The 144,179-nt window shown below is 46.0% G+C and overlaps 2 protein-coding genes across 2 annotated transcripts; one reads left to right on the top strand and one right to left on the bottom strand.

Annotated features, from left to right (window-relative positions):
• Nucleotides 1–32,592: 32,592 nt before the first annotated feature.
• Jcad (junctional cadherin 5 associated) lies at nt 32,593–106,350 on the top strand. The gene is given in 5 exon segments (XM_085698968.2): nt 32,593–32,612; nt 82,337–82,673; nt 96,591–97,365; nt 97,367–100,169; nt 103,757–106,350. Coding segments are annotated over 4 exon segments (3,894 nt in total). The 5' UTR covers nt 32,593–32,612; nt 82,337–82,392; the 3' UTR covers nt 103,792–106,350.
• LOC148119747 (uncharacterized) lies at nt 70,421–71,852 on the bottom strand. Its single transcript, XM_087896733.1, has 2 exons — nt 71,838–71,852; nt 70,421–71,089 (listed from the first exon to the last, which is right to left on the bottom strand). The coding sequence occupies exons 1-2, from the start codon at nt 71,850–71,852 to the stop codon at nt 70,421–70,423; spliced, it is 684 nt and encodes a 227-aa protein (XP_087752859.1).
• Nucleotides 106,351–144,179: the final 37,829 nt, after the last annotated feature.

Here is a 144,179-nt window from a genome sequence, read left to right as displayed (position 1 = left end):
TATATACAGACACAACCACACAAAGACAATAAAAGAGGTCTTAAAAACAGATGGACTAGCCCAACAGAGGGTCAGATGGGCAGGATGTAATTCATCACTGTGTGATAAGCACCAAGTCCCTGAACCAGTGAGAAACCCTTCGTCTTGACATCTGAGCAGAAAGCCATGCAGCAGGTAGGAAAAGGTGAATGCCTGAAGACCCATCTAAAAAGCAGGTGAAGACGTGAGCCGCCTCTGCACAGGAGGTGTTTGAAACACAGCTTGGGACAGACCCCTTCGCGAGGCTCAGTGCTGCCTGCTAGGGCAGACTGGTGGAAAAACGAAGCTCAAACGTCAGAACCGTGTTCGCTTGGTAGGTGCAACAGAGGTACCACCCCTCAGCTGACCCTTCTTCTGCTGTAAGGCACGCTGGAAACCTCCCGGAGAACTATCTGTGTTTAATGTCACCGTAGGAATAATGGGCTGGTGTCAACAGATGACCCCAACTCTGGCTCTGCGCAGTTTATTCCTAGAGACCTAGAATGGCTTCTTTTGTCCTGAACACTTCCAGACTCTTTGCGGGAGGTAATGGGCTGTCCTGCTAGGATCACTGTGTCTACAGAGATAAGATAACCTTTAACTTATCTGCCTAAGACTGGAGAGAGATCCCAAAAGCCTTCCTGAGGAAAAACAGGCTCTTTCTAAGCAGCTGGTGGGAGAACAAACGTGCAGCCACTCAGCCCGGGGAGGGTCTCAGCAGGCCATCCTGAGGGGCTGGGTGCTCATCACACCCATAAACAGTGAAACATGGAAACAGAACAGGATGTCCCAGCTCCTCCAAGACAGCGCTCCTGGCTGACGCAATCCATAGCCCATTACCCAGTGCGCTAGGCTGCAGACTCTAACTCGTATAAATGTGGATATTGGGACTGGCTCAGCTGGTGAAGTGCCTCCAGCACAAGCTGAGGACCTGAGTTCAGATCCCCAGAACCCAGGGAAGAGCAAATGGCAGCACCGCTGTATTCCCAGCATGAGGCAGACAGGGAGGAGGATCCCTCTAGCCAACCGGTGAGTCGGGTTCAGTGAGAACGTCCACCTCAGAAACCGCAGTGCGGAGCAGTAGAGAAAGATGCCTGATGGCAGCCTCCCATCCCACTCACTCACACATGCATGCACACACATGGACACACATGAAAATAGGCACATACTACATACCAAAATAAATATATAAAAGTAAACAAATAAGAACATCAAAAATTTGATTAGATATTGCATTGAAATTACTTCTGTAGTCTTGATTCCCAGGAATAAAACTTTCTTGATCTGGGTAAAATCTGGTTTTTGTCTCCATAATGACTGTTACAAGAAAGTCTATTACAACAGATATTTTGTTTTTTATGAAGGAATTAGGAGTACTTCTTTGAGTAAGGTAGCTTTTCAGGATCTGTTTCTCAACTGTGAAATATCTTTCTTAGGATTTCTGACTTCCAGGTCTGTGGGAAAGACACTTCTTCTGTGCTGAGAAGGCGCGGGCAGATGTGTCTTCCTGAGAAGAGGCTGAGATTTTCGGGGACTTCCACCTCTTTTTACCCCAATAGTGTTAATTTTTTTCCAGTTGTTGTCATGGCAATTGTCTGACTGCCCCAGCTCTGGGGTCATTGTCGCTTAGCTGCATGTGGGGTGATAATGAAGTCTGAGGTTGTCTAGTACTTGCTTTGACAACCAGCTTGACCTCACCAGTTTTGACTAGCCCACCCTTTGGGAAATTTATGGCATGCAGGCAGCCTGTCCTCAAGGACAGATTAGAGTGGGCCAGAAATTCAGTAGGTCATGGAGGCAGTATTCAAGGTATATGACTTCTTTTAAAATACATTTTTACATTAATCTATTTGTGGTGTGTGTGTGTGTGTGTGTGTGTGTGTGTGTGTGTGTGTGTGTGTGTGTGTGTTAGGGGTCATGTGATAACATGACACATTTGCAAGAGTCTGGTCCCTCCTTCCATTATGAGGCGGGGTTAAACTCAGGTCATCATACTTGATGATAAACTCCTTTACCCACTGAGCCATCTCACTGTTCCCGTGATTTCTTCAAAACAGCATTGTACTGTGGAGTCAGGGTGGGAGGAAAGAATAGACACAGGGGCAGAAGGGAGAGATGACTACGAGTGAAGGGTGGGGCCACAGAGAGAAAGGGCAACAGATCCAATCACAGTGTATTGATAGAAAGGGCAACAGATCCAGTCACAGTGTATTGATAGAAAGAAAGGGCAACAGATCCAATCAATCACAGTGTATTGATAGAAAGGACAACAGATCCAATCAATCACAGTGTATTGATAGAAAGGGCAACAGATCCTATCACAGTGTATTGATAGAAAGAAAGGGCAATAGATCCAATTGCAATGTATTGATAGACAGAAAAGGCAATGGATCCACTCTCAGTGTATTGATAGAAAGGGCAACGGATCCAATCACAGTGTATTGACAGACGAAACTTGGAATTCTCAAGAGATTGAGGGAAGGGAAAGATACCTAGGTGAAGTCAAAAGAGCAGATCCAACTAAGCCTAGAAAGAAAGCAGGTCTGACACAGAGGGTGAAAATCCAGGGTTCAGTGTTGAACACTCAGTGTGAGGGTGGCTGTAATTAACCAAAGAGAAATGGCAGGTGGCTGTGAGGACAAGCAGATTTTTAAGGAAGACAGCACCCTGAAGGTGTTGTGAGAACTATACACAAGTATATAGCCTAGTGTTGTGTGGTAGGTTAGATATGAGCAGTGCCCTGGGAGAAGAGGATGCCTGAAGACAGCCCAAGTCCAATGTCATTTTGTATAGCCTGACACATTATTGTAAGATTCTGGCCGCAGCTTCCACCGTGAAGCCTTAATTTAAAAAAATACCAAAATACCTCAATGGAAAGTAGTTCCAAGATTAACCACTGGGCACACTGAAAAGCTAACCAAGTCAGCTGCAGCTATTCTAGAGGCGGTGTCTCCTGACAGCCAGAATGCCCGATGACTGACGGTCCCTGAGGCTACAGGTAGATTCCTTTTATAACAAACCTGAAGGTGGCAGTGTGCTGGGGCATTCCCACACGTGTGCGCTAACAAAAGATCCGAGCCTCAAAAGACCTTGGCTTGGTTAACACACTTTTGTTCTGTGCTTCGGACCTGCTGCCCCCACACCACTGTGGGCTTTTCTGAAGGGGAATGGGGAAAGATCTGAAAGGTGAGATCTTGTCCACCTCACTTGGTCAGAAGGTGGTTTTTCCAAGGAAAGGTTTTTCCATTGCCCTCTGGTTGTACTGACTCCTGTGGTTTCTCCAAATGTGGGAAACTTGACTCTGATGGTTTGAATGGGAATGGCCCCCTTTGCTTATAGATTTGAATAAGGATACAAGGGAGTGGCACTTTGAAAGGTTTAGGAGGTGTGGCCTTGTTGGAGGAAGTATGTCACTAGCTTTTGAAACCTCAGAGTCCAAGCCAGTCCCAGTGCTCTCTCTTCCCGCTGCCTGCACCGTGTCTCTGCGAGCCACCACGATGGGCTGAAACTGTAAGTAGGCCCCAGTTAAATGCTTCGTTTTATGAGTTGCAATAGAACACTAAGACATTCAGCTGTAGAAGTTAGGATAACAAGGAACATGTTTGCTCTCTTCTTTTACTAGTAAAAAAAAATTCACGATGTAGAAGTCACGATCTTGCTACACCACTACCATCACCAGCAGTAGCAACCCCACCATCCCCTGCTCTGCCTCAGCCTTGGAGAACAGCCCATACACATCTCTTTGGAGTGTTTGCTTTGCTTTGTAAATAAAGTTCGGCTCCAACTGTCAGTGTCTCTCACTGAATTCTTAGACCTGGAGAGGAAGATGATGTCTCTGAGGAGCGCAGAGGACTGGCGAGGTGTTGGGGGAGCTAAGGGGCTGTGCTGTCCACCAGCTCAGCAAGGGAGCCAGCCTCGTGCCGAGAAACACTGCAGAGAAGTCAAAGACAATGAGGCCACAGAACTCTTTTTGACTCAGCAACATGGAAGTTGCTAGTGACCTGGCCCAAGGCAGGGTCAGATGTGCATGGGTCTGGTCAGGGTAGATGGAGGAGTAGCTGACTCAAAATCAACTCCTGATGGAAATGGAGCAGAAATGTAGGAACAAAACTATCAAAATATTGTGAGAAAACAGAATATATTTTACAAACTTGAACTAGAAAAACGCATAAAAATATGTTGACTACAGGATGACAATAAAAACATACATTTTAGAAAGATATAAAACATGCGAATGTTGTGTTTGCAATTTATACAATAGAAAAAGCATTTTAAAAATAATTTCTATGAATGAATTTTAAAGTTGATAAGTAGTCTAATAGGAAATGGAAAAAAAGACTTAGCAAGGAATTTAACACAAGAGGAGAACTAGGGGAGTTGGAGGGCAAGAACGGGGACTGGAGAGATGGTTCAGGGTACAAGCAAACACTGTTCCTGTAGATGACTGACAAGTTCGGGTCCCAACACACACACACACACACACACACACACACATACACACACACACACACACATACACACACACACACACACGCACACGAGAGAGAGAGAGAGAGAGAGAGAGAGAGAGAGAGAGAGAGAGAGAAAGAGAGAGAGAGAGAGAGAGAAAGGGAGGGGAATTAAAAACAAAATAAAATCTTTTTAAAAATCCCAACAACAAAGAACGGATGCCCAGTTTCTGGAGTGAACAGATACTGAAGACAAAGGATAAGGCCTGGACACTGTCCTTGGTCCACAGAAGTAGGAGTGGAACAAGAACCATGCAGCTACGGAGGCCAGTGTGGTTATATTTATTAAGAAATCTACTTAGTATAAAATGCCCTTCAGAAAGACATGCATGAAATTTGGTTGTTAGATGAGGCAAACTCTTTCTGGAGCTCTGAGTCCCCTTCTAAGTTTACCCAGAATTGTAAGACTCTAGGAGCAGTGCTGGGGAGATGACTCAGTTGGCAGAGTGCTCGGCATATTATAACGAATACTATTTGGTTGCAGGCATCTGTGTCATAGGCTCATGTGGTATTGCACGTCTGTAATACCAGTACTGGGGAGGATTGTTGGTGCTTGCTGACCAACCAGCTTAGCTGAGATGGAAAGCTCTAGTTTCATTGAGAAACCCTGTCTCAAAAATTAATGTGGAGGGTGGGTGATTGGTGAACAAACCTGATATCAACATCCACATATGCACACCCTCATACACATGTGCATGCCACATACACTCAGGACAATAGGTCTGAAGTCCTTACGCTTCCCCCGGAGGCCAGTTGAGAGCCATCCTGAGCTTCTGGAGATGCCCACAGCCCCCCACATACCCACAATGCGGTAGCTTCTGTCCTCAAGATCAGCAGGGAAACCCCTCATTCAGAGGTCACACAACATACCAAGAGAGCCATTGCCCCATCAGGCAAAGGGGAGGATAGCAAAGAAATTTAACAACCGTGCAAGCTGTTCTGGCTGGAGCAGAGCAGATAAGCCTTGGATGATTTGTGTTTATGAATTTAATCTGCTTCATGGGAGATTAAGAACTACTTAGTTGCATGTCAAAGGATAAAATCCAACAGACATAGTTAAAGATGGCGTTGTTTTCTCTTTGCAGTTCTTGCACGGTGACTCTCCATTCGACAAAATAGAACGAGTGTTCCCACCCAGTGACTGGATGGGGGAGGAAGGGTAGTAAGAGAGGAACAAGGAAGTAGAACCACAGGAAAAACATCCAATTGGTCGATTTGGATGTTTGGTTTAGATACATGTCTTAAAAAGACTACAGGCTGTGCTCAGGGCTTTGTTTTTCTCGGGACAGGAGGAACCTTGAAAAGATGTTTATTATGAAGTCTTCAGATCATCATGGTGTGTCCTCAGAAGGAGTTAGGCCTCCCTGATCTCTTCTGACAGACGTGGTGTACAGTCTACACCACACACTCCCTGCTCTTCCGGGGAGTGTCTCCCCCAGGCCCAGGGGCAGGGCTGAAATCTCCAGAGCAGGCCTTCCCTCCTTTCAGCTTGGCCGCAGGCCTTTGCCACAGTCACAGCAATCTGACCGCCACAGTAAACGTCAGGCTATGCTTTTGTAAGGGCTAACACAGGGGGTCTGAGGTCAACTATATTTTGTTTTTAAGGAAAAACTAGTTTGCTTTGGTTCCATCTGCTGCCCTAAAGTCTTAGTTTGATAAGGTAGCATTTAGTTTAAGTAGCATTTTGACTTGATTTCAATCCCAAATTATTCCCTCACACAGTTCTGGTTCAAGAACTTCTCAACTTTTAAAATTGATGCACCTCCCAATCTAAAAGTTCACCTTAAAAGAAAAAAACTTCAAAAAATACGTTTGTGCGGTGGGGGAGGTAAGGGAGGCTGGCATTGTACACATAAGAGCAGGGGCCTGAAAGGGACGGAGGCATGCAATCCATTGGAACTCAAATTATGAGTAACTGTGAGCTTCTGGAAATGAAACTTGGGTCCTCTGAAGTGCAGTTCATGCTCTTAAGCACTGAGCCAGCTCTCCAGCCTCCATGGCTCACCTTTGGATCTGATGAGGAGGGTAAATAAGCTGAACTGAACCAAGCTATGAAAACAATCCTTCACACAAACTTTCCTGCAAACTCTGCTGTTCTCAACATTTCCAAAGCTTTGAGGAGCAAGCACACCAGGAAATGCTGTCAGAAGCAAGTTGTGTGCAGGGATTTGTAAACCGGGTTTTGTTTCCCTACATTCCTGTAGTGAATGAGCTTGCCGGTGATGGAGGCCTTGATTAGGAAAGCCTGGCATCAGCAATAGCATGCATGTATTATGCAGGACCGGCTGTCCTGGAATAGGGAACATGCAACATACAGGACCCAGACTGCCCTGGAATAGGATCCGTGTGACATGCGGGACCAGGCTACACTTCATAGCTGGTTGGTCATCTTTGAAGCAGTCATGATGGAAACAGAAGAATCCCTCACCCAGCAGTTCCCTGCAGCTATAGTAACACAAAGTTGTGATTTTTGGATGGGTTTCGCCATCCCACCAGTCTATAAGAGATTTCCTCTTTGTCATTAAGCCACCATCACGGGCAAAGTGTTTGTCAGTTGGCTGTGACCTCCAAACACATGGGGATCAGTCAGCAGGAAACTCCAGCTGTGTCCACGTGGAGGTGGGGTGGCTGCAGAAGAGAGTTCATGTTTGTTTCAAGTTGTCCTAATCTTCTGATTGGGTTCAACACCATTAGATGAAAATATGTATGTGGTTGTTTCTACATGAGGAATTAGGCTGCCTGCCCGGAACAGTCAGGGGGATTCCAGGGTAACTATGGAATAGGATCAAGAAGCCCTTTTGATAACAATGATCACAAAAAGAAGAACAAAAGAAAGAAAAAATAACTCTGAGTTATACCTAGATGCAAAAAAAAAAAAAAGCCGTTCCTGTGCTTGCCCTAGGTGTACCCTACCCCTCCCGTGCTTGCCCTAGGTGTACCCTACCCCTCCCGTGCTTGCCCTAGGTGTACCCTACCCCTCCCGTGCTTGCCCGAGGTGTACCCTACCCCTCCCGTGCTTGCCTGAGGTGTACCCTACCCCAGTCTTTCCGCCTCCTCTGTGCTCACGCTCATTTCTTCAGTCCTGAGCCAGGTTCACACTCTACGAAGCCTCTGCTCTAGCAGTAAGTGTAGACGAAGTGAGGTAGCCAGACTAACGTCCTCTCCTACCTGGTACCCAGTCTTACCTACCTCCCCGCTGGTGTCAACTTGAGACTGAGGTACCTCGCTCACTCTACTCTTGCCTCAAGGGAAAGCAAATTCACGGATAAGGTTGGACGGCAGAAGAGGAAGCAGACGGAATGAGGTGGAGACCAGAGCACCCAGGGTTTGCACACCCTGGTAACAAACAGGCGCTCTCATGCACGGTGGTATAATTAGATTAATGGAAGAAATATGGATTCAAAGCAAACTTTTCTGGCTGACAAACTGGCTCGATAGTAAAGGAGCTTGCACCAAACCTGAAAATCTAAGCTTGATCCCTGGGACCCTCAGGATGGAAGGGGAGAGAAGACTGGCAAATTGTCCTTTGACCTCTGCACATGTGCCAAGGCATGTGTGCATCTATACAATTCACACTTGTGTGGCAGCCATTCTATACATGGTTTCTTACCTTAAATTATCTTTACATCTCATATTTAACCAACATTAAAATTCTATTTTTTTTTTTACCTTTTAATGATTCTTACATTGACGCAGAGTTTACATTCAGTGTTTTTTAATTGTTAACAGCCAGATTTTAGTGGTTGCCCAGTTTCTAACGCTCAAATTTTAAAAGTGCCAGTATCTCTCTGAGAGTAACACTTCATGCCTGGAGTCCTAGCACTCAGTGTGGAGGCAGGAGGACTAAGGGCCTAAGATCACCTTGGGCTTCAAGGTCACCCTGAGATTCTGCCTCAGAAAACAAGTAGACAAAAATAATACAAGAGATAAAGAGAACCAACACTCCATAGTACAAGATGGCTAGCAGCAGCCTGGAGAAGTTGTGGGCTGATGGGGGCGCTCTCAGAGGATGAATGTCTGGTGGGGAAGACAAAAGAGAAGCAGCGAGCCAGAGAGTGGTGGCTAAGCTGAAGACAAGATTTAGAAGAAAGTGAAGTAGAAATGATGGTACAGTCAGCTTAGGGGCCCAGCACTAATGGACTTTTAGCCCTTTGATAGATTCTCTGAAGAAGCGCTATGTCATTACAACTCTGTGGTGCAGAGGACAGCGGGGTTTGTAGCAAAGTTCCACTATCAGAGACTCGGACTGAAACCGTGGCTCAGGAGGATGCAGGCAAGAAAGGTTCACAATTCTTTTCTCCTGTGTTCCCTTTCTATATTTGTGTGAAGGTGATCTATTACAAAAACCATCCTTAACCCAGACTAGCTCTGCCTTTTAAACACACATAGGACAAAAATTCCTGGGACAAAACAAACATTCTCCTCTTTAGAAAGATCTCATCTGGCCAGGCATGGTGGCATGTGCTTCTAATCCCAGGACTCAGGAGACAGAAGCAGGGGGATCTCTGGGAGTTTGAGGCCAGTCTGATCGACAAAGTACGTGCCAGGACAGAAAAAGAAAGAGAAGAGAGAAGGGAAGGGAGAGAGGAAGGGAGGGAGGGGAGGAGGGACGGAGGGAGGAGGGAGGAGAGGAGGGATGGAGGGAGAAGGGAGGGAGGGAGGAGGGCCATCTGGCAGCAAGTGACTCAGATCAACAGATGTGTGAACTGTTTGGCCACCGAGAGGTGAAAGAAATCTGTCCTCTGGTGGGGCCACTGGTCCACCTATGTGAAATGGAGTCGGTTGGCAGAGGTGTATCCATTTCTTACTGCTTCAATGGATGCAGTTCTACTATGGCCTCAGGACATTCCTAGTCACCACTGAGGCTGAAGGCTAGGTGACAAATGCTTGCAAAATCCCCATGCCATGTAAAAATCCAGGGTCAGAGGTCAGATAGTGAAAAACAGCACCAAGTCAATGTACCTGCCAGCGTTCGTGATACAATGTGGATTGTATGCAGAAAAGATACGAAGTTTGTTGCCTTGAGAAATGTGGACCAAGTGAGGGACAAGGAGATGTTGTGTTGGAAGCTTATAGAGGTCAGGCTTGGCGGGACTACAACCCGTCTCCACAAGCACTACCCAAGTGACCCAGTGGACCTGAAGGCCTCTTCTGAATGTCTTGGGCATCCACACGCATGGCATATACTTACACAGACTTATATACAGACACATAAATAAAAATAACATAAACTTTTAAAAGTTTCAAAAGGTGAACAAACTACTAAAGCTAAGAACATAGCCTTCTCCGTGGCCAACTGACTTCATCTGTCTCTTTTCTCCTTGAAGTACCAAACAGAAGAAAACCAGTTGCTTTAATGCTTCAACTATCTCTTTTGTGTGTGTGTGTGTGTGTGTGTGTGTGTGTGTGTGTGTGTGTGTGTGTGTGTGTGTGCTGGGTTGGGCTAGGCTGAACTGGGCTGAACTGAACTGGGTTGAGCTGAGCTGGGCTGGGTTGAGCTGGGCTGAGCTGGACTAAGCTGGTCTAAGCTGGGCTGAGCTGTGTTGAGCTGGTCTGGGCTGGGTTGAGATGGGCTGAGCTGGGCTGGGCTGGGCTGGGTTGGGCTGGGCTGAACTGGGCTGGGCTAGCCTGAACTGGGCTGAACTGAACTGGGTTGAGCTGAGCTGGGCTGGACTGGCCTGGCGCAGACCTGTGCACTGATCCCTCTCTGCTAGGAACTGGCTTGGCTTTTTTGCACTCCCAGTCCATCTCCTCCTCGCACTCAGTGTCTGAAGAGTAACCTGGGGCTTAGTACTCAGTGCTTTATCCAGCCCATTTGAAGGCTGAGGTCTCCCTCTGAGGTGGAGCAGCAGCGTTTAGTGACTACTGGAAGGCTGGTGTCACAGCTGGGCTTGTTCTAACACACCCATAGTCTCATCTGCGGTGAGCAAATATCTAAGAAGCAATATAAAGGAAGAGACACTTGTTTCCCTAACCCTTGGGGCACAGAGGAAAGCCACCAGTGGCAGAACCAGCTCTGGTCAAGGATGTCAGAAATTTGAGGCAGCTGGTCCCATCATGGCAGCAGCCACGAACTCAAGGGTTCTCAGGTATCCCCCCTCAAGCCCTGTTCTAACGTTAGCTAGCTAGGCTTCAGGTCTCAAAGGCTCAACCTCCCCGAACAGCACCAACATCTGGAGACCAGTTCACCTGCAAACCTCAGCACCCACCGTTACACATATGTGTTGCCAACACAGACGTAAATAATAGAGAAATCCATGGACCCCCAGAGAAGGTCTCTGTGACTTCCACAGAGTGGACCAGCGTTTGACAACCTCTCTGTCTAGAGAGGGAGCTAGCTGTCGCGTCCCACATCTTTACCTTGCTGCTTTTCCTGGTGCTACAGATGGAAACTAGAGCGTCATGCGTGGTGGGTAAGTGCCCTGCCACTGAGATGCTGTTAAGGTCATCCATGTCTGTTTTCTTGTTGTTATTGTCATCATTGCTGTCTTGAGGTGGGGGTTTCCTTCTGCTGCCCAGGCTGGCCTTGAACACGTGGACTTAATACACTCTCTGCCTCAGCCTCCTCAAACCTAGCTTTTCAGTTTTGATTCTTTCATTTTTTTTTCAATGTGACTTTTAAACAAAATTGCAAGATCACATTAAAAATCTTATTTATTCACAACATCTAATTACAAAGCAAAGAAAATCACCAGATTTTTTTTAAAGTCTCTTAAATGTAATAAAAATAGTAATTAGTGACCCAGTAGGGATCACCCTCCTGGCAGCCAGATAATGAAATACAGTGCACTCCAGAATACACAGAAAAATATAGGCTTGAATGTGCTTTAAATTTATAGGCACTATTATGTGAGAAGCTTCCTTTAAAAATAGAACACAAGACCAGCATGATGGCTCAGTGGGTGAAGACGCTTGTCATCGAATCTGACAACCAAAGTCCTTCTGTCCCTGAGACCCACATGGTAAAAGGAGAGAAACTGTCCCGTGCGTTGAGTTGTCCTCTGACCTCTGAAGGAATGTTTTGGCAGAGGCACAGGTGCATGCACACACGAGAGAGAAGGAGAGAGAGAGAGAGAGAGAGAGAGAGAGAGAGAGAGAGAGAGCAAATAAATAAATATAGTAAAACTTAAAGAAATCGCTTCTGTTTGGTGAACTTGGCAGACACACCGCAGACTTACACATCCTCTTCTGATAAGGAGATGAGGTCAGGCAGGGGGCAAGGGCAGAGCTAGGAATTTAGGAACATCTAGGAAGGAATGGATGTGAGGATGGCTCAGAAGAGGAAGACCTGGCTTGTCTCCCTCTAGCTCAGCCTCCCTCTGAGTCATCTACAACCTCTCCAGCCATCAGTGCACTTGCCGGCCTGGGTCTGGCCATTCAGCCCCATGCGAGATCTGATCATAGCGCCTGCTTGAATCGAGACCCGATGCGTACTTGGTCCTTGATTAGACTTCCTGGGTGTCTGGACTAGTAGAGATACTCCACCAACACTGCAGTACTGATAAAATTTATCCCAGCAGAGAGTAATGTGTCACCAATGAGCAGCCAGGGTGGAAGGGGCCCCTCTGGAGCCTCCACATGTGCACAGGACTTGGCTGTAATGCAGACATGAGTGTGGTGTCATGTGCAGTGAGGGTCATGAAACCAGCCTTGAATCTTCCAGACAGTGGGAATGTTCCTCCTACACTGTTGATACTCAGAAGTAAGGAAGCTCAGTCCATCAGGCGAGTTGCCCATGGAGCCCACCCAGCCAAAATAGAAGTGCACTCAACATTTCTGCAGGTTAAACTCGCTGTCTTCACCACACAACACCACACAAGTAGAGAGAAAATCATAGCAGCATCAAGAGTGCTGGGTCGGTGGAGGAGCACTTGCCTGGCAGGAGCAAGACTGAGTTCTCCCTGCAGCCACCCGAAGCAGGGCCCTCCAGGGACTGGTGAAATCAATACCCTAGAGGCTTAGTGGGGGTAGAGAGGGTGCCGGGTAGAGAGCGGTGCCTCTTCTTCACCTTCCTGTGAGTTTGCTTCTAGGCTGAAAGATCCTAGGCCTCTTGGAGGGAGGATAGAGGTCAGGAAGTAAGCAGAGGTCCCAGGAAGATGAGATGACAGTGGCTTGAGGCCATCTGACTGCACGTTAGTCACTTTCTTCCTTTCTCTTGTTGACCAGAAACTTTTAGTGAAGTGTCCCAGAGCTCTGACACTGTGTGTGGGGAGCAAATGGAGGGAGTTTGTCTCCATATTTGAGCCAGAGTTTTAAAAAGGAAATGATCTCTTAGTCTGTCTTCTGTTGCTATAAGTGATGCTACGTGCTGAGAAACTTATAATGAATAAAGGTTTACACTACTTGTTGGTCCAAAGTCCAGGAAGTTTAAGCTCAAGAGGCAACATCTGGGGATGGTCTTTGTGCGTGTGCTTGTGTGTGTGTGTGTGCATGTGCGTGTGTGATGTGGTGTATGCATATATGTGTGCCATAGGGCAGAAGTTGTCAGCAGGATGTTTTCCTCAATCATTTCTCCACCTCGGTTTTTGAGACAGACTCTCACTTAATCTAGAGTTTGTGGTTTTAACCAGACTGCCTTCCTAGTGAGCCACAGAGAGCTGCCTGTCTCTACATCCTGGAGCTGGGGCAAATGTCATTATGTCTGGTTTGTACGTGAGTGCTGAGGATTTGAACTTGGGTTCTCATGCTTGTGCAGTGAATACTTACTGAGCCATTTCTGTAGCCCTGGGCATGGTCTTCTGGCTCCATCCCAAGGCAGAGGATGTCACCTGGGGGAATGGAGTGATCTCGCCAGGGAGAGGTAGCTCACTACAATAGCAAGCCTGGGGGAAGGGAGTGATCTTGCCAGGGAGGGGTAGCTCACTACAATAGCAAAGTCGTTCCCTTGAGAATCCACTGAGTGCTCCAGGGCATGTTGGTGGCTCTTTCCCATGGCCCAGGGGCCTAAGGGTTCATCTGGACCCACACACTGTAATACCTTACCATGGGCATGCGGTTTCAGTGTGACTTTTAGTGGGACATTTACACCAGAGCAAGGTTCCTGAGAGGAAGATTTAGGGATGCAGGTTCAGGAATGTGCAGGTCTAGCTGTCTTTTCTTAGGTGGTCTTACTTTGGTGACTTTGCTTTTGTTCTCATTGGTTTAAATTTCCTTGAAGAAAGCGTTCTGCTTTGCCGAGTTTCCTTCAAGGAACTTCCTACAGTTTAAAACGGACTGAAGACCTGCCGAGTGGCGTCTACTGAACCTGTGCATGACCTCAGCCCCAGACTCAGCCACTAACACACATCTTAGCTCGTCAGCGCATTTGTCTCAGGAGAGTTGGGGAGGAGGAGCATCCCCGACGACGGGAACAGCAGAGAGATGGCTGTAGAGACACTGGTTTTACCAGGGAGTCGCCGCCATAGTGCCGTTTCATGCAAACCATTCTTAGGTAATTTCCTTGAAAATCAAGCAGGAGAGCCCCCAGGAGACAGAAATCTCTCAGATCAAGCATCCCCAGGGAGGGAGGGACTGCTTCCCACTACTGACGGGAGCCGTGGACAGAGTGCTGAGTTAATGCAGTTCAATGTCTACAAAGGCAGCAATATTTTTGTGTGTTCTCGGAAGTTGGTGGTTGTAGCTGGCATGTTGAAGTATTTTGTTGTTGTTTTCGCAACTCGGCAGATAATAATACAATTTAAATATTTTTCTAATTGATTTTTATTGAGCTCTACATTTTTCTCTGCTCCCCTCCCTGCCTCTCCTCTCCCCCTCAACCCTCCCCCAAGGTCCCATGCTCCCAATTTACTCAGGAGATTTTGTCTTTTTCTACTTCCCAATTTAAATGTTTGTGTCAGGCTTAATTAGAAACAAATTTTGCTCCACATTCATCTGCTTCATCTCACCCCCTAGATTTCTACTGTAACAACTTTCTCTAGATCTTTTCTCCCAGGGTAAAACACCTTCCCGTAGAATGAGAGGACAGTTCAGAGTAGAACATGAGGGCTTTGGAGCTTGGCACAGCTGTGCCACCCTACTTTCCATGCGCATGCGCCTATCAACAGTCTGCCTGGGCACTCTGTGCCTTTACTTCCATGTCTGGAAGTGCATCTAGCCGTGTGCCTGGCCTGTGAAGAACTGAGTGAACACGCACACAGGAGCGGAAGGTGCCCTCATCTCATTCTGTGGCTGGGATGAAATATCCTGGGGAAAGGTCACTAGGGAGAAAGGGTCCTAGTTTAGCTCCTGGCTGCAGGTTATAGACCATCGCCGTGCGGAAGCCACAGTGTCCGGAGGTGGCAGCAGCAGTCATGCCACGTCCACACTTAAGAGCAGAGAGAGGGAGTGCATGCGGGCGGCCTGTGCTCAGCTTTACCTTTCCACCCTTACACACGTCAGGAACTCTTCCTAGGAAATGGTGCCACCCACAGTGAACCTCCAAATAATATTTAACTCAAGATAATCCCTCACAGACATGCCCCAAGGCCAACCCAAAGTTGACAATCCCTTATTGAGACTCTCTTCCCGGGTTTTTGCCAACCATCTGCTGAGTTCGGAGAGGCAGTTCAGTGCTTAAAGAGTGCATATTGCTTTTCCAGAGGACTCGGGTTCAATGTCTAGCACCTGCATCAGGCAGCTCCCAGCCACTCCTAACTCCAGCTCCAGGGAATCTGACACCTCTGACTTACTTGAACACACACACCATACACACACAGCCCATACACACACACACCATATACACACACCCCCCATACACACACACATGATACACACACACATGATACACACACCCCATACACACACATGATACACACACACCCCATACACACACACACACATGATACACACACACCCCATACACCCCCCCACATACCCCATACACACACATACCATATATATATACATACATATACACACACACTCCATACACACACACACTCCATACACACACACAGACATACACACACACACCCTGCACATGACTAAAGTAAGATAAATCTTAAACAACAACAGCAGTGTGTCCTCACAGAAAGTGGTTGCTAGTTATTGATGTCATGGTGGTGACTTCCTGTGTCTGCCAACCTCAGGTGTTCTCTTTCCCTGTAGAACAGCTGTTGTCACCTGGTTGGGTCTTGAGGCCACAGACTTCTGTACCCTTGCCTGCTTTCCCTTCATGGGCTCACTCTAGGCTGGCAGAGGCAGTTTGCCAGCTTCTGTATCAGACAGGCAGTTCAAGCTGTGGTTCTTGGCGAAACATTTTTGCTGAGGAATCCATATTACTGCTCACTAACCAGAAGTCTGTAGGAAATGAACCAAAAGTGTGCAACAGCCGAATGCCCCAAAGTCAGCTTCAGATCGGAGGTGAGGGAGACGCGTGCTGGGTGTGATGTGTGTAGTGTGTGTCCCTGAGGTGAGCTATGCGTGTGGTGTATGTACACTGGGTACATGTGCTGTGCCGTATGTGTTGGCTACTTGTTGTTGCTGCAGTAAAGCACCCGACGAAAGGATCCTCGGGGCGAAGGGTTTCTTTTGGGTCACAGTTCCAGAGGACACAGTCTGATTGTGACCGAGCAGGTATGACGGCAGGAGCCGTAGGATGCAGTGTGTCTACAGGGAGCAGAGAGATGCGGATTTGTCTCTTTATCTTTTTCGTTCAGTCTGGGGCTCCGGAGTTTGGGATGTGTCATCGACATTTAGGTTGGCTCTTTCCATCTCAGTTAGCCTAATCTAGAACTTGTGACTCTGAAGAGTGCGTGATGTGTGTATGCATATGTAGTGTGTGTGACATGTGCATTTGCATGCATATCTAGAACATTTGGTGTCATATATACACAATGTATGAGTGGCATGTATATGTTACTGTACATGGCATGTATATGATATAGGTGGTATGTGTATAACATGGTGTGTATATGTATACATGTATGTGATATATGATATGGTATAAGTGAATTGTATAATGTGTGTGCATGGGACATGAGTAATATGTGATTTCATGTTTGACTTATGTGTATGTTCTTCTATGTGCATGTGCTGCATGCATTACACTCAATGGGTTTTCATGTGTGGGTATAGATGGTATGGCATCTGATGTGTGTATATAGACCTCAATGATCTATATGTATGGCATCTATAGTATTCCGAGGTAGTCTGATTTCTAGGCACTTGCCTGTATATAGTATCCTACCTTATCTCCCACAAGCCACACTTACCTAAGAGTGTATGTCTGTGTACCCTGTCCTTACCTAAGAGTGTATGTCTGTGTACCCTGTCTTTGAGCTTAGGCCAGCTTCTGGGAGGGAGTTGAACTCTGACGAGACAATGGCACTCACTCCCTGAGCACATTGTGCCAGGCCCCCTTTGTCTGGACAGAGCACTGGTTCTCTTGCCCATTGTGATGGGTCAAATGAGACATATTCCCCATAGAAGCACACATCTGGACACATGGGTCCCAGTTAGGGGTATCGTTTGAGGAGGTTACAGAACCTGTAGGAGGTGGAGACTTACGAAGGACATAGGAGACTAAGACTGCACTTTAAGGTTTTCACAGTGACTCACTCTCTGCTCTGCTTCCTGTGTGGATGACATGGTCAGCTAGCTTTCTGCTCCTGCTGCCATGCCTTCTCCATCACGATGGACTCTAGGCCATCATGAACGGGAAGCCAAAATAGGTCGTTTTCTCCTCTAACTTGATTTTGCTCATGTTTTTTTCTCACAGCCACAGAAAAGTTAGTAACATACCCAGGGCCATGAGGTGGGCGTGTCCAGGAACCAGGGTTTCCTTCTCCATGCAGGTGTCTTTAGAAGCTATGGGGTTCACACAATAGCATTGTGAGCCACCCTCTACTATCACTGCCCCTGAAAATCTGCAGTCTCATATGTATGTGTAGTGTCTGCACATGAACTTGGCCCGTTCTTGCCTCCCATGGCCCTCCAGAGTAAGCCCTCTGTGTACCTGGGCTCAGCTGAGCCGTTCCTGAACAACAGACCCTCAGACTGTGGTCTGCAGTGCAGAGGTACCCTCAGACCTTCAGCCAGGACGTTAAATCTAGATGGCCCCGCATCACAAGGACATGCTGGTCAATTGATACCCTGATACAGTGCTGTAACTGCACAGACTCAGCACAAAGCTTCTTGTCTCTTGCCCTCACGTGATTCTAACCTGCAGCTATTTTCAAGGCAGGAAATCTGATCACATAAAACTGCCTTAAAGTGACAATTCAGAACTAAACCAAATTTCAGAAGAATTGCGTGATTCCCAGCTGCAAGCTTCATGGTCTGCATATGAGTGACCCAGACGCACATATGGCCAGTTTGCAGGCGCCTTATGAAGACCTAAGTTTGTCATCAAATTGGGGTTGGCTTCTTGCCTTGCCTGCTGTCAGCAGGCAGCATGATTCTTCTTACTGTAGGACAGATTAATTTGGCTCCAGGCCGACACTGTTTTATAGTTGCCTATAGTCCATTGTGGAACTAGAAAACAACCAGCAGACAAGTATCCCACACAAAGGCAGTGTATGGAGAGGGACTTGGTCACCTCTTTCCAGCGAGCCGCTTGCTGGTTTGTCTGGAGCTGGGATGGACCCCACAGCCTTGTGAGGGCCGAGAATGTGTTCTACCAACTGGGCTACCCATCCGTCACTGCGAATTCCCTCTGTTCTCTGTCCTCCTCCACTTCCCTCTTCTTCAGGGCTCTCCCAACACCCTAACCAATGATTGCATTAGACACGAAGAAAGAACAGGAGAAGCATGGCTGTTTTGTTAGAACTGTCAAGCTGATATTTTGAAATGGACAGTGCCTGGCTATGCCTATGGAAAAAAGTCATAGGAGCTTGCAAGAAACTCCTCCGGCTCCTGGGACGTGGTGACCATATCTTTGTGGAGTTAGAGATATAGACATGTGGGACCCAGGGTGTCATGGGAGAGATGGTTTCCAGCTGGCTAAAGGAGACTCATTATAACACATTTCCTTTTTAATTTACTTCCCCAGAAAATTGACAGGTGGAGTTGCAGCCAGGGTCTCAGGATGGCTACCATTTCTGCACATGTGGCTTGTCATGGGACAGGGTTGCTTATATTTTCCATTCAGGTGAGATTGTCCCTTCCACAAATCCCTTTCATTAAGGTGACCATGTGTGGGTGTGCACATCATTCATGAAACAATGCGCAGGACTTGAGGCAGATGCAGGGATGGAGAGCCCTCCTCTGGGAATGGGCACTGCAGTTCTTGTTGCTTATCGGCTCTTCTGGTTATTTAATCTCATTTGGTGTCACGGAGTAGATAGCAGTCATAGCTGGATCTATGCCTATCTAATACATCCTGGGCAGGAGCGTGTGCTCTAGACTTGTGCTAAGGCAGGGCGGGAGGGGGCTTTACTGGGAGCCTACAATATAATCCGACAATATAATCCAGACACTGTCATTCAGCCTAGCTTTGGATAAAAGCCAGTCTGCTAGTCAGCTGGGAACTAGAACCCAAGCTAGATCTGTCTCCGAAGACAGATGGCTTCCCCTGTCAGGCTGCAAGGCCTAAATGTCTGTGGAGATGGAGCGCTCCCTGGGCCAGTCGTTTGCCTTCTAGAAGATAGCATGTCTGGTATTATGAGGAGGGATTCTTTGCCCTTCCTGTGTCCACAACTGGGCTTCCAGGGGTCTGAAAAAAACCCACCCTGAACCTTGTGTGTTGTGTGTGTGTGTGCGTGTGTGCGTGTAACTCTGTCACTTCTGCAATTCCTGAGGGATTGAAAGCAAACTGAAGAACTTCTGTTTGTTTGACATTCTGTGATGACAAGTTACTACTACGCGTCTTTCCCAGGCGTTTCTGTCCTCCCTCCCCACCCATCATCCTGTCTGCACTCTGCTAGGCTGCGAAGACTCTAGTCCTGACCTGGTGGTTCACACTGACTCTGCGTGAGGTTCTTCAGGCAGAGCAAGAGGTGCCTTGATGTTACCCCTGCACTTTTGTATCTGTTTTCTAGAGCCACCCATGAGGCCAATACACTGCCATTCATCAGTCCATTTGTCTCTGGCTGAGAGGAACTGTCCAAGCAGTCGGGGGGGCCTTGCTCTTCGGTTGTCACATCTTTTGTCCCAAGCGCACCCCACCCTGAGAACGTCCCTTCTTTAGCAGACTAAAGACACCCGTGCTGGTGAGATTTAGCTGCCACCTGAAATGGATTAAGAAAGATCGGCCACACTCATGAGGTTCAGTGCTCTGGGTGTGACCTTGTGGTGTTTCCAGAGGGGTGTGAGGGTAAAAAAGACCCACAATGAATGGCCCATGTCTTCCCATGGGTTACAGAAGACTAATAAGAACAAAAGGAAGAAGCCAGCTGGGACCTGCATTTATCCCTCTCTGCTTCCCGCCTTCGGACGCAGTGTGACCAGCCCCCTATGTCTGCCCCGCCATGATGGACTTTAGCATCTGAACCATGAGCCAAGTAAACTTCCTCCCTTAAGTTGCTTCTTATGAGGTGTTTGGTCAGAATGATGGCAGGAGTAACAACACCACACCCCCCAGCCACCACCAAAGTACGGGTACCTTATTCGTTCACTCAGTTTGCCTCATTATTTCTAAAACTGGACAAGGACAGTGCTAGCTGCAGCAACCTGTGGGTGAACGTGAACACATCTATCGGCCTTTTGGTGATCTTGAGGGGAGGGGCATTAGTTCGCTTGAAACTAAGAATTCTGCCTTTAACTACCTCGAGTTTTTTCTGGAACACAGCAGAAGGATATAATTTAACAACGAATTTGATTTCTAGCTCACAACACAAAGTGGATCCTAAGATAGCTCCAGGAAGTTGACCAAGAGCCTCCAGACCCTACTGCCCCAAGGAACACAGCACTGTGGCCTACTGCCTCAGGCTGTGTGCCGGAGTGTACAGCACTAACCTCACTGCTGTTGTCTGGGAAATGATCTCCCCTGAAAAAATATTCACTTCCTTTTCTTTTCTTTCTTTCCTTCTTTCTTTCTTTTTTTTGAGGTAGGCCTTCATTGTTTAGCACAGACTGGACTCAAACTCAAAATCCTCCTGCCTCAGCCTCCTGAGTTCTGGGATTACAAGTATGAGCCATCACAACTGGTTTTCACATGGTATTTTTATTGCATTTATTTATTTATTTATTTATTTATTTATTGTGTGTGTGCGCACACACACGCTCACCTCCTGTAACCGGGGCCAGGGACTGAACTCAGGTTGTCAGGTTTTGTGGCCAGAGCTTTAACTTTGAAGCCCCACAGCTGTTTCATCATCCCAAACTCTCAAGCTTTTTATTTTTAAATATTTTTTAAATGCATGTTTATTTGTGTCCCTTCTTGAATTTATGTGTACCGTATGCATGCAGGTGCCCACAGGGTCCAGAAGAAGACATCAGTTCTCTGGATAATGGAGCTACAAGTGTTTGTGAGCCACCGTTGTGGCGGCTCGGAGCTGAGTCCGGGTCCTCTGCAAGGGCAGCAAGTGCCCTCAACCATGCGGCATCTCTCCAGCCCTCACATACTCTTTCTTATAGGTGGCATTTTAAGAAGTTGACCTCCCAGAAGCAGAAGACCACTAGGACATCAAGCCAGTGAGGACCGCGAAGACATTGTTTGAGGACAAAAAGCTGTTAGGAGGACTAAGTTCAAGAGCTTGATTGTATTGATGACTATTGCTAATATAGCACACTACATAGTTAAAAATGATTCCTAGCGTAGATGTTCTCAAATGTTCTCACCACAGAAGCGAAGTAAGTATCTGAGTCAGTGGACAAATTAATTAGCTTGATTAATCATTTCACAATGTGTACATACATCAAAACATCTCATTGTGGACTATAAATATATTTATAGTTAGCAATTAAACTTTAATGAAGCTTAAAAAATACACACAGAAATGTCTCAAGTAAAGGACTCTAACACCCCCTTTCTGCCTCCCTAAAGCACAATGAATCAGAAATGAGAGAGATAAAACCTGGAATGGAAGGGCTAGGGATGTGGATCACTGGGAGATAGCTTGTCTAGCCTGTGGAAGGTTCTGCATTCCATTCCCAGCACAGCAAACAGCAGCAGGCTGGAAAGGAAGCAAGGCTCTCCTCGTGGGTTACCACAAGGCACTCAGAAATGGACTCCAGTGCCCTAAACCAGTGACTAACCTTGAACACGTAGATGGCACCTTGCTTCATGAGGTTGTTGTGATGAGAGGGGGGTCTCGACAGAATGGTCGGAGTCCACATGGGCCCAGGGTATGAGTGGGAAGGAACAAAGACTGGCTTCTGTTGGCACTGATGTAAACCCCCTTTTGGTTCTAAGGGAACAAGAGAACCTGAATGACCAGATCTTGAAGGATACCATGCTCCCACCACCTCTTTCTTTCCCCTCCGGAATGTCCTCATCTTGACTGTCTCAGGGAGAAGAGAATCCACCCATCTCAGTCAGTGTTCCTTAGGGTCAACTGGACATAGGCTGGACTGGGGCTTAGTGGTAGAGACTTTCCTAGTATACCCAAGGCCCTGCATTTGATCTCTAGCCCTGGAAAACAAAAAGTAAATATACCTCCCTCTGGAAATGAGAGTTGTGTCTTGTTGAGGCCGTGCTGGTTCACAAAGGCCCCCTTCCCTTTATGATAGCTCTCTTTAAGCACTTCCCCAGATCTGATTTCTGCCCATTTTTCTCCCGGGAAGAACTAGAAGCAGTTCGTTTTCTCCGGGACTCATCCTCCCTCCCCTTCTCCGGGACTCCTCTGCTGAAGATGCCCTGTCTCCTGTCCACCCCTCTCCCCTCTTTTTCTCTCCACTCTTGCCTCAACTGTGTGTGTATGCTTGCCAGAGACCTCCAAGCACACGTCTTCCTCGGTCTCTCTCCACCTTATCCTTTCTGAGACAGGGTCTCTATTGCTGCTTTTCTCCTCTTCCTCCTCCTCCTCTCCCCTTTAATTGGGTGCTGGAGCTGGAACTCGTAAAGATCCTTCTGCCTCCACGGCAAGCCCTACACCAACCTATCTGTCGGTCCTGGTGCTGCTGTGGCCTCTTCATCCCCATGCTCCTCCTCGTCTTCTTGTTTTGTGAGATAAAGTCTGATTATATTCCCCAGGCTCACCTTCAACTTCAACTCCTCCTTCTCCTGCCTCTGCTTCAAATGCTGGAATTACAGGTGGGTGCCTGCAGTGCATACCCAGCTCTCTAGAGCTCATTTTATCACCTAATTGCATTGTTCTGTTTCTGTGTGTCACTCTTCAAAATAAAAAAAACACAAGGATGGCAATCTTGGCTGATCCTGTGGGTGTGGGTAGATGTCATTCTTGGCATCATGTGTGTCTCCACAGCTATGATGAAAACCACTGGCCAATGACTCCACACCTCAGCTAAGGGTCCTACTTCATCTCCTCCAGTGCCTCATCATTTCCTTCTGCTTCTTCCCATGAGCTGATATTAAGAGATTTTTGAAACTGTCAATTGTACTAGATTCTCACAGCTAAATCTGACTCCTTCTTAAATACTGTGAATGAATGGAACTTCTTGAGGGAGGATGTTAGATATAATATACATCAGCCACACCATCACATAGCTCCCAAAGGCCTCTACACTAAGCCACAGGAAGGATAGTGAGCACAGGGTAGGGTGTGGTGAAGTCCTTTAATAAGCTCCCCTTCTGTCCAGTTTCCAGGTAGACAGGCACAGCCAGAAAGCCTGTATGCACTTCTCTTGAGAATCCACATGAAAATATGGCTCATGAAATCTTTAACCTCAAGTATTTTCTGACCTTAGAGTTGGAAACTCTAGAAATGCTCAGAGCCACACAAATGGGAAATTTGGTATTTCGGGCCTGGATGCCATTCTGATGAGCCCTTTGGAGATATAGGGAAGAAAGAAGTGGGACAATGTGAAATTAAACCTGTAATTACAGTGTCTTCCAAATTCAACTTGGTTGGGAACTATTGGTTCAAGTTCTAAATGGCATCAATTGACAGCTTGTGAGCAGTGTTCTTAAGAGAGGATTATGGAGCCATTTGCTGTTATCTGTAACTCAGATTTATTTCCCGGAACTTGTGTATGTGACCCTCCATTCCAATCATCTGGTTCCTTCTCTGCTCTTTCTAAGTCTCATTTCTGGGGTGTTGCTGACCCTGTTTTCTCCTTTCTATACCTCTGGTTTCCAGGACCATCCTAAACAGTATCTTAACCCACCATGGCTCTCGTTGTCACTTTCTCCTTGTTTTATGTACAAGTTTTGTTGGCTCGACTGCAAATCCCCAAGGGAGAACCAAGGGCTGCCTCCCTTCCCCCAACCTCTGGTACAGTATCTTAGAAACACTCTTTAGGCTAATGGATGCCCTGCTACATCAGCTCCCAGAAGATCAATGTCTCTAGGGAAAACAAGTGATACATCCCAAAGAGCAGTTATAGGAGGCACATGTGAAGAGAGGTCAAGTTGAAGAACAACTGAAACGATCTGAGAAGAGCTGGTCAGTCAAAGTCTCAGCTCTTAGAAAGCAGACTCACTTAGAGTCAGAAAGGCTTTCTCCCCGAGGAGAACTCCAAGTGCATACAGCCAGAGTCAGAGAAAAGGTTTGATACTTTGGTGCTCCATACATGAAGATACCATCTCTTTGTTTTTTTATATTACATCACATCCACTCCAAATTAAACACCTCTATTTCTAATTGGTAATCAATTTTGTTGTTCGGTCAATTGTTTTTTGAGACAGAGTCTGACTTTGTCGTCCAAGCTGGCCTCAAACTCAGTCCTCTTGCTGTGCCCCACTAGGGATGGTGTTGCAGATGTGCACCCCAATGTCCAGTTGGCTAATTGATTTTACATGGAGATAACCAAGACTTTGGTCGGGATTCATTCTAGTTTGGTTTCTGTTGCTGTGAGAAACCTAACAACCCAAAGCAACTTAAGGGTTTATTTTATCTTACAGGTTACAATACAGTCCACTACTGAGGGAGGCTGGAGCAGGAGTTCAAGACAGGAAGGAGAAGGCAGAAACTGAAGCAGAGATAATAGATGAACTCAGCTTATTGACTTGCTTCCCCTGACTCGCTCAGCAATTACTTTTCTTATAGAGCTCAGGCCCTGCTATACCCATTAAGAACTATGAAAATGCCCCCACAGACATAGCCACAGGCCAATTTAATGGAGAAAATTCTTCAGTTGAAGTCTCTCTTCCTAGGTATGTTTAACATTGGGTCAAGTTGGCAAAAAATAAACAGGACCATATTCCAGTTTCCTTAAGATGCTGTGAGAAAATGGTCTGATGGGAAAAAAGTAACTTAGGAGAGAAAGGGTCGTCTATAGGATTATTAACCTTTTAATTCCAGGTTACAAGCTATAATAACAGAAAAGTTAGAGCGGGATCTCAGAATCTAGTCTTGTCAAATCTACAGTCAAGAGTAGAAAGGAAAGAATGCACGTGGGCCTGCTTGCTTGATTACCCCTCTCTGACAGAACACAGGACCTCTGCCTAGGGAACACTGCTGCCCATGGTAGACTGGAGTTTAGCACATCAGTTAGTAACCGAGACAGTTACCCCACAGACATCCTGATCTAGACAATTCCTCGGTGAAGATGCCTCCCAGATGACATACCAGCTTTCATTTCCCCTCCTTTGAAAGACAGTCCTTTTCCATGATTAACACAGAGGACAATTTCTATCCAGGGCAGTGCTTTGTAACAGTTTTCCTTCTGTTATACTTGCGTGCTCTCAGAAAGAGCAAGCCTAACTACTACAACTACTACACCCATCATGCTTCACTCTAGTCATGTCTAGTGACTGACAGAGGAGTGTCCATTCACTTATGGACATATCCAAAGCTGCAGGACCACCCAGCCAGCTTTCCTCAGACACTTGCCTGTACCCTTGCTAATCTGTCACTAATGTCCTCAAGTATGGTTTAACGTATCCAAACAAATGACAAATTTATCTCAATACAAAAGCACCAATTTTCATTTCCTGTGTCGTAGTCTTTTGTTTTGAATTACTAAAATGACATGATACTAAAAATCAATAAAACCATTTGTTGATTAGCTGGTACATTTAGGGCAATGTACTGAGTATTCGCTGATGACTTAAAGATTAATGAAATAAAATCACCATCCTTTAGAGGACTCTGACAGAAGAGACAGGAAACATTCATAAAATGCAATTCACAAGGCTAGACAGAGGTGCCAGTTACTAAATGAATGGTCCATCCATGAACCTCCATGTCTATATAGAAAGGCTTGACCACGAACTTCATGAGAAACTTACTGTGTCCCAAACCTTGGTATACTCCATAAGTACCCACCAAATGGACAAATGGCTGAGTGTGGTAACATAGACTGTGACTGGAAAAAGGGAACACATGTATGTGTATGTACGCAAAATCTTCACCAAAGAAACTTAAGTATGTTGCCAGGGAAACTGAAGGACACATATCCTTTTCTTTCAAGATTCATCATCATTATTATTATTATTATTATTATTATTATTATTGTGTGTGTGTGAATGCCACACGCACATATATGGTGGTAGTGGTGGTATATCATCAGAAGCTGGAAAAGGGCATCAGATTCCCTGGAGTTGGGTTTGTTAAAGGTTGTGAACCAGTTTATGTGAGTGCTGGAATCTGAATCTGGGTCCTTTGGGAGAACAGTATGTGCTCTTAATGGCTGAGCCAGTCTTCTATTCTTCTACCCTCTTTTCAAAGTGAACCTTTGTACCATTGGTGGCGTCCTTGGTGAGCAAGGACTGAGTGAGCACCACTATTGGGTACTATCTATATTTGTAAATAGGTTAGACACCCATTGTGTGAATTTATCAGTTCACCATGTAAGAGAGAGACGCAGGAGTTGGCATTCAGTTACTTAAGTTATATGTAGTACCACCTAACTTATTTTTGTTATCAAATAGTTTAGATCTATATCATTCCTAAACAGATTTGATGTCAAGTATTTAGAAGACCCAGACAGGGAGGCAGCTATAAAGAGAGGGGGCTGAAGAAGAGAGCAGAAAGTATTTTTTTTAATCATTTCAGATTTTTCCATTTATTTCCATAAAAAGATAACATATAAAATTCAATGCAACCATATTCCCCTCTTGGGGGTGCTCCGTTGGTTTAGGCTGCTGGAGGGATTCCCAGCTCATCATGGTGAGATCTGTGCAGGGCATAGTCACACAGTCACACACATGTTCAACTTACTCCAAAGTTTGTCTTTAACATTGTCAACTTCCAGGGGAAGAATGCAGTGAGTTCAAGTATACTGTTGGTAAGTCCACATTACTGGATTCTCATACCGCCTGATAATAGGGGGTTCATGCTGTAGGAGGAAGGCTCAACCTGTTACCCATGCTCACACCCTCACTGCACTAACAGTTCTGGTGGCCTCTGAGCTGGCATAAGGTACCTTCACAGCTGAACCACTGCCACCTGGATTAATCCAGAAAGATCCTATCTGAATGGTCTTGTGATCCACCTAGGTAATTTCCTACTCTAGTTCATCCAGCAGAGCCCCGCAGGCTCCATAGTGTCAACTCTGGCTCCTTCCTTTGAGCCTAGGAAGTTCCCAGCAGGGCTGCAGTAGGCAGGACCTGCCAAGCCCAGCCTTCTATCTAGAACACAATGGGAGTCCTAAACCTCAGCTCCCAGGGTACCACATGGCCTGGAAGCCTGCTGGTCTCTTATTTTCATGGCTCCCCACCCATGCAGTTAGCTGGAGACTTCTCCACAGCACTTCAGTGCCCTCCAGGTTTAGGATGCCCAAGTGTCTGTGTGGCCCAGCTCCCAGCCTGCACCTTCCCGGAGGACCTGAGCAGGGATCAGCTGCCCATGTGCAAGCCCCCTCCAGAAACTTATTGATTGGAAAAAATTAAACCCTCAAAGAAGACATACTAATTGAGTCTTTTTGCAGTATAGGCCAAAAAGAAGCCACAGAGATTACTTAGAACTGGTGAAGCAGTACATTTCGAAGAGGACGAGGAGAAAGATAAACTCATTCTCTTGTTTCTAATTTCTAAAGGAGAATTTGTTATGGGGTTGTTTCTAACCCCAGCTGATTAGTTAACTGCTGCTAATCCTGGCCCTGCTATGAGCTGGGATCTTCTTTTTCTTCTGTTTTGTATCATTTCTTTTGACAGATTTTTCTATCATTTCATTGATAGTGTTCTACCACGTAGTTCAGAATGGCTTCAGATACACTTTGTAGCATAGGTTAGCCTTGAACTTGAGATTCTCCTTTCTCCCTTTGCTAGGATGGTTACTATATAGTTTTTAAAAATATGGTAGACACTGTGGGAAATCCTACATACATCACTGTTTGCTCCACCTACTGCTTTCTGAGTAGGTCCTATCACTGGAGCACCTGCAGACAGCTGATTCTGTGTTCAGTGCTCCCCAGGGGACAGGATAATCCCCAGGGGACAGTGTCCCCAGGGGACAGGACTGGTTTGTCTCTGTCAGCCTGAGAATCAAAGAAGAGTGTGAGCAGCCTCTGGGCAGGAAGCCTCACTGGTGGCAAATGAGAGACCCCCCCCACACAAGCAGAAGGGACAGGCAGGCAAGCCTGCACGCTGGGCACTGGCTTTGATAAACTGCCATCTTTTTTCATAGTGTTTTTTTTGTGTATATTAATCATGCATAATAATAGCTTTCATTGTGACATTTTTCTATATGTACATAATATATTTCAACCATATTTATCCCTCAATACCCACTATGTCCCCATTTACTCCCATTAATTCCCTTCTTCTTCCCAACTGGCTGATAAGATGTTGCTTTAATTATTTAGAAGCCAACGTAGTATGGAGGCCCCAGAGTGCTTGACTTGAGGTTCCAGATGCTTCCAGCCCAACCTTGCCCTTATAGATTTGTAAAGTTGAGCAGATAATTTTTATCCCCTAGCCTCAGCCTCTTCCTCTGTGACTATGGCAGGAAAAAAGCCCCACTCTCTACAGAAAGTGTCCCAAAGTGTTGAGAATGCAAAGGGCAACTTTCAGTCCTGTGCTGTGCGGCCCAAGGTGGTGGTCCATGCTGTGCTTACAGGGAGGCAAAGGCAGGAGGGGCAGTATGAGTGCCAGAGCAGCACGGTCTACACAGGGGAACTCCCCTCTCAAAAACCCAAATAAAAAAAAATATTGGGCTGGAGATACAGCCCCATGATAGAGGACTTGCCTACTAAGTGCAAAATACTAGGTTCAATTCCTAAAGTACCTACTAAAGTGCTAAAACTTCAGTAAAACCACACAAAATCAATCAATCAATAAATAACAAAATAAAATCTCAAAATACTTGTGGAACTCACAGCAGCTGTGACTACACAGGACCTGCACAGATCAAGCCCATCAATGCGCCAGCATGGATGGGGAAGGACACACAAACTCTCACCCCTAACTGAGGAGTTATTGACAGTTGATGGCTGCTGGAAATGGCAGAGTTGGTTTTTCCCAGGGATGTGGCTTCTGGTAGGTCCCCTCGTGCCAACTGTGCACACACAAGCAGCCATAATTAGATTCAGTGAGTTTTTAATAAAGGACTTGAAGTTTGGTCAGGAACACATAAGAGGTTGGAGGCTGGAGGAGAAGTGGGAGATATATGTGATCAAATCCATTGTAAAGATGTATAAAATTCTCAGAGGATTAATAAAAATGTTTAAAGATAAAATAGAACCCTGTGTTTCTGTCTCTACATAGAGCCTAAGAAGTGATAAAGTTCTGTATTATGTAGTTGGCAGACATTCTTATTTTCTTCTTAAAATTATATTCCACCCTTTAATCCTTTCTGTGTGTCTCAAAACTTGGTGGTTTTTTGTCCTGGGTTTCTGTCTGTCCATTCCCAGTATCTACTTAGTTCTGGATGGGATGGAGAGGAGGGTAAAGAGGAAGGGGGGAGAGGAGTGAGAAGGCAAGGGGAGAATATTGATCTCGCAGACACTGCTAAAGAAACAAAGGGGACTCTGCAAAGAGAGCAGCTGAGCTCCACATTCCTCACCTTCTCAACTCCTGTTCCTCCCGGACCGTCCAGCCTCTGCTGAGGCCGCAGTGCTTAAGATGGAAGCGTATATTATCAGCTGCTCTTGTCTGCATATATTCAACACTACTCTTAATAGTTCCTAAGTTGCCTTGTGTTCTGTTTCTAGATTTTCCTGCTACTTGTAAGTTTTCCTGTGGGGTAAAATGTACCACTAGGGGAAGCATCATTTTTTTGACTTGGATTCTTGGCCTTTTAAAATAAATAGTGCCATAATGAATACCATTTCTAGCCCCTCCTAACTTTGAATGAGTTGTGGTTTTGTGACATGTGTCACTGTGCGACCCTTGGTTGCAAGAAATAAAGTCTGGCTGCCACTTTGGGAAGGAGACAGTGTGGAGAAGTTCACGTCTGCCAACAGAAGGTTGTTTGTTCACTAGGTGCCAGGTGGCTCTGCATGTGATGAATGTCCAGCCTTTGCCCACTGCCCAGCGCTTTCAGGTACTGCTGCACTCATGACTCTGGATAACACCAAGGGATTTATAGCACCCATAGGGCAATCTCTTACCAACAGCACCTGCCACGATAGAGCTGCCTCTCATGGCCTGGATTGATGGACAAAGCTGCCTCCCTTAGCCATGGGGTATAGCCTTGTCTTCGAGTGGTGTCACACTAGAGAACCTGGGGAACGCCCACACCTTAGAGTCCTAAGTGAAGCCAAAGGGTGTGCTGTCTCCTTTGTATCTGACACCACAGCCTTCAAAGATCCTGTGTAGACAGATGAATGAGTTGGATTTTCTTGCTTTTCTAAAATTAGATGACCAACTAACACAAGAAAGTGTAAGTGTCAGTACCATCTAGGGGTAGGGGCTAGGAAGAGAAATCCAAGTTCACCCGTGGGGAAGACCATTTTATGAAGCTATCCAGAGAAGATCAGAAAAGCCTTCTAGCTCATTTCCTTTGAGACTATTGTAGAACAAGCCTGGTTGGGTTGGTTCTGTGTTCACCATTGACCAAGAGTTCCTTTTCCACCTTTTACTGTATTGAATTCTGAGGAGAGGAGAGCTAAAAAGGTAAGCACAGTGTAGTTGATTCTCTCTTTCCTCCTCTCTTCTCGTCTGTCCTCTTTCTTCTTCTTTTAAAGACATAGTCTTCTGGATAGCTCACCCTGGTTTTAAACTCACCAGGTAACCTGGGCTTCCCTGGAACACATTATCCTTCAGGAGGTCATAGTTTCGGCTTTCAGGAAACCAATGGTTCAATTAGAAAGGCAAACAGAGCAGTGGACAGCGATGCATACCTAGGAACTACAAGAAAAACAGGAGCAAAATAAGGTGGGCAGAGAAGGCCTTGGTGGATGGGAGAGGGGCTTCAAAGGTAAGAGATCAGCTTGGTTCTGGGCAGGTCTTTAAGGCTTCCACAGCACCTTCTTGTGGGTAAAGCCGGATAGCCTGTATCTGTGTGGCTAGACAGTGATCTCTGTCAAAGAAGTTCTCAGAAGAAGGAATAATAAAGCTGGAGGCTTAGGGCTCTACCATGGAGTTAGTGTTAGGGCTTCTTCCCCTGAAGGGCTATCTTTGGGGATTATAGGGAAAAAAAACTTTCTTATTCCTTCTTCTTCTCCCTAAGAAACAAAAACAATGCATAAGCAGTGAGTGTGAGCTCTTAGCACATTGCATGTGCTTTGTGTGAGGTGTTACATGCTATACAGATGTGATTAAAGGCTGTGGGAGACTATGGCTGCATCAGAGCCGTACGCATCTGCTTACTTTGACAGATCCTAGGTGTCTTCTCGAGGACAGCAGCTGTGGATGAGTGTGTTCGCTGACCAACCAAATTTCATTGACAAAGGCAGGCTATGGTTGGCATGTGGTCCAAGCAAACACAAACTAAGCCTTGCTCTGAGGGGCCGCATTTGAGACTCCTCATGTATCTATTAGTTCACCAGCTCCTTTCTGAGGCCACACTTGGAGTCTATGCCTCAGGGTAGGACTGGGGAGAAGCTGCCAGGTGAAGTCAGAGGTGACTGGGGAAGAAGTTGAGACACAGGCTGGAGAGGGCCTGCAGAAGAAAGAATGTGCTGAGAAGCCCAGATGCTATGCTCTCCTGCAGGGTGCCACTGGCTGCCCATCCTGCTGTCTCACCCTGGTTCTGGACTGACTGGTATGACCCGGGCAGCTGCTCCGAGACAGGAGACATGTTTCAACCCTGTGGTGACTGTGCCTTTGATAATTTACATTTTGGTACAAAAGCATCTCCAACTCCTTTGAGATAAAAGACTCTCTATAAAACTGAGTTATGACTCTGCTTAACACGAACACCCTGGGTTTCTCCAAAAGTGGAATTAAACCCTTTTGGCACCTGGGATGGGCTGCCTGGAGCTGCTCCTTGGTCATTCCGTCAGGCCGGGCTCTTTCTGTTGATCCCGTGCCATAAATCACCCTCCTTCAAGTTCAAAGGCGGTGTTTGCTTTCGCCGAATCCCAAGGTGGAGGGCGCCTACTGATCCAAACGAGTCTGGCTCTCTGCTGCGTGAGTTGTTCAGGGGTAAGGCACGCACGCGCACCCTCAACCTACTCCCGCTCATCTGCAGGTCAGCCTTTCCTAGTAATAGCCACAGTAGCTGTTTCCTGGTCTTTGCCTTCCTGTGGATCCCAGGACAAGGACTCTACACCGAACGTGGAGCTTAGCACTGCACCTTTGTTATTTGTTACTAAAGCTTCCTTCTTGGAGCAGAAAGGCAGCCAACAGGCTTGACTTTCCCTGCCCTGAGTGCAGGGCTCCACGTTCCGGCAGCCCAACTCAGCCCCAGACTTCTTCATAGACAATTTGGCAAGGCATACCAATGTGCTACCTCCTCTTTTAAATAAATGGCTGTTTTAGCCTCTCATTTAGGAAAAGTGGGCTTGAGGATTTTTTGGATCCCCCGCCTAGCCTCACATCTAATAGGAGAATTCTGTTGTCTGGAGGTGGATGGCACCTGTGTGCCAAGGAGCCTCATCCCAGCCCTCCTCCGGCTGTCTGGGGACCTCGTGGGTAAAATAACAGCCTCTATTCTGAGCTCACACATAGAGCTTCTTTCTACCAAGGGCAGATTTGGGATTTAGAAAACTCTCAGCAGAGGCTTCGGGTGGCTTCGGAAGAACCGGTAGACTCTCACAGAAGATCAGAGATCTCCTCAGGTAAACAAACATTCCCCCTCCTCTTTCTTCCTTGTTTTGTTGAAAAGCTGATTAAGGAAACAGGGTTCGGAAGGAGCTTCTGCTCTCTGGCTTTCTTGTAAGGTTAGGGCTTGTTTCTCTTTCTCTGAATGAGGAATAAAGACATGAATTCTGTGGAGGGAAATGCAGGGCGTTCTCTGTGGAGACAGGGCTGGGTGTCTAAGTCCCACATCGGCAGGATGCAGCTTCCTTGGAGGCCAACTAATCCCCTGCTGGGTGCAGTGCCCAGGGACTGGTCACATAACTAGCCCTTTCAGCAGTGGCCCAGGAACTGGTCACATGATTTTTTTGGGGGGAGTGGCCCTAGATACTGCATAGAGTGACACCAGTCTGCTTTCCCTTGCTGTTTCTCTTTAAGCCATTGGACTCTACTGCATCTATCTTATTCCATTTTAAAATGTGAAATCTGTTCTTGTGTGTTCTATTTGAGTAATTTTTAAACCTACACCATTCTCCAGTGATAGATTAAAGATCTGCCTGGAGTTTATTGTAACGTGTGTTAACATTTTTCTCTGAATACCACCAACTACGTTCTTCTGAGAGAAAAAGAATGATTCATCCACCAGATGGACCATTTCTTCTGGAAAACTTGCCACCATCCACTCCCCTCCTTTTGTAAGCCTCTCTGCCTGTGAAATCTGTCAGCATAGCTCATGACTGAATAAGGTATTCATTGGCTCATTATCTCTCTCTCTCTCCCCGTTCTCTTCCCCACCCTTCCCCCTGCCTCTCACTTGAAGAAAATTTCATTCCTATTAGCTGCTAGACCCAGTTCAATCGATCAACTGGCTGTCAGTCAAATAAGCACATTCCCCTCACTGTATTGGAATGTCACAGGCGGGGAAGGCTTTTTCTAAGAATATCAGAGCCAGCCTTGGTATTCGTCATGCATCTGACTCCCACCTACATCACTTAAACAGTCGCTACGGAGGACCAGGGAGTGCAAGATGTCTTGCTGACTTTTAAGGCACAGAATGTAGATGAAGTTGAAGGGGCCACAGTGGCAGCACCCTGAAATCATCAGTGCTGTCCTCCACAGGTCTCATCACACGTGAGGAAGCAGGAGCTTCCCAGGCCCTGTCCAGATGAGGATGGATGATAGGCTTGGGGCTCTGGGCCTCAGCCTGAGACCATTCCCAGGATCACAGCAGCATAAGCTGCTCAAGACAAAGTAGCCTTTAGACTGAGACTAGAAGGGTCAGAGGTCACCCCGAGGGCCAGAGGAGGAACAGCTAAAAGCAGCTGAGATGTTGGGGGACATTGCAGTAGTTGTTGCCCTGTTGTGTGTGGGTGAAAGGGGAGATAATGGCCTAGAGAAAAGGGACTGGACACAGGGGACACCACTCTGAGGACACAGAGTGAGGCTGTGATCAAGCTGAGCAGAGCTGTCTGTGTGCTGAGGGCCTGCTTCTTCTCTGAAGTCTCTCAGTTTCCTGCCAGTCTCGTGCCCTCTCTTCGGGGTTCTGCCCAAACCTTACCTCACCGACTAAGCTTTTGACACTCCTCTTCAAGATCACCTTATGACCATTCTCATTAACTTTCTTTAACCTTGGGCTAAAGTATTTGGGATGTGTAATTTGTCATTTTTTCCAAGCGGGTGATTTAGTGGCATTAAATACATTTATAATTTTGTGTAACCATTGCTACAATCTGGTTCTAGAACATTTGCGTCACTGCCAAAGGAAACCTTATGCCCACCGACCAGTCAGCCTGCCTCATCCTCATGGCAGCGCCGGAGACACTCTTGAGCTTTCCCTGAGCTTTTCCTATTTTGCATGGGATCCTTCATTATATGTCTTTTACATCTGACTCATTTTACTTAATTTTTAATTTCTGTGGTGTTGGGGTGGAACTCTGGACCTCATACATGTTAGGCAAGCCACCTACCACTAAGCAACACCCCAGCCTGCTTAGTATATTTCTAACCTTCATTCACCATGTGCTATGTGCCAGCGTGCTGCTTGCTGTATGGCTGGCTGGTGTTCCACGGTACAGGTACAGTACATTTGTTTACCCATTCACCAGTTTGTTCTCATTTTGGCTGTCTCCACCCTTTGGCTATTGTGGATAGTGGCATTGTAAACACTGGTATGAAAGATTTCACATGAACACATATTTCGATTCTTTTGGACACACATGTAGGCGTGGAAATGCAGGATCATATGGTAGTTCTATGTTTATCTTTTTGAGGACCAGCCAAGCTGTCTTCACATCCCAGCCACTGCTGTGGGAGGACTCAATTCCTCCTCAGCCTTGTTGTAAACTCTTACTTTCTCTTTTTCACAATCCTGCCTTCCTGGCGGGCGTGGGGTGGCATCTCACTGTGGATTTGCATGGCATTTTCCCAGTGACAGTGAGCATCTTGTCCTGTATGTCTTGGCCATTTGTCCCACTGACTTTCATTTCCTTTCTTTGGCTTTACTTTTTTTTGTGAACATCTTTTGTTTAAATAAACAAAATGTGATCTATCTGCTCCTGGGACGGCAGACGCTTTATACAGGCCCGTGCGTTCTTGTGGCCCTCACTGAAAGCTGGCACTTACTGTAGTGTTTGGTGTTGTTGAGTCTCTGGTAACTGAGGAATATAAGGTGGTTATTCCAAAGTTCTGGGTCTAGGCCTTTGAAAGCAGACCCACAGTCTGAGCAGCGCGTTGAGGAGAGCCTCTGAGTTGGCCCACCTTACAGTCCTCATCTGCCCTCCCGTGGGGGTCTGCCATCCCTCCACCCTTTACCCATCGCTCTGTTGCAAGGGCAGAGGCTGTGGCAGAGAGCTGACTCCAAGATCATTGCTGTCTGAGGTGAGGAGATCCGCGCCCCAGGTGGTTGCAAAGCATAGTGGGAAGAAAAAAGGAAGAGGGGAACACTGTGGGGAAAAAAAAACCCAAGTTTAGGAGACTTTAGTGGACATGAGAGTGTGGATCAGAGATAACTCCGAGTTTCTGTCACAGAGCGCTGGGGAAATGATGGTGTTTCTCTGTGGAAGGGAGGCTAGGAGAGGGGAAAGGGGAGAGAAAAGAGACCTGAATGCTCGTGCCAAAGGGGTGAGTCAGGAGTAGCTCTGTATCTTATAGAGGCATAGGATGTTAGGAGACAAGAATGAAGATTCTGAGAAGGGAGAGAGAGAAGGAGAGAGGTGGTAGGGGAGAGAGAGGAGAGAGGAAAGAGAGGAGGCAGGAGGGAAGGATGGAGAGAGAGAGGAGAGAGAGAGAGCCCCTGGCAACACCTTCCTAAGACGGCCTCTATGTTCTGTGTTCTCTTCCATTCTGTGACACCTCTGAGGGGAAAGAACCAGGGACTAAGTTGTGAAATCTGGGGATCTGGGGATCTGGGGGTCTGGGGAGTGGCACCGAGGAGTTGGGAGAGGAGAGCAACCCCAAGGTTTCCTGTTTCCGCTCCAGCTCACTCCATTTCAGTCAGACAACTTGAGCCAAGAAGCCTTGGTGGGAAAGTCCATCCCAGAACATTCTCTGTCTAGCATACTCATGGGAACTCGCCAAGGGCACCTCAGGGGTGCTTTTTTTCCCCCTATGTTGGGTGTATGGAAGAGGTCCTTATTCTTCATTGGGAATTCACTTTTCCATGGCAGGATGGACAAAAATGTGAGTTTTGGAAGAAGGTGTTTGCTGTATGGGCTAGAAACTGTTGCCTTCCGGGTGAGCACTCGGTGGTCAATATTTCCTCTCCCGGGCTGATTGAAAAGTGTGAGAGGAATCTGGTGGTAGCCATCTTCCTCTGACTGTGGACACTAAAACATGCTCACATGAGGAGCTGAACGCTGCGGTCATGGGCGTCTTCCCTCAGAAGCTTCTTCTTGGGGTCCGTAATACTGTTCCGTGCCTGGGCCTCCCTCTAATCCAGTGTTCGTCTCCCCATAGCAAAGGTGTCCTGGTCACAAGGACACGGGTATCTCTGCTTTTCCACTGCAAACTGGAATAAAGAGGAGTCTTCTGAGAGCCAGGAGACAGTCAGCCCGATCCCCTGACATCTCATAGAACACAGCTCTTCACATATTTTAGGAACATTGTCTACTAAGCTGCCCCAGACAAAAGAGCGGCGCTCCAGGGTAGGGTGCACACTCATTACACGGGGAGAAGATTAGCACCTCAGGGTAGGGTGCACACTCATTACACGGGGAGAAGATTAGCACCTCAGGGTAGGGTGCACACTCATTACACGGGGAGAAGATTAGCACCTCAGGGTAGGGTGCACACTCATTACACGGGGAGAAGATTAGCACCTCAGGGTAGGGTGCACACTCATTACACGAGGAGAAGATTAGCACCTCAGGGTAGGGTGCACACTCATTACACAGGCAGAAGATTAGCACCTCAGGGTAGGGGTGCACACTCATTACACAGGCAGAAGATTAGCACCTCAGGGTAGGGGTGCACACTCATTACACAGGCAGAAGATTAGCACCTCAGGGTAGGGTGCACACTCATTACACGAGGAGAAGATTAGCACCTCAGGGTAGGGTGCACACTCATTACACAGGCAGAAGATTAGCACCTCAGGGTAGGGGTGCACACTCATTACACAGGCAGAAGATTAGCACCTCAGGGTAGGGGTGCACACTCATTACACAGGCAGAAGATTAGCACCTCAGGGTAGGGTGCACACTCATTACACGAGGAGAAGATTAGCACCTCAGGGTAGGGTGCACACTCATTACACAGGCAGAAGATTAGCACCTCAGGGTAGGGGTGCACACTCCTTACACAGGCAGAAGATTAGCACCTCAGGGTAGGGGTACACACTCATTACACAGGCAGAAGATTAGCACCTCAGGGTAGGGTGCACACTCATTACACAGGCAGAAGAGTGGTACCTCGGGGTTGGAGTGCACACCTTGGATTGGTAAAAAGTTTCTGGAGGTTGAACTTCAAGCAATTCAAAAGCAAATATGAGGATTTTGTTCATCTGAAATAGTGGGTTCCCCTCCACCAACCTATCCCTTCCTTTTCCCTACCTTACTTTATTCTTACTGAGCTATATTAATTTTGTATCTAGAAAGGTACTTCTGAAAAACATGTCAAGCATACAGACTATGCAGTGTGTAGAGTTTGTCAGTGACACTTGGAAGGCTTGGATCCCCCAAATGCTTTAAAAGGGTATAGTTTAATGGGATAATTTCATCGAACAATACAATAAAACAGCATTTCTTTGTTTAAAACTGTTTAAAACTTAAATATAATTTTTATCTGAAGTATAAAACATAAAATCACATTTATTCTTGGGTAAGCAGATGTGTTTCCTTATTTAATTTAGTTTCTAATTAGTTTTCATTTGCTTAACAAACATTTGTGGAGACCACAGGCAGTACTGCTGGGAGGGACACAGGAGACCCTGCTTGTATTCTCGAGGGCACCAGGATTGCCAGTCAGTAAGCACGGAAGAGAAGTGCAGAGAGGCAAGAGCCGGGATGGCGAGCCACCAGGCCACAGGGCCATCGGGTCATCGGCCCTGTGCACAGCTGTGGTCTCCATGCATTTGAGCTGGGTATCATCCTTAGCAAGCCTCACTAGGGGAACAAGAGTGGGGAACTCCTATAGGCAAATAATCCGTGTTCATCCAAGTCACCTTCTGGCTGTGTGGACGCTGTGGTGACAACATTCCACAGAGTGTGTACTGGCCTGCCCCTGTCACCCGTGTCTCTTTAAAGTGACACCTTCCCTAATTATGGTTCTACTATTTGGAAACCTTGGCTTGGAGTCTCAGCAACAGAGGCCACTTTGTCCTGAGGGAGTGCCAATCCTTTCTAGACATTGCTTCTAAGAAAGAAACACTAAAAGGAGGTGGTACCACCAGGCTAAGGCTGAATTAGACAGAATTCCAGATGTAAGATATCAGTTGTTAGGCTGATGCTTGACACAGAGACTGTAAAATCACCTTTGATGTGCACGCATAGCAGACGTGACCATCTACTTCTGTCATGGCTAACCTGTGCACTGCAGACGGCAGACCCAAAGCAGTCCTGCATGGTGTCAGGCTTCCGTGCTCTGGGTGAATTATTTTATAATAGCCTCGCTTTACTGATTTGTATAGTTTCAAATTAATATCACATCATATTGTTTCAACACGTATCAACTAAAGATGAGACTTTGGACTGTGAATGGCAGAGAGAGGTCGGCGGGAGAGGCTTAAGTCACAGCTACAGGCTGGTAACCACAGGAGTTTCTGTTTTGTATTCTCTTTCACCCTTTTCTATACTGCCCTTAATGGGAACGTCTCTATGTGTTCCCTCCTCAGGAAGGTACTGCCAGTGGAGTTCATCTCCACAAAGGAACACAGAACCCTCTTAGCCCTGCAAGCAAGATAACATGAACAATGGCAGCTTCCTCATGCCTCTTTTGGCATGTAACTTCCCCTCTCTAAGCATCAATCTCCCGATCTATTAAATAAGCAGAATCAAAGGTCCCCACCGCAGGAGTGCTGTGACAACCTCATGAGTGAACGCAGGCAAAGCCCTCAGCAATTCAACCCCTACGAGCTATGATTATCCTCGGTGAGCCCCCTAGAGCAGAGCCCAGCCGCCATTCTGCAGCAGCTACAGCCCGCTCTTCTCTCTCCCAAGAGTGATGCAGAGCTTGTTCTCATTAAGTTCTTCTGTCCTAAAGTCTGTGGCCAAATGGACCGAATGACCCACAGTGTGTCATCAGCCCCAAAGCTGCTTCCCTCTCCCTCCCTTCCTACAACTTTCTCAGCCCCAGAACCGCTTTTCCTGGAGATCCCCCATTCCTGATGCCCTTTCCTGTGTCTCTTCTTCTGGGCAATCCAGTCAGGACTGGAGTAACTGTCTTTGGGTGCGTTCCTAGTTCCTAGGTGCCTCAGTGGTGCCTCAGACTCACCTCACTTGGAATGGTGAATTCTGGGTCGTACAGCAGACTCCTTGGAATTGAAAGCAGACCCTGTTCGTTGCTGAGTATATCAGTCATTTGCTAGCTCTTATGTACATAACCAAGTAGCAGAGAAGGTTTGTTGAACTGAATTGATGGATTGAATCTCTAAATGTTCACTGTCAGTGGGTTCTTACGGTAATAATAGAGAGAGAGAGAAAGAGAGAGAGAGAGAGAGAGAGAGAGAGAGAGAGAGAGAGAGAGTGTCAGAGACAGAAACACATACAAACAGGATCAGGGAATGAAAGGCTCCTTCCCTTCCCTGCAACTTCAAATGTGTGTCGGTATCTTGTCTTCAGTGGCACTACACAGCTGTCTCTGTAACAGTGAGTGTGTAATCTTTCCTTTCATTCAAACAAAATACAATGGAAATAAGAATTTTTAATATGGCATGACAGGACTCTGTATTTAAAAAACAAAGTTACAATTTCTATCGTGAATATTATACTAGAATAGAGTCAGACTTTTAAAATTCTTATATAACATTTATATAACTTATTATAATCTATATTAAAATAATTATATAATATACGTATACTTATTTATATAACTATTTTATACATACCATCATGTATATATTATACCTATCTCCCCATAATATGCAGTCTGTAGGGTTGAGGCTGAAGCTAAGCTGCAGAGCACTTGTCTAGTGGGCGTAAGGACTTGGGTTCAACTCCCAGTAGCCCCCTGCCACACACACAAATGTAGCCTCTGCCAGGATGGGGGCTTTTTTAACCTTTCTCATTGCCATATCCCTAGAACAGCGCCCAGCACACAGTAAGGGAACAGAAACACTAAAGAAAACTGTGAAGCTGGGTTTGGTGGCTCAGGCCTATAATTCCAGCCCTTGGGAATTCTTCTTCTGAGGCAGAAGTAGAGGCTAGCCTGGACCACAAAGTGATTTTAGCCCATCTCAAAATACAGAAACAAAAGAGTGAGCTGGAGCATAGCAATTTGTATTAAGACTTTGGTAAGAAGCAAGGACTGTTCAAAAGTGAAGGTCAGAGAGAGAACAGGGAAGAAACTCATCCTAGGAAAAAGAAGCTGATGCATTGCCAACTGTTTGGGCTGGGAGAAGAGAATTAGGATCAGAGAGTTTTCATCCGGATCTTTAGCGGGAAAGTGGAGCGAAACAGGAAATGTGGATCTGGGAGGTTTGCTCCAAAGGCTGTGACCTCCCTTTGTAATGGTGTTTCTTGTTTCAGGTGGATTGGAAATGGGGAGAGCTTGGAATGAGTTTATGTTTTATTTCCATTTTCAAAGAATTTTTTTAATGAAAAAAAACAAATTGAGAGTTTAGAAGAAGACTACGGATGAGTCAAAGATAAGTACGTGAGGAGGCCAAGGGCTCCCAGGAAGGTGAAGAGAAGGAGAAGGTGAAAACACAAAGATGGCAACATTGTCAAGGGCAGGACCATGGGGACAGTGGAAACAGAAAGACAGCAACACTGCCAAGGACAGGCTACAGATGCACGTCAGTCTGCCAACACCATCCTCTGGGCTTAACTCTAGGGGAATGGGAGAATTCTGAGACTGCGTGGTAATGCAGGGGAGAAGGAAGACGTAGGTGGAATTCCAAGTTGAGGCTTTTATGACAATCCATTATTGGACAGTAAGAACTTTGGAATGGTGCTTGGGGAGACTATGAGTCACCTCGGAGACTGAAGAGGCTTTTAAAAGATGTGGAAGTGTTAGGAATTAGAATTCATTCATTTTCACCTAGCTATTGGGCACTGTTCAGGCTCGGGGAATAGAAAGACAAATGTATCAGGCCAGACCCAATTCTGTTGCTTGGGAAAACAGAGAGCAAAGTTCACAGTGAAGATGTGTTCAGCAGAGGCTGGGGGAGCATTCAGAGGGAGACCAGACTAATGAGGGTACCAGGTCTGCATATGGAGGCTCTAGTTGCTTCCCAAGTACCCAAGATCTGAGGGCATCTGGAAGGCAGCCAGGGGAGAGGCCTAGGGTAGGTGCGTGGAAGATGGGTGGTTATATCTTCAGCAAACAGGATAAACTGGAGAGCTGGAGAACAATCAGGTAAACTGAGGCATGGATAGTAGATTAGCTACTTCAGTAGATGCAGGTATGTGAGATTCTACCCCCAAGAGCAATAGGACATGATGGGGTGCTACAGTTTCCACTTAGGGAGATAAGATGGGACCGGAAGCTATGTGTTCCAGATAACGCAAACCCACATATTCACGGCTCTGCAGCTTTGATGGGTCTGAATTAGGCTTGTTCACTGTCTCCGTATCCTGACTGAAGCATCCGTCCCTGAATCCGCATTCTACTGGTGACCACAACACCAAATGCTATCTTTTTACAATGTGAAGGCCCCTAGTCCTTATGTCCCCCCATCAAGTCTGTTTTCAGACATTTTCCTTTGGGGCTGTGGTTGCTGTCCGTCCCTGCTTCTAAACAGACGTTTCCATCCTGCCATCAGACTCAACATGAAGGAACCTGACTCACTGGTCACTGTTATGCCATGATACAGGGTTTGGGGGAACTTCTTTAGTAGAGCAAACATGTAGGTTCCTCTAGTCCTGGCTGGTTCTCCAGACAGTGGGGTGGCTTGAGGGGGCCCCATTTGGTGTCTCACTGATATGTGTCCCATGAAGTAGTCATGTGACTCTGTAAATTTCAGTTCATTATATCTGAATGCAGTAAAAAAATTATGAATGCTGTCAAGAATTCAGATTTGGTTATAACTAACCCCATTTCAAGCTCCGGTTGACCACACGTGGCAACAGCCACTGTGATGGGCTGCTCAGGACGCACATTTTAATGCATGTGGAGCGTCTAGGTAAGATGACCTGCTGTCGCATATTGCGGTAAACACGAGCCAGCTGATCCTTGCTACTGGCACCAGTCCTGTTAAGCACTCACTTGAAAGCAAGTCTAGGCCTGAATCAAGTTTAGAACTGGATGTGGCCTTTCTTATTCCGCTAAGCTAACAAAAATACATCCTGTAAATTATTCCTTGCAGAACTGTTATAACTACTGTACTGCTATTGAAGAAATGCTCAGAGCTCTGCTATTTCCAGCAGAGAATGGACTCAAAGCTAATTAAAATTCTACATTTGCTCACTGAAAAATCAGAGCTCATGCCTGACTCACCTTCCCACCGTGTCTCCAAATAGCAGCAAGTCACATCCATGCCAGCAGCCTTAACGGCTTGAGAAATTCCAGGACCCACCCAAACATTTGTCCACTTACCCATCAGCCTTAGCAGGCCAGGTTCATGCAGGAGGACCTGGTTCAAGAGGTTTTTCTTTTTTCATTTTTCTAAAGAAAATTCATTCTCCGCTCTGAGCTCAGAATAGCAAATGAGAAGACACAGAAGGAAGCTGTTCCAGCTGAATGTTATTTGAAAGTCATGCGAGGTGCCAGGAATATCACATTAGTGATTGCTTGACTGTTGGTAAGTACCAGCTTAAGAATAAGACCCATGCCTAGACCCCCAGCACCACCCTAAGCATGGGGTTTGCTGCCTGTACCGAGCCGTGTCTTAACTCTGTAAGTGAAAGCCCTTTACAGTTTACACCTGACACATGAGGAAACTGGGGTCCAGAGTTGCGGCTGCTCATATATCAGGAGTTCAGATCCCAGTGGACCCAGCAGGGCATCCATGCAGCAGCTCCTGTGGCATCTACATGACTCATGTGGACTGAATCCTGCCTTTGACTGATAGCAAGAGAAAAAGTAGAACATCAGCTTGTCTTGTCTGATTTTCTGAACTGTGGTCAGTTGACACAAGATATATCATAATCTTAAGAGACAAGTTCCACTTTATCTGGAAAAATAGAGCAGATACAATGAGATAGACAGAAGCTGTATTCAAGGGCTGCGGAATCGTGACCATTTTTCAATACCCTGCTCTAGGAGCACAGTCTTGTCCAGGGCTGGCTGGGGCTCCAGGGTGCCGCAAGGTTCCTCTCTGCAGAACTCTGCTGCACACCAAGTCACAGTTCATTGCTGTGGGAGAGGTCAAAGCAGAAATTTCAAGCAGCTAGTCACACGGTATCCACAGTCCACAGCAGAGGGAAGGGAAGGCATGTGGACTAGTCACGTGGCATCCACAACAGTCCACAGCAGAGGAAAGGGAAGCCATGTGGACTAGTCACGTGGCATCCACAACAGTCCACAGCAGAGGGAAAGGAAGGCATGTGGACTAGTCACGTGGCATCCACAACAGTCCACAGCAGAGGAAAGGGAAGGCATGTGGACCTTCTCACTCATTTGTGCTCAGCTTGAGTTCCCTGTTTTTATACAATTCAGGATCCTTTGCCTAGGGAATGGGACCACCCACAGTGGGCTGTGTCTTTCCACATCAATTAAATTAATTAAAACCATGTGACACAGGCATGCCCACGGGCTCACACAGTGTAAACAATCTCTCTTTTAGACCATCTTCCCAGGTGATTTGAGTCAAGCTGACAGTTGACAGTAATCAGCACAGACACCATCAAGCAAGAACAGAAAACACATCAAGGTAAATTTTTAGATACCAGGAAGGACACATGAGGTGCAACTAGGTAGGAGATGAAATACATACCTTCAGTCAAGATTAAAGTCACACCAGGTCTGGTGGAAATATAAACATACAAACATCATACAAAAATGGGCCGGGTAGTGGGCTCCTGTCTAGCTTCCAGGCTAAGGCAGTGACATCTATTACCAAGGCCACAGAACTGGCCCCAAAATTATCTTATTTCAAAAACCAGGACTTCTGCCTCCAGGGCAAATTAATTTTAATAATCTACCTATCAACCAAATTGTGTAGAAGAAAAACAGTGGGTAAATAATCAGAGAATAACTTCAAGAGAAAAGATGGACTCACCTATGGGGCCAAATTGAGAAGTGTAAGTTCAGTGAAGGACCAGCCAGGCAAGGTTTTAGAGTAGGTGTCAGGACCAAAGGGAATGCTGGGAGAGAGGCTCCTAGAATCACACCAGGGCTGCCAGGCAGCAGCTCAAACCCACCCTGATTTAACTTAAATCCAAATCTCTTGGGGCCAGCAACTGCATGGATGGTTAGAATGGAATTGCTTCTGCTGGGAAACAGATGTTCTCCTGTGGATGAGGCTGCCGTGCGCTTCTTTCAGTGACAGTAGAGGAGGCAAAGACAGGAAATGCCCACACCTCCCTGAGTGTGAGTTAGGGCCTCAAAATGACAGAGAAGGAGTAGACTACATATGGAAACTCAAAGGAAGGAAGAGAAAGTTGAGTGGTTGGCGTTTACACAGGCAAGACCAGAGCGTTCCGAGAGCTGGCTTTCCATCTTCCAGCCAGCAGGACCCAGACTGCACAAGGGCAAACACAGACCACAGAAAAAATCCTCTGCTCCCAAGAAGGTGACTGTCTGTCTACAGAAACATTAGCAGCCCTGACCCAAGCACTTCATGAAGTCCTCCACTCTCTTTTCTGACAGACGGACTCACTGTGAGCCCAGGCTGGCTCCATCCTGCCTCTGCCTCCTAAGGACCAGAGTGGGCTACCATACCCTGCTTCCATTAGTGAATTTCCTCTTGCTTTCAATGCAATAATGAGAAAGCTCTTAAGAGACTTGAAAGCACAGCATTCTTTCCCTTCAGTGGGGAGCAGTTGTGCCGCACTCAGTGACTTGTATGCTTAGCAAAGTGCTCTGCAGTACAGTGCCCAGTAGCCAGGCTTTCCACGCCCTGAGCATGGCTTATTTTTGTTTTGAGACAGCGTCTTGCTAGGCAGTCCAGACTCACCACGAGCTCATAATCCTTGTGCCTCAACCTCCTGAGTGTTGGGATTGCAATCACAACACCTAACTTCAGAGGTGATTTTGTAGAACATGGGTGTCCAAATACTTGCTGAATTTGTGCTCCATCTTCAGGGTTCCCTTGACTTTGGTGCCAGCAGTCAGTGCACACCCCTAAACATCAGAGCATCACTCCGATGGTAACTGTGAAAGCCCAGTGGCTACAGCTCAGGATGCAGATGCAGGAGTTGGTGAATGGAAGATGTTGAGCATCCCTATAAACAGGACTTCAGCTTCTTTCTCTGCATTTTTGTGGTCCCAATGGGGCCAGCTTGGGGATGATTTGTCTCCTCTTTATAGGCAGGTGAACATGCCACCAATTTCTTTGGTATAGCAGTTCCAAGTCTTCAGAACTAACATCCGGAGAGTACCTTAAATGCAGCACTAATACTGGAGTCATAAATAATTCGTGGATGACAGGAACAGTTGTCAAAGAATTAATATACTATAAGAATGTACTTAGAAAATCTAGTAGACAACTGTTTGCTTATCAACATTTAAAGCCACTCAAAGATAGATATATTCCTGGTGTGTGTGATCTTGGTGCGGACACTAAGCATAGATCTATCATGCCTCTAAGTGAACAGGCCCATAGATTCGATATCCAAGAGCAACCCATATTGCACGTTGGTAGTTCCTCCTGTAGCATCCTTCATGCTAGTCTTTCCAAGGCTGTATTTTCTTGCTTTCCACCCCTCTACCAACTCCTCCCAGACTCCACAAGTTTTTAAGCTATAATTAAGGGGCCAGAGAAGTCACTCCTCAGGTAAGGGCACATTCCACGTAAGTCTGACAACCTGAGTTCAATCTCTGCAGCTACATAAAGGTGAAAGGAGAGGTCCAGTTTGACAAAGCCGTCCTTGGCTTTACACATGTGTGCCACGGGACATGTGCACAGACATATAATAACAATAAATAGAAAAAAAGATAATTATACTTAGTATATTATTTTTAAAAGTATGTAAAGTATCTATTTTCTGGCAAAACCTCTGGCTGAGAACATTTTGCATTCTTTTCACTTCCAAAATTAGCATAAGTTTTCTTTAGGGACTCAGCCCATTTGTATCGCTGTAACAGAGTTTGACTATTTTATCAGAAAAGGTTTATTTAGTTCACAGTTTAGAAGTCTGAAAGTCCACGGTTGGGTGGTCCACTCTGACGAGGACCTCCAGCTACATCATAGAGGGGTGGGGACCACAGGGTAGGCTCATGTTGTTCAATCATAACCCAGTCGAAGAATCTAACTCATCCCCACTAGTCCTTACTTCTTCTGAGACCAGCACTATCCTAGCACAAAAGTGTCCATGACCCAGCCACTGCCCCTACCCCTCCAATAGGCTTCACCCATTAAAGATCCCAAGATTTCAACATTACCATGCTGGGAACCAAGTCTCCAGCTTTAATATGAGGGTCTGTTTGTTGGGGTTTCTGTCCTGTCCAGTTCCCACAGCCATTTGTCCCAAAGAAATCACACAGAGAGTCTACATTAGTTATAAACTGATTGGCCCATTAGCTCAGGCTTCTTATTAACTCTTATAACTTACATTAGCCCATTATTCTTATCATTACTAGCCACATGGCTCAGTACCTTTTTCTGCGGGGCAGGTCACATCTTCCTTCTTCAGTATCTGGTCATGACTGGGGAGGAATGGGTTTCCTTCTTTCCAGAATTCTCCTGTCCTCATTGACCCACTTCTACTTCCTGTCTGGTTGTCCTGCCTGGCTACTGGCCAATCAGCATTTATTTAAAACATAATTGACAGAATATAGACCATTGTCCTGCACCGTCCGTCCACAGACATCTATGGTGGACGAATAGTGGTGGGGGCATCCTGTTTCTCAGCAAGGGCGACTGAGCGGAAAAGCAGCGCCACAAAGCCAGGCTCAATCACTTGCTGTCCTTTCCAAGCATGGTTCTCACAATCTTGATGCTTGGGCCTCAGTGATGACATGTCATCAGAGACAGTCAAAGCCTGTACTGGTAAGTCTTCAAATGCCAAGGTTCTGGTTCCACTGTGACTATGAGTCCCATACAGAGGTAGGAGAATACTTGTTTCTGGAAAACTCTGTTTAGAGTGTGTGTGCCCTTCCTGACACAGATCATAAAGTGAGGCACTTTCCACTGCTGGCTTAGGTTGCAGGAACCACACTGGCTTGCAGGCTACTCTCAGCAGAGTTTGGGGTTTGATGGCTGAGTGGATATGATTCCTACAGCCTTGGCTTCCATAGACACTCCCAGAGCTTTGCTGTCTTGATACTGAACTCCACAAGCTTTGGGTATACAGGAATAAGTGGCTGGCTGCCTTGGCGCCCACACCCTCACTCCAGAGCTGGTGTGGGTACTGAAGAGTGGCTGAATTCCCTACCAGCTTCTCCGTGCCCTCTCTCGTCTTCCTTATCCTTCTAGGGGTTTCCTGTGTGTGGCAAAGCATGCGTGTTTTGATTTCAGCCACAAAGTAAATTGACTTTTAACAACTTGAATAGAGTTAAAAATATCACTATAGCTGTCGTGGGGGAAATTCAAGCAGGTGATCACGTCTTCACGTCTTTCCATGCTCTTACCTCCTACAGTCCTCAGCAACCCTGACGTCAGCTCCATGTGTCACTGCCACCTCTCTTTAACCAAATCCCAGCCCAACTTTTGACAGCAGCTTCCTTTAAAGAGAAACGAAAGCAGAAACTATGGTATACTATTAGAATTCCGTCCAGAAGCACAGCTATTTTTGAAGTCCCCTCGCTTAGCTCTGTTTAAGGATTTTCTAATCATGCCAGACGACAGTCAGACATCATATTGAGCTCTTCACCAACACCACCCCTCACCCCACCCCATCTCTAATTCACCCTATTGTTACTCCTCTGGAGTTAGAATGGAAGGTGAGGACAAGCCTGCACACCCATGGTCTGAATAAGTCAATAGGCCTAAAAGAGATTCGTGAGATTGTCTGAACCAGGATCCAGTTCCATGTTCTGTGTCTTTCATGGTGGCACCCGCACCAGGGTAGCATTTCTAATCTTGCCATAGGATTTGCCTCCAGTTTTCTCCTTTGCCCTCTACCAATTTTTATCAATAATATGTCCATTAAGACAGAAGTCAACTTTGCGCTGGTAAGAGTCCGTCCTCCCATCTTGCGGGGGCAGCTATATCACAAAGGTTTACATTTTCCTCACTGAGTCTGGGGGGTGGTGGTGCTGTAGTTATTTTGAATATATGTTGGGGTGGGGATATAAACACATGGCCATGGGGAGGCCATGGAAATATGTTAGATGTTTTTCTCTAGCATTCTCTCCCTTAAGTTTTGAAGCAAGGTCTCTCATTGAGCGTGAAGCCCCTCTGCTTTGTCTATGCTGGCTGGTCACCAAACCCCCAGGATCCAGATGTTCCCACCTTCCAATGTCGGGGCTACAGGCATGCATAGTCACACTCAACTTTTATGTGGATGCTGAGGACCTGAACTCGGGTCCTCTTGCTTGTACCCATCTCTTCAATCACAAAGGTTTATATTTACCATATTGAATTTCAATAGTTTTGTTTGTCTCTTTTGGGGGATAGTCTTAGGTAGTCCTGATTTACCTCAAATTTTCCTGCCTTAGGCTCCCAAAGAATTGGGACTATAGGTGTGTTTCCCTTGCCTGATAGTGTTCAGTTTCTAGAATGAATTCAGAGCTTTGACTGGATGTGGAAAAGGATTTGGGAGGAGATGAGGAGGAAGTGCAGGAGGAGTACATTTTCCTTCTCCCAGTCACCTCTACTTACCCATCCCCAGGCAGCTCTCTGTCAGTTCTGAAAATACTTTACCTTAAAATGTTCTCCAAACACACCGAGAGTAAGGAGAAAAGTGTTTGAGACCTTTATGGTCCAGGGCATTTGGGGTATTACTAGCTTTTGACACAAAGGACTATGCAGAATAACATTTACCACACTGCTGGCCTCCACAGCTTTAAAAAGCATATCTCGTCCTAAACTATAGATATTAACACTTACCTAAATAATGCCCAGTTAAACTGAGAAGGAACTGTGAACATATTCTCTCATTTTGGCTGAAAACTCAGCAGGTTATAAATGTCATCTTTTTGATTGTTTTCATAAACAAAAGTCAAGATAAAAGGAGGCAGCCATTTTGAATGCATTTTGAAATAATTGTTTCTTTGTGTGCTATGGATAAACTTTATACAGTAAAGTTGTGTGTGTGTGTGTGTGTGTGTGTGTGTGTGTGTGTGAGAGAGAGAGAGAGAGAGAGAGAGAGAGAGAGAGAGAGCATTCATGCACTTTAAAAGCCTCAAAATACAGAAAAGCCTTGCTGTTCACTAGATGGCTGGCATCTGCTGTTCTATTCCAAGTGATTAACTCATCTCCAGTGAGTTCTCCCCACTTTGAATAAATCAGACAGCACTGGCAAAAAGAATAATGGTGACCCTTGGCTGTCCTAAGCAGCAACTAGTGAACCTAGATGCTTTCAAGTATTTCAGAAGGGATTTCCTAAAAGGTCTTCCATATTTCTGTCCCTAGACATCATTAGTAAGAAACAGACAAGACAAAGGTGGAGGAAGCATCCACCGAGCACATCTCTCCCCTGATGTTCTGCAGGGACTCGGCAGATGGGAGCACAGCAGTCATTGGGAACGTGGCTGCCAAATGGGGCAGCCTGAGCAGGTGGGGAGGAAAGAGGTACTCCAGGATGCTGGAGGATGAGGCTCTCCCATGAGCTCTGCTTCCTAGCAGGGAGCCTTCAATACTCCTCCATAGTTCAGATCTACTGTTGGACAGAACAGTGCCACACTCAGCATGGATGGAAAAAGGCCGCCCAGGCCCCTGTCCCTCTTGCTATACAAACAGAAGGGGAATTTTTTCAAGTACATAGAAGCTGGCCTGGGATCCCAGCCTCAGCCCAGCCCCATACTCAAAATCTCACACATCCCAACTCATTGTGTTCACCGTAGAACCCAAATGAGAGTCAAGAACTGCCAGCCAAGGCTTGACAGATTTCCTATGTAGACGGAGCGTTCCAGTCCCCTGGAATTGACAGCCTGCTTCGTACATTGCAGGCCTCCTTGGGACAGAAGCTCATCTTCTAGGCTTGCCTTCTCTTCTTCCCATAGATGTCTGAGAACCAAATGGACTTCACCCAGGTTCTGACTTTGGTGCATTGTATTTATGAATTTTATTATGCTTAAAAGAAAAGGAGGCTGAAATTGAATCAGGGCCTTTATCTTTCCATCTCCGAAACTAGCTTTTAGAACCTGAGGCTGAACTGGCTCTGCTAAGGGGCGAGACAGGAGGCCTGCAGACTGGGAAGGCTAGTGTGTTCTGGAAGCTCGCATGGTGGCTACTCCCTGAACTTCTGGAGGTGAGCATGGCTGCCAGGTTTACTATTTGAACACTAACGATCTCTTTGGGAGTCTGAAGTGGGATCAACTCTAAAATAGCCTTTCTATTTATAATTTTGTACCCAGGTTACTTTGAATATTTTCATTAGAACTATTCTCAACATTCATTAACTCTAAGTAAAATCTGGAAAATGTTCCAGGCACTAAAATGATCCTTTTCCAATATGGATGAATAAATAATCCCTCCAACCTCCCTACCCCCATTTTTCCTTTCTCACATTCAGAAAAAAAAATGAGTAAAGAAATTGTATTTCTGATAAAATGATGCCAAGTGCCAGGGTTTCTGTTACTGTGTTCCTAAATTAGAAATACTTTTGCAGCCACCAGTATAATGAAATGGAGAATGACATTTAAGTCTACTTTAAAAAGTGGGCTTTGAGGAAGGCATGGTAGTATACACTTTAATCCCAGCATTCGGGAGGCAGAGGCAGGCAGATGTCTGTGAGTTCAAGGCCAGCCTGGTGTACATAATGAGTCTCAGGTCAGTCAGAGCTACATAGTTGAGACCCTGTCTCAAAAAAACAAGAGCAAACAAAAAACCAATAGGCTTATTTCTTGTCTGTGTGTCTTTTCCTATTGCTCTGTTAGGTACCATGGCAACAGGGAGAAAGGGCTTGTCTGGCTTACGGGTCCAGGTTATAGTCTACTGTGGCAGGGTTGTCACAGAAGCAGAGCCTGAGGGAGCTGGTCACGTGGTATGAATGGTCAAGAAGCAGAAGCCACGAAAGCCTGCAGGTGCCTGGCTCACTTTCTCCCCTTTACATAATCCAGGAATAGCCCTGCTGACAACTGAGATATGTTTTCCCAGTCAATGAACATAATGAAGATAATTCTTTACAGACATTCTCAGAGGATAGCTTAATCTAGGCAATCCCTCACAGGTAGGTGTGTTAGAGACCCTCCTCCCGGGTGATTCTAGAGTCTGTCAATTTGGCAATTACTGCTGACCATCCTACTCCTCATTAGGTAGGTTTTCCTAGCCAACAACAAGATAAATGCTTCATGGTTCTGAAGAACTGGCCAAGGACGTGTTCAAAGGAAGGGAACAGGGGGATGCTGGCTGAGGATGTTTAGCTCTTTGTCTCAGACTTGTCAATCAGTTGCCACTGGCCCCCTTGCCAAAAATAGAAGGAGTGGAGAGAAGCCTGGGACATGACTGCGCTGCAGTATGCAGTTCTTCACAGGAAGAGCTAGGGTCCTCTCCAAGGCGCCCGCTAGTCAGCTTGCCATTGCTGTCATGGAATACCTGAGACAAGCAAACTTTATATAGAGAACTCAGCAGTCCAGAATTTCACATGCTCTCACCTGGTGCTCGTATCCTTGCTGGCAGAGATCTTTGCCTGTGTATGTATATGTCTTCTTATAAAGCCAATATGATTCAATCATGAGGGATCTATCCTAATGACCTTATCTAACCCCAACCAATTTCCAGAGGTCTCACCTCTGAACACCACAGCCAGATTATGTTTTCACACTCTTAATGCCTCACAATAAAGATTTAATGTCAATACATGAAGACTTGGGGGACACAATCACATTCTATTTGAAACATTGCCATCCCAGCCCCACTTTTAAAAACTTGAGAGCCGTTGTGCTGCCCTTATCCCACTGTTATTATGACAGAGAGCAGGAATCTGCTGTGTGACTTGAAAATAGAGAGATGGAAATGTATAACTCACCCATAACACTGATTCTCAGGTTGGTCCAGTTTGTCTTCCAGGGTCATGTGAGTATTCTCATGACCTCACCATCGCTTCGTGCAGAGTACAAGAGACAGAAGTTTCCCTGGTTACAAAAGCAATCAATTGGAACAAAGTGACTTCAACACTTGGATTTTCACATAGGACATCACAAGACCAGGGACATGGATCTGACAAGCAAAATGCACCATTGAAACCTCAAGTTAAGGACATTGGTATACTCCAAACAGACAGCGCTTCGTTCTGGGCCCACTAACATCCTGGACACATCCACAGACAGACAGACCCGAGCTTTCAGTGCAGTTCACCCCAGGCTCAGGAGCAGACACTGGTTCCTGCTCTGAGTAGTGCTCCTCTGGTCAGCTCACGCCAACTTGTCCACCAGCCTCGAGGGAGGAAAGGCTCAGATCACACGAAGAGGCAGGTAGAAAGCCGGCTCTGGTCCTAGCTGTTTCTCTTGGTACGATTCATGACTGTTCTGTGTTTACATTTCCTCTTAAGAGTGTGTATATGTGTGTACATGCTATAGGTGTGTACGTGGGTGTGTGCATGCACACGTGTTACTGTACATGGGGAAGCCAGAGGTCAACATCAGAGACTAGATGAAGTAGGAGTACATATTACATCAACCTCTAACATGCACACACGCATATGCACACACATGTAAGGTTGTTAATGGACGTATTAAGCGGAGCTGCACAGCCACTCTGATGGCATCCTGCTGTGCATGAGCACACGTGCACAGCCTGATGGCCGTCTCAGTGGATGCATCCTGCTGGGAAATGGTTGCTCAGCGTTGGTGGAGGTGAGAAAGGAAGCGGATCAGGGACTTGGCTCCCAGTTCCTGCTCTTAGCTGAAACAGTTGTCTGGCCTTGGAAAACCCATTTCCTTTATCTGTAGAGATGTTAAAAGCTTCTCTCGTCACCAAAAGACTCTGATAAAATGGGAGCTCAGCCTCCCTCTTGTGAACGGAGACAGGAAAACTATACTTATCTGGAAACGTGTGCCATTTGGTCCCAAGTCAAGTATACCACTTGGAAATATGTTGTTTGAATTAATTTCACATCATTTGATCAGATAAACATTTTCTTTTCTTTTTTTGTAGTTTGTGATATCCATTAATTGTGAGCCATCATAGGCCTCCATGCCATTTCTTTTAAGCAGGAGTCCCTGTACTCTAAGGTATCAGGATAGGTGGAAGCTTTTCTTAGCGCCACCTGAGAACCCACTCTAGTTTTCATCCTACGGAAAGCTGGATTTGACAGCTAATGGATCTGTTTTGTTCTAAAACTACCATCTGTTTCCGGGGCACTTTTTAAGGTTTCTATCATTTCTATTATATCTGAAATACATAAATATGTATTCATAATTACTCATTTCCAAGAAAAAAGGTAAAAGCACAATTACAGTTAAACACAAAGAGATAATATTTACGACTGTAGCTAAGCTTAAATTTCAGCAAAAGAAGCAATTCCTATACACACTGACCCTGCAACTAGATACACAGTTACCGCCTCTGTAAACAAAAGATTGCCTTACTGCAGCAGGGTTGTAGGCAAGGCTGGGTGATTGCATGATCATAGCTTCTAAGTGTGCCCACTCAATGCGGGAGCCACTGCGCTCCAGATGGACACAAAGTCTTCAGGGGAAGGTCTTGAGGTATTTGAATCTTGGCCTCCACTAGCTCTGTGCCTTTGTTTACCTGGCTTGTCTCTTCAACTCCTCCAGTTCTGTGATCCAATTAAATATTCAACCAAGGTAACTTAAATCAGTTTTTTGTCATTTGTAGACATCCTGCCTGCTTACTATACAGAAAATATCAAAACCTAGCTGCCTTTTGTTGAGTTTCTCTGCTCTTTGTTCTCTAGCTCACCTAGTCATAGTATGTGCTCACGAGGTGCCAGGAACGGTTTATCTCTCCTGAGTGACACAGATGCCCTTGAATTAAGCTTGACCTCGGAGTGTAGGAGTGAAGCTGCCTTCACCAGGGGAAGCCAGGGTGCGCAGCAGTAAGAAACCTCTGATCAACTGGTGGCCCATCGTTCTCCAGGGATTTGATTGGTGCAAATCTAACATAGGGCTGCTCTGCTAGAAAGGAGAACCTATTCTTCTCTTTTCTTGAGCCGAGAGCAAGTCTTGGAAGACTCTTTGTATCATATGCAAACAGCACTTGGGAAGCCAGTGGAACATCAGGCACCAAGGGCAAAAAGTTGCTGGTGGTTCCATGGCTGGGCAACCAGCCGGAGGAGAGCACGCTGGGACCTCATGCTGGACAATTGGAGGGAGCCCAGCAAAGCTGTGCAGAGAGTAAGAGTCTGTGTGGGGGGCAGTGAATGACTACAGAGAGGTGGGCTGTCCTCGGAGAAGGGAGGGGCTGATCATCTGTGTGGCCTTGGGTCAAGAACTTCCCTCCAGGACTCTTGAGAGCTGGAAATGTGGATGGACAAAGTCTCTCTGTTAATTTGCTGAGCAGCGGGTGGTTCAGAACAAGATTTCCATCAGACAGACTCAGCTCTGCAGGAGTTATAAGATCAAGTCAGGAGGAATGAAGAGCAACTTCCAGATGGGAAAGTATTGCCAAAGTCGCAGGGATGTGTAGGAAGAGGTGGTTGGAAGGATGTAGACACCGGATTTAGCCTTTTCTGGCTGTGAGAGGAGGAAACAGCAGGGGGATAAGGGCTGAATTTGCCTCAAAGCTGGAAGTCTCAGAAGTGGTGTCCTTGGGTCACACGACACATAACATAAAAGAGTAGAGGGCAGCTGGGCAGAAGTGTTCTTTTAGAGTTGAGACTGGGTGTCACGTCTATGACTGATGACTGGGATATGCTTCTGTTTCCATGGACTTATGAAAGCCAGACCACACCGGATTTCACATCTGCCCTACTTCCTAAAATTTAAAAATGTCTCTACAGCTTATAAGAATAGGTAATGAAAACAATTGAGTTCAAATCTGACATCATTGCCATTCACTGGTTATTTAACTTTTCAAATAGCCCCAAAGAGAGAGCAAGACTGAGAAAGGACATCTTCACAGAACTCTTGGCAGAAAACAAAGGTGTCAAGTGGCTCCTCAAGGGGTTCTCAGAATTGAGCGGCTGATTCCTAGATCAAGGCAAGACAGAGGAATCCTGACACTGCCCAGTGGTTTGCTCGAATGGTTACTGAATGGGGGGGGTCAATTTTTTTCCGCTTCAGAATTCTCATCTGCGAAGCTGCTGTCTCTCAGATTTTGAAGTACTGTTTGTATCGGTGAGCAGTAGCCTGCAAGAGGTTCTCGGGGAAGCTCGGTGAAGACAGAGCTGATGGTAATTAAGCAGATCGTCCATATTTTATCTCTTGCAAATGTGATTTTTAGAGACCATGATGGTTTGGATGTGAATTATCCTGCTTGGGCTAATAGTTGCATGCTCTATCTTCAACTTGTGGTGTTACTTGAGGGCTGTGGAACATTTAGGAGATAGGAGCTGGCTGATGGAAGTGGGTTATTAAGAATAAGCTTTTTGTTTTTTTAAAAAAAGCCTCTATCTATCTATCTATCTATCTATCTATCTATCTATCTATCTATATATCTATCATCTATCTGTCTATCTATCTATCTATCTATCTATCATCTATCTGTCTATCCATCTATCTATCTATCATCTATCATCTATCTATCTATCTATCTATCTATCTATCTATCTATCTATCTATCTATCTATCTATGGTGTGTTCCACCATACGCAATCCTAGTGGGGGGCTTTCAAAGGTGATATTGTCCTCTCTGTGACGCAAAGTTGGATTCTACCTTTGTGGTCTTTGTAAATATCACTCTTCCTGTCCCACTGACAAGGTAGATCTGGAACCTGGGCCAACACGGCAGGTAAAGGGCAGTTTCATTGCTGTTGGTCTGAATTTGTATAAGACGTGAAAAATCAAGCCAGCTTTGCCTCTATTGATTTTCTTCCTCTACCTCCATGGCATCAAATAAATCTCCCAGCTTCAGGAGCATGCACAGGAATGAGGCATCTGAGCATCTTTTATGGAAGTACTTAAGTGCATGGGCTGTGACCTTTCCCTCCTGAAGGCTGCCAGTAGCATCCCCAGAATCGGAGGCACCCTCCTCTGGAGCATCATCAAGGAGCAATGGCAGCAGCAGCTCCATTACGGCTCATTCTAAAGAGAGATGCCGTCTGCTCTGTGGCCTTTTTATGTCAAAGCATAAAGGAGGCCTGTTGCCATGGGGCAATCATTACAGGAAGGGCTCGTGTGAGTGATGCCTCCAGATCCATCTCTTTCTAGTCCCCTAGGTGTAATTTACTGATCTTGCTGTCGGCTCAGAGCAATCAGCTGCTTCCTCAAAAGGCTCATGGCCTGGGTGGGCGCTTTTGTCCCTCTGTTCAGACAGTCATGAGATTGTCTGTCTCTGCTACCTCCACAGGCTGGATGGGAGCATTGTCTGTTTGCACTGGGACAACTTTCTGAAGCTGCTATATTTAAAAAGGAAGGTACCCTTCATCCTGTCTTGTAATTGAGGGCAGGGTGCCCTCTCGATTAAGTGTCTCCCTTGCTTCTGTCCCACTCCATCTGTGTGTGGTGCTGGGCATGACAGTTACAAGTTGACATAGCTGCACTGCAGCCCTGAGGCTTGGCAGGAAATGGGCTGCACCCACACCTTGTGCCAGGGGAGCTCCCAGGAGCTGAGGAAAATGCAGCCTTATCCTTAATGATTCAATCATAAAAAGTATGGTGATGAAAATTAAACCCCACCTAGCTCTCCTTCCCACCCATCCCATTGGCTGTTTAAAGGACAGAATACAAGACAACCAGCGCTGGCAGGAATGTGGGCGATTGGAACCCCCCAGGGCTGACGGGGCTGTAAAGGGGTGCAGCTGCTTCAGAGAGTTAAACATAGAATTACCATATGATCTAGCAGTTCCACTGCCGGTATATACTGAAAGGAATTGCAGCCGGCACCTTTAAACAGACACTTTCTCAGAGCAAACATGGTGCTTATATAATCGACATAAAACACAATGCCTACGGGAGCGCCAGTCACAATACCCGCCAACACGGGCAGAGAGACTGTGGCTACCAACAGACGAGTGGATGGCTAGGACGACATATTATTTAGCCCTAAAAAGGAATGAGTTACTAACATGAGCTGTGGCAGTACGCCAAACAAGATGCCAAGGCGGAAGCACCTGATCCCACTTGTATGAGGGATGCAGAAGAGGGTGTGAACAGGGCAGGCAGGAGACGGTGGAGCTATGGGTTAATGGACAGAGTTTCTGTTGGGGGAGATGAGAATTTTCTGGAAATGGGCAGAGGTGAGGGCTATGCAGCACCCGTGAGGGTACTGAGCCCAGCACCGTGAGTGTACTTACTGGTGAAATAGTTAAAACAGAATAAAATGGAAAGAATGGACATAGCTAAATTTCCTTTGCCCAGGTCCTTGCCAAGGTTTGAGGTGCCTCAGCTCTGTCTGGAATCTTCCACCCAGAGGGGTCTGCGAGCCAGTCCATACCTGGTCAGGAAGTCTAAGGATGCATCAGGACCTCACAGCAGAGAAGACTAGATATTTGTTTCCGGAACGGGGATCCGCTGAACACTTTAATGTACGCAGCTGGTCAAATGACTTCATAGACTTTAAGTTCATTGCTGCATGAGCCCATTTTTCCGCCTGTCGGGGGCAAGTGAGTTGTGCTAGGCCTGGGCCTCCTGTTCTCCTGGGAGAAATCTTTTAAATGAATAAAACATGCCTGAGCAGTCAGCCTCCACCTCTGCAACCCTTTGTTTTCTTCTGCCCTTGACAGGCGTGATGGCTCTGCTCGCAAGCGGCTCTGTTCCCGTGAAGGCGAGGAGAGCGGGCTGTCAATCAATCCCATCTCACCAGCTTAACTTAGGTTCTAATGATTAGCGATGGCATGCTACCCAGGACTCCACACGGACCCTTGTCCTAGCTGCACACAGACAGACCTTTACAATGTCATGGTTAAATTGGGATGGGGTAACCTAACAGCCCTGACAGTATACATTCCTCACCGGAGAAGGAAGTCCCTCCTGAACATAGCAGGGTGTGGCGACCCACAGCTTTGGAGGTTGACAGATGAAGTTCAGCTTCTGCAGCCAGCAGTTTGCTGGGTGCTGTCCGCAAGCTGTTAGAGCAGCCTGCTGCGGCTCCCACTCTGGTAGGAAAGGACAGACAGCTGTCTGTCGTTACAATGATACATCTGACACAAACTGTGTAAAAAAGGTTTATTTGGGTTCATAGTCTTATTTATTTTTGTTGTTTGTATTGTCTCCGTGGGCCTCACTATGTTGCTCTGGTTGTCCTGGAACTCACTTAGAGACCGGGCTGGCTCAAACTCACAGGTACTGCTCTACCTCTGAGTGCTGAGTGCTGCGATTAAAGGACGGTATCACCACACCTGCCTCATGGTTTGACAGACTCTGGTCCATCATTCTTTTTTCCTCTTGTTTTTAGATCTATGGTGAGATGGCACATCTTGGTGGGAAATGGTGGCAGAGTAGAACACTCATCTAGTAAGCCAGGGCTAAAAAGAAAGGACAGAGACAGGGCTGGGGCCCCTCTGTACTCTTCAGGGAGCCCCACCTCCTCAAGCGTCTACCTCTCCACTCTTCAATGCATGGGCCTGGCCTGAGAGACCCAAATTCTAGTTTGTACCGAATGTTCAAAGAGTCCCTGTTGAACCGTGTTTATAAATTAGAAGTGGAAACGCGCATGCCCAGAAAGCGTCAGGCTAACTCCACTGTCATTCTAGTTAGGAGACTAAAAGCAGTGACAGCATTCGGAGGAAAGTATTGCACTGTATTGAGACGGCTGCAACCACAGCTGGAGGAACACCAGGCTCGCAGTGTGGGCGCCCCTGTTTGCTTCTTCCGAGGGACGTCTTTCTCACTAACAGACCCTCACCAAACACAACCACTCTCACTTCCAATGCATTTTCTTCTTCCTTCTCATGCCAGGTTCGTCCTGAGCTGCTCTCTAAGCTGACAGCATGATCCACACAGGATGGCACCAACTTGTATCTGGTATATGGTGTTTCACACAGATGTTGGCTTTACTTCATATGGGGATTTTTGTCCAGAATGAATTGTAGGCTCCCAGTGTGGGCTCAGAGTAGGGCTATGGATGAAGATCTGAAAATGAAGGTGCCTGGTAATCGAGCCTGTGAGGAGTTCACACAGAAGGGTTTCTTCCTGGCAGCCATGGCATCAGCTCTACATTACCAAGGGACACTTACTTCAGAGGTCAGAACACCCCAACCCTTCCTCTTCTACATGCCAAGGCCTTTTCCTCATAAAGAAGATAATGTTTCCTAGCAGTCTATATAGAGATAAAAGAAGGTTTGGGGTGTAGCTTTAGGGTAGAACACATTCTACGCATGGATGAAGTCTTGGGTTAAATTCCTTACAGAGCTAGAGAGAAGGGGGAAAAGACAGTAAAGTTTGTTCTTCCCATGATCCCCTACAGATGAGAGAATAGCGTTGAAAAGTGTCATTTATTCACTAGAGAGCGGCAGTTCACTTCCTTCAGCACTGTGCTGGGACATGTCAGGTGCTTCCCTGTTCTGGCTCTTTGTCCTTAGCCCTGGGAAGATGCTACATAAAGATGGCCATGCTTAGGGCATATCGGCTCGGTACTGAGGGACTCTGTGTAATGTCTGTGGTTTGTTGTTGCATAGGGAAAATGAGGCTCAAACATCTAAACTGATTTGTCTAAAGACCAACAGTAAATGCCAACATTGCAACCCAAAGCAAAATGAATGGCTCCAGAGTCTCCACGCTTCTCCTGCAGGGGATGTCAGCAGAGGTGTCTGACTATAGGGAAAGTGGAAAGCACTTTACTGGAGCACTCAGATCCTCAGGTGGGACAGCCGGGGTGCAGGGTTTGAGGAGCAACTGCTGAGGTCACAAACTGTGAGTTACGTGTATATCAGAATTTTAGAACTCAAATATAGTTTTGTAAGCCTTTAGTACACAGCTAGTCACCACTATTACTTTTGCCAAATAATCCCTACATTTACTGATCCATTTTTAGTAGTTTGACTATGGCACTGCCAGGCTCTCTTTTATTCTTTTAAACATTATTTGTTGATATTTTCATATATTTAAATAAACAGATCATATTCACCCCACTGACACCTCTTATCTACCCCCCACTCCCTCTAAATCCCTTCTTCTCCCTAGGAAACTACTCTACTTTCTTGCCCCCGCCCCAAGTAACCGACTGAGCTTAGCTGTGGCTACTGGCAGGAGCATGAATGTAAGATGTCTGTTACTTCACAGACAACTCACAACGGCTGACCCACTCAAGAAAAACCACTTCTCTTTCCCAGCAGCCACCATTTGCCAAGGGCTCCTTATTTGGGGTGGGGTCTCATGAGCCCTTCCCAGGACCTTTCTCAGTGGCTTAACTTGCAAAGGCAGGATGTCATGGGTCTCATGCTTTTAGGATGTTCAGGCTGGACAGCAAGGGAGGTCTTGTGCTTTGGAGAACATTTGCAGGGCACACGTGCTTGTGTCAAATCTTACGGCAAAAGTGTCTGTGGCGGCAGGGACACAAGATGGAGCACAGTACTGAAAAGTGGGAAGGCTAAATGCTTAAGTCTTATTGAAGAACAGTGGTCATTAACTGCAAAGTTAAAGATGTTTTATGATATTTCTTTTAAACGCTGGATAGGGTAGACACTTTTAATACCAGTGGCAGATTATCTGCCTTTATGAAAAAAAAGAAATTTTGTTTTCACAAAGCAGTAAAGTTAGTGTTTGTGGGATTCCTTTAGTTGTGTTTATTTCAGTGTCTAAAGTTACATGTAAGAGCTGACCTGTTTTGGATCAGCAAAATAGCTCAGCAGGTAAAGGTACTTGCTGCACAGCCTTGAAAACTTGATTTGGTCCCTGGGCCCTATATGGTGGAAGGAAAGCACTGACCTCCCCAGGCTGTCCTCTCACCTACGTATATGTGTCATGGCACATAATCTATACCCACACCCACAGTAAATAAATAAATGTAAATTAAAAACTTTCAGGGAAGGAAAATAAATCTGGATTTTAATTTTTGCTACTATTATTATTGTTGCTGGAAAGGGAACCCAAGGCTATACGGTAGCAGCAAAAATTAGTAACTAGGAAATTCATTATACTTTAAGTCAACCTTTAAAATATAAAACCCAAAGGCTTCTGGAACCCTTATCTATCTCAGGGCCATGTATACCTCCAACACACATGTTTTTTAAAATAATAGATAAGTCTTTAAAATATAAAATTCATGATAACCTCAAACTTAGATGAGCCCACTGACTAAATACAGCGGGACCACCCACAGAAAAGGTATCTGTTTGGCTGTGCTACGTCCAAGGTCACGTCCTATGATGGCTTCACAGTCTGGTGCCTCGCAAGGGGAAGAGAGGTGGCACTGGGTTTAAGACCACATCTGTGGCTCATTAGTTATGGTAAACTCTAGGTATTTGGTGGTTTCAGCAAAAGTCCTAATTCACATTCCAGGCATCAAAAACTTTAGGGAAGGCTCTAAAACTTCATAGACCAAAGAATGAATGTACACATCGGTCAGGGTAAAGCAAGAAGTGCTGGCAGCTCTCCCTGACTGGGAATTGCTCTCAAAGCATCCCTTCAGGAAGTTGCTACAGGTATCTATGTCCAGATGAAGGCTGAGTGCAGAGAGGAGGCACCCAGTAGGAGCTTATCAGTTGCTGATTGGGAAGAATGCAGCCAGTGGTCAGGAAGAGGGAGGGGTACATGGCAAAGGATACATTGCCACAGCTAGCAGGAACTCAAAGATATAGTTTCTGCTAAAAAAAAAAAAGACTGTTACTTTTAATTCAACAGTGAGAGTAGTTTTGAAATTTAATTTATCACTCTTGCCCAGTCATATTCCATATGAATAAGCTACCTTTCTACAAACTGCCAATCATCTCTTATTCATGCAGTGTTTTCTTTAGAAAATGTGATTTGTTGTTGTTATTTTAAACAGAACACTGGCATGTGGTCTGCTTGATATACAGAGCACCCAGGCTCACAAAAAGCTAAGAAGACATTTGACTGGCTTAAAGCAGAACACAACTCCACAGATTTGCTTAAATTTATTTTTATTTTAAATTATATGTCTGTGTGTGGGTACATGCACATGACTGCAGGTTCCCACAGAGTCCAGGGGTGCCACTGCCCTGGGAGCTGGAGTTACAGGTGGTTGTGAGCCCTTTGATGTGTGTGCTTGGAATTGAACTTGGGTCCTCTGAAAGAGCAGTATATGTGCTTAACCACTGAGCTATCTCTCTAGCTCCTCACCAGCCTCTGCCACCACCACCAAAGATTTAAAGTGAGTGGACAAAGAATTCAAAATCTAAACATTTCTGAAAGTGCTGGTTATTTGGGGGCTTTTGCTTGAGTAACCTGGTTAGTGGCTAGGTATACCCTAAGAACGTTTGTTATTGTTTTTTATTTACCTGCTTATTTTAGTTGTTTTCCCCTGCTTTTATACTGGGGATTGAACCCAGGGCCTCACACAGCAGTCATGTACTCTTATACTTCGGCCCTGGGGCCGAATATTATGAAGGTGACTGATGTCGATACCAAGAGGTTAATGTCACAGAAAGAAAGGATTCAGGTGACAAGCAGAGTGAGTCATGCAGGGTCATGGGGGAAACTCTGGGTCAGTTAGGATGTAGAGTTCTGGGGGATGACCTCATCATCAACCTTTATTGGGGCTTCCTCCTAAGAGGCCCTTCCAGGCAGGGCACGACTCCTGGATGGCTTGTCAGCTCCATTTCAGAGAGATTTGTCACTGACTTAGTTACCTGAGCTGTCTGACACCTGACCAGCTGGATTTACTGCAGAGAAATCCTTGGCCAGGCAGAGGTGCAGGACAGAACAAGACGTGGTTCGGAGTTTGGGTACCAATCAACCACAGGCAAATGTAACCAACTTTGTGCTTTTGGTTTGATCTGTGACTAATGGCTGCCAAATAGATACAGACCCAAACACAAGTACAGAGGATTTAAAGAACTTTCCTTTCTTCAGAGAACCCAGATTTTAACATCTGAGCCAGGCATTTATGACAATTAAGAAAATCCGGGACTAGGTTAAAATGCTTCCAGGAAAAGCCCAAGGACTGGAGTGTGGCTCTCCAGAAACACACAGAAGTGCCCAGTGGGCATGGCAGCTCACTTGTAATTCTGACAACCCAGACAGGGACTCCCCAGAGCAAGCCGGCTAGTAAAACTAGCTAAAAGGTAAGCCCAGGGTTTGACCGAGACACTCCTGCTTCAACAAATAAGATGGAAGAGTCATCAAGAATGACTTCCAACTTCAACCTCAATCAATTGCCATAACAAAATCACAACCAAAGCAACTTGGGTAGAAGGCGCTCATTTGAGCATATGCTTTATAGACCACCACGGAGGGAAGCCAGGGCAGTGACTGTCCAGGCATGGTACCACCTGCAGTGGGCTGGGCCCTCCCACATCAATCATTAATCAATATAATGCCCTACAGACTTGCCTATAGGCAATCTGATGGAGGCATTTTTCTCAGTTGAGGTTACTCTTCCCAGATATGTCTAAGTTTGTGTCAAGTTGACAAAAACCATCCAGCACACTCAGGTCTCCATATGCAAACACGCATACATGTGCACACGCACCATCACATATGTGGCCACACATATGCATACACATGCATTCACACAAAAAATGGGAAAGAAATTTAAAAAGGATAATCAAAAGTGGTTATGCTGAAATGCTAGTGGCTTGTTATGCTTGGACCTTAAATATGCCTCAAAGGCTCATGTGTTAAAGAATTGGCCACCAGCCAATGGTGCTGTTGGGACAAGGTAAAACCTTTGGCAGGTAAGGCCTGGGAGAAAAAAAAGTTGGGATATTGTCTTAGTAAGATTTCTATTGCTGTAAAGAGACACCATGACCATGGCCACTCTTATAAAGGAAAACATTTAGTTGGGGCTGGCTTTTGGAGGTTTAGTCCACTGTCTTTATAGCAGCATGCAGGCAGACTTGAGACTGGAGAAAAAGCTGAGCGTTCTATATCTTGATCCACAGGCAGAAGAAGCAACTCTATGCCACACGAAGCATAGCTTGTGCAAAGGAGACCTCAAAGTCCACTCCCACAGTGACACACTTCCTCCAGCAAGGCCACACCTCCTAATAGCACAACTCCCTATGGGGGCCGTTTTCTTTCCAACCACCACAGTCATTAAGCGCAGGACTTTGTGGGGGATATTTAGGCCTGACCTCTCCTCTCTCTTTTGACCTCTAGTGTCCATGAAGAGGTTAGGTTTGCTTCTGGATGAACAGGTCTCCACGATATTCTATGTTACTAAGGGTTAAGGAGCAACGGAACCAGTGGATCATGAGTTGAAACCACGGCAGAGGAAAACTTTCTTGTGTGTAAGGTGATTGTCGTGGGTGGTTTCATAATAGTGGTGGAAAAAAAAACTGGTTCATACACAGCTCTAATAAAATGCCATAGAAGGTTTTGAGGGGAAGGAAGGTAAGTATGGGATAAAGGTTTCTTCTGAGAGATTATCTCCTTTCCAACACAAATAGAATAATTACTTCAAAATCAAGCGACCCTGTAAGCATTCTACCCTCATGAATACGGAAAGAATGAGTCTGGCCAATGAGAAAGACTAAAGGAAAAGTGTTGTGGGGATTCATTCAACCAATAGCCTTTTGGATACCAGCCCGTTAGGACGTGGTCTGAGGTATCATAAGTGCAGACAGAAAGCCTGTGCTGGCTTGGTTGGTGGTCAGAGTTCTGTTTGCTGTTTCTAGCAGTCACAGAGGACCATGGCTCTTTACCCTTATTGTGAGTTTTTCCCCCAAATTAATAAATAGTTGTTATCTTTTATTCCAGGCTCTTGTGGATCTCAATTACGTCAACAGAAAAGTAATTCCTACTGCCTCTCTCCACCTTAATGTCATTTTGTCTTGCTTTATGTCACAGCTTTAACAAAATCAATCTCATATTCTCTTATTAGCATAAGCTTTTATTTTATTTTATTTTTGACATTGAGTCTCATGCAGCCCAGAATGGCCTCAAATTCAGTATGTGGCAAAAACTAGCCCCAGGATAACCTTGAACTTCTAACCTTCCAGTCTCCACATCTAGGGTTACAAGTAAGCCTCCTCACCAAGTTGCATGCAGGGCTGGAGATGGAATCTGGGGTAAGTTCTCTGTGAACAGAACAGCATTCCCAAACCTGGGGCTTTCCTTCTGTAATATTTGATAAACAGCTTATTTTTGTTTGTTTGCAGTACTGGGGCCACAAGAATATTAAGTAGGTATTTCACCTCTGCACCACCACCCCTTCAGTTGTCACATAATTCCTGTTTTAATTTTACTTACATTTGTGTGTGTGTGTGTGTGTGTGCATGTGTGTGTGCAGGTGCATGCCATAGTGTATAAATTGAGATCAGAGGACAACTTACTGAAGTCGGTTCACTCCTTCCACTATTTGAGTTCTAGGATCAGAACCAGGTTGTCAAGATTGACAGCAGGAACCTCACCTACTGAGTCATCTTGCAGACTCCCACATATTTCCCATTTCAAAAATAAAGTCACATGGAGTTAAAAAGTACTGAACTAATTTTTATTGATTCTTGATTGACTGGTGTTAGACAGGAAAGAGGGAGCCTGAGGTCCGTTCTACTGTTGGTCATACCTCTGTCTGCTAAAATCTACCCTGGCATCTCTCTGTCCTAGGGAGACACCAGCCAGACACAACCATTCCCAGGAGAGACCAGCACTCAAGAGTTTTCCTTGAGCGTCTGGCAAGGCATGACTGAATGCAGGCCAGGGTGCTTGGACTGTCGTCCCCACCACCAGCAAAGAGCAGCTCAGCCGTGGTGAGAGCTGACACAGTCTGGGAGATGGGGAGTAGCTGTTCTTCCATGTAGCCCTAGACGGGAACAATCTGACATCTAGATAGCCAGTAATTAAAAATGGCTTTTCTCCTCCTGCACTAACCATGTGGATTTTTTAAGTGTAATTAAAAAGTGTTTACCTTTCCTTAGTCCCAAAGTTTGTGAAATATATTTCAGTGTTAAGTCTAATCCATCGTGGAAGACAGTGCTGTGGACTCTGCTTGTTCGTACAGTGACGCCAACAGCTACTGCATTCCTAGTGTATGTTAAATGCCAATCATTCTATACTCTCAGCACGGGCTATTTCTATTTGGTTGGAAATGTCACCCCAGCACCACACATCCATATATCCCAAGAGTCTGGAATGTTCAGGTGGAAGTTCCATCCCAAGTCTTCTCCCCTGGGAGTTGCCTCAGTTCAGACTCCACCCCTGAGAAAGCCTGCCAAACAATGACCCCTCACCACTCCCACTGGGTATTTAAGCTGCACCCTGGAGAATAATCACATGGTTTTCCAGTCTTCTTCCCTGGCTCTTCTCAGGGGAGGGGGGACTGGAAAGTCACCCGGGAGCGTTGCTATCCATTAAACCTGGGCTTTTTCTAAATTGGTTTGATTTGATCTAATTCGGATTATTGCATCGGTGGAGAGGTTTATCAGGATGCAGAAACTTTTCAGTTTCCCGCACATTTTCTTTTGGCTCTGCACATTGGACCTGGGTACTCTACCCATGGTACACATTTCCAGTTTTTGTACATTTTCTTTCTGGCTCTTCACATTGAACCTAGGAACTCTACACATGGTACGTATTTCCAGTTTTTGTGCTTGATCTCTTGTCTCTCAAAGTTTGCTGTGTTCAGGAATGGTCTGGACATTTGAAGGGCAGATTTCAGAAACTCACACTCACAATGAGAACTCTGATCATGTCGTTTGTTAATAAAGCCAGGAAGCTACTAGCCAAACTCTTTCCGTGGCTCCTGGACTAGAGAACACTTCAGGAAAATTGATGTCTAGTTTATAGCAAACTAACAAGGGAGTCCAGCGTCTGAATGGCTGGAACATGTATCAATATCTAATCAAGCGTTATGGCACTGTTGACACAACGCCCTTTCTTTTCTGTACATAGCCACCGTTGCCCTTCCACAACAAGTCAACAAGCAGGAAACAAGTTTTTATCAAGAACATTCATCATTTTAAAACAAAGATGACAAATGGGAATGTTTTACAGACTAAAGGCGAAAAAAAAATCAGAGACTATCTAAATTAACCAAAGGACGCTTTGTGGTCTTTGGAGAAGAATCTGCAGGAAGGGTGCACATGGGTTGCTCTAGAGCCTTGAAAAGGCATCAAGTTAAAGCCAGGGCTTCGTCTTTTTTATCTTAATTTCCTTAAGCAGATTCTTAAGTATTCTTTCCCTAGTCCTTTGCACATCTGCCCCATGACTCAATAATCTAAGTTCCTTCCTGAGTCTGTGGAATCTCTTGTCCAGGATTCAGAGGAAGGTGGGGACATTGAGCATCCGGGCTGGGACCCGGCATGTCCTCTCCAGCTTATGTTTCTAACATTATTGTGACTAAAGTTGTTTTCCACCATATTCCATACTTTACAATATATAACCAATGGGTATTTTCCCCGTGATTTGAGCCTTCAACATCAGTGGATGAGAGGAGAAGAACTGGAGATTTCTGGAGAGTGCATAGCAACTGTGAGCCTGGGAGGTTGGAGAAGGCTTTCTATTCCTCTATGGTCAAATTACAATATATACAGGTGTTTTCTGTATTGCCACAGCCTGCCTTATGAAGAAATGTTCTCTAATATGAAACCATAATCATAAACACATGTGTATGCATATAAATGTGCATATCAAGTAGACTGCATGCATATATGCTTACTTTTATAAATGTTTTCACAGACTGTTTACATTTTACTTACGTATTTATGTGTTTATTTATCTTTGTAACAGGATCTTGTTATGTAGCAGGCTGACATGAACTTGTCATCCTCCTGTCTCAGCCTCCTGAGTGCTGGTGTGCAGGCTCTAGATCATTACTGATGCCTTCACACATGTCTGCACAGTGGTGACAGGTGTCTGACAAAGTGGCTTTCCCCACTACCTTTCACATTCACCTGTCTTCTTACACCTGCTGTCCATGTAATCACGTTCATCTGTTCATTTGACCCTTGCTTTCCAGTCTCAGATCGTCACAATCTTCCCACCTCTGTTCCTGACCCTCCCCCTGCAGTTCCACCCCCCACCCGTGCTACTACTGTCTCCCTTCCTAATAGTTTGCCTTCTGTTTCTTGCGTGAAACACAACCTTAGATATTGCTAAAACACACTGGAGCCAGGCACGTGCTACACTAATCCTGAACAAAGGGGAGACCCAATACTTAGATAGGGGTCGAGGAGGGTCAAGGAAACACAAAAATTCTCGAAATTGTGAAGTTGCCTTCTTTTGAATGGAAGAATTTCAGTATCACTCCTTTTCCTGATTAATTCTGTCTTGCCTATTTTTTTTTTGCTAAAACATTATTATTTCTTCTTTCTTGGCCCAGCCTCTTAGTATCCCATCAGTGTAGCTTCTGCTGAAGCTGGATGGCATCCTAGTTTCATTATGGAACGTTGGTGGGGTTGATCCTGAAACTCCACAACATGACATTGTTCTGTGGGCAGACACATTTTAGTCTCAGTTCAATAGCTGATTGCAGGAATGCTTGGCTGCCTGTGGGTAGGCATACAAGTACACAGATACATGCAGTCTATGGAAATAAAGTCTGTGTGATTGTATGCTTAGAAAAGAGGTACTTATGGGTATCCTCAAAGGCTAATCTTGGTTGTCAACTTGACTATATGTGGAATTAACTAAAACTCAAGCAGCTGGGCACACCTGAGCGGGATTCTTCTCGGTTGGATCACTTTAGGACAGAAGGCCCACCCTGAATCTGCACACAACTTCTGATAGTGGGCTGAATGAGGACACGGAAGGAGGAGGGTTCTGCACTTTGTGTGCTTTCCTCCCTCTCTCTGGACAGTTCTCTGTTCTGTCCTTGATCTATTTCTTCGCTGGTGTTAGAACCCACTTCTTCAGGATTCCAGTGCAGACCAGAAATTTAACTGGTGAGGACCTCCCTGGGACTCCGTCTTCACAGTGCGGCTGTTGAGACATCCAGTTTTCACCAGAACCTTTCAGTCAGGAGACAGTCATTGTTGGACTGCTTGGGTCACAGCATGAAAGAAACCAAATATATATTTATGGAACTTTTTAGATTCCTTTAGAGGGTTATCAGGTACCTTTACAGAACCCTGACTAATGCAGTGTCCCACAACAAAAGTTTATTTGTTCAATGAGTTGGCAGTGGCATATACCACCGAAAAAACCCATCCCTGTGTGATGGCTTTAGAAAGACGTGACACCACAGTGGTCCTTTACCTTGGTGTCTCTGGGTTAGCCGATGTTCCTGAACTCTTTCCAACTCCTCAGCAAAGTTTGCCATTTTATGTCCTCTTTGTGCCCTACAGAGCCTGAACATCAGCACGTCTGTACAGCAGTTTGAGCTCTCTGTCCTGCTGTTGCAAGAGTGAAAAGGGGGGCCAGGCTGGTGTCAGGAGTGTTCAGTGGGGGCTGACTTATCCTGCCGAGCACCTTCTATGTCCACACCCTGCACATGGCAAATATTTCCCTACACACACTACCCCCATCCTTGCCCTCCTCACCTCCCCCAGGAGAGGATGGAACAGTGGAGCTCCACCGCTCCTAGTTTGTAAAAGACTAGTCTGCTGTCTTATCACTGCTTTCCGCCATCGTGCCGTTGTGTGTGTGTGTAGACGGCACTCACGTCTGTGCTTTATGTATTTGTGTATTCATGTGTGTTGATGGGTATCTGTGTGTGGCTGTATAAGAATGTGTACATCAGTGTCTGGCTGAATATAAGTGTATATGTGTTCTTGTGTATCGGAGTGTGTGTGTGTGTGTGTGTGTGTGTGTGTGTGTGTACATTTTCCTAGGGTTGACATGGTCCAAACACAAGTGACAGGAAAAGAGGGGTAAGAATGGGCAGTCATATGCAGGCTGCTCTGTTCTCTAACTCTGTCTCTGAAGCTCAGGCAGCCTGGGTCCAGGTGCAGCCCTCTCCCCAGAAGCCTGTTCTCTCCCAGGACCCAGCAGGGTCGGGCGGTGGGCGGGGCGTTGCGGGGCGGTGGGCGGAGCGATGTGGGGCGGCGGGCGGGGCATGCGACTGTGCTCCGAGCATGCTCCGCCGGGTAGTAGCAGGCGGGGCGGCTCGTGCTGGTCCCCGGCCGGCCGAAGCGGCAGCGGCTGCGGAGCGGGACAGTATGCGGGGACCGCTCGGTAAGTCCTGGCAGCTGTGCGTTCGGCTCACTCCCCTGGCTTCCCACGGGCCCCACCTCAGCCTCCCGCGCGAGCCCCCAACTTCTCTAGCCCGGACATTGTTGGGTCCCTGCCTCGGCGTGAAGGGACGCCCTCGCCGCGGGTGGCAGCCCGGCCCCAAGTCCCGCGGACTGAGGTCCCCGTTCAGGTGCCCGGCGCGGGGAGGAGGCCGGGCTGGCGTTGGCTCTCGTGGGCGCGGGTCTCTCGTGGGCCCCTTCCTCGTCCCGTACCGCGACCTGGCGGACCCTCCATCCCAGGACTGACAGCCCCGGTTCCCACGACGCCCTGGCCCGCGGGACCGGCAGTGGGACGTCGGGAGTGGCCGCGCCCGCTCGGGTTCCCACCCGGCCCCGCCACCCGCCGGGGAGTGGCTGGCAATCCGCTAAGCGGCTCAACGGGACTGAGCCGCCCGCGTCCCCACGCCCAGACCAGCCAGCCACAGTCTCCTCGCCCCCCCCCCCGGCCCCGTACCATCCCGCTCCCCCCGCAGCCGGTGACCCGGGACTCTGGCCTCCACGCATCCCCCCCCACCCCACTCCCGCCTCCAGTCTCTGGCCGAAGAGGCTGAGATCCTCGGGTTCTAGGGAGGAAAATATCTAGCGGGGGAACTTCAGCCAGCTCAGCCTGGCCGTGCCCCAGCCGGGTCTCATCTGTGCTCCGCTGTGGTCTCTCTGCCCAAGTCTGCCTGACTGGACCACACAACTTCCAGGCTTTTCCTGTCCCGGACAGTTAATCTGTTTCTCCTACAGATTCGTGTTTTCTTTCTTTGGAATTTTGTCTTTTCAGACTCGGAAAGGAAAGATATCTAGGGATTGGGAGTGAGCTTTAGAAGATGGGAGGAGCCCTGAGAGGGAGGTGAGTGGTGGGATTCTGGTATCCTGAAACGCTTTGCATAAAGGATAGAAAAGATAGAGTAGAGTATATTCAGCCCAAGTAACTAAAACTCAGGGAACCAGTCTTTTGTCATGTGAACCGAGACCATCTAATATAACAGGAACACCTACAGAAAGGACTTTGGGAGTCCTGTGGAGGTTTCTTTTCATGGGAGTTGTGTTGAACTTTTTCTATAAAATTGGGAGTTTGAAATTTTTCTTTGGTTTTTCCACAATGTTCTGTATCTTTGGACGTACCTTGATCTTCCTCATCGCTTGGGCAAACTTCCTGAAGGTCTCTCCCGGCTACGCTGGGCAGACCACAGAGGGGCAAACTTTCACTCCTACTGCAGTGGGCAAGCAAATATTTGTTAAACAGAGGCCTTTAATCTGTGGGACCTTCCTGCTGCAAACCCTCTGCTGCCAAGACTGGGAGGTGAGGGTCCAGAGGGCGCAAGGGACTTAGGGAGATAGGCTAGTGGAGGAACTCAGTTGTAGGGAGAGGAAAGTTTGTTTTTCCAACCTCTTGGAGCATTGGCCGTGCCTGAGCAGCCCCTAGCTCTGGAGGACTTGACAGGCTCATCCGAGTTATCTGGTAACTCATCTGAGAGGTCATGGCTCCCAGAGGCCTGCTGGATATTGTTCCCTCACTAGGAAAGGTTAACTAGCAAAGATATGCAAAGAAAATAGATAATGGGTCAATTTTTCAGTTTTTTAAAAAAAGCAAATCTGAAAAGATACTAGAAATCTACTTTGTGGCATGCAATTTAAAAGTAAACCCCGTCTTTACTATTAGCACCAAAGCCCAGGAGTTAGTGGCTCCTGCAGGTCCCCTGTCCTTTGGAAGAACAGCAAACAGGGAGCATGGTCGGAGGCCAGTTTCTGCGTTAATGAGCTTGGCGAGACTTGATGGTAATTAATCTGGAGAGTTCAGAACATAGTGTTGGGCTGAAACGATTGTTCTGTTGTGGGCTTTACTTGATAAGCCAAGACTTTATCTCTGAAGCTCCCCCTCCCCCAGACTGTGGCCAAACCCTTGCTGCAGTTTCTCTTGGTTGTAACAGATGTTAGTTTTCACCTCTTGGGTGGGAAGGGTTATCTTCCTAGTGGAGCCTTGGCTTCCAGAGCCTGGCTAGCGTGATGAATGCTGGGAGATACGAGTTTCTTAAAGCCAGGGAAAGGAAGACACACCTTCTGACTCTACTACATACTTTAAACACAGCCCCCACCCCCCTTTTTTTTTATTAATTTGTGTTTGGAGGATCTTATTTAAAATGTATTTATTACTTTTACTTTCTATAACTATATTTCCTGACGATTTTTAGAGGATGTGATTTAGATACACAAAGATTTATTGTCTGACCTATTCTTGGGAGTCTTTGGCTGTGGTTGGCTCTGCCTTTATAGCATAACCGATGAAGATTGGCTCTTCTGCACGGTCACACTGCTATAAGCAGGCCCTAAGGTACTCGTTGAAGAAGTCAAGAAAAAAGAATGGAAGCGAGCATATTCTGGGGGAGGCGGGGCATCAGTGGCTCCATTGTCACCACGAGGTCACAGGAACCTTTTCTTTCTTTTACCAAATCACTTAATTTTGTAATGTTTACTTTTGAAATAACTTCATGACTTTTATAATTAGTAAGTAAAAATTACATGAAATAATTCGAGCCTTCACATTTTTATAAAATGTTGACTTTTTATTCTAAAGGTATTTTAAATTTTAAAAAAGTAATAATAATAATAAGTATAATAGAAGCTTGTCCTGGGACAGTTGGCTTATGATAATGGGATAAAATTAGAAAGTTTCAAACTATTGCAGATTTTGCATTCCCTCCTCAAACAGAATATTAAAAAGAAAAATCTTACTTGGTTTTTATCTTTTCTTAATAACTTGTAATCTTACAGAAATGTCAATGAGGTACTTAGAGTCTCATAAACATGCAGTGATGTGACACAGAATTTGGAGGTGTGTGTGTGTCCCCGACCCTAGTGGAGATAAAGGAAATGGGATTGGAGAGGCAATGCTTATTTAAACACTGAAGCACGTGGCATCTGACACTGTGTTCCCCCACCACTCTCTTAACCACCATTAACAGTGTGCCAAGACCGTTTGTTATTTTAGCCTGGTTTCCCATCTGTTTTGTTGCCCTTGTTACCTGAAGAAAAGTCAGGTCAGTGATGCTTGTCTTACCAAAACGATCACTTCACAGATTGCATGTGCTCTTCATGGCTTCCACAGGGGAACAACATGGGAACAAGTTTGTGAGAACTTCTTGACTCGGGACTTAGACTGGAGCTGTGCAGTTATTTATTTAATAATTCAGATTAGAGAGGGAAACGGCAGCCCATTGTTTGTGATAAAACACACAGTTCTTCCACTGGGGAGATAGCCACGGAGAAACCTCTACACATGCACACACCATTAACAACATATTCCATTCTGGCTTGTTTTCTGGCTCGGCTGTTTACCCCTTGTTTAAAGAAAGCACTTTGTTATATATTAATCATAACATTAGACCTAGATGTTGTCAGTGGAGCAAATACTTGCACTGAGCTGCCAGTAGTTTATGGGACCAGTGACACCTGAAGTGTCAGAATGTCAGTGGATACAGCTGTGGAGTTTGGGGGATCGTTAGAGAGGAGCATCGTCTAAGGAACCGTTAGAATGCAAGTTGTGACCGTGTACTGGATTCCATCATCAGAGCATGTGACTGAGGCTTCAGGAGCAGGCCAGGAGCCTTTGGCAGGTGGCACCAGAGCCCCCTGTCATTTGCCAGTCCTTTATTCTTCCTACAACATTCCTTTGATGGCCATCGATTCTTCCTAACAGGAACTGTGTTTTCAAAGGTGACTACTTGCACAGTCCTACCTAAGACAGCCTTTGATTGAAAAAGGTTTTAAACTGGAATACAAACCAAAAATTACTAGAAAGAGACAAACAACCATTCCTTACCAGATTATTAAAGATTTGAAAAAAAAAATCGACATTGTCCGGGGTAAGCTGCCTTAGGAATTCCATTATTACTTGTTGACAATATATTAAACTAATAGCTTATACTGATAAAATTTAAGTTACAATGTAGTGTACTACTAAGTTATGAGTGTGATAACTGCTCATGAGTGCTGATTAATGATAAAGTAGTATATTGGGCTGGAGAGGTGGCTTGGTGGTTAGGAATAGTTACTGTTCTTGCCGATGATCCAAGTTCAATTCTCCACACCCATGCCAGATGTGACATTTCTCTGTGCTTCAAATACCTGGAAGTACAATTTTATTCATGTTTGTTTGTGCAAACTTCAACCCCCAATGTACTTAATGTCCCATCAAACAAACATTTACTTCAACATGTTATCATGAGTAGAACTATGTAAATAGCATTAAATTTATATGTATGGGTCTCTGCTTATGTCATTAGGATGTCCCAAGAAGTGAAATTCTCAGTCCATAGAATTTCAGGCTCTCACTACTTATTATCTCATCATTTGTTTGCTTTGTTTTCCTGGGATAGAATCTAGCTGTGTGGTCCAGGTTGACTTGTCAAACCTCTTGGCTCAGCCTCCCACTGCTGTGATAAAAGGCAGGTACCATCCGGTGGGGCTCCTAAGCACTGTTGACAAAGGAACTATCCATTTGCACACAACCCTCCCACACACTCAAAACACACAGATTACTGTACCCTCATCGGCAGCAAATATCATTTCACAAATGTTTGGTGCTAGAGAGATGGCTCAGTGGTCTAGAGACTGTCTTGCTCTTGCAGAGAACCCAAGTTGAGGTCAGTTCCCTGCACCCGTAACAGGTGACTTGCAACTACTTGACAACCCTTCTGGCGCTCCAAACGCACATACACATAAGTAAAAGTATGTATTTTCAAGTTTTGGTAATCTGGGGTGTGAGTGGTCACAATTTGGTTTAATTTTTATATCTTTAGCAATTTGGTTTGGCTTCTTTGATTTTAAATGAGTGAATTTCTTTCAGATTTGTATCTGGGTATTTGTTTCTTCATGTTCATGTTCAGGTCATGTGCAGAGCAAAATTTTAAAAGAAAGGCTCTGGTTTTGACAATGAGTTTATTAATATTTCACTCCCCTTACTGTCTTGGAAAGATTTATGACTACAAATATAAAAATAAAAATGTTATTTTTACAAATGAGAAGGGAGAAGAAATTGATAACAATTAAATGGCATCTGTTTACTACTCTACTCCAAGTGATGGGACTTGGCATAATGGAAATAATATCATCACCGTGGAGGGTGTGACCGCATGGGTTTGTCTCTGTATTCTCCAGTGTCCTTCATACTCAGCGCTAAGCACAGACCTTGAGGAATAAGGGCTGAAGCAAGCGTGCTATTTGAAATAAAGAATTGCTGGTTGTAGAAACAATGTTCTGTTCACTGTGTGGCCGTTGCCTCTGTTCTCTTGGGTGGCCTCTGCATGGGTGCTAATGAGGCCAAGGTCAGAGATTTTAGCTGCACATGACCTATTTAGCTATTCTTTTTTTTCTACTTTTCTGTGGTCAGCTGACTAGAAAATAATGTAATGTTCATCATATGAGAGACAGGTTGGCGGGAGGTCTAGCTTTCCAGAGCTGTGAAGAACATAAGTACATCAGCTTGGTTGTCCAGTGTTAGGGATCCAAAGCTCTGCTTTTCAGGCTCCATCTGGACACACGCATCTCACACATATACATAAACTCAAACACAACTCACACAGGCAAAACACCCAATACACACACATATAACTCTCTCAACAAACCAAACACATACACGTCAAACACAGGAAAGCAACTCTTAAATACAAACACACTCTTATACAGACTCTGTCTCACACACATACACTCTGATACACAACTCACACACTGGCATGCAGTCTCTCTCTCTCTCTTGCTCTCTCTCTCTTTCTCATTTTACCCACACCCACTGCATGCACAGGGACAGTGGGGAGTGGGAAGCATAGCTGCATCCTAAGGCAAGGGCATTGTTAACAACGGCTTTCGATTTTATAATTCGGTCATTTGAATATTAAGGACGCAGGTGATATAGAACTCAGAAATCTGGCACAGTAAATTGGTCTAAGTCAATGGTTCTCAGCCTTCCTAATGCTTCCATCCTTTAATAAGTTCCTCATGCTGTAGTGATCACCCAACCATAAAATTATTTTGTTGCTACTTCATAACTGTAATTTTTGTACTATTATGAACCGTACTGTATACTGTTAATGAGCTGATATGTGACCCCCATAGGAGTTGTGGCCCATAGAAGAATGACTGGCTGGTCTAAGTGGCTTCACTCAGGTTCTTTGGAAGGGACAAAACTGGTCTTTTGATAAATAATAGTAATAATAATAATAATAATAATAATAATAATAATAAATAATACATAGTGATTTGGGAGGAAAAGGAAATTTTGGTGAATGGGTGGTACCTTAGTCAGGGTTACTATTGCTGTGATGAAACACCTTGACTGAAAGAAACTTACTTCATTCACAGTTCATCAGCTAAAGTAGTGAGGGCAGGGACTCAAGTGGTGTGGGACCTGGAGTCAGGAGCTGATGCGGAGGCCATGGAGGAATGCTACTTACTGTCTTGCTCTCCATGACTTGCTCAGCCTGCTTTCTTTTCCTTTTTTTTCTTTTAATTCATCTATTTATTTTATATCCCAGCCACAGGACCACCAGCCCAGGGATGGCCTCATCCACAATGAACTCCCCCATCAATCACCAATTAAGAAAATGCCCTACAGGCTTGCTACAACCCAACCTTAAGGAGGCATTTTCTCAATTGAGACTTCCTCTTATCTGATAACTTTAGCTTGTATCAAGTTGACATAAAACTAGCCAAGAAAGGTGGGTTGCATCAAAATCAAATTATTTGTTGTCTTCTGAAACAAATGGGTTGGCTGTTGTCCTAGTCACACCAAGTCTTACCTGGCATGTTTCCAGAAGCTTACTTCTGTGCCCTCTTTCCTATCCTTTTCTCCACCAGCTCCCTGCATGTCAGAGGGCTTTCTAACTCTTGCTCTGCTCTTCCCTGTCCTATCAGGTCCACAAAGGGCAGCCTTCCCCTTCCCCAGACCACAGCAGATCCCCTGGAGCTGTGCAGAGTCCAGGTTGTCAGCGTGGCAGGTAGCGGTTTTTTGGTTTTACATAATGGGCTACTTAGGAAGAACCTGAAACCCACAGTGACTTAGCGGCCTATGAAGGTCACCATACAGTTGAATGGTGTGTTTCTGAGTAACTTACTTTGTTGCTTGTCTAAAAATTAACGCTAGTGTTGCCATGGAGTAGTCAGCCAAAGGAATGACGTGTGTGAAGAACGGCAAAGCCACCTTCACCTAAGCAGTAAAACAGGATTTCTTGTTAAACACACAGTTTAAACTTGAGGCCACCACATCTTTTCCTTTCCTTGTTTGTGTTTATGCATTATTTTGTAAACCAGGAAGTTAGTTAGTGGGGAGGAGAGAGATATATATGGAGGGATCTAAATGAGCCTCTGGGACTGCCATCCTCGACAGACTTGTGCAGACGGAAGGGCTGCCATTTAGACTTGTGCAACCTCAGTACTCTCATCTGTGAAGTGGAAATAGCCTTGCCTGCATCAGGTTATTTCTGGAAATTCAAAGGGAAATAAGTTTCCCAGGCAGCTAATGCAGCCTCTGTCACCTGGCAGACACACACAGACTGTCCACTCTATCTCTTAGGTGCCCCAAGATTGCACACTTACTTACAATGCAAATCTCCCCGCCCCCCACTCTCATTACTATTTTTAAAAATGTGTCCGTTTTATAACTATGTGTATGCATGTTTATATGCGTGGATGGGTATATGCACGTAAGTGCAGGTGCCCTTGGAAGCCAGAGATGTTCGATCCCCAGGAGCTGAAGTTACAGACAGTTGTGAGCCACCCAACATGGGTGCTGGGAACTAAACTCAGGTCTTCTGGAAAGTCAGTAAGTGCCCCTAACTAGTGAGCCATCTCTCTCTACCTCTAAAGATTTATTATTTTTTAATGTGTGTGTGTATATGTGCGTGCATGCCCAAGTGTCTAAAAGAGAGTGTCAGACTTCTTGGAGCTGGAGTTCCTTGGAGCCTCCAGGAAGCAAACTTGGGTCCTCTGAAAGAACAGTAACGCTTCTGACTATTGGGGCATTTCTCGAGCCCCATAAAGCAAGGTTTGCTTGTGATTTGTAGAGAGAGTTTATTGGGGTTAAAGGGCAAGGAGGGTAAAGAATAAATTCACTATGAATAGAACTGTATTGTGGACCTACAGGAGGGTGTTTTGAACAGTCCCTAGCTGGTCACAAACATTCCCAAGGGGGAACAGTGGGATAGTAAGATATAAACTGGATCTCATGAGTGAGTCACAAAGCCCAGAGAGAAAACCCTGACTCCTCAGCCCTCTTGCTTCTCTAGTTTACCTCCCTTCTCCACCTAAATGAGAGCCTGCATGCTAATAAGCATTTCTTTTTTGGTCCCATCTCATGAAAGCATAATTTAAACCAGACCAATAGAGGTAAACAAAGGGTATTTGGGACTGAACCTGACCTTCCTTCCCACTCAGTGTTGTGTTTGATTTCTGTTTTTTTCATTGAAATGTAATGTTTGCTCTCTGGGATTTTTGCTTGTTCTCTCTCTCTCTCTCTTTAGGTCTCACTCTAGTTGACCTTGAACATGCACAGATCCTTTCTCCCTTGTTTCCCAAATTCTGGGAGTTCCACACCTGCCTTTATATTTTTTTAAGTTTTTTTTAAGCTGTTTTCTATGCACGTGTGTTTTGCACATGTGTGTGCAGTGTGTCAGGTCCTCTGGAAGAGCAGGCAGCACTCCAGCGCACTTCACCTGCCTTTAAATGTTTAGAAGACAGGAATGAAATTCCCAGAGTTTGCATTATCTTAACTATTCTTAGAATGTTAATTACATGCTCAGCTTAAAACCTTTTATACAAGAAAAGAGAATTTTTATAGACCCAGTTTTTCTTCTTTGTGTATGCTGCCTTACTAAGTTTGTTTTAATGAAAAGACTTGTTTGGCTTAGTCCAAGTTGTACAAGACCAAACTAGGGAAGAGCTTGTGACGGAAGCCCCATGAGGCATCCCCTGAGTCAGCTTGCCGGGTTACCCTTGAGTCCTCTGATCTACACAGGGGTGCCATGAAATCTAGCATCAGTAGTTAATTAAGACAGCAGTGTCCTGCTTGGGGGTCACCTTGCCTCTCTTGGGGTAAGTAGCAGATCCATATGCATATGAGAAAATGGGCTTGCTATTAAGGCACCCTAATACATGAAAACACGGGTCTTCATGATGTCACAGCCGCTTCATATCTGCCCTCCACCTCGGCTGCTGGGGCAGACCATCTGCAATAGCTTCTGTTTAGACTCCTCTTCCCAATGACAGAGCCCTCTGAAACACAAGTCCCTGACTCAGTGGTTAGCTCCCATTGGGGTGCAGTCCCTCGAAGAATTGGGAACAACAGAAAAGCTCAATACATGCAAACACACAGAGCTTCCTGGTGGCCTTCTCCAGCAGACACCTGGAGCAAGAGCGGCAGCATGGAAGCTGTGCCTCACTCCCCGGGCCCCATGGGTGGATCCGGAATGAGGCAGGAGGAAGTGATGGTGGTGTTCTTAGGGAGAAGGGTTTGTTCTTCCAGTGGTGCATGTGGTGGCTAAGACCTTCCTTGAAAAGCCAAATTCAAATAGGTAGAACAGTTTGATTTGCTATTGAGAGCAAGGGACTTGTTAGACCAAGGAATTTTTCATGGCGTAATAGCATTATTGAACTTGAACATACTTCCGCGGTCATCTTGCTTTACACTCTCAGCATCAGAGGGATGACATCTACATTGGTGGTTTTCAAACTAGTGCTTCATGAGGTAATTTAGTGGGTCATGACCAGTATTCTTAAAAAGTGAAATAGTCACTGTCTCAGTCACTCTCTTGGGTATTTCCTTATCAGCATTTAATTCAAAAAATAATAATAAAATGTAGCCAGATGCATTAGTTGCTTGTCTCATGGCTGTGACCAAATATCTAACAAAAAATGACTTTCCTTTTGATGCATGCATGAGAGGGCACATCCCATCCTGTCAGGAAAGCACACAGCCACAATTTAATGGATAAATGTTCATATCATAGTGGGTGAGGGAGCAGAGAACTCAGGCCGGAACCATAGGGCTGTAAGCTACTGGTCTCACTCCAGAGTCTTCCTTTTGCCTTACAGGCCCTACAGCCTCTCAAAATAGGTCCAACAATTGGAGAACAAGTGTTCAAAACACATGAGCCTATGAGCAGTATCTCACACTCATACCCTAATATGACCCCTCCCCAAAATGTCTTTTTTTTCCCCTCTGAGACAGGGACTCTTTGGGTGCCTGAGCTCCCTCTTTGGTGCCTCATTGGTCCATCTTGGCGGCCACTGCAATTAATGTGTCTGTAGTAAACTGCTACCTCTTGAGGCAGTCCATTCCTTTTTAAATGGAAAACGACTTCAAAGAATCAAGCCAAACATAAATGTTAGAATAATAGTGTACAGGGACCTGTAGGAGAAGGGTCAGTGCCTCACATGGATGTGGAAACAGCAGAGGCCCTGCTGGGTAAAGGTGAAGGGTACACGTAAGGGGAAGAAGTCTTCCATGAGTCCGCTTGGCGTTTGGGGTTATGAGTAAGGCCTGTGGGTCAGCTGGGGGCTCAGCCAGCCAGACTCCACTCCTACTCCTGTGTGTTGCAGGCCCCAGAGAGTAAAGCAGGTAAGACTTTCAACATCAGAGATCCCTTGACCTCTTGGCTTTGAAAAGCTGGAGCTCTTCTGATAGACATATCTGCCTTAGTGTGGGTTGTTATCCCTTTGAAGGTTTTTTTCTGTATTGTGGGCACATAGGGATGTTGGGTTTATTTACCAAACCCCAGTGGCACAGTGACCCACATGGATGTTTTTTTGAGGAAGGGATACATATAACCATCTCTATATGAAGACACATACTCATAGGTATGGGCCCTTTACCCTGGGTCACCAGGAGTCTGTCTCTAAGACATGGTTTTACTTCTGAGGTCATCATGCCCAGAGTCCGTTTTAAATGCCCAGTTTCCCTCTTCTGTATTGACAAATGCAGTGTATCTATCCAGCTTCAAAATGTTGTCCCAGTGCCCCTTCTCGCATTCATGCATCCATTCTATAAGTATTTCCAGAATGCATATTAATTGCTGAATGCTGGGGATGTAGCCAGCGAAACCCCTAGCTAAATAGCCGCCTTCCACATTCACACAGCCCCGAGTTGTGCTGCAACCTCTTTTTCTAGTGCTTAGCCAAGGCCCTTGAACCCTTCCTGACTGTATAAGTGAATGTCCCATCTGTGAATCTGTGAAAGTCACAAAGAAGTGTCAAGTATGGTGACAGGGAATTTTCTCTGAGGTCACTAACACCCAGAGCTTTCCGGTCTTCTACAACCTAGAGGGACACCATGCACAGTTACAGACCTACAAAGTGTGATCACCCCCAAGCCGACCGCAGAGAGATCTCTGTCCGTGTGTTCTAAAGACCTGTACCTTGTGGTCATCAGAACCACAAGTGCTGGGATCCACAGAGAATTTCCATTGGCAGGAAGTGCAAGCAACTTCATCATGTCCCCATGCTGGCCAGATATATTCTTTAACAATTGTTTCTGTGACCACAGTGAGTTTCCCTTCACCAGTGGAGGCCTGGGGAGGGTGGGTGTCTGCTTTGGTGTGGGCACTCATAAAGGCAGCTCTTGGTTGTCCTTCCAGTGATGGGTCCTGCCGCCATGATGGTTCAGCCGCATGAGTTCTGACGACACTGCGCCATGTACAGTGTGGAAGATCTCCTGATTTCTCATGGATACAAGCCAGCCCGAGATGTCTCAGCACCACGTGAGGACAAATCAGAGGGATGCCGGCCAACGAGGACAAGAACCCGAGCTGACCAACGCCTGTTGAATGGATATGAGGATGGCCCTACAGCCCATGCACACAGTAGGACATCTCTGGGGACAGGAAATGTAAGCAGCTCTGAAGGCCGCAGCAGCAAGCCAAGAGGCCACGGGGAGCACCAGAGCACTTCTGCTTCCAGAACTCCTGAGGCAGGGTAAGCGTCCTGTTGGCCCAGTGCTTTCTTTTGACTTGGGAGTTTGGCGTTGTGTTATATGCAAGTAAACCAACTATTCCTGTTTGATTGGGCTGGGGAGGGATGTCAAAGACATTTTGCTTGGGCTGCATTTGAGATCTGAGTTGTGGCTGTAGTCAGCCCAGGGCTGGGGTGCAGACCTTCATTCCCCTTGGTGTGTAAACAGATTCACCAAGGCCAGCAGCACATCTCCTGGTTCTACTTTTCTTCTCTTGTGAAGTGGTTAGCTGTGTAAGGAGCATCCTGGAACCTTGTAGAGCTCATTCATGCCCAGGATAATTGGCTTCCTCATGATGTATTTCAGTAGTTTGTATATTGAGCGAGCTGGAAAGGAGTGTGCACTCCCTATATTTGGCCCAACTTGCATTTCCACCTGTGTTATTCTTCTGTGGCTGTCCTATATGAACACAGGTCTCCCTGTGGGATTCCTTACGATAGAACAGGAGGGCGGGCTGCCTGGGGAATGGTGCTGAAAACAGGAATTTTAGCGAACATGAGAATGAGCCCCCAAACCCTTCCAAACAATTTTAGTCCATGCCCTCCCTCCATCGAGCTGGGCTTATCTTGGGACAGGAAAAGTCTATAGAGAGCAGAGCTCGAGGTGGACAGGATACTGTGAAACTGGCGATAACCAGCCAGAGAGGACAAAGTGACAGGTGAAGCTGGTGTCCAAAGAAATAAACAGTGTTGGGCTAAGAGAATGGGCAAGAACTAGCCTTCTGTAGTCATAGGTCAATTTTCCAGAGAAGAGCTGGTTTGTCTCCCGCTTTCAGACAGCAATGGAAAGACTCTAAAGAGCATTCAGTACCTTCAATGTTGGACAATGACAAAATGTGGTGGGTTCTTCTTGTCTTGTATTGTAAAGGTGAACTTTCTTTCCTGGCCGCTTCACCACTGGGGTCAGGCTCAGGAGGGACTCCATGCTGAAGTCAGGAAGCTCTTCCGAGTTGATGCTTTTGTCAGCCGCGACCCTCCAGAAGCCTTCCCATAGCAGGCAGGTTGGCTGAGGTGTGAGAGCGCTGCTGGCCGGCAAGCACGGCATGATTTCTCCTCCAGCTTTAGTGCTGCATCTCTCTTTCTTTCCGCTTAGATCACAAGACAGCAAGGTTGGCCCCATTGTTTCTTTGGTGTTTCCTACAGAGTTTGAACTGTATGCCCGGTGCTGTTGGATGTTTAGAAACGCCTTTGAATCCTGGACTCTGGCTTTCTATCCCTGTGTAGGAACCGGCAGGTAGCCCTGCCCAGTCCATACTCAAGGAGGCACAGTTTCATACAAGCTACTGCCTCTCCTTGTGTCATGAACACTCTCCTGAGTGTTCAGATGAGTGGCCGTGTGACACACTGGCATGTTTTCATATGGATAACAAAGATGCCTCTTCTGTGTGATTTTGAGATTTGCTGATAGCAGGTAGTGACTTTTGGGTAGAAAGGATAGCTTACATAGTAGAAAGAGAAGACATACCTGATTGCAGAAATCCGTGCCAGTGCCAAGGTCTGGGGACCATGTACAGGTATTCTCTGAATACTGTCTATAGGAGGCAGGTGTTGAGGGAACTGCTTCCTTAGGAGAACTTGCTCTGGGGGAGATAAACAGGCGTCAGTGTGAACAGCTCAAACAGTTCAACCTAAGAAGCACACCACCCCAGCATATGCGAATCCTGGATCGGAGTGAGTAAATGGTGTTCTGCCAGCTTGCAGCCTTTGGGTCCTTGACCAGTGCAGCTATGGGCTTGTAGCACATCCCATCCCAGCAGTGGGCTCTGGTGGCCTAGTCTCCAGGTTTGCAGGGCACCTGAGGCTGAGAATGTCCTACCCCACACTATGAGGAGACTAGGCAAATCACAAGGCTCATTCAGTGATATCTCTCATTCTAAGGTCTGACCTGCAGGTGTCCCCACATATTGACTTGGGGCTCAGACCTGTCTACCATTCTGGAAAAGGTGAAGGTCGGTGCGAGTGAAAAACTGTGGAGCAAGTGGGGAGACCGGCTTGTTTTATTCTGACAGGTTGTAGAGATAGTAATGTTTCCTAGAGGAAGACTTAAGGTCAAGAGAGTATTGGTAGCTTGCTAAGGCTACTGTGGGTGGCAGTGGAGGGAACATAGCTTGGCCAGAAGCCAAGTGTCTAGCTGCCACCCCACAGTAGAAAAGGGCCTGGCCACACTTTCAGCTGGTGAGCTCTTCCTCCAGCTGCCAAGCACCGGACTGTCTTTACCTCATGTCCTACACCCTCTTCTGGCACACATGTCAAGAGACACTGAAGGAACGCATGTTACCATACCATATCACACCACACCACACCACACCACACCACACCACACTGTGTATGTTAGATAATGTGTGCAGCTTGCTCTTCTGTGGACATTGTTCAGTTACATACTAATGCAAGGAATAGTTGCCCGCGCCCTGGTGCTCAGCTGGAACATCAGCCAGGAGTTTCTTTTGAGGTATTAGCAAGCATGCAAGGTACTTGTTTCCTAACCTCGAAGACATTGCCCAGGGCTCTCACCATCATTAGATCAAATGATGCAGAGCAGCCAAGACAAGAATGATTAACAGTTCCAGGGAAACAGAGGTGGAGCAATGTGTGAACTCGCTAAAATCATTAGTGCTCGAGTGGCAGAGATGGCATAAGAGTCACTTCTCACTTGTATACAGTTTATCCAAATGAATGACTAGAGAGAACTTGCTCTCTGGGTCTCTATGTCTGCGGTCATTCTATGACTGGACAACACAGAAGATAGGCTCTGAGCCCGACTGTGTGACCACTCCCCAGGCCCTAGCTTACTTCTCTTGCCTGTGTGATTACCTGGTTTCATAGCAGGCCCTGTAGGGCACCACCTATTAACTGCTGCCTTGATCACACCCCATCCCCACTCTGCTCCAGGGGCTCCAGTTGTCCGTCTGGTGACCCTGCCTTCTTAGCACCACCACTGCAGGTCTACCCCATGGGAGTTCCTGTCCCTGAATTCTCTAGCATGTTCTCTCAGCCTCTGGGGTTGCCTGAAATCTGATACCTTACTGGTATATCAGCTACTCAGCTAATTCCAGTTGCCAACACTTTCACTTTGTTAAGTATTCATTCTTTAACAAACTCACCGTGCCAGTCTGGCACCCGGGCATTTGTGGAAGTACTAAGTATTTCAGTGTGTCGGGTTCTGGGACTGGTGAAGGTCTTGGCATCCTTGGGGTTCGCTGGGGAAAGGTTCCGTGGTGAGGGAGAGGAGCGTTGGCCTGCATGCTAAGCTGAACTGACCGCCTTCCTCACACCTGTGTCAGTGCAGCTTAAGGAGAACGGGCTTATTGTAGGTCACAGTTCCAGAGAGCACACGTTTGTATCGTGGTGGAGTAGGCATGGGTGGGAGAGGCTGGTCCATGGCAGTAGGAGCTTTTCACATCGTGGTGCTCAGAGAGACCAGGCCAGAACCTGGAATAAGTCTAGCCTTCAATATATTCCAACAATCGTCTGCTAGCTAGGCTTCACCTTCTGAAGTTGTGTATCCTTATTGGAGGAATAACTCACCCTGATTTTTTCTTGTAGGTGGTCTTGACTCTTTTGTGTGTGTAACCCCTTTGCTGGACAGCCCTTTCCCTGTGTGGACAGTGACTCTGCCCCAGAAATAGGTTCAAGATGATCGTATTCTTCTCTTCCATGATATTGTCATAGTTTGCTTTCTCTTCCTGTGATACAACTCCATGACGAAAACAACTTTGGGGGAAAGGGGCTCATTACATCATCAAAGGAGGCAGGACAGGCTCAGGGCAGAGTCTGGAGGCAGGAACTGAGGCCGAGACCACAGAGGAGCTCCCAAGCCCACATTTCAGCTTCCTTTTTGTACAGCCTTGGCCTACCTGCCCAGGGGAAGCACAGCCCACAATAGGCCAGACCTTTTAGCATCTATCAATAATCAAAAAACAAAACAAAACAAAACAAAACTGTCACATAGACATGTCCACAGTGCAGTGTGATGGAGGTAGTTCCTCAGGTGAGGCATCTCCTTCCCAGGTGACTCTAGGTCTGTTTCAGAGTGACAGCTGAAGCTAACTATGACAGAGGTTTAACAGCAGAGCATACAGCTGCCCACCCCGGTCTCTCAAAAATTTTGACACAGCAACATGTGCCTCAGGGTGTGTCTCCTGCACAGTCCGTGAGCCATGGGTGTTGTAGCTCCCCATAGAGGGTTGTGCATCAGGGCAACTTTCAGGCCATGAGATGCTGAGCATCCAGCCCTGCTGTGCTTTGAACGTGAATGTCCTCTGCAGACTCATGAGTTGAGCTCTTAGTCCCTAGGTTGAGACACTGCTCTGTGAGGTCCTGGGACTTCTCATGAGTGGAGTCTATTTGGGGAGTGGGTCCCTGAGGAGAGGTGTAAGCGGACACTCTCATTCACTGTGCTCACAAGCCCTAGCATGAACCAGGAAGCCACCATTTCTTAAAGGAGCCGCACCTCTGCTTGCAGTCTGCAAACAGAGTCTATCTGAAAAAATGCTGCTATCAATAAGTTGTGCTTAACTTTGTTCTTTTACGTCTAAAATCCCTTCTCAAGCTCTCTCAGGTTTTATGTGGATGTAGTTACCCATGTTGGCGCCATTTGTACATGGAAGCTGCTCGTTTGTTTCCTGGTCGCCCAGACCCAAATAGTCACACAGAAACTATATTAATTACAACACTCAGGCGTATTTCTAACTAGCTCTTATATTAACCCATTCCAATTATTTTGTGTTTTATCACAAGGCTCATAGTTTGTTACCTCTTGCTTCTTGGCCAGCTAAATGGCATCTGCCTCCTTTGGCAGCTACATGGTGTATCCCTGACTCTGCCCCCCCCTCTTCCAGCCTGGCTATATTCTGTCCTGCCATAGGCCGAAGCACCTTCTTTATTAACCAATGGTGATAAAACTTAATTACAGCATACAGAGGGGAATCCCATTTGAGAGGGCCTTGGGAATTACAGTCTGATGCTTCTAGCCTGGAGTCTCTGCTTCCTGGTCAGCCTCTGCGATCTGAGCAGCCACCCCATGCCCTGCTGCTACTCTGAATGTTCTCATACCTTCCCCACGATGAAGTGGTGAACTGGGAGAGTTCTTTGGCTTTCAAGTGGCTGTTGTCAAACGTTCTGTCACAAGTGGTGAGAAAGTGAGCGCACAGCCCAGACACAAGCATCTTCACAAGTCTGGCCTTTCCCTGTTTACATCAGCACCCCCATCAGAGAGCTGGCCTGGAGACTTAGAGTCCCCCAGAGGCCTTAGACTGTCTGTAAAACTGGCAGCAGGTTCCACATGAAAGTCACTTAAACAGGACAGAAAAATCAACAGGCCATATCCAACGCTTGCTTGCCATCACCCACATGAATGATCACATATGTGTAGGAACATTTACATGTGAGCACAAACACGGTGTGCATATGCATAAGCACACATGCAAGCATATATGTGCATGAGAACACACGAGCAAACACACACAAGCACACATGTATAAGCACACACATATAGTCCACACATATGAGCACATGCAGGCATGAGTACACATACATGAACACACAGAGAAAGTAGATGGTATGCTGTGGAGGGAGCTGCATGCTTCTAGTGAGGTTGATCCTTAGCTCCCATTGAAATATGTGAAGAGCTTTATCAGCCTTCACGGCTTCCTTAATGTGTTTCCTGCGGGCTAGTGTAATCAGAGGAAGCTGTAAAGTAACTTAGCAGCATCAAGGCTCGGATCTAGAAGTCACAGTAGGCTCCGCTCTGCCTCAACCAGGGAATTCAGGTTTTGTTTTGTTTTGTTTTTTCTGGTCTTGCCAGTTAACTTTGAGGCTAACTTGTAATTATCCATCAGTAGCAGCATCATGACTAATTAGAGACTGAGAGACTGAGGAGCCTCTGATGTGGTGGCTCCAGGCTCTCATCCTGGGTGGTTTATATCAGGTGGATAAACATCCCTTCTCAACGGTGCTACTGGCTATGGTAAACAGTTCATTTTGGTTTTTATTTTTTTCAACTTCTCTCAAATCATACCCTATTTATAATGGTTTTCTAAAAAAAGGAATGTGTAAATGCTTAAATTTGACATCAGTTTCTGTATCTCTTTCTCTTTCCACAGTTCTAAGCCCACACACTTTATTTATCTTTGGGGCTTACTTCATATCCTCAGCACACGGTATCTTGTATCTTGGCTGCGTCATAGGAGAAGATGCAGATTCCTGAGCTAGCATGCTCCTTAGCAAGCAAAGCCCCAGGCCTCTCCTTTCCTCTCCTCCAAGGCACTTGTTCTTGTTCAGGGGCAGCATAGCCTTTCACATGCCCCTAGGTCCCCAGTGTCTCCTGCTCTGTATACCACATCGCCTTCTGCTGCAGAAGTTGCTTCAACAGGAGGTCAGGTAGATCCTTGGAACAGAAGCATAGTGGTGAGGAAGGACTTCCGGAGACCTTCCTGTGTCTCGGCAGCCATGGCATCACCAAGAGACTTGTCCATGACAAGACTTGTCTTTAGCTAGAGATCTGGGTGAGTTTGAGAGGTAGGGAATGCCACTGGACGGTCTGAGCCAGAGCTGAGTGGATCCCTAGGCATCGTTGCTTTGCTCTCAAGAGGAATGTACTAAATCCTTTAAGAGAAGCAAAGCAAAACCCATGCATACAGCTCAGTAGTGGCCATAGGTGGCTTCTGGGATGTCCCTCAGGTCTCTGTGTGAGCATGCCCAGTGCTTGCTTCCCTATTCTGCCTGCTGTGAGCTCAGCTGCTAGAGAGTAGTGGGCCAGACACATGGTTTGAGTGAGCAAATACATGGGAGCAAGGGGGCTGGTCTAAATGGGAGTGGGCAGTGAGGAGCTAGCTTAGCGTGTTCTTTCATTTCTTCAGTGGCACTGGGTGGACTGTACCGGTCAAGAAAGTTTAACTTGGTAAAAATGAATTAGTTCCTATTAGAGGAAGTAGGGTACCCTAGAATAGTCTGCCTTACCTGTTAGATGTTCATGAGAGCAGACTGGTGGATGCTGCCCTTCCTGTTTTGTTTTAATAAACCAAACACTGGTCTGTTGTGCATTGTCCTGTGGAAATGGGTGTAGCTTCTTCCTTAGCGAGCAGCTGTGCTGGGAGGGACAGCATCTTGTTATGACACTCAGCTGGATCATCAGTTCCTGCTATTGTCAAGGCCTATGGATTACAACCTAGAAAAAAGAAAATGTGTACTCAAATAGCCATCACATCATGACAGGCTTTCTGATTTTCCGCTTTCCTCCGTGCTTGCCTGTGCCCCTTTCCTTTGGATGGGAAGAAAGAGTGTTAACATTTCCTGCCCACCAAGAACTTGTCATAACTAGTTAGCAATAGCAAAAACAATATTCTCCATGTTCAGTACCAAGTGAAGCATTTTGCATTATTTCACTGTTTCTCTCCCAACAAACTCCTGAAGGCAGAATTGAATTGGTATTGTCCCTACTGTAGAAGGGAGGCATTGGAGATAGGGAGGTTAAGGATTCAGCAGGAGGTGTGCACAGTCAGCAAGTTGTGCTGTTGACACTTGAAATCCATGCTGTCCTTCTAAGCCAGTGTGGAAGTGCCCACACTCCTGGCATCGTTATCATGGTTCACTTTTCCTATCTGGTTACCTCCCTAAAGCTAAGTCAGAAAGGTACCGGTAGATGTTGCTTTGGGTGCTACTACCAGGTACCAGGTGTGAAAGGCCACGCCACACAAGTTCCTTGCTGGTCTGACTGGGGAGCCAGTGCCCTCGTGCCTCTCTCCCTGAAAAAATGCCCCGAGGCCGGTTTTACTGTGGGCTGGAGGGTATCTGCCAGTCGGTCCATTTGGGGCATGTGTGGGTTTATTTCTCCCCGAGAGTGAGAAGGTGATCTGCCATCAGCATGCCTGTGGGCACAGGAGCCTAGACACAGGTTCTCACAGGACGGCTGCCTCTAGAATTAGAGAGTGTGAAAAGTGTCTCCTTCCTCTTCATGCCAAAGTCATCAGTATGTCCTTGTCACTTGATCAGTAAGATGAGGGGACGCCTATGAGCATCTGACATGACTTATAGGTGGGGCATCTTTCCTCAAAGATGACGTATGTAACACATGTGCACTGAAGCCCACCCTGCACGGCAGCCACTGGCCCTGGTGACCCGCTCCTCCAAATTGTTTTTATTTTGCTGCCACTCAGGTCTTAGGTCCTTTTTGTGCCTGTTTTCCTGCCCTCCCTCCTGCTCCTCTACCTTTCTATATTAAAAATATGTTTATTTGTAGTGTCTCAACACTGCATTTCATGGCCTATGAGTGGAAGTCAGAACAGCCTGTCAGCTCTGTTCCTCCACCATGTGGGGTCCCAGGCACCAAGTCAGGTGGCTAGGCTCAGCAGCAAGTGTCTTTACCCATGGAGCCATCACACTGGCCCAAGATTGCCCTTACCTTGTTACTGCTCCAGTAGGCAGTGAGGTGATTCGGAAAAGTCTTGGCATTCATGTGAGAGCAGCTGAAGCCCAGGGCTAGCTCAGCGTGGAAGAGATATCGTGGCCCTACAGCGCTGTGACAGGGATGGCTTCCAGGTGCCCGTTTTCTTCCTAGTGTGAGCTACTGTTGGTAGAACCCAGGCCCCTGTGCAGGACTCCACAGTCTGTGGTGTTGCTCACTGACTTCATAGGCTTTTGTATAGGTGTTAGCAGCCTGTGTTTCCCAAAGTTGCCATTGCGCACACTGACTACCTGAGTCCCTGAGTAGATTTCCCTCACTCCTCATTTAATACCTCCATTTAGCATCTTTTCTAAGTCCAAATATATATAGGTAAAAAACAGTAAATTCTTGAAAATACCATCAGGTACTCTGTGATAGCAGCCATTGGTGACATTGTGAAAAGTGGGCTCAGTGATATGGAGTCAGCGGTAGCATTTCCTGGTAGAACACTGCCCTGCAGCCTCGTGGATCAGCCTCTTTCCGTTTGCCCCTCTGTATCAGAGGGATGTTTGCTGTGTGGTGTACTGAATGTTTACATGCTGAAAATGGAGTAATAGTCTTCCAGGCCTGTAACAAATTCCACAAGGAAGATGGTGGACCCTGTTGCAAAAACTTGTTGAGCACCTAACGCTGGGGCTGGTAGATGTGAGCAACTGTAAGGAGATGCCATGCGTCCTGCCACTGCGGTTTAGGGAAGGAAGCCCCTCCTAGGAGTAGAATGTGCTGGTAACCAGTAGCCTTTATGTTTAGCTTATCCCCTTGGTAAGGACTAGGCTGTGACCACAGCCATCCTGGTCCAGGGCACCCAGGAGATCTACAACAGGCTATACACTTGGAAATCAAGAAGAAGCCACTGATCCAGGAGACATATGTATGACTTCAGGACCTTACATCCCCACCCTAACCTCCACATGGAAGGACAGCTGGCTGGACCTTGGTCACCCCATGGGATGACCAGGGTTAGGACAATGTTGATGAAGAAGGGAAGGTGACTGCAGTGCCTGTGTTTCCCTCTGCACAGAGCCCCAGGTCAGTCTGCAAGGCAGCACTCTGCTTCTTGGCTTCTTTACTAGACCACACACTTCCTGTGCCCAGACGGTCACAAGTTAGTCACAGTGAGGCTGGGATGCACTGAGGAGTTAATCCTGTCAGAGCATGTGACAACAGTTACAATCAGTGCTTTCCATTCTGAGTACTAGACTTTTCTTTTTGTGTTTAGCTTGTATATGTGGTGTGTGAATGTGTGTATGTGTTTGGGGACATGTGTATGAGGGTGCATATACATGTGTGTGGAGAAGCTAGAGGGTGATATCATGTGTCATCCTTGACTGCTCTTTACCCTGCAGATTGAGGCCAGTCTCCCTGTGAACTCAGAGCTCGCTGACTCTCTAGTCTGATAGCCAGCTTGCCCTGTGCATTCCTGCCTCTGCCTCCCAACCTGTGGGATTGCAGGTGGGCTGCCACACCATCCTGAATTATGTGTTAAGTAGGCCTAGTGCTCCCTCAGCCAGAGCTTACCTAGATGCCGGCTTGTTTCTGAACCTCTAGACTTGCTTTTAAAGAAGACAGGGTGTCCCAGCGAGATGACTCAGTGGGTAAAGGGTAGAGATCCCTGTCACCAAGCCCACTGACTTGAGTTTAAGCCCAGGCACATACGTGGTAGAGGGAGAAAAGTGACTCTTACAGGTTGTCCTTTGATCTCCATATACGCACTGTTATATGTGCATTACCCCGCAACACACAGTCACACAGAATAAAACATCTTCAATGATGGGGCTAGGGCTCGGGCTCAGTGCTAGCATGCATGTGTAACACTGTAGGTCTGATCCTAGACACTGCAGAAAACAACAAAGTAAAAATTTAAAAAAAAACCAAAAAACAACCCAGTCATTTCTCTCGTTGAAAAAGAGTCATGTGATGGAGCAGAATCCTCCTAACTTTTCTCTTAGTTACCTTACAGAACCAAAGAGTAGGTCTGCTAATTTCCTTGAGATGTGTTATTTTTCTAATGTTTGTATTTCAAATACTTTCCAGGCAGTTTATCAGTTACGCTGTTGGCTCTCTGGCCCATGGTAATGCCGGGCTGATAGTGAGGCTTGCTCTGCCTCCTCCCCATCCTGTCCTCTGGGAACTCGGCGTGGCCCCGCGTGTCTCCTCACCCAGCCTTTCAGTGTGTGTGTATGTGGGGTGTCGCCTGGACTCACACTCACTGTACCGTCTTAGCTCTCTCCCACCTTGTAGCAGTATGCCCAGCACGCTTGTGTCGAGTCCATTGTTAACGATGTTTGTGTTAAATCTTTAGTTTCTTGTCTTTTGTTAAAGAGAAATTTGATCTCCCCTTGTCTGTTTTCAAAAGCGTTCGTTAGGGATCAGTGATCCTGCCTGTGGCTCTGAAAGTGCAATGAGGCAGCACTTGATTCGTGTGGTGCGGGGTGCTGTCTCAAAGCTAACAGGGAGTCTGCTTATGGTGATTTGTCTGAAGGAGATCTCACAGAACATTCCCTGTGTGAATTCTACTGATGTGTGTGTGTGTGTGTGTGTGTGTGTGAGCGCACGCGTGCGTGTGCGCGCATGTGAAATTGAGTCCAACCTTTAGGAGTTGGAACTCTACTTCACCATGTGGGTTTTAGGAATCGAACTTAGGCCATCCAACTTGGCAGCAAGCACCTTCCTTACTGAGAGGCCTCCTGCCCCTCGGTTTGGTGTTTTGAAGCAGGGTCTCACTACGTAGTTATATCTTGCCTGAAACTCCCAAGTGTTGGGGTTCTAGGTGTGTACTGCTATGTCTAGGAATGCATCACAGTTTTCTGTATCATATGGACTGATATTTAAAATAGATTATTTGTGGGGCTGGGAAATGGTTCCACAGTTAGAGCACCCATGACCTAAATCTGTTCCTAGCAGTCATGTTAAGCTACTCACAATGGCCTTGCTCCAGGGGATCTAACACCCTCTTCTGTCCCATGGACACTTGTACTATTGGCATGCATGCACACAAGTAAATGTACACATAAATAAAATTATAAAAAGAAAATAGTTTGTTTTAAATAGCCCAGATGGATCTGGATTTTCTGTAACTTGGAATTTGGATGTATTGTGCAAATAAATTTAACCTGGGATACTTAGTGATTTTGATGACTTTTGACAAGTGAAGATGATAGCTTTTTTTTCTTTTTCTTTTTCTTTTTTTTTTTTTTTTTGCACCGAGCAGAAAACTGTCACAGTCTGTTGATATTCTCACCATTTATGTCATTTGTGTCTGTTTTCTGGTCATGATCATGGCATATGCATGCACAAACAGCACCTTGGGTTTTCAGCTTCCTCCCTCTAAGCGTGCTCACCATGAAACCAGAGTCACACTATGACTTCCTCCAAAAAGTCAGCAAGCCCCATATAAAGTGGTCAGACAACTGAGGCGTGAGAATGGTAGGAGACAGAGCCCACTCACTGCCAGCAGTGAGACTGCTGCCTTCCAGTCAGGGTCACTGGACTGAACTGGCTGTCTCCTGTAGGTTCTAGAACTACAAGGCTGGCTTACCTGCATGGGTAGGTGGTGTTCAAGGAAACCGCTGGCAATGGCTTCCAGAGTGATGAGTCTTATAGACCCTAATCCAGGCAGTTCTCTGCTGAGGATTCAGAAGCTAATGAGAAAAACTTCAGAAGGCAGCAAAAAGATTGACGGCTTATACAAGCAGCAAGCGCAGAAGCATGTAGACCTCTCAGTGAGGCACACTTGACCTCCAGCACTGTTGAGGGTTTGTAGACAGCGACTGCTCCACTTGTTGTTTGGACGCTGACTCTGTCCTTGAGGGAAATCAATAACTTCAAAGTAAGAACAGTAGTGATCAGAGTAACATATAACTTCACCAAGCCCCTGTGCATAGCAGCTGTGTTCTGCCCGGTCCATTCCCAGACCTTTATGTGCTGTAGTCACGCAGAACGGGTGGCTTTCGGGTCATCCCTCTGCAGCTGCACCTCCAGACAAGGGGTGGGGAGCACATGGTGGTATGGGGGGGGGTGGGATTTACCAGCAATCAAAACAATGGAAGTTAAAATAGTGAGAAGTTGATTCACTTATCTTATGAGGGAAAAAGTGATTATAAGCAGAGCCAAGACAGTTCTGCAAGCCCATCTGCCCTCCACATACCAGGGCGACTATAAATTGGAGTGGCTTATCTAAGATGGATTTGACAGTGTGATCCATGATCTACTCATTCCTTTTGTAAGAATTTAATCTCAATGAACTGAGACTTAAATCAAGTGCTAGTGAACTTGGTGATGTGTACCTGTAATCCTAGCTCTTGGGAGGAAGAGGCATAAGGATGGGCATTCAAGGCCAGCCTGTGCTACCTGGGGCCTTGCATCAACAAGTTAATAATCAAAACAGCAATAGCAAAAACTCTAATGAATAAAACAGAACACAGTGGCCAATTGCCTGGGCTTTCTCCTTTCATTTCTCTGGATAAACAGTATTCCATAATATACTAAGATACTCCTGGGCACTAGGATTTTAAAATGCCCTGGATTCAAATGTGCAATCCCTGGCAAAGTAAGTTCCCAAGACAATAATATCATCACCCTGTGGGAACTTAACCCATATATAGTATGGTATCCTATCCAGTAGCACTGAGCTAGACAGGAAAGGTACCCTGGGACCTGGCAGTGTGCCTTGTAGGTATCCCTCAGTGGTTCTGTCATGTGCTGTAGTGCAGTGCTTTGAAGAGCAGACCCCTCAGATTGCTCAGTTGGTCCAGGCTATGTCTAACCTGTGCTGCAAGTGAGCTAGGCTGCTCCTCTGTGGTGCTCCCTTAATCCAAGGGCTCAGAATTTGTGAGATCTGTGTCCTGTCGAGTACAGCCAGAATCCCTGGTGTTCCTGTGGATAGCTTGCTGCTGCCACTTGGTCCTTGGTGACAACACACAGGTTATCCTCCAACCATGGCTGATGAGACTTGATTTCTTTACAGCTGGCAAAGTCCTGTGACCGGGAACTGTCCTAGTCACTGTCCTATTCTGTGAAGAGACACCATGACTCTTACAAAAGAAAGCATTTAATTGGGGCTTGCTTACAGTTTCAGAGGTTTAGTCCATTATCATTATGGCGGGGAGCATGCTGGCAAGTCGGCACTGGAGCAGAAGCTGAGAGCTGCATCCTGATCCATAGGCAGAGAGACACTCTGAGCTAGTCAAGCCCACCCCCAGTGACACACTTCCTCTACCAAGGCCACACCTCCTAATCCCTCTAATCATTTCACATAGTCCCACTCCTGGGTGACTAAGCATTCAGTTATATATATGAGCCTATGGAGGCCTTTCTTATTCAAACTATTGCAGGGACCAATTTTTCAAAGGTGGTAGCACAAGCCTGACCTTCAGCATCCATCACTGCAGTCGACAAGGGTGTGTTTTGCATCACATAACATCTGCCTCTCTGTTTTGCAGGCTTTTAAATCAACCCTCTTTAGCATGGTCCTCTCAGCCCCATGTTGGTAGCGACCACACCTACAGGAGCAGAGGAAGGCAGGAGGGCTCCAGGGACCGAGGAGACGTGGAAATCAGAGGAATGGCTCAGGCCCACAGTCTACCCATCCATGTGAGAGAGAGTCCATGGGAAGTTGCAGGAAGGGCAGAGCATGTGATGAGAAAGGCCGTTTGGGAAGAAGAGCTGCGCATGCCAGGTCCTGCTAAGTGGCAGAATGTGAGCCTGGAAACCTGGAAGCAGCCAAGGAAGTTAGGGAGGCAAGTGTCTGATGGTGAGAGAGAGAAAATGTTCCGGGATCTGTACCAGTTCGTTCAAGGAGACCACGTGCCCATATCTCAGAGCAAAAAGAAATCCCAGTCATTGCCTCGAGTTCTTTCTCCTGAGAGCCTGAGTTTCACAGAAATTCCTGTTTCACTGCGTGATGGGCACTTAACGGGTATCCCCAAGGTGCCACCATACCCTCCCAGCTGCCCACCGCCTTTGGAACCCACGAGGAACCTCGAGAAGTCTAGTTCTTCAGGCCCTTTTCCCAGGCCTAAGTTCGGGAAACCCCTTAAGACTCAGTGTCGCCGCTCTCAGCCACAGCCCAAGGGAGAAGACGGATTTCAGGACCCCCAACCCCGGGAGCCACGTGGCTCCTACCCAACAAGAAGTAAGGATTCCAGGCATGAGCTGGGTATGCTGGATACTGGCTTGGAGCCTCCAGTGTATGTGCCTCCACCTTCTTACAAGTCACCCCCCCCAGCACATTCCAAACCCCTACCTTGAAGATCCTGTGCCCAGGCATCTGAGCAGCAGCCAGAGTCAACAGCAGCAAGTGCCTGAGAAAGCTGAGGCCAGTTGTCCACTTCCTCCTGGCTCCCTTGCAGCTAGGACCCTCTATGGTGCCATGCCTGGCTCTCCCCGTCAAGGTCTTCCTCCACACCCCTATGTTGCCGCCCAAGGGGCTTCTATTCAGTACATCCCATTTGACGACCCACGGATCCGACACATCAAGCTAGCTCAGCCCCCAGAATTCTACGAGGAGGCAAAGCTTGATGTAGGCAAACCCTACAACTCTCGCCTCACTGCCCAGGAGACAGCTCTGGGGAGGAGACAGTACGATGGTGCCCTTTTATCCCCACAGGACCCAACACCCCCATCAGTCAGTGAGCAGGGCTTAGCCTTTGCCCGTTCCAGTCCCCGGTGGCTGCAAGGCCATGTCTCCATGGACACTGAACATGGAGGTTTCCCCAGCCAAGCTGAAGAGCGTGTCGTGAGAGAACTAGGGACTGACGGAAGAGACAGCCAGGCAGAAGGTCATGCCTCTTCCCCACAGCCACAGAGTGAGGGTGCCTGCAAAACCTACACTAAGCTCAGAAAGTTTGAAACTGGATTTCAAACCAAGAAAAGTTCAAAGAAGAAAACCAGCGCAACCATATTTTGTTTGGTTTCTGTGCCAGTTAAATCTGAGTCACCTCTGCCAGACACGGATACGAACAACAATGACTTGAAGTTGGGGGCCGCTAAGGCGCATGGACTGTGTCAGCGTGCAGCCCTGGAAGAGCAAAGCCTGTTGAGTATGTCTTCCACCGACCTGGAGCTGCAGGCCCTCATGGGAAACATGGCTTGGAGAAGAACATCCCCAAGGCAAGGTCTGGGGGAGCCAGAAGACTTGAGTCAAACTGATGACCTCAGAATCCTCCACCTCACCAAACCCAGCGAGCTCCAGCCTGCTGGCTCATGGCCAGGCTACCAGTGCAGAGATCAGCAGACCCAAACCAGTTTCCCTGAAGACACCAAAAGCTCACTTCTCCCCCTTGCCATAAAACCGGGAGAGCCCGGCAATGCATCCCTGACCCCAACATGCCCAGAGCCCACTGATTCCGAAGTATGTGTGCATGCAGCCTCAGCATCTAGTGACCAAAATCAGAAGCCCAGTGGACCTCACCTCCGAGGCCAGATGTCCCTCAGCCCATCTCAAAACAGTGCTTTCTCAAGGACTTCCTCAGCCATAAACCAGGCATCTATGCCAAAAGGGGCCTCTGGTCAGCCCCCTAGGGCCAGCCCTGTACCCAAGCCAGAGGTGGTGAAGGGGGAGCCTACAGCAGGCCAGTGCAACAGCACACAGCTCTTCGGTCAGTTTCTCTTGAAACCAGTTAGCCGCAGGCCCTGGGATCTGATAAGTCAGTTAGAAAGCTTTAACAAGGAGCTTCAGGAAGAGGAAGAAAGCCATGGGGATAGTGGTGGGAGCAGTAATGAGGGCAGCGAGGTGGAACAGCCCCAGGACTGTGCTGACTCCAGAGCTAAAACCCTGAGCCGCCATGAAACCAGCCAGAAAAAGAGAGCAGAGCCGCAGCCTGCAGCGCCGGCGCTCGAGGCAGGGTTCCAGGCAGAGAGCTGGAGAGAGGAACCAAAACCTGGCTCCCCATGTGCCCATCCTCAGTCCCTGGGCCAGTCTCAGGAGGAAGACAGCAGCGGCGTTCTTGTCCAGTGGGCAGATGAGCGCCTGGTTGCAGAGCAGCAAAGCCAGGAGGTTCCGAATGGGGTGTGTGAGCGGGACATTAGTGTGAGTCCTCTAAGCAGGATGGCTCCCAGTGACACAGAAACAGCCCCCTTTTTCTATCTGGCAGAACTGAGAGGAAGTCAAGAACTCACCAAAGTCAGCGATGTTTTAGGGTCTGTGCAGCTGGACAGAGAGACCCCTCCAAATGTGAATACTGGTGAGGAAAGAGACACAGAGGTCCTCCTGCCTTTCGCTGACAGGTACCGAGGTCTCTCAGCATCAGACTTGCGGTCTCTGGGGCTCCCACTGGGACAAGAGCAGAGGGTCTCGAAACCAGAACCTCTGGGTGTAGAGAATACAGTGGAAGTCCTCCCAAGTGAGTCTCTGCAGGAGAGGGCGGAGAGGATCCTCGGCATTGAAGTGGCTGTGGAGTCTCTTCTGCCGGGTGCCAGGAGAGGAGAACAGGGGCAGCTCTCTGAGCATGGTGCAAGTGCCTGCAGCCCGGAGTCGTCCAGAGAGGACTCGTCTCCCAACCTGGCCCCATCGGTGAGCACCGATGCCTTCTATGGCAGGAGAAAGTGTGGCTGGACTGAGAGCCCCCTCTTTGTAGGGGAAAGGGCCCCCCACGCATCTGCGTGCTCAGATGTAGACAGGTTCCCGGGAAGCCAGGACACCGGTCCTGAGCCTGAGAAAAAGGACGGGGAGGCAAAAGCACCCTTCAAGTCCACTCTGTTCCATTCCATGGAAAAGACTGCAGGCGTGGCAGGCTCCGAAAAGAAACTCAGAAGCCCTTCCAGAGTGATTGAGAGTTTACAGGAAAAACTGGTATCGCCCCCAAGGAGGGCAGACGCAGATCGCTTGGTGAGAATGAGGGAGATTAGCTCCCTGTCTCGGATGAGGTGTCTGAGCTCCAGGAGTGCAGACTCCATGGAGGAGCCCGAGCACCTAAAGGCCACCAAGAGTCACGCCTCTCAGGGTGTCATCCCGCAAGAGGAAAATGGGCATCCAGAAGTGCTAAGAAAGAAGCTGTCTGATCAGGACTTGTGGTGTGCAGGTGAGGAGTTGGGCTGGAGGGTGGGTGCTTGGTGTTAGTTTGGAGCCATGTGACCATGACTAGCATGACTAGTTCCTGGGTTCCTAAGCTCAGTGCTGGCAATGGTTCCATAGTGAGATCCTTCGTGCAAGGGTGGTGGTACACGCTTGCTGCCCCAGCACCTAGGACACTGGTGTGGAAAGAACTTGAAGACCAGCCAGGGCTACAAAACAAGGTGCCATCTTTTTAAAAAAGGAAAGAAGGAAGGGGGAGAGAGAGAGAGAGAGAGAGAGAGAGAGAGAGAGAGAGAGAGAGAGAGAGAGAAGAGAGGGGAGAGAGAGGAGAGAAGAGAGGAGAGAGAGGAGAGAGAAGAAAGAACAGATCTGGCCAGCAGGTCAGGGCACTTGCTGTGCACACTTGCTGATGGGACTGCATCTCTGAGCCCCAGGTAAAAGCCAGGAGAGAACCCAGTTCATAGAGTCAGGGATCTGCAGACATGCACAAGAATAATGAATACATGAAAAAATCAATCAAAGTCATTTTTTAAAAGTTACCCAGAAGCTTTCTCAATTAAGAATCAAGATCTTGTCCTGTATTCTGAATGATTATATTATTGTTTTAGTTGGCTAAGAACACATTAAATGAAATTGTCCTTGTAAACAGCTTCTGAGTATGCTGCAAAGGGGACGTTACATGGAGCACTCCAGCCTGGCCGCGGCAGCTCAGGGCCACATGCTGGATCCAGAACGTTTGTGCGCCTTTTTTCTGCCAAAATAATAGGCATTCACCCAAAGGGCCCTGCTGATGGCTCTTTGTCAGCTCGTTATTTTACTTTTTGTTGTTGTTTTGAGATGAGGTCTGTCTTTGTCAACCAGACTGGCCTCCACTTGCGGAGACCCGTCTGCCTCCAGAGGCCAGAAGAGGGCATCAGATCCCGGAGACTGGAGTGGTAGACAGTTGTATAGATGTAAAATATACCCCGAGCTTTCAGAGTCTCAACACGGAAGAACCTGAAATGTCTTAATACTTTTACACTGAAATGTTACATTGTTGATAGTATTCTGGAATGATTAATATAATATATTTTAGGTATATTTGGTTAAATAAAGTATGTTATTACAGGTAACTTCACCTGTTTCTGTTTTAATGTAGTTATCAGACACTGTACAATAACATTACATGGCCCACACTGTTTTTGTTGGACCTAGACTGTCTGTGAGCTAAAGAACTTATTGTTCTAGAGAATTCTTTCCATGACTCCCCATATTTGAGTCCTTAGCATCAACTATAGGTCTTGGGATATGGGTACATTGTGTACCAGAAACAGAAGGGAACAGTTTAGTGCCTGGGTCCTGTGTGATTTGAGGCTTGGTCCCTCCCAGGCATCTCTCTCCCTTATTAGGCATGTGGCACTTCACATTCTCCGTCATTAACAACTCCACTGTATTCTCAGTACATCTTTCAGTACATGAAAGGAGCCCTCAGAATCAGCATGCCTTGAACCCCACATATAGTACTGAGCTATAACTATCTTCTAGTGTGGTCATGTGGTGTTACTAAGGGCAGTGTCAAGAGGTACTAAGCTGTGGGAACTCTCCTTCCTTTAGCCAGGTGGGCTTGGGGTGGTCTGCCATGTGAGCTGACTCCAGAGTCTTCCCTGAGTGCCAGCCCTGTCTCTCTAGCACGTGGCACCTGTAGTGTGCTTCCAGCACATTCTTAGTTTTTGCCACCGTAGTGCCTGGCATGCAAATGTGTGCCAGTCAGGGAAAGGACGTGGTGTGGCTTTAGGCTGCAGGCGGTGGGAGGAGGCCCTTCAAATGGCATCTTTCTCCAGGTGAATTTCGGAGCCTTCTTTTCTAATTGTTTTTCTATAAAATTGTGCCATCCTGCAGGCTTTTACAAATCGCCGTCTAGGCTATGGTAAACCTTGCTGTTACTTTTTCTCTATCCTTGTTGAGGTATTGACATTAAGTGCATCTTTAAGATGCACATTGTGTGTGAGTGACCATATAGTTTATGCTAAGTAAGATGATCAAGTTCATTAGCATATCCACCATCCAGCCGCCTCTTGATGGAGTCAAGAGTCCGTGCGCTGTGAACTGCACCCACCCTGCTGTGCCGACCTCAGGCACCTGTGCATCTTACAGTTGCAGTTTATACTCTTCCAGTGTCTCCACCCTTCCCCAGCCCCCAGCTCCTGGAATACAGGCGTCACTTAAAGAACTACGTGACATGCAGCCTCTTTCTCAGCTTAGCACAATGTCCCCAAGGTTTATCATGTGTCATTTTAACTGACAGGATCCCCACCCCTTTTTGAGACTGAATAATGTTCCACTGTGTGTTTATTTATGTATAGACAAAAATTTTCTTTATTTGTTCATCTGCTGTCAGACACATGGGTTGTTCCCACCTCTTGGCATAAACAGTGCTCTATAACCGGTACAGAGCATGGATGTGCGGTCATTTTGATTTCCTTTCCCAGTAGTGACGTTGCTGGATTATAGAGGACTTCTATTTTTGTTTGTATGGTTTGAGGAATCTCTATGTTTTAATAGCTATTTTGTACTCTTATAAATTTATCAACCATTATTTTTTCATAAAAATTTAAGAACGCTAAGGCAGGGAGCTCTGAGCTCAGGAAGCACACAGGTGGGCCTCAGGTGGGCCTGGCTTCTGGAGCTCCGAAGTGAGAGCCTCCGCTCAGCAGCACGTGTTTCCCATTCCGGTGGCAGCTGGGTTACTGTCCCTCAGTACATGCTCCCTTTGGGAAATCCAGGTCACCAGAGCTCAGCGTGAGATGTCTCCAGTGCAGGCTGTGGAAGGTCTAGAAGGTGTACTGAGAGGCCAACGACCCGTCCCAGTCCTGCCTGCTGGCTGGTAGCAGCTAGAGATAGGAAGCCTCTTCCTTCTGGCCATGTGTTTGACATTTCAGGTTCCCCAAGCCTGGAAGAAAAGGATTTGGCCATAAAGATGCTTTCATTTCCTCTCAAGGAGGAATAGGCATGCAAGGTTCTGAGTTCACATCTCTACAGCAGAAAAACCAGCCGTAGCAGCATGCCTGAACTCTCAATGCTGACACAGTCAGCTCTAGACTTCTGCAGATTATTGGCCAGCCAGATCAGGCCAGGGAGCTCCAGGTTCAGCAAGAGACATTACCTTAAAAATAACGTGGTCACAAAGTGGAAAACAGTTGAGGAAGACCTCCAATATAAACCTCTGGCCTCTGTGCACACTTGGGTGCACACACAGGAACACACACAAAGAAAACAGCAAAAAGAATCAGCATTAGGCTAGGGCATTGCTGATGGTGAAGGGCCAGTGAGTTCATTATTTCTATTGTACTATGAGCACCAGGAAGGGCCATCAGTATACTGAATAACTCAGCTTTGCTCATCTCTGTTTATTTGATAATGATTGTGCACATTCCTTGAAAACACGTTTCAGCCATAGTTTCTTACTCTCTGGTGAACAAAGTTTGCTAAAGTGTCTAAAAAGTCAATTTTCTATACATGTGAGTTTTGTTCTCCAATTTATTTAGAGTCAGAGAATTTAAACGTAAAACATGGCAGGTGAATGTCCCTCTGACCTTCCTTCCTTCTTGTTTGCAGATTCATATGATCCTAGCCGAGTGGAGAGGGTGTGACGGATGCTGCTGTAGCCCTACCTTGGCTAACGGAGTGTTCTCTGTGAACTCTGGTGTCTCGGTTTTCAGTGTCTCACCTCCTCCCCGCCAGCGGGAAATGGGCCGTCCCTACAGACTTGTCGTGGAGCTAAAGCCGTGGTGTGCTGACATCATGTGTCTTTATAGCATGGATATAGAATCCCTACATTTAGAAAAGAGTTTTCACATCAGTTCCCCTTCCTGGTGGATTAGGCCGAGTGGGTCAGTAGCTTGGTGTTAATCCAGTTTTATGTGAAAAATCAAATATGGAAGATACAGTGGGTGATTTTGATTGGACCATAATGTCACCCATTCCCTACTGCATCTACCCAGCCCATGCTCATGTTTAGAAGTGTGGCCCAGGCAACTGCCTGGTATTTGGATACTTACAGTTTAAGGGGACTATGAGTGGTGTGTATGACCCATTTTTATTACGCGACCTTTGGCAGCTTGGGGTAACTTGTAAGTAACTGCTACCAGCGGCTTCTTTGTGTTCTGAGGGGTCACACTCACGCTGTAACTTACCTTGGCACTGGAGCCAACACGCCGCGCTCTGCTTTGCACTTGGTCTTCCTAGGTTTTACTTTCTGTGTGAATGTTTAGATATTCTTTATATGAAAAATAATTGCTGGTTTAAAATAGACCATGGTAACAAAGTAACTATATTTCTTTTTATAAAATTGCTATTTTTCTATGATGTATAAACAGTTCTTAGGTGGCAGATTTTTAAGGAAGTGCTATTTTATTTAAGAGTCTATACCCGTGTGTGTGAGGGACCCAAGAGGGCCCGCCTTGGCTCTACAGCCGCATCCCTGCTCCACCCTCAGCGCTGTTCCTGTGATTCAGTTTCACAGTGTTAGGAGGACTGATCACAAGCTCATCACACTCACGAAGATGTTCTCACAGATGGAGCTGTGGGCTCACATTTCAAGTTGCTCCTCTCCAGTTGACCAACAACTGCCTGGTCAACAAGAATTGCCAAAACTCCATCGTTTCATCTTGTATTTCTGTGGGGAATCTGCCCCAGAAAGAAGTGTTTCTCTTGCCCGCCACCTTGCTCCTTTGCAGAAAGATATATTTTTGTCTAGAATGATCCTGATGAATTAATCTTGCATATTCTAACAAGTGCTTGGAAACAGTACCTAGGCAGCATTCTCTGCGCGTATGCCACAATGGAAGTGTAGGAGGCCCAGGGTTCTACTCCCACATCTGCCTGCATACTTGATGCATCTTATGCATTTCACCCTTCTGAGGAAGGTATTCTTGCTAGCTAAGATTTTCCAAAGGTTTTATCCCCTTCTTTCCTCTCCTCCCTCCCTCCTTTCCTCCCTCCCTCCCTCCCTCCCTCCCCCCTCCCTCTCCTTTCTTCTTTTTTGTTTCCCTCTTTCTATTAATTTTTTGAGACATTTTGTTAATCTGTTTTCAGACGCGTCAGATTCTTCCAGTGTGCATCCATGGCTGGTCTGTCCTCTGACCCGAGACAGACTTTCATGGCCTTGTATCTACAGAGCAGAGTCCAGGTCCACATTGTTGCTCATGCTCATCTTAGTCCAGAGCTTGGCTCTCGTGAAAGAGGGTATGGGACATAGCCCGGGGGCAGTGGGCTAGCAGGTTGATGATCTGCAATGGTGGTTGAATCATCTGTAGACCAAGTGACAGCTGAGCCACCTGCTGAACTCTGTGGGCTGCATACCCCTCCTTAAAATAGAGTGAAAGAGGCCCTGTGCCTGTGCCCACACATGCAGACCCCAGGGCATGTCTGTGTGCACACTGTGCTGTACTGACTTCCTGTCAAATGACCATCAAAAGACTGCTTAGGAGAAGCAGAAGGATCCTGAAGGAAAGCTGTCGTGCCTTACGTATCTCAGTCTGGAATGGGATGCTCTTCCATTTTGTCTTGTTTGAAGTCATATATGTCATGCTTCCCTGCAGCCATTCAGTCAAAATAGCAAATATTTATACTTTAACCTCAATTTTTCCAGATTTAAGCCCATATGAAATTTTTTTTGGAAGAAAGTGGTAACATTGAACTTAGTAACTTGAAAATTTGATCTTTAACTTTTCATATCCAAAGTAATGAATATCTGGCCAAAAATTGTTTCACTGAGGTCTTGAGTTCAATACTGACCATGATTCCCTATGTAAACTCCACGCATGCCCATGACCATTGGTGGAAAATTTTTCGTATTCTGTGTTTGTCAATTGTTTTTCTCATTACACATGATTGATTTTCAATAATTCGGAGCTTATAAAATTAAAAGTTATAATTTTGACCATTTTATCTAAAAATTATAGCAGGAATTGTGCCTGTGTTGTTTCTGGAATTGCAGAAGGGAGGGGGAAATGGCGGTCTTAGGCCTCTTTGGGGAAAACTTTTTGAAAGATTGAAGATGAAGTAGCCTTTACCATATTCGATTGTATTTCTGTAATCCCAGGAAACCCTCTAAGGATGCAGCCAGTCCCTGGATGGGACCATCAGAATTATTTCCATAATTATAGACATTTATTTCCTTTATTAATAAAGACCCTGGATGTGCATCACCTTTGGTAGTGTGGCTCCCTTACTGGGACAGTAGGTGTGGGTTCTGATTGAGCTGAAAGCCGGGGAAAGATTGCCAGCTGTCAGCCCGTGGCACCCAGAGTATCTGCTCAAGTGTGGGGGTGCACCGGCTGCGGGATTGGCTGTGGGGGGCACCTGGAGTCAGGATGAGGCACTGCCAAAGCTGTTACAGCCAGGGGTTCATTTGCTTCCTGCTTTGTTTTTGACCTTATCTTCTGTACATCTGTGTGTGGGAGGACAGGGTCTAAGAGACACATTCCAAATAGCCTGAGTGGTGGGAGGTCCTTGTCCCAGACCGTGGGTTGGTTCACTCTGTGACCCTCAATTGGAAGAAGGGGGAAATGATCAAATACTACCATAGAAAGGCTGCTCCCAGCCTGTATGTTTTGTTAAAAGAATGGTGAGGTCAAGTCTATACATTCAGACCGCAGCCCCTTGAAAAGGTCCCTGTGGTGTGTGACTGCCTGCTCACTACAACAGTCCAGGCTTCAGCAGCATTGTGAAAGGCAGCCTAAACTCCTGCCTGTTGATGGCCTTGACTTTGAGAGCATCTGTCTTAATTGGAATTATTAATGTAATGCAGGCCAGGGAAGGGCTCAGGAGGCTGCAGACAGCCCAGTCTACAGTCTGTAAGCCTTCTCACAAGATAGAGCTGTCCTGCTGATACAGCCTCTCCCATCTTCCTCCCTGCACCCACACCTCACAGCAGAGCCCAGGTGTGTGACACTGAACAAGAGGGAGACCAAGGCAAGTTCAGGGCGAGAAGAGGAACTGGGAAATGAAGACCACGTGTCAGAGTCAGGGAAAACTGTGACCTTTATCCAGATGGTAAACATCCATGAAGAACTTACCATCTGGGTCAGCTGCCACTCCAGCCTCCACTGAGGCCTGTCAGGAAAACTGAGCATGCCAAAAATCATAAAATGTGGTAAGGCCCTGGAACCCAGAGGAACCATGCATGCTTATTCTTTTGCCCAGCTTCCTTAGCTCTTAAGGCAAGTGGAAAGGGTTCTGGAGACTGCCCTGTGTTCACCTCCACATGGGGCAGTCCAGGAAACTCTTGAATAATGGGAAGTCAAGGCAGGCAAGAAACAGTCACACAGAACAAAGCAAAACACAGCAAAGCAGCCAGTGGGATGGCAGGATGGAGGCCTCCAAAGAGCATGCTTCTCTCTACAGTGTCTCAGGATGGCTAACCTGTGCTCCAGATCACTTTCACAGAGCTGTCTGTGTCTACGATCTGACTGTGGTACAAAAGCTACCTGGATACCAAGTGCAGTGGCTCAGGGTATGGGCACTGCAGGACAGGTGACATAGCACCTTTGCTTTCCACCAGGACTCATTAGGGTTGAAGGTCCTGAGTGGGACTTCTCCCACAGAGACTCATTGATGAAGTGACTTATGGTTTGTTCCAAGGACTGGGTACAAATTTCTAGTCATTCATGCACCACTCTCAGTTCTTGGCTTTCTTATCTACCTCTCTTGCAAGGATATAGCTATCTGACATAGAGAAATGAATGGGTATCCAAAGCATGGAGAGTGCAGCCAAGCTTGATATAATGAAGAAAGTTCTACTAGGCACTTTATGGTGTGGGAGGTCCTTCTGTATATGTGTGTTGCTTTTATTGGTTAATGGATAAAGAATCTGCCTTGGCCTGTGATAGGGTAGATAGAGCTAGGTGGGGAAAACTAAGCTGAATGCTGGGAGAAAGAAGGTGGAGTCAGGAGATGCCATTTATCTGCTGCTGGAAACAAACATGCCTGAACGTTGCTGGTAAGCCACAGCTACGTGACAATACACAGATTAATAGAAATGGGTTAAATTAATATGTAAGAGTTAGCCAATAAGAAGCTAGAGCAGTGATTTAATTAATACAGTTTCTGAATGGTTATTTCAGGAGTCTGGGCAGCTGGGAATAAACAAGCAGCCTCCCTACAACAATGGCACCAACATGGATAATTACATTCACATAAAACCTTAGAGAGCTTGGGAAGTAATTCTATACACAGAAGAGCAGAGTTAAACACAGCTTTTTAGTAGCAACATTTTCTCAGGTGGGCTCTGTGTGCTAGAGGCAGGCGCTCACATGGAAGAGAGACTTCCTGACTCAGCTTTAGCTGCAAAAACCTTGCAGTTCTCTTTTAAGAGGCTCTGCCACAAAGCACCTAAATGGTGTTTATGAATAGCCTACAGTGTGCTTCTTGGTAATGGCAGGGACCTTGCAACTCCAAAGAGTTGTGGCAATAAACATGGCTCCAGCCAGTACTACTGCCATAAGGCTAGACTCTCAGAAAACTAAGAAATGGGTGGATCCATCCATCAAAGTCACAACTCTAATCCTAGCCATATTTCTTAGCAAATTAAAGACTCATGTGGTTAGAAAATGAAAGATAAACAGTAAAGTTAGATTCATTCTGGGTTAAGGAAAATCAGGTTTGATCAAGGATGACCCCCTGAGAAATCTCCAATAGTAGCAGATGGCCCAGATGTCTGAGTTCTATATCCAGAACATTTTCAAGACTGCTGGCTGAGTTGATCAAGCTTCACAGAATACTTCAGTCAGGACTTGATCATAATTCTCAATTTTCTTTAGGTCCGCATAAGATTATCATCACCCCCAATAAGCAGGCAGTAGCCTAGAAAACTATGCCCACATTCCCAAAAAATGAATTATAGATGTTTGTCTTTGTTTAGAATGTTGGTTACAAGTTGTTATGGATAATGGTCAGGAAGAAAGCTAAACAAAGGAGATTAGATTCAAAATAATTGTTTTGAAAAAAGGCAGAGTGTTATGGGACAATGATCTTGTACCCAGTAAAGGTTTATCAGTTGTATTGCTTTAATAAAATGCTGATTGGCCAGTAGCCAGGCAGGAAGTAGAGGTGGGATGACCAGACAGAAAGTAGAGGTGGGACAACCAGAACAAGAGACTTCTGGGAAGAGGAAAGAGTTTGCAGTCATCACAGAAGAAGTCAGACACAGAGGAAGCAAGATGAGAACACTTCACTGATAAAAGATCCCAAACCTATGTGGCTGACACAGACAAGAATTATGGGTTAATGTAGGATGTCAGAATTCATTAATAAGAAGTCTGAGCTAATAGGCCAACCAGTTTATGATTAATGTAGACCTCTGTGTGTTTCTTTGGGACAAAACAGTTGCAGGACCTGGCAGGACAGAAATCTCTGTCAACAGATTTGCAGGCTTCTGCTAGAGGATCCTTGTTTTCCAGGGGCTCTACTTGTCCATCATGACTGTTTTGTAAGCTCAGAGGAACTCCGTGTCCCATCATGCTTTTGGCTTGCTGTTGCTGCTAATTAGAATAGTAAACCAAGCTGCTTTTCCTGGTTTTTTAAAAATTGTGGCCAGTGAAATGGCTCTGTGGGTAAAGGTGCTTGGCCATAAGCCTGATGACCCAACTTTAATCTCTGTGACCAAGATGGTGGAAGGAGAGGGCTGACTTCTGCTTCCCACGTGTGTGCTATGGGACAGATGCACACAACACATACATCAATGAATCCACATAAAACTTCTTGCATGTGTGTGTGTGTGTGTGTGTGTGTGTGTGCGTGCGTGCACACACACACACACACACACACACACACACACACACACTAACAACTTGAAACAGAAATGCATCCTTCCTTCCAGCTGGAACTTCTGTCTCCTCCATTGGCTTTTATAGGCTGATCTCCTCTCTGCCCAGATGCCATGTGTGTGTGGCTCAGGCTTTCTTGTTTGGGACCTTGGAGGCTATCCCAAATTTTCAGTTCACATTAAGATGTCAGTTTCAAAGTAAGGACTTTCCCCCACTTGGTTGATAATTTAAATCACAGATTAAGGTACAAATGAAAAGTCTCCTCACCAAAGCAACACTGTAAAATGAAACACAATTCCTAGGCCTGGTGGTCCCACTCTAGAACTGGCTCTGCTCTTAACCAGCCTTTAACTTGACTACCCACCTTGGAATGGGAAAGGGGGTTTGAACTTTCTATAGTCTTTTTTCCAGCTCTGGGATTGGGTAACTAGTTTTTGGCAAACCTGGAATTGATAGAAATCCTTGCCATGCCTGAGGGGCAGAAAGTAAGATAGTTGGAAGTTGTGGCTACGTGAGTCTGAATCGGGGCCTGAGGACTGGAACCCCGCTGTTGTTACCTCAACTGGGGTGCTCCTCTCCTGCTTCACTTGCCTCATTGTAACTCTGCATCCACTTGGGGCTGGTGGTACTGAATTTTGGGGCAGGACATGGGGTGTTTACAAGCCTGGCTGCAGCCCCCAACACAGCAGTCTGTGCTCTCTGCAGATGGCCTGTCCTGCAGTGTGGAGTTCGAGGTCTTCACATGCTCTCAGCAGCAGAGTTGCTCCTGTCAGGTTTGCTTAGACCTCACAGGCGACCTCTTTTCTGGGTGCTCGGTCAGTTGTCTGCAGGCTGTAAACATTGTCATTGGCAGGGATCTGGAGACAGCATTCTGTGGGGTTCAGTGTTGATCCACGGGTCCAGTGGCCACTGGTTTGGTTTCAGTGGGAGAGCCCAACTGTAGTTTGGGTTTAAACAGAGTCCAGACCCTCCATTTGCTGTTTCTTTTCTTCACTGACTCTGTCCTGTGCTTCCTGCAGCCTGACTGCTAATGTTTCTGCCCAGCTCAGCCCTGCTGGAATACTCTGAGCTTCTATTTGTGGAGAGATACTGTGCCTTTCTTTACCGAGCATTTGTTTTGGGTACTCCAAACACACAACATGAAGACAGAAACATTATCAGTTCCTTGCTCTGTGTCACGTCTCGTATGTGTTGACTAGTCTAATGGACACCAAGTGGGCTGAGGGAAGGTGAGGAACTGCTTGGGGCACATCATTTGCAGCAATCCCAGGATCCAAGCCTGTTTCTTTAACCAAGTGCATGCTGGTCATCTTAGCTTCCTGTATCCTGAAAAGATAAGAGAACCTATTTAGTTAGAAAATGCAACGGTAGAGTTCTTACAATGCTGCATGTTTGTGAAGATCGGATGCAGTTATCCATGCCAGTACAGCATTCAACTTGTTTAAACACGTTGGGAGCTTATTTTTATTACCATTTGAAAGAACATAGAAGTAGGCAGTCCAGGCCTGGCATGTTTGTAAAATGGAGATTCTGTCCCAGAATCTTCATGGAGTTGCTTCCATCCTAAAGGAACCCCATGGACCAAAACAGGTGTTGGAGTGCCAGCTGTCACCAGCACTTCCTAGATAGCTATCAAGGAAAATTCTCCCCCAGACAAATTCATTCCCTTTGAAAAAATTTCCAGGAAGTCCTACATTTATAAACCCATATTCCATTTCTAAGAAGTCAAATGGTCAAACTAGCTTCAAGGAGGTCCAGAGACTTATCTGAGTAACTGAGCGCCATTTGAGACAGTGGCCATAGGTATTGCCTGGAATCCAGGAGGTTTGGCATTCTTTCCCTGGGGTAGATGGACACTGGTCAAGCAGTAGGGCAGAGGAGCATGTGTAAATGGAGACTGTGCTTTTATTTCCTGGATGCCCAGACCCGAATAATCACACAGCAACTATATTAATTACAACACTGTTTAACCAATGACTTATGTGTATTTCTAGCTAGCTCTTACATCTTAAATTAATCTGTTTCTATTAATCTATGTACACCACGAGGCTGTGGCTTACTGGTAACATTCTGGCATCTTCCTTCTTTGGTGGCTACATGGCATCTCCTCGACTCTGCCTACTCTCTCCATCCCTGTTCAGGTTTCCTGTCTGCCTTTACTCTGCTAAGCCATTGACTGAAACAGCTTTACTCACCAATCAATAAAAGTAACACATATGCAGAAGGACATCCCACATCAAGCATGTGTGTGCCAGATTTTGGGGAAAGTTGTTAGGACACCCAAGCACACTGAAGATCCATCTCATCAAAAAACTGAGCATGCTCAGAGACAAGGGCACTTTAAATAGTGGTTCACTGGAGCCAAGGGCCAGTCATGGGTGAGAGGGGCAGCCCTGACTACCTGCTGCCGCAGCCTACACATGCAGACTGTGGAACACATGTGGATTGGCTGTATTGGCCATAGAACGAATCTGGGGGTGGAGAAAAGCAGCAGAGTTCACACAGCCCTGTAGACTGATTTTTCTTTGCATCGCCAGCTCACAAATAATGACATGGAGACTTATTATTAATTGTGAAAGGTCGGCCTTATCTTAAGCTTTTTCCTAAGTCTTATAACTTAAAATAACTCATATCTTCTAATCTACATTCTTTCATGTGGCTTGCACTGCCCATCCTGCTTCCACCGCATCTGGCCATCAACTCTGCCTTTCTTCCTCCAAACATACTTTCTCTGCCTGGAAGTCCTGCCCACCTATTGGCCATTCAGCTTTTTATTACACCAGTCACAAGAATGCGCCTACATGGCTTGCAAACATACTACAACACAACCCCTATTCCCACCCACCCCCTGAAGGCGCAGACCTCTTCCCCTCAAACACTGTTGAGTCCGCAGGAGTCCCCAGGAGTCCTTGCTCCTCCAGTAGTGGCTCAGGGTTCTTCAGTGTGGGGTGAGGCTTTTTAATCGACTTAGAGACAAAACCTAGTTTTGTAAATCTAGTTTACATGAGTTCCCTGAAGCTACTAAAGTCTATATAAATCCTTAATAACAGAAAATCGTTAGGGTTTTTAGGAAGTGAGAGGGTCAATACAAAAAAATATCTCACTATCTAGGCCAAGCTGTCCCTGAATCTGTGTTCCCTCCCCAGCCTTCTGGGCTGGGATTGCAGGTGGGCACCCCCATTATTCACCTATCTTCCTTTCCCTTTCTGGTTTTTCTTTATACTTTTCAAATCATCCCTCTTCTGCCTTTTTGTTTATCTGTTTTTTGTTTTTTGCTATTTGTTTTTTTTTTTTTTTTGGTTTTTTTTTTTTTGAGGCAGGTCTTACTGTTTAGCCTTGGCTAGAATGCAATGTACTAGTTAGACCAGGTTGACTTCAAACTCACAGAGATCTGTCCACCTCTGCCTCCAGACTGTTGGGATTAGAGATGTGCACCACCACGTCTGACCTCCTGTCTTCTTTTATTCATATGAAATAAAGCCTGTAATACTTATTCATCTTTTATTCATCTTATTCATATTTGTTTCACTTATGATGAAATCCCATGCACTTTGCTTTAAACAACAGGGCCTTATTCTTCTTTATGTCTGAACAATACTCCATTGTGGAGATACACAGCCACTAATGGACACCTAGGCTGGTCCCATGACCTGCTTACTGGGAACAGTGAACAAAGCCAAACTTTCCAAGTGATGAGCGAGTCACAAAATGATGGCATGTGAACTCTAAAGGCAAAGCATGATTTTATATAAAAAAAAAAATACTCACTTCCACCCTGCTCACTCCAAAACTTCAAGCTAAGGGAAGCCAGCTGCTGTGTCCCCAAAACTCCCAATCAGTCCTGTGGGGACCCACACCACCTTGACTGGGCAGGGGTCTTCAGCCCTGGACAGACCTTCAAATAGCAAGTCACGCGTTGGATACCGCAGCATGACAGTGGCCTCCAAGCCACAGTCCCACTCCACTCCCAGAAGCAATATGGACATTAGATGTTGCCCGTGCTTTTAAATGATGAACGGCCCAAGTGTGATGGCGACTTAATCAGAAGAATCCACTGGTTTTTAAACTGCTGTGTCTAGCAAAGTAGAAACTTTATTTATGATGCTTGACCTTGAATCTGAGAAAGTTAGAAAACCAAAGGAAAACTCATCGCTGTTGTTGAGAGAAGAAGTATAGGGCCTCACATGGGCTTTCCTCCTCCCCAGAACTTCTTACCTCTTTCTCTGGGACCCTGAGCCCAACATGAGGCAAGCACCCATCACTGAGCCACCACCCGTGTTGCCCTGAAGAACTTGCATGTCGTTGATCCCATTATTTCGACCTGGTGTCCACCCTTTCTCTCTTGAGCTAGGGAAGAACAGTGAGGGACTGGTGAGGTGTGACCTCTGACCTCTGTCTTTGGGAGAGAACTTGGATGAGCACAGGGCTGCACAGTTCACACCAGAGTTTTAAAGTGGCTCTTCCCTGCAGACGTGTGTCTCCCTGAGGATGGCTTGACAGCTGTAATTGCACCCATCCCATGCATGCAGGGACATACTGTGAGGAAAAGCTAACCTCTGTAGAATGCTTCATATCCTTTTTACAATGACTGAGTTACATACTTCCAAAGGATACCTCAGTGGCTTCAGTTACCTCTTAAGCAACAGTTCAAATGACAGACAGAGCTGTTGCTTATTGAAAGGGTCACACATCACACACTGAAGGAGTGTCACCTGAGCACATACATCTGCATGGCCAAGTGGGGTTCATGAGTACACCTTGACCTCCTTGCATATGATCTGTGATTCTTCCATTGCCATTGGCTTGAGAGAGGGTTGCTAGCTGATGGGTTGCTTCTGAAACACATACACATACGTGCTTTGTGACAAAGTCTTGTTATGTAGCCAAGGCTGGCCTCAAACTCAGGGCCATCCTGCCTCAGCCTCTTGAGTTCCACCACAACATGAGTGCATTATACCCAGCATTATAAACTATTTGGTTTCTATAAAGATGGAGACCAGGGTCATGCATTGGGGTTTGTAAAATGTAAGTTGAAAAATGAAACCACATGTCAATTGTGGTTGGAATGATAACTACCCAATCTCTGTCATTTAAGTGCATGTCCCTTGGTTGGTGACCCTGTTTGGGGGATACTTAGGAGGTGTGGTCTTGCTGGAGGAAGTATGGTGCTGGGGTAGGTTTTGAGAACTTAAAACCTTGTTCCATTTGAGTTTGTTCTCTTGGCTTCTTGCTTATCATTTGAGTTATACTTGTAGCCATGCCTGTTACTTGCTGCCCTGTGTCCCTGCCAGGATGGTGATGGACCCTTATCCCTGTGGATTACTAAGACAGATGGCCATTATGGTACCTGGTATCTTTAAGGTTTCTGTTGCTGTGATGTATCATGGCCAGAAAGCAACTTGCAGAGGAAAGGTGTTTTGTTGTTGGTGGTGGTGGTTTGGCTTGTTTTGGCTTGGTTTTTTGAGACAGGGTTATTCTGAGTAGCAACAGACCTGACTGTCCCAGCTGTCCTGGAACTTGCTCTGTAGACCAGGCTGGCCTTGAACACACAGAGGACTGCCAGCCTCTGCTCCCCCGAGTACTGGGATTAAAGGCATGTGCCGCCACCACCCTACACTGGGGCAATGGATTATTTGGCTCACATTTCTTAGTTTACAGTACATTGAGAAAAGTCAGGGCAGGAACTTAAAGCAGGAACCTGGACTCAGGAACTGAAGCCGAAGCCATGGTGGGATGCTGTTTATGCCTTGCTTGTCCTCTTCCTTATACATAACCTACCCAGGGGTGGCACCGCCCTCAGTGACCTAGGCTCTCCCTTATCAAATAGTAAGCAAGAAAATGTCCCACAGGTTTGTCCTTAGGGCAATCTGGTGGAGGCATTTCCTCTACTGCCGTCCCCTCTTCTCTAAGGAAGGACACCCAGCTTCAGAAATGATAAATACAGAGGAAAGATAGGAAACGGAGAGCAGAGTTGCTGAAGGGGCGTGGCAGTCCTGGGCACTACGTGGAAGCCAGGTTATTCATGAGGGGCCCTTTAGCAGAGGCCTCTGAGAAGCAGGGAGTTCTTCAGAGTTGGATGGTACTGGGCCCCTGCAGCCCTTGAGGAGAGGCCTACGACAGACACCTTGAGCACTCACCATTGGGGAGGTGGCCTGCGCCATCAAAACACTAGAGGGCAGTGTATGCTTGTGCCAAGGAGGATCTCGGGCCAGAGGCACTTGTGACCACGCTGCCTGAAGATCCCACTCCTGTGAGGCAGTTGGCCACAGCAGCCTAGCACAAAAGAGAGGCTCTTAGGGGTCTGTTCTTGGACTCCGGCCTCTGGGAAGTGTGCCTTACAGCCAGATAGAGTCTGCAGCAAGTGGAAACTTGTGACGCAGGGAGTCATCTGTAGAAAGGATGTCTGGGGATTGACAGACTGCATGGGAGGGGCTTAGCACAGTGTGCCCTGGGCAAATGCTCGGTGCTAGCCAATAGTCATCCTGCTAACCAGGACAAGAGATTTGCTGTTGTTTGCCCATGCTGCCCCCGAAGAATTACGTGGCAAAAGCCTGGTCCCCAGCTGGTGCTGTTGGGATGTAGAACCTTAAGAGGTGACTTCAGGAGGTTGGGAGTAAGGTCATAGCGGACTAACCTTGTGGTACTGCACTTTACGCCATTCAGCAGTGCTGTCTCACAAACCAAACCACTCTAGTGTGTGCCCTGTCCCAGGAGGCTTCCCTGTGAGTGCAGGGAGCAGTGAGGCTGGCTGTTCTGCTCGTACAGGACTACAAGACTTCATCTCCCAGTGTCCACACAGAGAGCCCTGCTCTGGAGGGACAACAGTAAGGACAGGCCCTTCCTGGAGGCGGGAGAACAAAATGACAAGCTCCTCCTAAGGGATGTTTGCAAATGTCCTGGGCACAGAAGACAACAGAGACCAATGAACTGGGGTCAGACTGTGCCGACTGTCCCATGCCACTGCCCGTGTTTAGTAATAAAAGAGACTCCATGAAGAAGATTCTAACCTCAGACTGTTCTGTGTGTGTGTGTGTGTGCACGTGCGTGCGCACACACATGCCACGATGCTCGTGTAGACAGGTGTCAGAGGACACCTTAGGGGTCGGTTTTCACCTTTCACCTTGTTTGAGACAGAGTCTCTTGTTGCATACACCAGGCTAGCCAGCCTTGAAGCTCCCAGAGATCCTCCTGCCTGTCTCCCATCTCACCACAAGAGTTCAAGGGTTACTGATACACACTATCCTGCTCAACTTCCTAATGGGTTCTGGGGATTTGAACTCAAGCTCTCATACTTGCTACGAGGGCAGCAGCAGGCAGGTTGCCTACTCAGCCTTCTCCCCAGTCCTTACTTAGGTCATTTTTAAACAGCTCCTCGAGATGAGGCTAACAGACTGGAGTCTGAGGTTGGAACTCTGGACTGGAGTGTGGCCAGCCCCGCTGGAAATATGCTGACTGTGCAGCCAGTCCTGGGGCTGCTTCACAAGAAGAAGGGGTGTAAACTGGCTCCCATGTCACACTGCACCTGAAAATACTGTGTCTGATGCATTGGGATAATGTCTGTCACTGAATCAGTTTCTCTGAACAGCATTGTTAGAGGGCTTAGCTGCACGCGTGACTCTCCTTTGCAGCACACGCTGGTTCTAATGTACTATGCTGCTCAGGAGGGACATCACATGATGGAAAAGGACTAGAGCCATACAGCCCGGGATAGCGCTAGGGCTGGAGAGAAGGCCCCAAGCAGGATGTGGCGACACAGAACTCTGATGAAGTCTTCTTTCCTCTTACTTGGATAATGTTAGTTTTGAATCTTAACATTTTTATTTATTCCATGTTTATTTTGTATGTGTGCATGTGTGAGCCACAGCAAGGTCATGGGACAACTTGAGGCCATAGGTTCTATCTTGTGGATGCCAGGAATCAAACTCAGGTTGTGAGGCTTGGTAACAAGCACCTTTGTCATCTTTATCACCATGAAGTCACCTTACTAGTCCAAGTGTTGGCCTTCGGAGACAGGGTCTTACTATGGCCCAGGTTGGCCTAGAACTTTAAATTGTCCAGTTTCAACCTCCAGAGTGCTGGCATTACAGGCTTGTACCGCTCTACCCAGACAGAAATTTAATCTTGGGAAACAAGACTATTTCTGCTTTCTTTATCACTAGAAGCTGTCAGACACAGTGCCTGGCTAACCCCTCCTGCCTATTACCTGTGGGTATTAAGATGGTCTTTAAAGCCTCTGCAATGCTGTCCTCTGCTGGTTAGTTCTTGAAAATGCTTGGCAATGTCCCTCAGAAGCGCAGGGTGTAGGGTTTAGAGAATGAAGACTGTGCTTGTCTGTTGTGTGTAAAGATTGTGTGTCCCAGGAGCTTGCCCTGCAGCCCTGGAAGCTGTGTGTGCTGCACATCTTGTCTGTGTATACTGAATGTTTGTGCTGAGGGGTATGTGTGTGAGAGAGAGTGTGTATGTACCCGCTATCGGTTTTGCTAGTTGTTAATTCCACAAGTGGCTTTCCTAGATGTCCTGCACCCCCATCCCAGCTAAGGCCCAGGCCCAGTATTTACCGGTCATATGCAAGGGAATCTCAGGGTCACAAATCAGGGTCCTCAAGCCTCAGGAGGTCTTTGCAATAGTGAGCCTGCTTCTCAACCCAAAGCTCCCAGTCACAGTACACACCTCTGTGAGCTTCGGGAAGCCTGGAGCAGGTGAGCTGGCTCAAGTGTGTTCTTGTGTGTCCTGGACTCATGATGAGCAGCTTTCTGGGGGGGAGGGGAGTTGCTAGCATTTCTCCGGGAGGATGTGGTGAGTGAGTGGGAGCCTCTGGCTGGGAGAACTGGATCCTCCAAGGTGGAGGTGGCCCTTGTCCTGTGCTGCTGAGAAAAAGATGAGTCATGCGGGAGTAATGAATGGATCTCCCACAGAGCCCAGGGGATAGTGCAGGTGCACTCCCATCAGAAATGTCTGCACTACTGGCTGAATGGCCCTTCAGACTGGAGCAGAAGTGGACACACATGGGGGGATGTTCAACACAGGTGGGGCCAGACATGTAGCGTCTCCCATTTTACTTTTGTAAGAATAACATGAAACACATTTCTCTAGAAGTCACATAGACAGCCCAGGAATCCTCCATAGAGATTCTAATACCCAGCTTGTAGATAGCCGACCTGCAGGTGCACAACTTGCTGATGGCCTGGCTCGTCACATCTTCTCCTGTCCTGAGACTTCCCTTATCCACCTGGCAGAAAGAGGAAGACAGAATGACATCCTGGTCCTGGCCCCGATGTACCTTCAATTGGCTGCTCCTGGGTTGACAAGAACAAATCCCAGGCTTTGGTGGTTCTCCACGGAGGCCACAGCTGCCGCACAGAAGCAGCCCTTCAGTGGCAGCCGGTTTTCTCAGACTGTAACGGATGCCCGATGACCAGCTTCAAAAAGTAAAGGTGACTTGTAGCTCCTGTAGTGGAATACATTATTCAGGTCACAGCTAGGAAGACGAGAGAGAGAGGAAAGGGTGGGGTTCCCCAATCTCCATCAGTTACACAGCCCTTTCTTGACCTAAGACCTCTCCCAGACTCCACTAGAGGACCCACACTCTCTAAGAACACACCACACCTCCCTCCCTACGTGGATCAGACCCATGGGCCTTTCTGTGATATATAAGATCCAGCCCAGAGAACTTTTCTAGAACCATGGCAAGCTCTAAAACATGGGAAATTCTGCATGTCATTTGCATGTGCTAAGCAGAGATTCTGCAGACAGAGGGTCCAGGGAGCCCTGCTGTATTTTTAATCAACTCTTTTCTCAAACCCAGGGTTGGGACAAGGATCACATGACTAATACAGCTCTCACTATTTGTGACACTTCTGGAAGCAGAGATGGGACACTGACTGTGTGAAGAGGGTTAGAAGGCTAAGGGACATCTAACTGAAGTGAGGCACAGGTACTAGAGACCTGGCTGTGCTTGGGTGTAAGCCAGACCAGCTTCACTCCTGGGGAACATGAGCCTTAGGACGGGCTGAATTGCTCTCAGATGTATAGGTTCAACTCCCTCTCCATCTCTACTCTGACCTGTCCTCTGTCCCCCCTTCCTTTTTTAAAGAAATTTCCTTCCCAGGGTTATCCAGGAGGTAAGCAGCCCAAACACTGTCTGTCTCCTTCTCTACCCCTTCCCGGACCTGGATATCAGGACTTTGCCCAGGAGCCTGAACCAAAACCCAGAGCAAAGAGAGGCTCTGTTTGGTTTCTAACAGTTAGTTGACAATTTTCTACAGGTATATAATGTATTCTGGTTATCTCTTCACACACACACACACACACACACACACACACACACACACACACACACACACACATCTCCTTGGCAGTTCCTTTCCCTTTGGTTTTGCTGTGTGACCCATTTGGTTAATTAGGATCACTGGATTGAGACTATCCACTGGAGCCTGGGGAGGTCCCAATTGGAAGCAGTGACTTCCCCTTTCCCCAACTCTCTCTCTAGGAGATAGTTCAATAATGGGGATCGGTCCAAGACCGCTGAGCCCCTCCTCATGCCTGGCTGTGGATGCCCCATCTGTGCACACTCAGAGCAGTCACCCTGAATTGTCACTGCAGTGACTCTGTTTTGTGAGAAGACAGCATTTCACAGACTTCTCTCCATCTTCCAGCCTTTATCATCTCTCTGTTTCCCCTCCCTGTTGCTTCTGGACCCCAGGAGGGGATAGTACCAATGGCTTCTCCATGGCTAAGCTCTCAGCTGTCACTTATTCTCAGCACTTTGTACAGTCGTGGGTCTCTCCAGTTCATTGGTGTTCACTGGAAAGTGAGGGTTTCGGAACAGGGCTGAGAGTGGGAGCTATCTATGGATATAGACACATATTTATAAGGTGCTTCAAGGCTGTATCAGTTTGGATTTTTCCTGTTTTCATGAGCCTTTGGCACATGGAGTCAGCTCCATTTTACAGGGAGAGCTGAGGAAGCAGCCCTCAGTCTGTTGTTAGTCTCTGTGACACACACCACATGTGATCGCCATTTCTAGTCACACCTCTGCATTTTCTGGAAGGCTCCTTGTGGCTTCTTAAAGACATACTCAACTCTGCTTCCAAAGGACCTCACCCAGAGGTGGGTCACCTCAGGATGGCTCAGGATTCCTACAGAAAATTCTGATCAGCCTGACCCAAAGTCTAGGACGGGATGAAAGGCTTGAAGGAATTTTGTACCATTTATAGATTATTTTAAAATGAATTAGCCCCATTCCTGATGCAGGGGTGATTGATTCCTTTGGACTGTGAATTTCCCACTTAGCAGACATCAGTCTCCTTCTCCGAACCATTCTCCTCACTTTCCTGGGTGTTCAACAGCACATTTTTTTTTTTAAAAAAAATGTTTTTATTGAGCTATGTATTTCTCTCCACTCCCCTCCCTTCCACACCCCTCTCCTTCTTCTACCTTCTCCCATGATCCCCATGTTCCCAATGTACTCAGGAGATCTTGTCATTTTCTACTTACCATGTAGACCAGATTCTTTTATGAGTCCCTTGGGGTCTTCTTTGTTGTCTAGGTTCTCTGGGATTTGTGAACTGTACGCTGATTTTCCTTTGCTTTCTGTCCAAAACCACTTATGAGTGTGTACATATTATATTTGTCTTTCTGAGCCTGAGTTACCTTGCTCAGTGTGATGTTTTTTAGATCCATCCATTTGTCTACAACTTTCAAGATGTCATTATCTTTTTCTGCTCTGAAGTACTCCTTTGTGTAAATATATGACATTCTCCTTATACATTCTTTGATCAAGGGGCATTTACATTGTTTCCATGTTCTGGATATGACAAATAATGTTGCTATGAACATAGTTGAGCACATGTCCTTGTGGTATGATTGAGAATCCTTTGGGTATATACCCAAAAGTGGTATTGCTGGGTCTTGAGGTAGGTTATTTCCTAACTTTCTGAGAAATTGCCATATTGATATCCAAAGGGGCTGTACCAGTGTGCATTCCCACCAGCAATGCAGGAGTGTTCCCTTTACCCCACATCCTCTCCAGCATAAGTTGTCATCAATGTTTTTTGATTTTGGCCTTTCTTACAGGTATAAGGTGGAATCTCAGAGTTGTTTTGATTTTCATTTCTCTGATGACTAAGGATGTTGAGCATTTCCTTAAATGTCTTTCAGCCATTTTAGATTCCTCTGTTGAGAGTTCTCTGTTTGCGGCTGTACTCCATTTGTTTTATTAGATTATTTGTTCTGTTGATGACTAATTTCTTGAGCTCCTTGTATGCTTTGGAGATCAGCCCTCTGTCTGATGTGGGGTTGGTGAAGATTTTTTCCCATTCTGTAGGCTGTCGTTTTGTCTTGTTGACCATGTTCCTTGCTTTACAGAAGCCTCTCAGTTTCAGGAGGTCCCATCCATTTATTAATTGTTTCTCTCAGTGTCTGTGCTACTGGAGTTATATTTAGGAAGTGGTCGCCTGTGCCAATGCGTTCAAGTGTACTTCCCACTTTCTCTTCTATGAGGTTCAGTGTGGTTAGTTTTATGTTGAGATCTTTGATCCATTTGGACTTGAGTTTTGTGCATGGCATTAGATATGAATCTATTTTCAATCTTCTACATGTTGATATCTAGTTGTGCCAGCACCATTTGTTGAATATGCTTTCTTTTTTTTCCATTTGATATTTTTTGCTTCTTTGTCAAAAATCAGGTGTTCATAGGTATGTGGATTGATATCTGAGTCTTCAATTTGGTTCCATTGGCCTTCTTGTCTGTTCTTATGCCAATACCAAACTGTTTTCAGTACTGTAGCTCTGTAGTAGAGTTTGAAGTTAGGGATTGTGTTGCCTCCAGAAGTTCCTTTAGTGTATGGAATTGTTGTGGCTATTCTGTGTGCTTTTCCATATGAAGTTGAGTATTATTCATTCGAGGTCTGTGAAGAATTTTGCTAGGATTTTGATGGGCATTCCTTCGAATCTGTAGATTGCTTTAGGTAAGATTGCCATTTTTACTATGTTAAGTCTACCTACACAAGAGCGTGGGAGATCTTTCCATTTTCTGGTGTCTTTTTCAATTTCTTTCTTCAAAGATTTAAAGTTCTTGTCATACAGATCTTCCACTTGTTTGGCGAGAGTTACTCCAAGATATTTTATGTTATTTGTGGTGATTGTGAAGGGTGTTGATTCTCTGATTTCTTTTTCAGCCTGCTTATCATCTGTGTATCTGTGTATCTGCTTATCATCTGATTCTTTTGAGTTAATCTTATATCCTGCTACATTACTGAAGGTGTTTATGAGTTGTAGAAGTTCCTTGGTAGAATTTTTGGGCTCATTAATGTAAACTATTATATGATCAGTAAATAGTAAGAATTTGACATCTTTTTTTCTCAATTTGTGACCTCTTGATCTCCTTTTGTTGTCTTATTGCTCTTGCTAGAACCTCAAAAACTATGTTGAATAGGTATGGAGAGAGTGGGCAACCTTGTTTTCTTCCTGATTTCAGTGGAATCGCTGTGAATTTCTCTCCATTTAGTTTGGTATTGGCTGTTGGCTTGCTATATATTGCCTTTATTATGTTTAAGTATGTTTCTTGTATCCCTGCTCTCTCCAAGACTTTTATTATGAAGGGATGTTGTATTTTCTCAAGGGCTTTTTCAGCATCTGATGAGATGATCATGTAGTCTTTTTTTTCAGCTTTTTTATACGGTGGATTACATTGACAGATTTTCATATGTTGAACCATCCCTGTATCTCTGGGATGAAGGCAACTTAATCATGGTGGATGCTTTTTCTGATGTGTTCTTGGATTCAGTTTGTCAGTATTTTGTTGAGTATTTTGTATCAATGTTCATAAGTGAGATTGGTCTGTAATTCTCTTTCCTAGTAATGTCTTCCTGTGGTTTGGGCATCAGGGTAATTGTGGCCTCATAGAAAGAGTTTGGCAATGTTCCTTCTGTTTCTATTGTGTGGAACAATTTGATAAGTATTGGTATTAATTCTTCCTTGAAAATCTTGTTGAATTCTGAGCTGAAACCACCTGGTCCTGGAATTTTTTTAATTGGGAGACTTTTGATTACTGTTTCTATTTCTTTAGTAGCTGTAAGCCTATTTAATTTGCTTATCTGGTTTTGACTTAATTTTGGTAAGTGATGCTTATCCAGAAAATTGTCCATTTCATTTGAGGTTTCCAATTTTGTGGAATACAGGTTTTCAAAATATAACCTAATGATTCTCTTGATTTTCTCCATGTCTGTTGTTATGTCCCCCTTTTCATTTCTGTTTTTGTTACTTTGGATATTCTCTCTCTGCATTTTGGTTAGTTTGGGTAAAGGTTTGTCTATTTTGTTGATTTTCTTGAAGAACCAACTCTGTCTCAATAATTCTTTGTATTGTTTTCTTTATTTCTATTTTGTTGATTTTAGCTCTCATTTTGATCATTTCCTGCCATCTAATCCTCCTGGGTATGTTTGCTAATTTTTGTTCTAGAGTTTTCAGGTGTTCTGTTAACTTACTAATGTGAGATTTTTCCAACTTCTTTATGTAGGTATTTAGTACTAGGAACTTTCCTCTTAACACTGCTTTCTTTGTGTCCCAAAAATTTGGGCATGTTGTGTGGCCATTTTCATTGAATTTTAGGACGTCTTTAATTTCTTCCTTTATTTCTTCCCTGACCTATTGATGATTCAAGTGAGCACTGTTTAATTTCCATGTGCTTGTGTGCTCTCTGAAATCGGTGTTGCTGTTGAGTTCTAATTTCAAGCCATGGTGATTTGTTAAGATATATGGGGTTATTCCACTTTTTTGTATCAGTTGGGGTTTGCTTGATTAGCTAACATGGGGTCAATTTTTGAGAAGGTTCCATGAGGTGCTGAGAAGAAAGTATATTCTTTTATGTTTGGATGGAATATTCTATAGATGTCTGTTAAGTCTGTTTGAGCCATAACATCTGTTAGTTCCCTTATTTCTCTGTTAATTTTCTGTCCAATAGACCTATCCAGTGGTGAGAGTGTGGTGTTGAAGTTTCTCACTATTAGTGTGTGGGGTTTCATGTATGATTTAAGCTTTAGAAGTGTTTCTTTTACATATGTGAGTGCCCTTGTATACGGGGTATAGATGTTCAGTATTGAGATTTCCTCTTGATGGATTTTTCCTGTGACTAATATGAAATGTCCTTTTTTGTCTCTTTTAATAGATTTTAGTTTGAATTCTATTTTGTTAGATATTAGGATAGATACACCAGTTTATTTTTTAAGTCCTTTTGATTGGAAAAATTTTCCCAACACATTACTCTGAGGCAATGTCTGTCTTTGAGGTTGAGATATGTTTCTTGTGGTCACAGAAAGATAGATTCTGTTTTCATATTCAATCTGTTAACCTGTGTCTTTTTATAGGTGAGTTGAGCCCATTTATTTTAAGGGATATTCATGACCAATGATTGATAGTTTCTATTATTTTATTTTTTGTTGGTGGTGATGTTATTGTGTGTGTTTTTCCTTTCTTTGGGATTTGATGCTATAAGATCTTCTATTTTCTGTGTTTTGTGGATGTAGCTAACTTCCTTTGGTTGGAGTTTTCCTTCTAGTACTTTGTGTAAGACTGGGTTTGTAACTAGGTATTGGTTAAATCTGGTTTTGTCATGGAATATCTTGGCTTGTCCTTCTATGGTGATTGAAAGTTTTCCAGGGTATAATATTCTGGGCTGGTGTCCTCAATCTCTTAATGTCTGCATAATGCTTGACCAGGACCTTCTGGCTTTTGTTGTTTCCACTGAGAAGTGAGGTGTAATTCTCATAGGTCTACCTTTATATGTTACTTGGTCTTTTTCCTTTGCAGCTCTTAGTATTTTTCTTTATTCTGTATGTTTAGTGTTTTGATTATTATGTGGCAAGGGAACTTTTTTCTTCCTGATCCAGTCTATTTGGTGTTTTGTAAGTTTCTTATATCTTTATATACTTATCTTTCTTTAGATTGGGTAGTGTGGGAGAATTGTCTGTATTCTTTCAATCATGTTTTAAATAAATGCTGATTGGCCAGGCAGGAAGTATAGGTGGGTCAACCAGACAGGAAGTAGAGGCAGGGTAATGAGAACAGGAGTATTCTGGGAAAAAGGAAGCTCCCTTCACAGTTCTTCCCAGATCACCAAAGAAGCAAGATGTGAGCTGCCCCGCTGAGAAAGGTAGCAAGCCATATGGCTAACATAGATAAGAATAATGGGTTAATATAATCTAAAAGAGCTAATAAGTAGCCTGAGCTAATGGGCCAATCAGTTTTATCACTTATGGAGATCTCTGTGTGATTTTCTTTGGGGCCTTCCAGCTGTGGGGAACTGGGCAGAACATAAACAATAACAAGCAGGCTTCTTCATGTTACAATTGGGAGAGTTTTCTTCTATGATTTTGTTGAGTATATTTTCTGTGCTTTTGAGTTGGACTTCTCCTTCTATCCCTATTATTCTGATTTTCATGGTGCCCCATATTTCCTGGATATTTTGTATTAAGCTTTTGTTATTTAATGTTTTCTTTGACTGATAAGCCTGCTTCCTCTATTGTATCTTCAGTGCTTGAGATTTTCTCTTCCATCTCTTGTATTCTGTTCTTTATGCTTCCATTTGTGGTTTCTTATTGTTTTCTCATATTTTTCATTTCCAGAATTCCCTCAGTTTGTGTTTTCTTTATTGTCTCTATTTCAGTTTTCAAGTCTTGGATTGTTACTTTCATCTGTTTGATTGTTTTTTCTTGGTTTACTTTAAGGAATTTGTTTATTTCTTCCATTTTGTGTATCTTTTCCTCCATTTCTGCAAGGAAATTTTTCATTTCCTCTTTAAGGGCCTCAAACTTTTTCCTAAAGTTATTTTTAGGTCATTTTCTTCTGTTTTTATCTATATTGGGGTGTTCAAGTCTTGCTGTTGTAGAGTCACTATTTTTTTGGTGTCATGTTGCTCTTTGTGGTGTTGAGTGTGTTCTTACCTTGTAACCCATCTTTTCCTCTTATTGGTGTAGTTGGGGCTGTGTCTCTGGTGATCAATCTTCCAGATGCCAGTGGATCTAAGGCTCAGATGGTTGCTCCTCATGGTGCAACCAGGCCCACAGTTCCAGTCACCCAAGAGGTCACTCGGTATCCCTGGAGGTCGCTTGATGCTCCTGAGGGTCACTAGGCAATATCAGGGGCCATTAAGGCCTATTTCATAGAGGTCGCTGGCTTGGACCTATTTTCACAGAGGTTCCTGGCTCAGGCCTAGTCTCCCAGAGGTCTCTGACTTGGGCCTGTTCCTTCAGTGGTTGCTCCCTTATACCTGCTTCTGTAAAGGTTGCTACCTCAGGCCTGGCTTGGGCCTTCTCCCACGGAGGTCCCTAACTTGGGCCTGGGCCTATAGAGGTCTCTAGCTCAGGCTAACTTTCTTGGTGGTTGCTCCCTTGAACCTGCTCCTGTGGAGGTTGCTACCTTTGACCTGCTTCGGTGGAGGTGGCTGGCTTAGGCCTTCCCCTGCTGAAGTTGCTGGCTTGGACCTGTTTCCATGGATGTCTCTGACTTGGGCCTATTTCCATGGATGTCTCTGACTTGAACCTACTCCAGCAGAGGTTCCTGATTTGGGCCTGCTCCCTCAGAAGTCGCTCCCTTGTCTCAACTGCACAATTAAAGTCTATAATGCCCACTTTCCTTTTGACCAAGTTTGGCTTGGTACATGGGTGTCACTTAGGGAATGTGAGGGGGAAAAATTGTCCCTTTCTGTCTTTCTCTCTCCTCTGGCCTTCAGTGACATTTCATGATATGCCTTAAACCCTTAGCCAAAGGCAGCATTATAGGGGATGATCAAGGCATACTCTGGACATATGGGACCATGTAGTAATTCTCAGAACTCTCATGAATTCAGCAAAGCCAGTCCCAGGACATGGGAATGTTACATAAGACAGAAATAAATGCTCACCTTCCCAAAGGCTCCATCTTCTTGGTCTCCTTGTAACAGCAGCTCAACCTTTACCTTCATACACTAAGGATATAGAAGTTCCATGCATGTGTTCTTTACATTGTGGTCTCACTCAGTTACCTTCTCCAGTCTGTATGTTCACAATACATTGAATCCCACTAGTCTTTATTATAATCCCAGGAGCATTAGCATCACTATAATGATGCCCTGCCCTTTACACACACACTCCAAAATTAAGGTCTCAGATGAAAATGACACAGAGTCAAAGTGATCCTTGAAAAGCACTCTGTGATAAGAGCATCTATTAGTCAGTCTAACATAGGCCATTTTTTAATCAACACTAAAGAGTGCATTTGGATCTCATATAGAAGCTCTGGGTTGTGCTCTGGTATAGGAGGTCCTTCTGTATTTGTGTTGCTTTCATTGGTTGAATAAAGAAACTGTCTTGGCCTTTTGATAGGGCAACCCTTAGGTGGTCGGAGTAGACAGAACAGAATGCTGGGAAGAAGGGAAGTGTGGCAGATGCTATGAATCTTCAGCCTGAGATGGATGTAGGTTAGGATCTTGCTGGTAAGCCACAGTCATGTGATGATACACAGATTTAATAGAAATGGGTTAATCAAGATGTGAGAGTTAGCCAATAAGAGGCTAGAACGAATGGGCCAGGCAGTAGTTTAATTAATACAGTTCCTGTGTGGTTATTTTGGGTATAAGCTAGCCAGGTGGCAGGACTCAGCCTGCTTCTCCTTGCAACAGTGCTCAGCCTGCCAAGATGTTCCTACCATGTGAAAGGCCCAAGTTCTGACCTAGCCCACAACAGGAAGCTGATTTCAGGCTCACATCACTTTGGAGTGTTGATTCTCATCCTGGAGTGACTTGTCATCTGGGGGCATTTGCCATCTTAAGATGTTTTTGATTATGACCATGGGGGAACTCCTGATGATAGCTAGTGGCTGAAGGTAGAGATGGCACTCAACATCCTGCACTGCACAGGACAGCACCATGACAGACGTATCTGCTCCAGAAACCCCTACTCTGAGGCATAGACGGTTGGTTATTTCTTTAGATATTTAGATGAGGTCCACAGAGCTCAAACTGACCCCCAAACCACGATTCTTCTGCCTCTGTGCCGGGTTACAATTACATATCACCACCTATCTTACAAACATTAATTTCCTGAGAACAATAACAAGGCAGATTCAGGATTTTCTGCAACCTCCTTGTTGTACATTATTCACCAGAGAGGACTGCTTAGACATTGGTTTAAGCCAATAGAAAGTCTTTATTAGCCAGCCAGCAATTACACTGGGTGTTCAGGATCCCAGTGTTGCCCAGAGCCTTTCTTGGGATGTATATGGTGGTGGACTTCCCTTTTCTACTTCTGAGATCTTGGGTCAGATCAATCATTTCTGCCATCTGGGCTGAGGTACCTGGCTTGGGCCCAAATCATTTTGGTCAAAGAAACTATTACAGTTCCTGTGTGCCTGGTTTCATCTTCCATCTTCTGACAGTCAGGGATGAGCACCTGTGTCATCTGGCAAGAGGGTAGCCTAATTGATGGCAGTGGGTTTCTTAAACCAGACTCGAGAGTAAGCCAGCAATAGGGACTGGTACTGGGTCACACAGTCACTAGCCAGTCAGCATTCTGATGCTCCTCAGGGGAGGGCATCAACTTTGCTATGGGGTGCAGTGAGTATAAGAACTTGACCCAGAGTTAACTTGCTCGCTTTCTTTCATTAAACTAACAGTAGCTGCCCCAGTTCTTAGACAGGTGGACCCTTGCATGGCTACAGGGTCCAGTCGCTTGCGCAGGTATGCCACAGGGCATTTCCCTGGCCCCAAATCAGGGTTAAAACCCCTTTTGTCTTTTGTTTCATGAAGAAAGAGATGAAAAGGGTTTGAGACATCTGGAAATTCTAGGGCTGGAGTAGAAGTCAGTGCTGTTTTTAAAGCCTCAAATACCTTTTGTTTAGAATCAACTAGATTAGGGTCTTAGTGCCCCCCACCACTTTGTGCTGGTGTATAGAGGCCTTGCTGTTTTCACAGACACTGGTATCCAGAAGCAGCAATATCCTGTTGCACCTAGGAATGCTGGCACCTGTCTCTTGGTCTTTGGAGTTGGTATCTGAATGATGGCAGCAATCCTACCATGTTTCTGTCCTGCCTGGTCCTGCAGTCATTCAGTCCCAGGGAAACACACAGAGGTCTACATTAATTATAAACTGGTTGGCCTATTAGCTCAGGCTTCTTATTAACTCTTATAACTTCATTAACCCACAATTCTTTTTTGTGTTAGCCATGTGGCTTGGTACCTTTTATCAGTGAGGCATTCTCATCTTACTTTCTCTGTGTCTGGGTGATGACTGTAGACTCAGCCTTTCCTCTTCCCAGAATTCTTCTGTTCTTGTTGCCCCTCCTCTACTTCTGCATGGCTACTGGCCAAGTGATGTAGGAGGTCCTTCTGTTTGCGTGTTGCTTTCATTGGTTAATTAATAAAGAAACTGCTTGGCCTGATAGGGCAGAACTTAGGTAGGTGGAGAAGACAGAACTGAATGCTGGGAAGAAGGGCAGAGAGAGAGTCACCATGGAGATGCCAGGTCAGACATGCTAAATCTGACCTCACCATGAGCCACGACCTCATGGTGAACACAGATTATTAGAAATGGGTTTAATCAAGATGTAAGAGTTAGCCAATAAGAGGCTAGAAATAATGTACCAGGCAGTATTTAAATGAATATAGTTTCTGTGTGATTATTTTGGATGTAAGCTAGTCATGTGGCCAGAATGAAAAGCAGTCTCTTTCTTCCTTTAACAGCCAATCCGCAATTTATTAAAGCACTGCAGCTGATAAATCTTTACAGGGTACAAGATCATTGTCCCACAGCACCCCTTCCTTTTTTTCAAAACAAGAATTCTGATTCTAATCTTCTTTGTTTAGCTTTCTTCCTGACCATATAAGCTCCTGGGAATATAAGTTAAATTTAGATGTGTGTCTTATCCAATTAGTTACTGCTTACCAATTCTAGTAACTGTAAGGAGATTAAAAAGGGATATTTTAATAAGTCAAAGAATACAAGCACACATGGGTACTCTTACCCAATATGATGGCGGGTCAAAATGGTGGTTAACTATGTGTTTGTATTTTTTCAGAGTTGTTTTAGTCTGGAGTTATCTTAAAATGAGTACACATGCTCACAGAAACATAAATTCACAAACTTACACAGACATACTGTGGCCACATTATTCTAACAGACAGACAAACAAAACACTTTTAGAAACCTGGGTCAGCTGACCAACTTAAAATCCTGGCATAGTTAGGTGGCAGAAGCCAGGAGAGTGGAAGAACAGAGAAAACAGATTTAGTTTAGAGAATCTTTAAACAACTAGAGAGGCAGGAAGAGGGAGCAGGGAAGGGGAGGCAGAAGCAGACATTTAGAAACCACAGGCTGCGGAGAAGTGGGGAAGGAGGAGCAGGGAGGGGAACAGGACATAGAAGTGAGGAGGGGAGCAGGAAAGCAGGGTATGAGCACACAGCAGAAACCATGGACTTTTGGAGATTTGTTTGCTTTGTGTTAGATGTCAGATAGTCCCAATTTAAAAGGATTTTTGTTAAAGGTTGCTGAAGGTCATTTCAGTAATTGGCTTTGAATGGCAGGAACCCATCTAAAAGCCCATGCCTATTGGGACTCAAGTCTATCACAGTGTATCCACTGGGACAACTCTTGAGTCAAAGCATGTGTATGATAAATGAGTGGCGGATGTCTCCAAACACCCAAGTCTCACCTCAGCTAAGCCCAGCTTAGTCACATGGGTCAGACTTCTGGCATAGCCATGACTTTATCGGAAAGCCTGAAAAGCGATGGGTCCCCTAACCCTAGAGGCCATGTACTCCAAAAGGGGAACTCACTGAGTGGAAACTGATATTAGCCTGGTGGAGAGTGTGTGAGAAGGGTGTTTTCCAGCAAGTGGTATGGAAATAATATATGGGAAAACAGACCTCCATATATTAGGAATAATTTTAAGATGAGCCTCTCTGCCAATGCAAATAATTCGAACCATATTAGACCAAATAAAAGATGCCCATGTTTACTAAAGTGCTCCCAGGTGGCTGGGAGCATGGCAAGGGAAGGAAGGGGTCACACAAAACCCAAAGAGCCAAGGCTGTTCTTGATATAGAACTCAGACATATGGGCCATCTGTTCGTATCAGAGATTTCTCAGGGGGTCTTTCTTGATCACACCTAATTTTTTTTAATCCAGAATGAATCCACAGCCTCTCCTTTCCTGTGGAAAGAAAAGCAAAACCAAAGTGACATATCTTTTGATTTAAATTTTGAAGTCTAAGCATTTTCAAAATATATAGGTTGGATTAATTCAGCAGCATGTATAATCAAATGTCTTTTAGCAGCAGCTGTTGCTCCTTCCTCAGCAGTCAAACAATTCAAACACAACACAATAATATACAGTACCCAGCCTCTTTGTGTATTTTCCATCTTTATGTGGCTTTATTTTGAACTCTATTTCTTTTTTAAAAACTCTATTTCTCATTTTTCATTTTTAGTTTATTGATACTAGGCTTCTGCGTATCTTTGACTGTACTGGAACTCACTCTGTAGACCAGGCTGTCCTTGAACTCACAGAGATCTGCCTGCCTCTACCTCCCAAGTTCTGGAATTAAAAGTGTGTGCCACCACACCCAACTTCTCTCTGTCCCTCTCTTTCTTAAAGGATATTTTCCTTTTTATTTTCTCTCCCAAGCCTACATATTTTTTAAACACACTTGCTGTGGGAGCTCCTTCTGCTCCTTCAGCTAATAGCCTTTAAGATACCAGCCCACTTGGGCATGGTCTCTTTGGCTTTAAAAAGCATCAGTAGCCGTGAGCTCACTCTCGTGCTTTGGACTCTGCTTCTGGCTACTAGACCCCTTTTCCTTCATGCAGAGGGCTGTTCTCTAGGATGGTGATCTGAAATTTTTTCCTTAAAAAATAACCCTTTGATTAATCATAATTTCAAACTGGTGTGGGATTATTTTGTGACTTACACCTTTACACACTCTAAACCATTTAGAGATTTTCTTCGTCTGAATCTAACTTTACTGTTTATCTTTCATTTTCTAACCACATAAGTCTTTAATTAGCTAAGAAATATGGCTAGGATTAGAGCTGTGACCTTGATGGATGAATCCATCCCATTCTTTAGCTTTCTGAGAGTCTAGCCTTATGGTGGAGGTACTGGCTGGAACCATGTTTATTGCCAGAACTCTATGGAGTTTCAAGGTCCATGCCACCACCAAGAAGCATGCTGTTGACTATAAACACCATTTAAGTGTTTTCTGGTGGGTCTTCTTAAAACAGCTGCAACGTTTTTGCAGCTAAAGCTAAGTCAAGAAGCCCTCTTAAATGAGACATGCTTGCCTCTAGCAAACAGATCCCACCTGACAAAATGCTGCTACCAAGAAGCCATGCTTAACTCAGTTCTTTTGTGTCTAGAATTTTTGGTGCACCAACATAAAATCTGAGAAAGCTTTAAAATGAATTCTAGACACAAAAGAACAGAGTAAAGCATGGTTTAACACAGTGGCTCCTTTAAGAGAGGTTTTCCTGATTCAAAAGTAGCAGAAAAAAGCCATGCAATTTTGAAATGGGCCATGCTTCCAGTGTGAACTCTGGCTCTCTCAGGAGGCTGATCACTTAATGGGGTTGTGAGCAGTGTGCTGCAAGTTACTTGGTGGCAGCAAGGGGCAACTGGTTACTAGAGTTGAGGTGATGAGCATGGCTCCCACCTGGCAGTCTCAGAGGCAGTGAATGGACTTACACTATGATGGACTGGGCAGAGCAAGCAGGCAGGGCCATATTTGCCACAACAATGCTGCAGCTTAGGTTTTTAAGAAGTGTTTAGCACTTTAAGAAGCAGTCCTGGTCAGAAAAGGATTACAGATATGCAATAAAGAAAAATTCAAATGAAAAGCCTCTAAATGGGTCATAATGTTGGATAAATGTACATAGACTTGGTAGAGAAAAGAATGTAGACAGTTATAAAAAAAAGTAAATGTTTTTTTTTTTAAAAAAAAAGGTAAAGTCTTTAAAGAGACAGAATACAGACAGTCATAGATTAAAAGGAGTAAAGGAAAATAAGCCACATAAAGACGGAATATATAAAGGGAGTCTGGATTATGTATATTATTGTTTTTTCTTTGAATCTTTTGAATGTGAAGGAGCTAAGTACAGAGAGACATTTCATTGAATGGGCTGATAAGATAAACCAATATAAAGGTATCTTGACTTTAGAATTTCAGTCTAAGGATATGTTGCTTTAAAAGGGAGGTTCCTCTTTTGTTTCCACAGAGAATGAGAACCTGTGGAATTTTTCCAGACTAATATGGTTTGATCCACCAAGACCCCCTAAAAGGTCACTGTGAACAACCCCAAAATTACTTCATCCAACAAAAAACAGGAAGCAGTTTGGAGAGAACTATGCCCAAATTCCCTAAATGATTATTTATAAATGTCTGTTTACATTAAAGAGAAATAGTCTATAGAGATTTGCATTGGTATGAATCTTGGTTTATTGATAGAAATGTAAGGTCAATTTTGTTATACTTTGTATTTATATTTCTGATATTGATTAAGGTATTGTGTTTGTCCAGCTCATTTAAAAATGTAATGTATAATTAAGATATATAGGTTAATAGATAATCATCTAGTCATGTTAGTTAAGTTTTCTAGATATAAAGAGATATATCTCAGTTAGTTAGATATTCAAATCTTTCAGATACCTTCAGAATATGTCATTTAAAGTGTTTTAAGGACTTAGGACACTCTATGACATGAGACACAACTGCTCCTGGCAGCACCAATAACTTCAAGAGGAAGATGGGCACTGAAGAGGCTCTGTATGGAGTTTGTTAGCCATTTGGGCGAGAAACTGCTCTTTTCTGGACTGCTTGATGTTGTGATGTATGAACTGGACATGCATGCTGAATCTTACAGACTAAATGGTACTTACATCTGTGATCAGTTATTCAGTTCCTCTAAAGTCTTGGGCCTGCTAAGTCTGGGGCCCTGCTATACCTGTATATCCTTTCTTCAGTTTGAGCAGGTTAAATATACCGCTGTTGCTGCTGCTTTCAGTTAGACAGGCTAAGGATGAGACGATCTTGTGTCCTGAGTCAGTCAGGGTGATTAACCTCAGCACTTGGGAGCAGGAGTTGGAGGCATGATGATCACAGTCAAGGATAGTCTCAGCTACTGAGAGTTCAAAGTCATCCTGGGCAATGTAAGACCCTATGTGACAGTTTGAAAGAAAATGGTCCCCATAGTGAGTGGAATTATTTGAAGGTGTGGCTTTGTTGATAGAAGTGTGTCACTGGGGAGGGGGTGCAGGTTTTGAGGTCTTCTATGCTTAAGCTATACTCAATGTGATACACAGTTGCTTTTTCTGGGTACACATAAAGATGTAGAACTCTCAGCTCCTTCTCCAGCATCATTCCTGCATGCCACACACCAAGGCAATAATGGACTAACCCCTGAAATTGTAAGCCAGCCCCAATCAATTGTTTTCCTTTATAAGAGTTGCCATGATCATGGTGTCTCTTCACAGCAACAGAAACCCCAATTAAGACTCCCTATCAAAAAAATAGACGGGGTAGAGAAAGAAAAGAAAGGTTGGTTGAGGGTGTTGGGAAACTCCTCGGTGTCCCAATGTCCTGAAAATCGAGGCTTTCTCACTGCAGGCTGGCACGAGACATTGTCTCAAGAGCAGGTTGTAAGAGCTGCCCACTATGTGGTGTGGGCTGTGCTCTCTTCCCCTGTTGATAGAATGTCCTGCCAACATGTCACTTGTCGGTGACAATTTCCTCAGTAGTTGGTCTCAAACTTTCCCTCCCCAGAATCATCCTGGAGGGACTGGAGGAGCAGTCGCTTGTCGCCAGCCACTGTGCACTGTGCACGGTTGCCCTCCCTGGTGACATCTGTGTCTCCCAGCTCTTCCCTCGGGCTGTGTAAATCAGCCACAGTCTGGCCTGTTTGGGGGCCACTGATCTTCTCTGAACTCCCTCCAGTGGTCTTGCATTGTTTTGGACGGAAACAAAGAGCACCAGGTGAAACCTGCAGAAGATTCCCATCCTGCCCCAGGAGCTGCATGGTACAACTGATGCCCAGGAAGAGAAGGGGGTATCAGAAAACTTTAGTGTCTAAAGGGTTCAAACAGGCATTCACCTATACTATTATTAGGGATGTGCTTTTAAATTTTATTTTGAGACAGGATCTTATGAAGACCAAATTGACATTGAACTTGAATACATAGCCAAAAGGATGACCTGAAACTCCTGAGCCTCCTGTCTCCATTTCACAAGTGCTGCCATCAAAGGAGTGTGCCACCACAGCTGGCTTGGTGGACAAACTCAGGCACAGCCTTGAACAAAGCTCTTGTCTTAGTCACTGTTCTATTGCTGTGAAGGGACACCAGGACCACAACAACTCTTACAAAAGAAAGCATTTAACTGGGGGCTTCCTTACAGTTTCAGAGGCTTCGCCATTATCATCAGGACAGGGAAAATGGCAACAGGCATGGTGTGGGAAAAGTGGTTGGGAGCTACATCTGACCCATAGGTGTGTGTGTTAGGGAGGGGGATACTGGGCCTACCTCTCCAGCATCATGTCTCTCTGCATGCTGTCCTGTCCCTCCATGATGGTAGTGGACTAAACCTCTGAAACTATAGGCCAGCCCCAATTAAATGTTTTCCTTTGTAAGAGTAGCTGTGGTCATGGTGTCTCTTCACGGCAATGAGCAGTGACTAAGACACCATGGGAACACAGCTCTGGGGGTGTCTGTTCTGGGCATATCTCCAGGAAGGCTCAACAGAGCAGGAACGGCTGTCACCATCCCTATGGCTGGGCGAGTGGACTGAACAAAAAGGAGGAAAAGAGCCTAGAAGCCTCATTCACTGCTCTCTGCTTCCCCACTGCATACAGGGCGTGACCAGCTGCCTCAGGCTGGATCCACTCTTGTCTCCATGCCTTCCCCACCATGATGAACAGTGCCCTCAAACTGGGAGCCAAATGGAGCCCTTCCTTCCTTAATTTGTCAGCTATCTTGTCAGTGTGACAAGAGAAATAACTACCACAATAGCTTATTAAAGCTATTTCTGCCCAGCTTTAGAATTGGGGTGAGTCATTGCTGAACAAAAGCCTCACGATTTCTTCACTCTGGAGAACTAAGTCAAGAAACTGCAGCCATGACCAAGTTCACACGAGGTGCTTGAATAGTCTGAACTAGGAGAGGCCTAATTTCTGAGAGAGAAAAGTGTGCTGTATGGGGAGGGGGGCTCACTCATACTAAACAACCAGCATTACGAGTCTCTTGTCCTATACTAAGTTAGCTGTAGGCCAGACACGTGACTCTTGGTGCCTAGGGCAGCAGGTATTTTTATGACACAGTCAGGGGTCACCAACAATATCAGCAAACGGACTGGTGGCGGGTACTCACACTGAGCCTCCCTTTCCATGGTAGGTGCTGAACCAAGGTAGCCAGCGCCTTCCCTTCTCCTGGCTTCTCTTTATGAGAGCAGTGCTTACTGGTCCTGCTTTGGTTCTAGTGCCAACCTCAGAAGTAGAAAAAAAATTAATTAACATGGACATGAGTATCTGTAATTCCAGCCCTTGGGATACAGAGGCAGGAGGTTCTCAACTTCAAAGCCAGTCTGAACTGGCTTTTTAGTGCAAAATGAAAGGGGGCAAATATAAGAAAAAAAAAGAGTGTATGTCTTACCCTTCAACTTTTCATTTGCGAAGAGTCCACCTTACAGAAAAGTCTATAGAACACTACGGAACACCACTAGATCCATCCGTGATCTGCTAACATTCTGCACATGTATTTTCTCCCTTCCCTAGTCCCTTCTTGAGAACTGGCAACACCAATATATGTCATTCCTAGTGGCACAGCAGGGTCAGGTCAGAGCCAAGATGCCTTTTTATAGAATCAAAACAACACAATCATACCCATGAAATTTAACAGCAGATTTACGGGACATGAAATCCGTCCACAAAGTCCCCAGCAACCTAGGCGAGGCTAGAGAGAGGAGGGCTCAGTGGACGAGAACACCTGCTGTTCAAGCAGTAGGACCTGAGCTCAGATTCCCAGCGCCCACATAGAACCTCGGTGTAACCCCGTATGGTCAATTCCCCCAGCCTCCTGCACTGTGGGAAGTGGAGACAGGAGGCCAGGCAGAGGACATTCCGAGATGGGGAGGTGTTGCTGGGGGCGGGGGCTACAGGAACGAGACTTCTAACATAGCACTCCCCGTCCCTAGGTTTCTCCTGTGTATTCCCAGACATTTCCCACAGTTCAGCAGCCCACCCAAGTCCCTTCTTCCTTTCCTTATTATATTTCCAGGATTTATTGTTCCTTGTTGAAATGCCATATAAGCTCCCAGTTCTTTTTTCCGCTTCATTTTCTGAACCCCCATGCCATATACAGATATAAGTAGCAAAATACCCTAAGCTGTTTTCTGCTGCTGGTCTAGCAAGTTCATCTTGCAGGTCTTGGTCTCAGGACTGAAGAGTTCCTTCCCTGCCGTTCCCTTGGCTTGTGATGACATCAAATGTCAGGACATTGCTCCGAGGAGTACAACTCAGCTTTCTTATGGAGTGGCCATGTCCTGGGGCAAGGCCTCCTTCAGCCTTCTCGGCGCAAATACAGCGGTGTCTGTTTTCCCACTGCGTCCCATCAGGAGACTCGAGAAGTCAGTTTGAGAGAAGACGGCCCTAAGTAGTTTCGCCTGTGCAGCCTGGTTGGCGTGCTCAAGACTCCCAAGGGGTCCCCATTCGTGTAATCATTTACAAATAAAACTTAGATACGTAGTGAAAAATGAACAAGAATGTGTTTAGGGGAATTCTTTAGTGAAGGAGTTCACATCTGTGTCAGTCACAGCCCTGGGGCTGCGGACCTAATGTTACTATTATGTTAATTGCCCCTCTGTAGCTTGTACTTATGAAATATTGCACCTAATACACCCACTCCCAGTGCGCATGGCCAGGTTTTCCTCTCTACAGGGAGACATTTGCTTCTCTTATACACACATACTTAAAATTTTCTTCTCTGCTTTCTGCTTGGTGAGCAGGTCCTGGATAGTTCCACTCCTACAACTTACCCTCTCTGCAACCCCAGCAAAAGGGCGAAGAGGCGGGTCTTGGAGGGAGCTGGGTGCAGCATAGGAGTCTGGTGGGCCTCTTAGTGTTTCTTCTGTCTATGAGGTGAGGCACTCAGTGGAGACCAGCACCCAATTCCATCAGTAATGATGCTGTTGACTGAACTCCTACAGCACCGATGGTGCATCTGGCTGCTTCCTTTTTAGCTAGTGTGGCCCCACCTCTCTCACTTGCTTACTGTGATCGACCATGCTATTAAAGCAAAGGGGAATGGTCCCTACAGATGAAGTTTATCATGAAGTGGGCATTGAAATATGGTTTATAGAAGCTACATCTTGGCCATTTTCCTCACAGCTGAAAATGGCGCCCCCCTAGACAGTCTCCTTCAGGGATGGTTTGCTTTCTGTAGCAGTGGCGACAATCTGTGTTTCTCTGTTGTGCTCTTAGTCAGGCCCTTGACTAGGAACCGTAATAATTTTATTGTTGGGGGGAAGGGAGAGGAAAGTAAAACCAAAGGGATGAGAGATTTGTCCAAGATCACAATGGTCAAGTTCACACTCGTTTCAGAATCACCTGGAAGGTTATGAAAACTCAGATTGCTAGATCCCACTGCGAGAGCTTCCCATGGCTGTGGGTGGGGCTTTGAACTTGCATCTCACAGTCCCCAGGCAGTGATGATCCTGACCAGGGTTCCAAGATGTCAGAACTATCTGGTGGGAGAGCCTAGCTTAGTGTTTCTTCCACGTCCAGTACTATGAGCCACTGCATGGGAAGGTAGGTGGAGGCCAGGCCTCACCACCCATTCCTCTGAATGGTGCCGTTCTCTTATAACTGGACAGCATCTCATAAGACCCTGCAGGAGGGAATCGTCTTTCTTTCCTTGCCCTCAAAGCTCCAGGTGGCAACTGGTTTTTAGGGAAGATAGAATTTTCCAGGGTGAATAATTTGCAGCACAAGTGTACTCTGTTCCAGAGACACACACCCCAGGGGAGCTCACACGAGTGTACTCTGTTCCAGAGACACACACCCCAGGGGAGCTCACAAAAGTGAACTCTGTTCCAGAGACACACACACCCCAGGGGAGCTCACACGAGTGTACTCTGTTCCAGACACACACACCCCAGGGGAGCTCACACAAGTGAACTCTGTTCCAGAGACACACACCCCAGGGGAGCTCACAAAAGTGAACTCTGTTCCAGAGACACACACACCCCAGGGGAGCTCACACAAGTGAACTCTGTTCCAGACACACACACCCCAGGGGAGCTCACAAAAGTGAACTCTGTTCCAGAGACACACACACCCCAGGGGAGCTCACACGAGTGTACTCTGTTCCAAAGACACACCCACACCCCAGGGGAGCTCACACGAGTGAACTCTGTTCCAGAGACACACACACCCCAGGGGAGCTCACACGAGTGAACTCTGTTCCAGAGACACACACACCCAAGAGAACTCACACAAGTGAACTCTGTTCCAGAGACACACATACCCAGGGAAGCTCACACGAGTGTACTCTGTTCCAAAACACACACACACACATACCCAGGGAAGCTCACACGAGTGTACTCTGTTCCAAACACACACACACATACCCAGGGAAGCTCACACGAGTGTACTCTTCCACAGACACACTCCCCAAGGGAGCTCACCCACTGCCTCACTGCCGAGGAGCTCAGTTTGTGCATGACTACCAGGAGGGCCCTCTGTCCTCCCTGCGAGGCAGAAGTTCTGCTGCTCGAATCGCCATCTACAGGGAACACTAGCACAGCCATCGTCTCCTTTAATGGAGGCCTCCAGCCTCAACTCCAGACGAAGACAAACAACACCTGCTGCTGTTAGCAAAGCCAAAAGCAACACAGAGACCACTCACTGTCACTAGTTTCATGGAATGAGGCGAGACCAGGGCAGTCAGGGCCACATCTGCACTGCGTTAGCATCAGGGCCCAGTGGCTCCAGAGGCCGCAGTGTGCTTCAGAGACATTCTGTTATCACACGTGGCTGTGCACACAAGCACGTGCAAATAACTGCTGACACATACACTGATGCACACACTGGTGTATGCACTGATGGACATGAGCTGACATGTGTGACACTTGTGCACACAGATACGTAAACACAGACACATATATATTGACACACATATTCAACTGACATACACACATACAGTAGTTCAAGCTTCCAAATAAATGATATATACTTCCTTGCTATGATACAAACATTTTAAGTTGTTTGGTTTTGACTGTCTAAAGGGGTGCTTCAGTTTTGTAATAAAGAAGCCTCCCCTGCTGTGTGTGTGTGTGTGTGTGTGTCTGTGTGTCTGTGTATGTGTGTGTCTGTGTGTCTCTCTGTGTGTGCTAGACTGAAGGCCAGGCAGATTGAAGTCGAGGCCTGGCAGGAACAGGTCTGTTTGAACACCGCTTTCGGGATCTGTGGCCTTTGCTTGTGAGGGCTGCGAGCCCAGCCTGCCCCGACCACAGACCACCATGGCTGTGAATCCAGACCTTGATGTGAAGCCATCTTACAGTGTTTCTGTTTACCCTTTCTCCATCCCTGCCAACAACAACTGGGTACCCTTTGGTTCGAGTACTGCTGAATGTCATTTCGAGCCTATTTAAATTTTTGGTATGTTATCATGGATTCCCACATACTTTTATAATGCTTCATGAAAATATGATTTCCCCTAGATGGGCCTTTCAGTGTGCCTATGACGTTTGCACAGGGTCAGTGTCTCTCTTCTGTCCTCCAGTCTGGCTTTGAGTTTGTGGATGACTCTGGCCCTTGGATTAATGAAGGTCTAGGACAGCAGTTCTCAACCTGTGGGTCTCAACCCCTTTGTGTGTTGGGGAGGGAAGTCAAACAACCCTTTCACAGGGGTCACCTAAGACCATTGGGATACAGATATTTACATTACAATTCATAACAGTAGCAAAATTATAATTATGAGGTATCAAAGAAATAATTTTGTTGTTGGGGGCGACCACAGCATGGTAACTGCAGTAAGGGGTTGCAGCATTAGGAAGGCTGAGAACCTTCTAGAGAGTGGGCAGTGGGACAGGAGGTCTGCCTTGACCAAGCCCTGGAGACGCAGAGGGTGAGGGCGCTGCTTCGGGGCACGTGACAGATATGTGGGCGATCACTGACCCATACTCTACTGTCCAAAACAAGGCCAGTCTGAGCCCCTACTGGACTAAGGACCCAAGACATACATGTGGAGTAGACCATTTCCCACACTTTACAAATGATGAAATCAAGGTTTTGGAGGGTATAGAACAGCCCAGACTTATACTTTGTGAGTGACAGATCCTGTGTTCCCAGCAGTAACTTCTCTGTAATCTGACTGTCACATACCTCCAAGGACTCTGTCCCTCAACACGTCCTCTTGCTCACAGGTGCCCATAGTTGTTACTTCTTGGAAATCAAATAAAATAACCTTATGATTAGATGTGTCTATATTTTCTCTTATAGGGCCCGGACAGACTAGTACTCCAGGTGACTGCCAAGTCACCTGCTTTCCTTTGAGAAGCCCTTTCCAGCTTGAGCTGCTTTCCAAGCCTGTTCTTAGGAGCAGAGACATGATGTACTTGTTCGGTGGTCAGCTCCTGTTTCAACTAAAACTCCCAGATGATAATGCCCGGCTCAGTCAAGTCATGTCCCAACTCCCAGAAAAGCCTGTCACAGAGTAGCTGACTTCTGAGTCCGGGGTAACCTGCCCTTTTCCTGGACAGCATGGGTGTGTGTTGCTAATAGAAAAACAGGGAGTCAGAAGGTGGAGGTCACAGAGAACCCAAGAGCATCATACGTTGTAGGCAGAGAGCTGTGCCCACAGAAGAGCAAGGTGAGAGAGTGCGGGCTGAGGGACAGCAGGACAGCCCTGTGGAGGATGGAGAGCAAGTGCTCCAAGAGGGTCAGGGCCAATGTGCTTTACCGAAGGCCAGCAGTAAAAAGCTCCTTCTAACCATTGCTAGCAACCATACTGAGATCCAAAGTCAGCCATCTGATCCTAGCTGTACAGTTGACCAAAAAGCCATTTTCTCTATAATCCTCAAATACCCTCTGCATAGTCAGCAACTGGATAGAAACTGCTGTCGTAGATAATAGGTATAGAGGTGAAGAAAGGAGATGACCCCAGCTTCACTCTCAACAGGAACTTCAGCCCCACCCCCACAGCAGAGGCATGACTAAGCGTGTCACATCCTCTGCTTCACCTGTTAAAGGGAGAGATCAAAGCATGTTCCTCTGAGAGCTGATAGGTGATCACAGAGCATGCTCGGTAGAGAAAGTCACGCAGAACTGAGCCCACTGTGAGAACTGTCACCCACATCATCACTATTTCAGGGTCACGTGGGGCCCGACTGGAGCAATGGCAAGGCTGTGTTTGGAATCTGGGACTTCTTTTTTTTTTTTGAAAGTAATTTTATTAAATTATAAAAGTTTCCATTTACGCCCCTCTTCCCAACACCCTCCCACTCCCCCCACTCCCTCTCCTCCTCCCTCTTCGTCCCTAAGGGCAGTCAGGGTTTCCTGCCCTGTGGGAAGTTCAAGTTCCTCCCCCCTCCCTCCAGGTCCAGGAAGGTGAGTATCCAAACAGACTGGATCCCCAAAATCCAGTATATGCAGAGGAAACAAGTCCCAATGTCATTGTCAATGGCTTTTCACTGGGACTTCTTTTCTCACTTGAGTGTGATATGGTCCTTGAGACCCTGGTGCAGAACATAACTTCTGATCTACTCTGGCTCTCCCACGATGGGCAGGAAGAGCTGGGGGGAGGGACCTGTGTAAAGCAAGCACAGCCCTTCGCTCTTTCCCTGAACTGTGTCTTTCCACTGCCCAGAACAAACCTCCCACGGCAAAATCACAGCTTCCTCTCAGGCTCCCAGGCGACCCACTGACAAAGTTTGGGGGTTGGGGCACTTCTTTGATCTCTGTCCCATCCATTCTGCCCCAAATTGTAGGCTCTGGACCTCCCGCCAATTTCTGATCTTTTGTCCCAAGTCACTTCATGAGCAGTCATAAATTGCTTTGAAGATAAAAGCCCACATCAGGGCACCAGGACACAGCGGTTATTTTAATAAGTAGAGCCTGTGTATGTCTTCCTGACATATGAGCTGTTCCAAATATTTATCCTGTTTTCCAGTTCAGCTGCGTGGGGAAAGTACGTGCAGG

Source organism: Myodes glareolus, chromosome 14 (assembly GCF_982192425.1).
Source record: "Myodes glareolus chromosome 14, mMyoGla1.1, whole genome shotgun sequence".
Lineage (NCBI taxonomy): Eukaryota > Metazoa > Chordata > Mammalia > Rodentia > Cricetidae > Myodes > Myodes glareolus.
Note: the sequence above shows the minus strand (reverse complement) of the source record. Positions and strands in the feature narration are given on the sequence as shown.